The sequence below is a fragment of the Pristiophorus japonicus genome, unplaced genomic scaffold (genome assembly GCF_044704955.1).
Source record: "Pristiophorus japonicus isolate sPriJap1 unplaced genomic scaffold, sPriJap1.hap1 HAP1_SCAFFOLD_308, whole genome shotgun sequence".
Classification (NCBI taxonomy): Eukaryota; Metazoa; Chordata; class Chondrichthyes; family Pristiophoridae; genus Pristiophorus; species Pristiophorus japonicus.
In genome coordinates this window covers 479,070-600,965 of record NW_027252868.1, presented here as the reverse complement: position 1 = coordinate 600,965, position 121,896 = coordinate 479,070, and the positions used below count along the sequence as shown (strand labels likewise).

At 47.1% G+C, this 121,896-nt stretch overlaps 1 protein-coding gene and 1 pseudogene across 1 annotated transcript; one reads left to right on the top strand and one right to left on the bottom strand.

Moving 5' to 3' along the window:
• The first annotated feature begins 1,237 nt into the window (after positions 1–1,237).
• On the top strand, positions 1,238–65,565 carry LOC139249370 (zinc finger protein 850-like; annotated as a pseudogene).
• A 15,853-nt stretch (positions 65,566–81,418) lies between these two features.
• On the bottom strand, positions 81,419–88,003 carry LOC139249359 (zinc finger protein 436-like). The gene is made up of 2 exons (XM_070872349.1): positions 87,753–88,003; positions 81,419–82,520 (listed from the first exon to the last, which is right to left on the bottom strand). The coding sequence occupies exon 2, from the start codon at positions 82,183–82,185 to the stop codon at positions 81,484–81,486; it is 702 nt and encodes a 233-aa protein (XP_070728450.1). The 5' UTR covers positions 82,186–82,520; positions 87,753–88,003; the 3' UTR covers positions 81,419–81,483.
• Positions 88,004–121,896: the final 33,893 nt, after the last annotated feature.

Genomic DNA, 121,896 nt, shown 5'->3' with positions numbered 1-121,896 from the left:
ACTGCGTTGCCAGGTTACTAATGTCACACACCTCGCGTTGCTGGGGTTTTGACGTCACACACCCCTTCTTGCCGGGTTGTGTGAACGGCGGCGCGAATTCGAATCGCAGCCACGTGACCCGGAGCGAGCCGCCTCCGACTGTGGGAGTGGGCGGGGTAAATGGCAGATACAGGGCCCCGATTGGTGGGCGGCCTGTCAATCAGTTCAATCAGCCAATTGCAGGGGCGGACAACGCCTCCCTGAGCGCGCTGTGAGGCGGCACTGCGCATGTCCGGGATCCCCGGAGGCCGGCCGTTGGTGAAGGTAAACAAGATGGCGGAAAGTGAACGGAGCTTAGCGGCACCGGGGGGAGAGGGGGCTGAGGGAGAGTGACCCGGGGAGAGAGGGGGCCGAGGGAGAGTGTCCCGGGGGGGGGGGAGAGAGGGGGCCGAGGGAGAGTGTCCCGGGGAGAGAGAGGGCCGAGGGAGAGTGTCCCGGGGAGAGAGGGGGCCGAGGGAGAGTGTCCCGGTGGGGGAGGTGAGACATGGAATGCGGGTGAGGGCGAGAGAGACACGGACACGCGCACACAGACTTGACACAGGCACATCCCCAGAATGACTGGGGAGGGAGGAGACAGACGGGGGGTTCGACAGACGAGGGGGAGAGAATGGGGGGTCCTGGGAAACCGTTCCCCTCCCCTCCTCCTGTAACCGTCCCCTCCTCCTCTTCCACCCCCTCCCCTCCTCCTCTTCCACCCCCTCCCCTCGGCTCCTCGTCCCCATACCCGGGGGCCTAGTGAGATCAGACAGTGTGTAACCCGGGGGCCTAGTGAGATCAGACAGTGTGTAACCCGGGGGCCCAGTGAGATCAGACAGTGTGTAACCCGGGGACCCAGTGAGATCAGACAGTGTGTAACCCGGGGGCCCAGTGAGATCAGACAGTGTGTAACCCGGGGGCCCAGTGAGATCAGACAGTGTGTAACCTGGGGGCCCAGTGAGATCAGACAGTGTGTAACCCGGGGGCCCAGTGAGATCAGACAGTGTGTAACCCGGGGGCCAGTGAGATCAGACAGTGTGTAACCCGGTGGCCCAGTGAGATCAGACAGTGTGTAACCCGGGGGTCTAGTGAGATCAGACAGTGTGTAACCCGGGGGCCCAGTGAGATCAGACAGTGTGTAACCCGGGGGCCCAGTGAGATCAGACAGTGTGTAACCCGGGGAGAATTCTGGTGATTTTCTGTAAGTCCAGACAGGCAGGAGAGATCTGAGGAAAAGGATAAAATCAAACAGAAATACTGGATATATACTGTTCTGAAATGTTGAAAAAACACTTTACATTACATTCCACTTCACAACATTTATCTTCTAATTTTCTGTCCTGTGATAATTAGATCCGGGTGAATAGCGGAGTGATTGAGAAAGTTCCACAGCTGGAAGGAAACAGGGATTGTGGACTGAGGAACAACAGCAGGTGAACCAGCACAGGATTGTGAGAGCACCAACCAGTGAGCCCCTTCCGATTGAAAGTGCTTCAATAGATCGACTGGGGAGAAAGGTAAGAGAAAGTGCCATTTACTCAGATACACACTGGTCCTGTGGACAGTACACACAGGTTACAAGGTAAGACAGGAAATGAGACCGGGAGAGACTAACCACCGAGTACAATTATCCAGCATGAGTCCGTGCAATGGGATGTGAAGTGAGATCAGTTTCTGTCTCTAAACACAGTAACAGTGATTCTTGTGTGTGTTTTAGAGTAAAGGGCTTTGATCTAAGAGGTGACTCCAGTTTGAGGCAGAGCCCAGCAGATGGACCGGTCTCTGTACATTAGGTGCGGCTGAACTCTCACCGACACCATCAGATCTCAATGTTCAAATATTTCCCATCTGGTGAGAAAGCCAATGAAAAGATTGAACTGGAAGCACATCGTCAATTCACTGATCACGGTGCACAGACCCATCTGAAAGACCAGCACGGCTTATCACCCACAGAATCAATTATTCATTCATGGACATTTAGAATTATAAGAAAATATATTGATAACTACTTTATATTGATTACTAATATTAAAGCATTAATCACGAGAGTTTTGTAGTATTCTAATATACTGAAACACAGATATGGAGAGTTGCAATTTATTGATTGGAGTCGTACTTGACCCCGAGATGAGCTTCCGAACCCATATTCCCTCAATCACCAAGTCCGCTTACTTCCACCTCCATAACATCGCCGGTCTCTGCCCCTTCCTCAGCTCATTTGCTCAAACCCTCATCCATGCCTCTGATCGGCCTCACACCTCGCACTCTCCGTAAACATAAGCTTAAACTTAGGGGGCATAGTTTTAAGGTGGTTGGTGGAAGGTTTCGAGGGGATTTGAGGGGGGGCTTCTTTACGCAGAGGGTTTTGGGGATCTGGAACTCGCTGTCTGGAAGAGTAGTGGATACAGAAACCTTCACTACTTTTAAGAGATGGTTGGATGGGCACTTAAAGTGCTGTAACCTGCAGGGTACGGACCTACAGCTGGTAATTGGGATTAGACTAGATCACCTCTTGTTGGCCGGCGCAGATATAATGGTAACTGCTGCAGGGAATCGAACATGGCCAGGGTGATCTAGACTAGTTTCGATCGCCTGGATGGGTAGGAGAAAAATTTTCCCACATTTTCTTTCCCTAAATTGGCTTGGGTTTTACCTGTTTTTTGCCTCTCCCAGGACATCACATGGTTCTGGTTGGGGTGGATGTAGAATGTTTCGGTGCAAGGGTGCTGCAGTTGTGTGAGGCAGACTGGTTGGGCTGGGTGCTATTTACCTTTCCGCCATTGTTCATTGTTCATAGGTTTATATGTAACCTTCAGGGCTGCTGACCGAGGCCCTTGCGGCTCTTTGTCGGCCGGCGCAGACACGATGGCCTGAAATGGCCTCCTTCTGCGCTGTAAGTTTCTATATTTCTTCAACACTCCTGCCCGTATCCTTACTCAAGAAGTAGCAGCAGGAGTTGGCCATACGGTCCCTCCCATCTGCTCCGCCATTCAGTAAGATCTCTATTCGATAGAGAATTTTAAAGATTCACAACTCTCTGAGTGAAGAAATAGCTCCTCCACATAGTCTTAAATGACCGATCTGTTATCCTAATACTAGGAACCCTAATTCTAGACTATCCAGCCCTTGTCAATTCCTCTCAGAATTTTATATGTTTCAATGATATCACCTTCCGTTCTTCTAAACTCCAGAGAATATAGGCCTATTCTACTCAATCTGTCCTCAGCCCTCTCATCCCAACTTGTACCAATTTCCGTTTACCCATCATCACTGTGCTTGCTGAACTACATTGGCTCCTGATCCATCAGTGCCTTGCTTTCAAAATTCTCATCCTTGTTTTGAAATCCATCCAGGACCTTGCCCCTCCCTATTGCTGTAACCTCCTCCAACGCGACAATCCTCAGATCTTTGCATTCCTCCAATTCTGGCCTCTTGAGCAGCCCCAATTTTCAGCAATATTGGTGGCCGTACCTTCAGCTGCCAAGGCCATAAGCTCTGGAATTCCTCCCTAAACCTCTCCACCTTTAAAATGCTCCTTAATACCTACCATTTTGAACAAGCTTTCAGTCACCTGTGCTAATATTTCCTTACGTGACTAGGTGTCAAAGTTTGTTTGCTAACAGTCCTGTGAAGGGACATTTTACTACGTTTAAGGCGTGATATAGATGCCATTTGTTGCTGATAACTGAAGATATTTTGAATCGTAATATAACGAAACTACAGGCATGGGGAATTGCAATAGATTGATAACTGCAGAGGAAGAGGATTGTTATGTATTGCTCATAGTGTGAATTCTTTTAATGTGAGGTGGCCCTTGCACATTCGCTTCCACACGGGCTTGGCAGAGCAAGGTCTTGGTCCAATGGCAAGGGGATACAAGATGACTGGAGACCAGGCTCTGCTGCATGTTTCCTCTGGCACTGATTCTCACTGGGATACAGTTTCCTCTGGCACTGACTCTTACTGGGATACAGTTTCCTCTGGCATGGACTCTCACTGGAATACAGTTTCCTCTGGCACTGACTGTCACTGGGATACAGTTTCCTCTGGCACTGACACTCACTGGGGTACAGTTTCCTCTGGCACTGACTCTCTCTGGGGTACAGTTTCCTCTGGCACTGACTCTCAATGGGGTACAGTTTCCTCTGGCACTGACTTTCACTGGCGTACAGTTTCCTCTGGCACTGACTCTCTCTGGAGTACAGTTTCCTCTGGCACTGACTCTCAATGGGGTACAGTTTCCTCTGACACTGACTCTCACTGGCGTATAGTTTCCTCTGGCACTGACTCTCTCTGGGGTACAGTTTCCTCTGGCACTGACTCTCTCTGGGGTACAGTTTCCTCTGGCACTGACTCTCACGGGGTTACAGTTTCCTCTGACACAGATTTACTGTATACCTAATTCGTGCTGTCCCTGCCCTGGGAGTGCTTCATGGGACAGTTTAGAAGGAGCTTTAACCTGAAACTGATCAGGAGCTGCGGGTGGAAAGTTTTCAGTGCAGTGGCAGATCGTACTGCTGCTGAATTTTAATTGATAAGCTGCCAGCAGTGCGGTCGGGACGGACACCGAAGTGTGCCCTGCGGCAGTGTAAAGGAAACTTTACTCTGTATCTAACCTATACACCACCTAGTCTGTGGGAATGTCGTGTGAATTTGAAAGCAATTGCTTGGGTAGATAGAGAGAAATTTATTCTGCTGCTTGGGGTGTCTAGGACGAGGGGACATAACCTTAAAATCTGAGCAAGGCCACTCAGGAGAGATGTTAGGATACACTTCTTCACTCAATGGATGGTTGAAGTGTGGAACTTCCCACAATAAGCAATCGATGCTCGCCCATTGAATAATTCTGGGCCGGTTGTGATGTCTGCCAAATGACCGTTGCTTGTTCCCTTGGATTGGATCTTTATTTATTCCCTTTGATTGTTTTCAGTTTCACTGCTGGACCCACCACTTAAAGCACTTTGTCTGATCTGCCCCTGGGAATGAGCAGACTCCTCCCTCCTCTCCCACACTGCACCGTCTCTCCTCCTCTTTCCCACACTGCACCGTCTCTCCTCCTCTTTCCCCCTTGGTTGTGTTCCACACTCTGGGCCTTGGGCCTTCCTCGGGGATTCTCAGTATGAACAGGGGGATGTGTGTTGAGACAGGATGTCCCAGCTCTCCTCCTTTAAAGGCACATGGAGAGGACCCACTGGGCTGAATGGCCCTGCTTTATGACATCACTGCAGTGCCTAGCAACCAACCTCCCTGAGCCCTGCTCATTATGGGCTGGCAGTGTCTGATGGGACAGTGAAGAGGGAGAAAGACTTGAATTTATTTGGCGCCTTTCACGACCACCGGAGCCCTCAAAGCGCTTTACAGCCAATGAAGTACTTTTGGATTGTAGTCACTGTTGTAGTAAGGGAGAGTTACCCTGTATCTAACCCGTGCTGTACCTTCCCTGGGATTGTTTGCTGGGACAATGTAGAGGGTGCTTTACTCTGTATCTAACCTGTGCTGTACCTGCCCTGGGAGTGTTCGATGGGACAGTTTAGAGGGAGCTTTACTCTGTATCTAACCCGTGCTGTACCTGCCCTGGGATTGTTTGATGGGACAGTTTAGAGGGAGCTTTACTCTGTATCTAATCCATGTTGCACATGTCCCAGGACTGTTTGATGGGATAGTATAGAGAGAGTTTTACTCTGTATCTAACCCATGTTGTACATGTCCCGGGACTGTTTGATGGGATAGTATAGAGAGAGTTTTACTCTGTATCTAACCCTGTGCTATACCTGCCCTGGGAGTTTTTGACGGGATAATGTAAAGGAAGCTTTGCGCTGAATCTAACCCATGTTGTACCTGATCTGGCAGAGTTTGACGGGACAATTTAGAGGAAGCTTTTCTGTCTATCTAACCCATACTGTAACTGCCTTGGGAGTATTTGATGGGACAGTGTGGCGGGAGCTTTTCTCTGAATCTAACCCATACTGTACCTGCCCTGGGAGTGTTTGATGGAATAATGTAGACGGAGATTTACTGTGTGCCAAACCTGTGCTAACCCAGCAATTTGTGAAGAGGACGCCAATAATCTACAAAGGAATATAGATAGGCTAAGTGAGTGGGCAAAACTTTGGCAGATGGAGTATAATGTGGGAAATGTGAGCTTATCCACTTTGGTCGGAGAAATAATAAAGCAAATTATTATTTAAATTGTGAGATTACAAAATGTGGTGGTACAGTGGGATCTGGGGGTCCTTGTACATTAAACACAAAACATTAGCATGCAGTTACTGCAATTAATCTGGAAGGCAAATGGAATGTTGGCCTTTATTGCAAGGGGGATGGAGTATCAAAGTAGGGAAGTCCTGCTGCTACTGTACAGGGCATTGATAGGACCACACCTGGAGTACTGCGTACAGTTTTGGTCTCCTTATTTAAGGAAGGATGTACTTGCACTGGAGGCACTTCAGAGAAAGTTCCCGAGGTTGATAACTGAGATGAAAGGGTTTTCATAATGAGAAAGGTTGAGAGATTGGGCCTGTAATCATTGGAGTTTAGGAGACTTAGAGGTGATCTTATTGAAACGTATAAGATTCTGAGGGGGCTTGACAGAGAGGATGTTTCCCCTCGTGGGGGAATCTAGAACTAGAGGGCATAGTTTCAGAATAAGGGGTCGCTCATTAAAAACTGAAATGAGGAGAAATTTCTTATCTGAGGGATGTGAATCTTTGGAATTCTCTACCTCAGAGAGCTGTGGGGGCTGGGTCATTGAATGTATTTAAGGTGGGGATGGACAGATTTTTGAACGATAAGTGTGTCAAGGATTATGGGGAGTGGGCAGTGAAGTGGAGTTGAGACCTGGATCCGATCAGCCATGATCTTATTGAATGGCGGAGCAGGCTCGAAGGGACAAATGGTCTACTCCTGCTCCTATTTCTTATGTTCCATACCTGCCCTGGGAGTGTTTGATGGGACAGTGTACAGGGAGTGTTAGGCTATATCTAACCCATGCTGTACCTGCCCTGGGAGTCTCTCATGGGACAGTGTAGGCGGAGGTTTACTCTGTATCTAATCCGTGCTGCACCTACCCTGGGAACGTTTCATTAGACAGTGTACATAAGAGCATAAGGAACAGGAGTAGGCCATACGGCCCCTCGATCCTGCTCCGCCATTCAATAAGATCATGGACTCAGATTCACTTCCCCGCCCGCTCCCCATAACCCCTTATCCCCTTATCGTTTAAGAAACTGTCTATTTCTATCTTAAATTTATTCAGTGTCCCAGCTTCTACAGCTTTCTGAGGCAGAGAATTCCACAGATTTAGAACCCTGTGAGAGAAGAAATTTCTCCTCATCTCTGTTTTAAATGGGCGACCCCTTATTCTAAGATCATGCCCTCCAGTTCTCGTCTCCCCCATCAGTGGAAACATCCTCTCTGCATCCACCTTGTCGAGCCCCCTCATAATCTTATACATTTCGATAAGATCGCCTCTCATTCTTCTGAACTCCAGTGAGTAGAGGCCCAACCTACTTAACCTTTCCTCATAAGTCAACCCTCTCATCCCCGGAATCAACCGAGTGAACCTTCTCTGAACTGCCTCCAAAGCAAGTATATCCTTTCTTAAATATGGAAACCAAAACTGCACGCAGTATTCCAGGTGTGGCCTCACCAAAACCTTGTATAGCTGCAGCAAGACTTCCCTGCTTTTATACTCCAACCCCTTTGCAATAAAGTCCAAGATACCTTTCGCCTTCCTGATCACTTGCTGTATCTGCATACTATCCTTTTGTGTTTCATGCACAAGTACCCCCAGGTCCCGCTGTACTGTGGCGCTTTGCAATCTTTCTCCATTTAAATAATAACTTGCTCTTTGATTTTTTCTGCCAAAGTGCATGACCTCACACTTTCCAACATTATACTCCAACTGCCAAATTTTTGCCCACTCACTGAGCCTGTCTATGTCCTTCTGCAGATTTTTTGTGTCCTGCTCACACATTGCTTTTCCACCCATCTTTGTATTGTCAGCAAACTTGGCTACGTTACACTCAGTCCCTTCGTCCAAGTCGTTAATATAGATTGTCAATAGTTGGGGACCCAGCACTGATCCCTGCGGCACCCCACTAGTTACTGGTTGCTAACCAGAGAATGAACCATTTATCCCGACTCTCTGTTCTCTATTAGTTAGCCAATCCTCTATCCATGCTAATATATTACCCCCAACTCCATGAACTTTTATCTTGTGCGGCAACCTTTTATGTAGCACGTTGTCAAATGCCTGCTGGAAGTCCAAATACACCATATCCACTGGTTCCACTTTATCCACCCTGTTCGTTACATCCTCAAAGAACTCCAGCAATTTGTCAAACATGACTTCCCCTTCATAAATCCATGCTGACTCTGCCTGATCGAATTTTGCTTATCCAAATGTCCTGCTACTGCTTCTTTAATAATGGACAAGGGCAACATTTTCCCGACCACGTTAGGCTTACTGATCTATAGTTTCCTGTTTTTTGTCTGCCTCCTTTTTTAAATAGGGGTGTTACATTTGCAGTTTTCCAATCTGCTGGGACCTCTCCAGAATCCCGGGAATCTTGGTAAATTATAACCAATGCATCTACAATCCCTGCCGCTACTTCTCTTAAGACCCTAGGATGCAAGCCATCAGATCTCGGGGATTTATCTGCCTTTAGTCCCATTATCTTACTGAGTACCACCTCCTTAGTGATTGTGATTGTGTTAAGTTCTCTCCCCCCCCCCCCATAGCCCCTTGACTATCCACTGTTGGAATATTGTTGGTGTCCTTTAACGTAAAGACTGATACAAAATATTTGTTCAGAGTTTCTGCCATCTCCATGTTCCCCATTATTAATTCCCCGGTCTCGTCCTCTAAGGGACCAACATTTACTTTAGCCACTCTTTTCCTTTTTATATACCTATAGAAACTCTTGCTATCTGTTTTTATATTTACTCTCATAGTCTATCTTCCCTTTCTTCTTCATTTTTTTAGTCGTTCTTTGCTGACTTTTAAAAGCTTCCTAGTCTTCTGTCCTCCCACTAGTTTTGGTCACTTTGTATGCCCTTGTTTTTAGTTGGATACCGTCCTTTATTTCTTTAGTTGGCCACGGATGGCTATCTTTTCTCTTGCACCCTTTCCTCCTCACTGGAATGTATTTTTCTTGAGAGTTGTGAAATATCTCCTTAAATGTACACCACTGTTCATCAACCGTTCTACACATTAATCTATTTTCTCAGTCCATTTTACCCAACTCTGCCCTCATACCTTCATAGTCTCCTTTATTTAAGCTTAGCACGCTGGTTAGAGATCCAACTTTCTCACCCTCCATCTGAATTTGAAATTCAATCATGTTATGATCACTCATTCCGAGAGGATCCTTTACTAGGAGATTGTTTATTAATCCTGTCTCATTACACAGGACCAGATCTAAGACAGCCTGCCTCCTGGTTGGTTCTGTTACATACTGCTCAAGGAACCCATCCCTTATGCACTCCATGAACTCCTCAAGGCTACCCTGACCAATTTGATTTGTCCAATCAATATAGAGGTTAATATCACCTATAATTATTGCTGTTCACTTTTTACAAGCCCCCACTATTTTCTGGTTTATGCTCCGACCAACAGAGTTGTTACTGTTCGGGGGCCTATAGATTATGCCCACCAGTGACTTTTTCCCCTTATTGTTCCTTATCTCCACCCAAACTGTCTCAACACCCTTATCATTTGAGCCAATATCGTTTCTTACTATTGCAGTGATTCCATCCTTTAACCATAGAGCTACCCCACCCCCTTTTCCTTTCTGTCTGTCCTACCGGATTGTCAAGTACCCCTGAATATTTAATTCCTAGTCCTGGTCACCTTGCAACCACGTCTCTGTAATGGCTATCAGATCATACCCATTTGTCTCAATTTGTGCCGTCAACTTATCTATTTTGTTACAAATGCTACGTGCATTTAGACAAAGTGCCTTTAAGTTTGTTTTTTCAACTTTTTTTCCTGCTTGTTTCCTCTCTCCTTCAAACATTTTCTTTATTTTTGCTTTCTCATTCCAGCTTTACTCCTCTCCCTATTGAATCTTTTTCAGGTTCCCATCCCCCTGCCAAGCTAGATAAACCCTCCCCAACAGCACGAGCAAACCCCCCCCCTCCCCTGCGAGGATATTGGTCCCTGCTATGTTGAGGTACAACCCTTCCGGCTTGTACAGGTCCCATCTCCCCCAGAAGCAGTCCCTAAGCCTCAGGAAACTAAAGCCCTCCCGCCTGCACCATCTCTCCAGCCATCTGCTCGATCCTCCTATTTCTGTACTCACTAGCTCGTGGCACCGGGAGTAATCCAGAGATTACTACCTTTTGAGGTCCTGCTTTTTAATTTCTCTCCTAGCTCCCTAAACTCTGCCTGCAGGACCTCATCACTCTTCCTACCCATGTCATTGGTACCGATGTGAACCATAACCTCTGGCTGTTCAACTCCCCCCCCCCCCCCCCAGAGTGTTGAGAGAGCTTTACTCTCTACATAACCCATGCTGTCCCTGCTGTGTGAGTGATTGATGGGACACTTCAAGGGAGCTTTGCTCTGTATCTAACCCATGCTCTTACCTGCCCTGTGAGCTCTGATGGGTTGGTGTAGGGGAAGCTTTCCTCTATATCTAACCCGTACTCTACCTGCCCTAGTTGTGTCTGATGGGACAGTGTAGAGGGAGGTTTACTCTGCATCTAACCAGTACTGTTCCTGCCCTGTAAGTGTTTGATGGGACAATGTAGACGGAGCTTTACTCTGTTTCTGACCCGTGCTGTACCTGCTCTGGGAGTGTTGAATGGGACAGTGTTGAGGGAGCTGTACTCTATCTAACCTGTGCTATATCTGCTATGGCAGTGTTAGAGGGAGCTTTAATCGGTATCTAACCCATGCTGTACCTGCCCTGAGAGTATTTTATGGGACAATGTAGAGGGAGCTTTACTTTGTATCTAACCCGTGTTGTACATGCTCTGCGAGTGTTTGATGGATAATGTGGATGGAGATTTACTCTGTATCTAACCTGTGCTAACTTAGCAAGTTGTGAGGAGGACGCAAAGAATCTACAAAGGGATATAGAGCGGCTCAGTCGGTGGGCAAAACTTTGGCAGATGGAGTATAATGCGGGAAAATTGAGGTTATCCACTTAGGTAGGAAAAATAAAACAGCAAATTATTATTTAAATGGGGAGAGATTACAAAATGTGACAGTACAGAGGGATCTGGGGATCCTTGTACATTAAACACAATAAGTTAACATGCAGTTACAGCAATTAATTAGGAACGCAAATGGAATGTTGGCCTTTATTGCAAGGGGGGTGGAGTCTAAAAGTAGGGAAGTACTTCTGCAATTGTACAGATCGTTGGTGAGACCACACCTGGAGTACTGCATACAGTTTTGGTCTCCTTATTTAAGGAGGGGTATACTTGCATTGGAAGCAGTTCAGAGAAAGTTCCCGAGGTTGATTACTGAGATAAAGGGGTTGTCATAAGAAGAAAGGAAAAGCAGTTTAGGCCTATCCTCATCGTAGTTTAGAAGATTTAGAGGTGACCTTATTGAAACATATAAGATTATGAGGGGGCTCGATAGGATAGATGCAGAGAGGATGTTTCCCCTCGTGGGGAATCTAGAACTAGGGGACATAGTTTCAGAATAAGGTGTCGCTCATTTAAAACTGAAATGAGGAGGAATTTCTTATCTGAGGGACGTGAATGTTTGGAATTCTCTACCTCAGAGAGCTGTGGGGGCTGTGTCATTGAATGTATTTAAGGTGAGGATAGACAGATTTTTGAATGATAAGGGAGTCAAGGGTTATGGGGAGCGGGAGGGGAAGTGGAGTTGAGGCCAGGATCGGATCAGGCATGATCTTATTGAATGGCGGCGCAGGCTCGAGGGGCCAAATGGCCGACTCCTATTTCTTATGTTCTATACCTACCCTTTGAGTTTTTGATGGGACAGTGTAGAGGGTGCTTTTCTCTATATCTAATCCAAGCTATACCTGCCCTGGGAGCGTTTGATGGGACAGTGTAGAGGGAGCTTTACACTGTATCTGACCTGTGTTGTACCTGCCCTGGCATTGTTTGATAGTGGAGTATAGAGGGAGCGTTACCTTCTGCCGAACCCATGCTATACTTGCCCTTGGAGTGTTTGTTGGCCAGTGGGAAGAATCTTTTCTCTGTATCTAACCCGTACTGTATCTCCCCTGGGAGTGTTTGATGGGACAGTATAGAGGAAGCTTTACTCTGTATCTAACCCGTGCTGTGTGGACCCTTGGAGTATTTGATGGGACAGTGAAGTGGGACCATTACTGTGTATTAAGACCCAAGGTTGCAAGCCATCAGGTCCAGGGGACTTTTCCATCTTTAGTCCTATTATTTTATTGAGCCTTTTTTTTGTGATAGTGATTGCTTTAAGTTCCTCCCTCGCTATAGCCCCTTGATTATCTATTATTGGGATGTTTTTAGTGTCTTCTACCGTGAAACCTGATACAAATTATTTGTTCAAAGTCTCTGCCATTTCCCTGTTCCCCATTATTAACTCCCCAGTCTTATCCTCTAAAGGACCAACGTTTACTTTAGCTACCCTATTATTTTTACATACCTGTAGAAGCTCATACTATCTTTTTTATATTACTTGCTAGTTTACTCTCATAATCTATCTTCCCTCTCTATTATTTCTTTAGTCATCATTTGCTGTTTTTTTAAAAATTTGCCAATACTCCAGCCTCCCACTGATCTTGGCCACTTTGTATGACATTGTTTTCAAATTGCTACCATCCTTTACTTCCTTCATTAGCCACGGAAGGTTCTCCCTTCACTTCAAGTTTTTCCTTCTCACTGAAATATATTTTTGTTGAGTTATGAAATATCTCCTTTATTGTCTGTCACTGCTTCTCAACCGTCTTACACTTTAATCTATTTTCCCAGTCGACTTAAGCCAACTTTTTTTTTATTTATACGTTCCCGGGATGTGGACGTCGCTGACAAGGCCAGCATTTATTGCCCATCCCTAATTGCCCTTGAGAAGATGGTGGTAAGCCACCTTCATGAACTGCTGCAGTCCATGTGGTGATGGTAGTGCCACAGTGCTGTTAGGAAAGGAGTTCCAAGAATTTGACCTCGCAACGATGAAGGAATGGTGATATGCTTTCAATTCAGGATGGTGTATGACTTGGAGGGGAACGTGGAGATTGTGGTGTTCCCATGCGCTTGCTGCCCTTGTCCTTCTCGATATTAGAGGTCATGGGTTTGGGAGGTGCTGCCGAAGAAGCCTTGGCGAGTTGCTGCAGTGCATCTTGTAGATGGTACACACTGCAGCCACGGTATGCCGGTGGTGGAGGGAGTGGATGTTGAAGGTGGTGGATGAGGTGCCAATCGAGCGGGCTACTTTGTCCTGGATGGTGTCGAGCTTCTTGAGTGTTGTTGGAGCTGCATTCATCTAGGCAAGTGGAGAGTATTCCATCACACTCCTGGCTTGTGCCTTGTAGATGATGGAAAGGCTTTGGGGAGTCAGGAGATGACACACTTGCCGCAGAATACCCAGCCTCTGACCTCTTGTCACAGTATTTATGTGGCTGGTCCAGTTAAGTTTCTGGTCAGTGGTGACCCCAGGATGTTGATGGTCGGGGATTCGGCGATGGTAATGCCATTGAATGTTAAGGGGCGGTGGTTAGACTCTCACTTGTTGGAGATAGTCATTGTCAGGCACTCGAGTGGCGCGAATGTTACTTGCCACTTATCAGCCCAAGTCTGAATGTTGTCCAGGTCTTGCTGTAAGCGGGCATGGACTGCTCCATTATCTGAGGAGTTTTGAATGGAACTGAATACTGTGCAGTCATCAGCGAACATCCCCACTTCTGCTTTCATACCTTTGTAGTTGCCTTTATTTAGAATCAGGGCACTGATTTGAGATCTGACTTTCTCACCCTCCAACTGAATTTGAAATTCAACCATGTTACGATCACTTTTTCCTAGAGGATCCTTTACTATGAGATAATTTATTAATCTTGTCTCATTCCACAGTACCAGATCTAAGATAGCCTGTTCCCCTGATTGGATCTTCAACTTACTGTTCAAGGAAACCATCCCGGATACACTCTTATAAACTCTTCCTCAAGTCTACCTTGGCCAATTTGATTTGTCTAATCAATATGAAGATTAAAGTTGCCCATGATTATTGCCGTACCTTTCTTACAAGCCTCCATTATTTCTTGATTTATACTCCATCCAACAGTGTAGTTACTGTTAGGGGGCCTATGGACTACGCCCACCAGTGACTTCTTCCCCTTATTATTTCTTATCTCCACTCAAACTGATTCTACATCTTGATCTTCTGAGCCAATATCATTTCTCACTACTGCACTGATCTCATCCTTTATGAACAGAGCTACCTCACCTTTTCCTTTCTGTCCATCCTTCTGAATTGTTAAATACCCCTGAATATTCAGTTCCCAGCCTTGGTCACCTTGCAACCACGTTTCTGTAATGGCTGTCAGATCATACCCATTTGTATCTATTTGTGCCGTCAACTCATCTATCTTTTTACGAATGTGAAAGCATTCAGATAAAGAGCTTTTAATTTTGTCTTTTTAACATTTTTTTCCTGCTTTGACCCTACTTTCTGATGCACTCTTATTTTATACATTCTGTCCCTTCCTGTCACAGTCTGGTTATCATTTCCCCCACCGCTACCCTGCTCTATTGCCTTCTCCTTGCTCTTTGATTTTTTTAATTTCCGCTCACCTGAACCCTCCCCCCACCCCCAGTACTGGTGCCAGTGCCCCATGAACCGAAACCCATTTCTCCCACACCAGTCTTTGAGCCACATGTTCATCTCTCTGATCTTATTTATCCTATGCAAATTTTCTTGTGGCTCGGGTAGTAATCCAGAGATTATTGCCTTTGTGGTTCTGCTTTTTAATTTAGCCCCTCGCTGCTCAAAATCCCTCAGCAGAACCTCTTTCTTTGTTCTGTCTATGTCATTGGTCCCTACGTGGACCACGACAACTGGATCTTCCCCCTCCCACTCTCCAGCCCAGAGGAGATGTCCTTAACCTTGGCACCAGGCAGGCAACACATCCTTCGGGACGCCCGCTCTCAGCTGCAGAGAACAGTATCTATCCCCCTAACTATACTCTTTCCTACCACTACAGCATTTATTTTTACTCCCCCCATTGAATGGCCTCCTGTACCATGGCGCTGTGGTCAGTTTGCTCATCCTCCCTGCAGTCCCTGCCCTCGTCCAAACAGGGAGCAAGAATCTCGTACCTGTTGGACAATTGCAAGGGCTGAGGCTCCTCCATCACTACCTCCTGGGTCCCCACAGCTGCCTCACTCGTAATCACACCCTCCTGTCCCTGACCACGGACCAAATTTGAATGAATTAATCTAAGGGGTGTGACTGCCTCCTGGAACACAGTGTCCAGGTAAGTCTCCCCCTCCCTGATGTGTCGCAGTGTCTGCAGCTCGGACTCCAGCTCATCAACGCGGAGCCGAAGTTCCTCGAGCAGCCAACACTTACTGCAGATGTGGTCGCCGTGGACCTCAATGGGGTCAACCAGCTCCCACATGTAGCAGCAGTAACACATCGCTGCGCTGCCATCTCGAATGGGTTTAATTAAGTTTTCACGTTTTGAAAGTTTAGATTTTTAATCCCAGCTCTTAATTTAAACCAATGCCCAAGAAAAGAGAGAAAAACTGACCAACCAATCACTTCCCTGCTTTCCTGTGACATCACACTTTGAATCTTTTTACTTCTTACCCTCCCAGGTCACTTGGTGCTGTTTCGGCTGTCTGCTCGGCTGACTCACGCCCTTTGTAGGCTTACCGCTGCTCCCACTCTCGGGCCCTTTCCGAAGTCCCGCTGCTCGGCTGACTCACGCCCTTTGTAGGCTTACCCGCTGCTCCCACTCTCGGGCCCTTTCCAAAGGGAGGGGTGCATGTAGGTTTTCCCCCTCGTGTTGGTTCTCTCACCACCTGCTGCAGGCCCAGTCTGGCAGCTATGTACTTCAGGACTCGGCCAGCTCGGTCAGTAGTGGTGCTGCCGAGCCAGTCTTGATGGACATTGAAGTCCCCCACCCAGAGTACATTCTGTGCACCTTGCTACTCTCAGTGCTTCTTCCAAGTGGTGTTCAACATGGAGGAGTACTGATTCATCAGCTGAGGGAGGGCGGTGGGTGGTAATCAGCAGGAGGTTTCCTTGCCCATGCTTGACCTCGAGCCACGAGACTTCATGGAGTCCAGAGTCAATGTTGAGGACTCCCAGGGCCACACCCTCCCGACTGTATACTACTGTGCTGCCACCCCTGGTGGGTCTGTCCTGACGGTGCGGAGGTCGATGCTGGGTGGTCCGTCCGGTTTTATTCTTATTGTTTTTTGCAGCGGTGGATCAATTGATGAATCAATATGTACTTTATTGAATGGCGGAGCAGGGTTGAGGAGCCAAATGGCCTATTCCTGCTTCTAATTCTTATGTGTTTATACCTTAGCCCAGATCATTTCTCTATATTAAGAGCAATGGTCCCAACACTGACCCTGGGGACACCACTGTTTACATCCCTCCAGTCTGAAGAACATCCGTTAACCATTACTCTCTGTTTTCTGGCCTTTACCCAACTACCTCTCCACGCGGCCTCACTCCCTTTAATACCGTGAGCCTTAATTTGATCAACAAGCCTCCTGTCCGGCACCTTATCAAACACCTTTTGACAATCCATCTACACAACATCCCCTGCATTTCCTTTCTCACTGCACTGTGTTATTTCCTGCAATAATCCCTGCTGTCTGTCCTGAATCAACCCATTTCACTACCAAATGTTGCAACGTTTACTTCTGTAGCCAGAATCTCCCCGTGCAGGGGTAAAGTGCTCTATCAATGACAACAGGAGCCCAGACACGGGACCGGGCTGTGCTCTGAGCAGGCGCAGTGCCAGTGGTGGAGGTGGTCTAAGGCGGAAGAGACGTTCCGCGAGTCGGTAGGAGCTTGTGGGCTCAGCAGAGGAATTGGACCCCTGGGTGGGCTGGGCAGCTTCATAAACACCTGGTGTAGGCCTCAGGCCCCGAATACGAGCCCGCAGGCCCCATGTTTGACCCGCGGTGATAGACCCGACCGCTCGGGGTAACTAGCCAAATACTTGGACAGGAGCAGGGCGCCTGCGTCGCCATCTTGCTACAGGAGCAGAGGATGGGCGGGGCTTTAGAGTCCCAGTGACCAAGAGAGAAAATCATTCCTCATTTATTCTCAGTCTGCACACTAGGGATGTAGAACTGAACCCAACCAGAGAAGAGGGAGTGAGAAAACTGCAGATGGAAGAAAGAAATGATGGCGATGGTGCGATGAGTTTGGATTTCAGCACCGGGAGGAGGGAGAGTGTGTGGGACGGGAATTTGCAGCTTTGGGGGAACAAGAGAGGAAAGAATGTTCCGTAGAAACTAGGATTGTCTGTCCTCCATTTCTATCCTGCACTTCCAGTGCTGACTTTTGTAAACTCCTTTTACAGGATATTAGAAAAGGAGGAGTTGCAGACGGGAAACTCCAACCAATCATATCGAGATCTGACAGAGTCACTTGATTCACCTATATATCATCGACCTTTGAATGTGGAAGGAGAAACATTTGTCTGTTCTGTCTGGGAAAAGATTTTCAACATTAGTGTGACTGGTAAAGCACCGAGACACACACACCCGAGTGAGAGTGTTCCAGTGCACTGACTGTGGAAAGAGCTTTAACCAGTTACACAGCCTGAAAAAACATCGCACCGTTCACAGCGGGGAGAAACCGTTCATGTATTGTGTGTGTGGACGAGGCTTCAACTGATCGTCCAACCTGGAGAGACACAAGGACACCTGCACCATGGAGAAACCGTGGAAATGTGGAGACTGTGGGAAGGGATTCAATTACCCATCTGAGCTGGAAACTCATCGACGCAGTCACAACGGAGAGAGGCCATTCACCTGCCCTGTGTGTGGGAAGGGATTCACTCGGTAATCCGCCCTGTTGGTACACCAGCGAGTTCACACTGGGGAGAGGCGATTTACCTGTCCCGTGTGTGGGAAGGGCTTCACTCAGTCATCCAGCCTACGGGCACACCTATGCACTCACACTGGGGAGAGGCCATTCATCTGCTCCGAGTGTGGGAAGGGCTTTACTTGTTTATCCAACCTGCTGACACACCAACGCATTCACACTGGGGAGAGACCGTTCACCTGCTCCGAGTGTGGAAAGGGATTCACTGATTCATCCAAACTGCTGAGACACCAACGCATTCACACTGGGGAGAGACCGTTCATCTGCCCTGAATGTGGAAAGGGTTTCGTTCAATCATCCCAGCTGCTAGCACACCAGCGAATTCACACTGGGGAAAGACCATTCACCTGCTCCGAGTGTGGGAAGGGATTCACTGATTCATCCAACCTGCTGACACACCAACGCATTCACACTGGGGAGAGACCATTCACCTGCTCCGAGTGTGGGAAGGGATTCACTGATTCATCCAACCTGCTGACACACCAGCGAATTCACACTGGGGAGAGGCCATTCACCTGCTCCGAGTGTGGGAAGGGATTCACTCGATCATGTGACCTGCTGACACACCAGCGAATTCACAGGGGACTGCGGGGGTTGGACTCTGCTGTTATTGTTGCCATTAATCACATCCCGGACTGAACCATGTTCACAGTTGGGATTTGTTGCCGCTGGTGTAATTAATCCCTACAACTGGGCTGGAGTTTAATTTTCTGGACATCATAGAATGGTTACAGCACAGAAGGAGGCCTTTCGGACCGTCGAGCCGGCTCTCTGTAAGAGCACTTCAGCTAGTCCCACTCCCCGCCCTTTCCCCGTAGCCCTGCAAATGCTTTATTTCCGGTACTTATCCAATTCCCTTTTTGAAAGCCAAGATTGAATCTGCCTCCACCAGCCTTTCAGGCTGTGCATTCCAGATCCTAACCACTCGCTGCGTAAAAAAGTTTTTTCTCATGTCGTCTTTGGTTCTTTTGCCGATCACCTTGAATCTGTGTCCTCTGGTTCGCGACCCTTCCGCCAATGGGAATATTTTCTCGGCTCTGTCCAGACCCCTCACGATTTTATCAAATCTCCTCTCAACCTCTCTGTTCTAAGAAGACCTCCAGCTTCTCCAGTCTATCCATGTAACTGAAGTCCCTCATCCCACAAATCTTGTTGTGCAAGGCCCCTTGGGGAAGAGTGATCATAATATGGTAGAATTCTTTATTAAGATGGAGAGTGACACAGTTCATTCAGAGACTAAGGTCCTGAACTTGGGGAAAGGTAACTTGGATGGTATGAGACGTGAATTGGCTAGAATAGACTGGCGAGTGATACTTAAAGGGGTGACGGTGGATAGACAATGACAAACATTTAAAGATCACATGGATGAACTTCAACAATTGTACATCCCTGTCTGGAGTAAAAATAAAATGGGGAAGGTGGCTCAACCGTGGCTAACAAGGGAAATTAAGGATAGTGTTAAATCCAAGGAAGAGGCATATAAATTGGCCAGAAAAAGCAGCAAACCTGAGGACTGGAAGAATGTTGTAATACAGCAAAGGAAGACAAAGGGTTTAGTTAGGAGGGGGAAAATAGAGTATGAGAGGAAGCTTGCTCGGAACATAAAAACTGACTGCAAAAGCTTCGATAGATATGTGAGGAGAAAAAGATTAGTGAAAACAAATGTAAGTCCCTTGCAGTCAGATTCGGGTGAATTTATAATGGAGAACAAAGAAATGGCGGACCAGTTAAACAAATACTTTGGTTCTGTTTTCACGAAGGAAGACAAATTTTGGAAATACAAGGGGACCGAGGTTCTCGTGAGAAGGAGGAACTGAAGGATATCCTTATAAAGCGGAAAATTGTGTTGGGAAATTGATTGGATTGAAGGCGATAAATCCCCGGGGCCTGATAGTCCGCATCCCAGAGTACTTAAGGAAGTGGCCATAGAAATAGTGGATGCATTGGTGATCATTTTCCAACAGTCTATCGACTCTGGATCAGTTCCTATGGACTGGAGGGTAGCTAATGTAACACCACTGTTTAAAAAAGGAGGAAGAAAGAAAATGGGTAATTATAGACCGGTTAGCCTGACATCAATAGTGGGTTAAATGTTGGAATCAGTTATTAAAGATGAAATAGCGCATTTGGAAAGCAGTGACAGGATCGGTCCTAGTCAGCATGGATTTATGAAAGGGAAATCATGCTTGACCAATCTTCTGGAATTTTTTGAGGATGTAACTAGAAGAGTGGACAAGGGAGAACCAGTGGATGTGATGTATTTTGATTTTCTAAAGGCTTTTGACAAGGTCCCACACAAGAGATTGGTGTGCAAAATCAAAGCATATATGGTATTGGAGGTAATGACATGGATAGAGAACTGGTTGGCAGACAGGAAGCAGAGAGTCAGGATAAACGGGTCCTTTTCAGAATGGCAGGCAGTGACTAGTGGAGTGCTGCAGGGCTCAGTGCTGGGATCCCAGCTGTCTACAATATACATTAATGATTTAGATGAAGGAAGTGAGCGTACTATCTCCAAGTTTGCAGATGACACTAAATTGGGTGGCAGTGTGAGTTGTGAGGAGGATGCTAAAAGGCTGCAGGGTGACTTGAACAGGTTAGGTGAATGGGCAAATGCATGGCAGATGCAGTATAATGTGGATAAATATGTTGGCCTTCATAGCTAGGGGATTTGAGTATAGGAGCAGGGAGGTCTTACTGCAGTTGTACAGGGCCTTGGTGAGGCCTCACCTGCAATATTGTGTTCAGTTTTGGTCTCCTAATCTGAGGAAGGACGTTCTTGCTATTGAGGCAGTGCAGTGAAGGTTCACCAGACTGATTCCCGGGATGGCGGGACGGACATATGAGGAGAGACTGGATCAACTGGGCCTTTATACACTAAAGTTTAGAAGGATGAGAGGGGATCTCATAGAAACTTACAAGATTCTGACGGGACTGGACAGGTTAGATGCGGGAAGAATGTACCCGATGATGGGGAAGTCCAGAACCAGAGGACACAGTCTTAGGATAAGGGGCAGGCCATTTAGGACTGAGATAAGGAGAAACTTCTTCACCCAGAGAGTTGTTAACCTGTGGAATTCCCTACCGCAGAGAGTTGTTGATGCCAGTTCATTGGAGATATTCAAGAGGGAGTTAGATATGCCCCTTACGGCTAAAGGGATCAAGTGGTATGGAGAGAAAGCAGGAAAGGTACTGAGGGAATGATCAGCCATGATCTTATTGAATGTTGGTGCAGGCTCGAAGGGCCGAATGGCCTACTCCTGCACTTATTTTCCATGTTTCTATGTTGTAAATCATTCTTGTAAATCTTTTCTGCACCCTCTGTCAAACAACTGTCAAATAAATTAGCTTTGTTTCCTGCATACAGTGAATCAATTCCTTGATTTCTCCATGAGGGAGACTAATTGATGTCCTGTTACCGACTGTTTCAGTTTTGAACCTTTTTTCCGTTGTTAAAGGAAGACTTAACATAGAAACATAGAAAATAGGTGCAGGAGTAGGCCATTCGGCCCTTCTAGCCTGCACCGCCATTCAATGAGTTCATGGCTGAACATTCAACTTCAGTACCCCATTCCTGCTTTCTCGCCATACCCCTTGATCCCCCTAGCAGTAAGGACCTCATCTAACTCCTTTTTGAATATATTTAGTGAATTGGCCTCAACAACTTTCTGTGGTAGAGAATTCCACAGGTTCACCACTCTCTGGGTGAAGAAGTTCCTCCGCATCTCGGTCCTAAATGGCTTACCCCTTATCCTTAGACTGTGACCCCTGGTTCTGGACTTCCCCAACATTGGGAACATTCTTCCTGCATCTAACCTGTCTAACCCCGTCAGAATTTTATATGTTTCTATGAGGTCCCCTCTCATTCTTCTGAACTCCAGTGAATACAAGCCCAGTTGATCCAGTCTTTCTTGATAGGTCAGTCCCTCCATCCCGGGAATCAGTCTGGTGAACCTTCGCTGCACTCCCTCAATAGCAAGAATGTCCTTCCTCAGGTTAGGAGACCAAAACTGTACACAATACTCCAGGTGTGGCCTCACCAATGCCCTGTACAACTGTAGCAACACCTCCCTGCCCCTGTACTCAAATCCCCTTGCTATGAAGGCCAACATGCCATTTGCTTTCTTAACCGCCTGCTGCACCTGCATGCCAACCTTCAATGACTGATGTACCATGACACCCAGGTCTCTTTGCACTTCCCCTTTTCCTAATCTGTCACCATTCAGATAATAGTCTGTCTCTCTGTTTTTACCACCAAAGTGGATAACCTCACATTTATCCACATTATACTTCATCTGCCATGCATTTGCCCACTCACCTAACCTATCCAAGTCGCTCTGCAGCCTCACAGCATCCTCCTCGCAGCTCACACTGCCACCCAACTTAGTGTCATCCGCAAATTTGGAGATACTACATTTAATCCCCTCATCTAAATCATTAATGTACAGTGTAAACAGCTGGGGCCCCAGCACAGAACCTTGCGGTACCCCACTAGTCACTGCCTGCCATTCTGAAAAGTACCCATTTACTCCTACTCTTTGCTTCCTGTCTGACAACCAGTTCTCAATCCATGTCAGTACACTACCCCCAATCCCATGTGCTCTAACTTTGCACATCAATCTCTTGTGTGGGACCTTGTCGAACGCCTTCTGAAAGTCCAAATATACCACATCAACTGGTTCTCCCTTATCCACTCTACTGGAAACATCCTCAAAAAATTCCAGAAGATTTGTCAAGCATGATTTCCCTTTCACAAATCCATGCTGACTTGGACCTATCATGTCACCTCTTTCCAAATGCACTGCTATGACATCCTTAATAATTGATTTATAAAATGCTTTTCACGGCCTCTGTTTTAGTGATGTTAGTTGAGGGATAAATGTTGACCAGGACACCAGAGAGATATTTTTTTTTCGAAATAATGTCATGGAATCTTTTACACCCACTTGAGAGGTCAGATGGTTCTGATTCGTTTTTTTATTCGTTCAAGGGATGTGGGCGTCGCTGGTAATGTCAGCGTTGCTGGGGTAGCGCTGCTGGTTAAAGAGGAGATTAACGCAATAGTAAGGAAGGACATTATCTTGGATGATGTGGAATCTATATAGTTACAGCTGCGGAACACCAAAGGGCAGAAAACGCTAGTGGGAGTTGTGTACTGACCACCAAACAGTAGTAGTGAGGTTGGGGATGGCATCACACAGGAAATGAGGGATACGTGCAATAAAGGTGCAGCAGTTATCGTGGGTGACTTTAATCTACATATAGATTGGGTTAACCAAACTTTCAGTGCTATGGCCCCAGCTATTTACAATATACATTAATGATTTAGACGAAGGAATTGAATGTAATATCTCCAAGTTTGCAGATGACAATAAGCTGGGTAGCAGTGTGGGCTGTGAGGACGATGCTAAGAGGCTGCTGGGTGACTTGGACAGGTTAGGTGAGTGGGCAAATGCATGGCAGATGCAGTATAATGTGAATAAATGTGAGGTTGTTCACTTTGGGGGCAAAAACACAAAGGCAGAATATTATCTGAATGGCGGCAGATTAGGAAAGGGGGAGGTGCAATGAGTCCTAGGTGTCATAGTTCATCAGTCATTGAAAGTTGGCATGCAGGTACAGCAGGCGGTGAAGAAGGCAAATGGTATGTTGGCCTTCATAGCTAGGGGATTTGAGTATAGGAGCAGGGAGGTCTTCCTGAAGTGTACAGGGCCTCGGTGAGGCCTCACCTGGATTATTGTGTTCAGTTTTGGTCTCCTAATCTGAGGAAGGATTTTCTTGCTATTGAGGGAAGGTTCACCAGACTGATTCCCGGGACGGCTGGACTGACATATGAAGGAAGACTGGATCGACTAGGCTTGTATTCACTGGAATTTAGAAGAATGAGAGGGGATCTCATAGAAACATATAAAATTCTGAAGGGATGATACAGGTTAGATGCAGGAAGAATGTTCCCGATGGTGGGGAAGTCCAGAACCAGGGGTCACAGTCTAAGGATAAGGGGTAAGCCATTTAGGACCGAGATGAGAAGAAACTTCTTCACTCAGAGAATTGTGAAGCTGTGGAATTCTCTACTACAGAAAGTTGTTGAGGCCAGTTCATTAGATATATTCAACAGGGAGTTAGATGTGGCCCTTACAGCTAAAGGGATCAAGGGGTATGGAAAGAAAGCAGGAAAGGGGTACTGAGGTGAATGATCAGCCATGATCATATTGAATGGTGGTGCAGGCTCGAAGGGCCGAATGGCCTACTCCTGCACCTTTTTTCATAGAAACATAGAAAATAGGTGCAGGAGTAGGCCATTCGGCCCTTTGAGCCTGCACCACCATTCAATATGATCATGGCTGATCATTCACCTCAGTACCCCTTTCCCGCTTTCTCTCCATACCCCTTGATCCCTTTAGCCGTACGGGCCACATCTAACTCCCTCTTGAATATAGCCAATGAACTGGCATCAATGACTCTCTGCGGCAGGGAATTCCACAGGTTAACAACTCTGAGTGAAGAAGTTTCTCCTCATCTCAGTCCTAAATGGCCTACCCCTTATCCTAAGACTGTGTCCCCTGGTTCTGGACTTCCCCAACATCGGGAACATTGTTCCTGCATCTAACCTGTCCCGTCCCGTCAGAATCTTATACGTTTCTATTGAGATCCCCTCTTATCCTTCTAAACTCCAGTGTATAAAGGCCCAGTTGATCCAGTCTCTCCTCATGTCAGTCCAGCCATCCCTGGAATCAGTCTGGTGAACCTTCGCTGCACTCCCTCAATAGCAGGAACGTCCTTCCTCAGATTAGGAACCAAAACTGAACACAATATTCCAGTTGAGGCCTCACCGAAGCCCTGTACAACTGCAGTAAGACCTCCCTGCTCCTATACTCAAATCCCCTAGCTATGAAGGCCAACATGCCATTTGCCTTCTTCACCGCCTGCTGTACCTGCATGCCAACTTTCAATGATTGATGAACCATGACACCCAGGTCTCGTTGCACCTCCCCTTTTCCTAATCTGCCGCAATTCAGATAATCTGCCTTCGTGTTTTTGCCCCCAAAGTGGATAACCTCACATTTATCCACATTATACTGCATCTGCCATGCATTTGCCCACTCTCCTAACCTGTCCAAATCACCCTGCAGCCTCTTAGCATCCTCCTCACAGCTCACACCGCCACCCAGTTTAGTGTCATCTGCAAACTTGGAGATATTACTCTCAATTCCTTCATCCAAATCATTAATGTATATTGTGAAGAGCTGGGGTCCCAGCACTGAGCCCTGCGGTACTCCACTAGTTACTGCCTCCTATTCTAAAAAGGACCCGTTTATCCCGACTCTCTGCTTCCTGCCTGCCAACCAATTCTCTATCCATGCCAGTACATTACCCCCAATACCATGTGCCTTGATCTTGTACACCAATCTCTTATGTGGTACCTTGTCAAAGGCCTTTTGAAAGTCCAAATACACCACATCCACTGGTTCTCCCTTGTCCACTCTACTGGTTACATCCTCAAAAAAATTCCAGAAGATTTGTCAAGCATGATTTCCTCTTCATAAATCCATGCTGACTTGGACCGATCCTGTCACCGCTTTCCAAATGCGCTGCTATTTCATCCTTAATAATAGATTCCAACATTTTCCCCACTACTGATGTCAGGCTAACCGGTCTATAATTACCCATTTTCTCTCTCCTTTTTTAAAAAGTTGTGTTACATTAGCTACCCACCAGTCCATGACAACTGATCCAGCGTCGATAGACTGTTGGAAAATGATTACCAATGCATCCACTATTTCTAGGGCAACCTCCTTATGTACTCTGGGATGCAGACAATCAGTCCCTGGGGATTTATCAGCCTTCAATCCCATCAATTTCCCCAACACAATTTCCCGCCTAATAAGGATATCCTTCAGATCCTCCTTCTCACTAGACCCTCGGTCCCCTAGTACATCTGGAAGGTCATTTGTGATTTCCTTCGTGAAGACAGAACCAAAGTATTTGTTCAATTGGTCTGCCATTTCTTTGTTCCCCATTATTAATTCACCTGAGTCCGACTGCAAGGGATCTACGTTTGTTTTCACCAATCTTTTTCTCTTCACATATCTATCGAAGCTTTTGCAGTCAGTCTTTATGTTCCTTCCTCTCATACTCTAATTTCCCCCTCCTAATTAAACTTGTCCTTCTCTGCTGAATTCTAAATTTCTCCCAGTCCTCAGGTTTGCTACTTTTTCTGGCCAATTTTTATGCCTCTTCCTTAGATCTAACACTATCCTTAATTTCCCTTGTTAGCCACGGTTGAGCCACTTTCCCTGTTTTATTTTTATTCCAGACAGGGATGTACAACTGTTGAAGTTCATCCATGTGATCTATAAATGTTTGCCATTGTCTATCCACCGTCAACCCTTTAAGTGTCATTTGCCAGTCTATTCTAGCCAATTCACGCCTCATGTCATCGAAGTTAGCTTTCCTTACGTTTAGGACCCTAGTCTCTGAATTAACTGTGTCACTCTCAATCTTAATAAAGAATTCTACCATATTATGGTCACTCTTCCCCAAGGGGCCTCGCACAACAAGATTGCTAATTAGTCCCTTCTCATTACACATCACCCAGTCTAGGATGGCCAGCTCTCTAGTCGGTTCCTCCACATATTGGTCAAGAAAACCATCCCTAATACACTCCAGGAAATCCTCCTCTACCGCATTGCTACCAGTTTGGTTAGCCCAATCAATATGTAGATTAAAGTCACCCATCATAACTGCTGTACCTTTATTGCACACATCCCTTATTTCTTGTTTTATGCATTATGTTTCTATCTATTTATTGCCCATCCATAATTGCCCTTGAGAAGATGGTGGGGAGCCACCTTCTTGAACCGCTGCAGTCCGTGTGGTGATGGTACTCCCATAGTATTGTTGGGGATGGAGTTCCAGGATTTTGACTCAGCGGCAATGAAGGAACGGCGATATGCTTCCAAATCAGGATGGTGTGTGACTTGGAGGGGAACATGGAGGTGGTGGTGTTCCCATGCGTCTGCTGCCCTTGTCCTTCAAGGTGGTAGAGTTCGTGGGTTCAGGAGATGCTGCCGAAGAAGCCTTGGCGTGTTGCTGCACTACATCTTGTACATGGTAAACACTGCAGCCACGGTACGTCGATGATGGAGGGAGTGAATGTTTAAGGTGTTGGATGGGGTGCCAATAAAGCGGCCTGCTTTGTTCTGGATGGTATCGAGCTTCTTGTGTTGTCGCAGTTGCACCCATCCAGGCAAGTGGAGAGTATTCCATCACACTCCTGACTTGTGCCTTGTAGATGGTGGAAAGGCTTTGGGGAGTCAGGAGGTGAGACACTGGCCGTAGAATACCCCGTCTCTGACCTGCTCTTGTTGTCACAGTATTTATGTGGCTGGTCCAGTTAAGTTTCTGGTCAATGGTAACCCCGAGGATGTTGATGGTAGGGGATTCGGCGATGGTAATGCCATTGAATGTTATGGGGCAGTGGTGTCTCGCTTGTTGGAGATAGTCATTGCCTGGCACTTTTGTGTCGTGAATGTTACTTGCCCCTTATCAGCCCAAGCCTGAACGTTGTCCAGGTCTTGCTGTAAGCGGGTATGGACTGCTCCAATATCTGAGTAGTTGCGAATGGAACTGAACACTGTGCAGTCATCAGCGAACAGTCCCACTTCTGGAAGGAAGGTCATTGATATAACAACTGAAGATGGTTGGGCCCAGGCCACTGCCCTGAGGAACTCCTGGGGCTGCGATGATTGACCTCCAACCACCACAACCATCTTCCTTTGTGCTAGGTATGACTCCAGCCAGTGGAGAGTTTTTCCCCTGATTCCCATTGACTTCAGTTTTACTAGGGCTCCTTGGTGCCACACTCGGTCAAATGCTGCCTTGATGTCAAGGGCAGTCATTCTCACCTCACCTCTGAAATACAGCTGTTTTGTCCATGTTTGGACCAAGGCTGTAATGAGGTCTGGAACCGAGTGGTCCTGGGGGAACCCAAACTGGGTATCAGTGAGCAGGTTATTGGTGAGTAAGTGCCGCTTGATAGCACTGTGGACGACACCTTCCATCACTTTGCTTATGATTGAGAATAGACTGATGGAACAGTAATTGGCCGGATTGGATTTGTCCTGCTTTTTGTGGACAGGGCACACCTGGGCAGTTTTCTATATTGTTGGATAGATGCCAGTGCTGTAGCTGTACTGGAACAGCTTGGCTAGTGGCACGGCTAGTTCTGGAGCACAAGTCTTCAGCACAACAGCCGGGATGTTGTCGGGGCCCATAGCCTTTGCTGTATCCAGTGCATTCAGCCCTTTCTTGCTATCACGTGGAGTGAATCGAATTGGCTGAAGACTGGCTTCTGTGATGGTGGGGACCTCAGGAGGAGGCCGATATAGATCATCCACTCGACACTTCTGGCTGAAGATGGTTGTAAACACTTCAGCCTTTTCTTTTGCACCCGTGCTGTGCTCTGCCATCATTGAGGATAGGGATATTCATGGAGCTTCCTCCTCCCGTTAATTGTTTCATGGTCCACCACCATTCACCACTGGATGTGGCAGGACTACAGAGCTTTAATCTGATCCGTTGGTTGTGGGATCGCTTAGCCCTGTCTATGATCTGCTGCTTCCGCTTTTTAACATGCGTGTATTCCTGTGTTGCAACTTCCCCAGGTTGGCACCTCATTTTCAGGTACGTCTGGTGCTGCTCCTGGCATGTTCTTCTACACTCTTCATTAAACCAGGGTTGGTCCCCTGGCTTGATGGTAATGGTAGAGTGAGGGATATGCCGGGCCATGAGGTTACAGATTGTGGTGGAATATAATTCTGCTGCTGCTGATGGCCCACAGTGCCTCATGGATGCCTAGTTTTGAGCTGATAGATTTGTTCTGAATATATCCCATTTAGCACGGTGGTAGTGCCACACAACACAATGGAGGGTGTCCTCCATGTGAAGACGGGAGTTCATCGCCAGAATGACTGTGCGATGGTCGCTGCTACCAATGCTGTCATGGACAGATGCATCTGCGACAGGTAGATTGGTGAGGACAAGGTCAAATAGGTTTTCCCCTCATGTTGGTTCTTTCACCACCTGCTGCAGGCCCAGTCTGGCAGCTATGTCCTTCAGGACTCGGTCAGCTCGGACAGTTGTGGTGCTACCGAGCCACTCTTGATGATGAACATTGAAGTCCCCCACCCAGAGCACATTCTGTGTCCTTGCTACTCTCAGTACTTCTTGCAAGTGGTGTTCAACATGGGGGAGTACTGATTCATCAGCTGATGGAGGGCAGTAGGTGGTAATCAGCAGGTTTCCTTATCCATGCTTGACCTGAAGCCATGAGACTTCATGGTGTCTGGGGTTTTACCTATTACTGATGTCAAACTGATGGGCCTATAGCTACCTGGGTCTGCATTGTCACCTTTTTTAAAAATGGGGACTCCTTCCAATCTGTAGGAACCATTCCAGAGTGCAGTGAGCAATTAAAAATACAGGCAATTAGCGATAATTAATCCCTGCCCGTGAGCTTGGACCACTTGAACCCAGATAGCTTCAGCTGTGCCTAATGAGGCAATATCAAGTCTCTCTCGCGCTGTTAGATTCTCACTGATAAAAATAGCAACTCCACCTCCCCTTTGGCCTACACTAACCTTTCTGAAACCCTTGTAGCCCTTTAGGTGAATGTCTGTGCCATCATTGTCATCTAGTCAATGTCTGAGAGATACACAATGTCTAAATTCTTCAACACAGCACAGGATTGCAATTCTAACAATTTGCTTCTAACACTCCTTTGCATTTACATGAAAGCAATTTAAAAGGTCTCACATCTATTAATTCTTGTTTGCTTCCTAACTGGTTTATCTTCATGCTTTGCTGCTATGTAATTATCACGTGCAGTAAGGCTAGCTTTGAACTTATCTACACTATCCTCTTGCTGAACTCGAGGATAATTCAGCACCCTCTGCCAACCTTTTAGCACCCAAGAGGTTAAGATGGAGGCTGTCCCTCCTAAACAACTTGCCTTGTCCAGCGAACACCTCCCGATTATTGATGAAGTGAAGCTTCTTCTAGCAGAGGTCCTGAAGACAATGTTGAATCCCACGGATTTGCCTGTTCCTCTCCCTCGATCTGGACATGATGGTAATAGCCCGGAGACTACTAACCTTGCACCCCTTTGCTGAAGGACATCTATGAGGCTTTTGTAGGAATCTTGCAAAACAAATGGACTTCTATCCATGATATCATTAGTTCCAATATGTAAACCTACTGCAGAATCCTGACACTCACCTTTCATTCGTTCATCCACACGACCCCGGAGATCAGCTATCTTGGCTCCTGGAAAACAGAAGTCTGCTCTTGACACAGCCTCACCTCTACACAGGGCGCTGTCTGTGTGCCTGATGATGGAGTCCCCTATGAGGATTTCCCATTGCCTCTTGCTCTTCTTTGGCTGTTCAAACGACGTCCTTTTGGACTTTGTAGCCTTCCTCTTATCTTTTCCAAGATGCTGATATGAGCATTGAGGTTCGGTGTCACTGCTGCTAACATCACTGCCTGTTGTTCTCCAAATCACAAAGTGGCGTATACCTGTTTGAAGTAATCAGAGAATCCAAAGAAACTGTCCCTTTAAACGGGCACAGAGACTCTCTCTTTAAACAGGCACAGAGACTGTGTGAAACTAAGAAAGAAGCATTATTGGCCAACTAAAAGTAAACCAGATGCTGGCGCCTTAAGTCATCATAGGCAGTCCCTCGGAATCGAGGAAGACTTGCTTCCACTCTGAGCATGAGTTTTTAGTTGGCTGAACAGTCCAATCCGAGAACCACAGTCTCTGTCACAGGTGGGACAGACAGTGGTTGAAGGAAAGGGTGGGTGGGGAGTCTGGTTTGCCGTACGCTCTTTCCGCTGCCTGCACTTGACGTCTGCATGCTCTCGGCGACGAGACTGAGGAGCTCAGCGCCTTCCCGCATGCTCTTCCTCCACTTCGGGCGGTCTTTGGCCAGGGACTCCCAGGTGTCAGTGGGGATGTCACACTTTATCAGGGAGGCTTTGAGGGTGTCCTTGTAACGTTTCTCCTGCCCACCTTTGGCTCGTTTGCCGTGGGCAAGTTCCGAGTAGAGTGCTTGCTTTGGGAGTCCCGTGTCTGGCATGTGAACTATGTGGCCTGCCCAGCGGAGCTGATCGAGTGTGGTCAGTGCTTCAATGCTGGGGATGTTGGCCTGGACGAGGACGCTAATGTTGGTGAGTCTGTCCTCCCAGGGGATTTGTCGGATCTGGCGAGACATCGTGGGTGGTATTTCCCCAGTGACTTGAGCTGTCTACTGTACATGGTCCACGACTCTGAGCCATACAGGAGGCGGGAATTACTACGGTGCCTGTAAGTAGCGCTCCACCAGCCGACATCCGACTGAACCCCGATTGCTGAAGCTGTGGTTGTCAGTGCCAGGCACAGGACCAGGGGGCGAGGGACAATGTTTGGTCCGGGGCGCTGTGCAAGGTTATTACTTCAGCATCACGGAGTGCAGCAGAGTCACTGCAAAACTCCCGCCAACTTTAGCGGAAAGCACTGTTCTCACCGCGCCCAGTCGCAAACTCTCTTGCACCCCATTTCGTGAGCTGGGGCAGTATCGCGAGATGTAAAGTAGCAAAATTTCACTCCCTCTCCCTTTAAACATGCACAGAGACACTGCACCTTTAAACATGCACAGGGATACTGCACCTTTAAACAGGCATAGGGACACTGCAAATTTAAACAGGGATACTGCAAATTTAAACAGCGACACTGCACCTTTAAACAGGCACAGGGACACTGCACCTTTAAACAGGCACAGGGACACTGCACCTTTAAACAGGCAGTGACACCCTCAAAGCCGCCTTGAAAAAGTGCAACATCCCCGCCGACACCTGGGAATTCCTGGCCTAAGACCACCCTAAGTGAAGGAAAGCAACCGGGAAGGCGCTGAACAGCTCGAGACTCTTCGCCGGGAGCAAGCTGAAGCCAAGCGCTGACAGCGGAAGGAGCGCACGGCAACCCAGGCTCCCCACCCACCCGTTCCTTCAACCACCTTCGACCTCACCTGTGACAGAGACTGTAATTCCCACATTGGACTCTTCAGTCACCTGAGAACTCACAGAAACATGGAAAATAGGTGCAGGAGCAGGCCATTTGGCCCTTCGAGCCTGCACCACCATTCAATATGACCATGGCTGATCATGCAACTTCAGTACCCCATTCCTGCTTTCTCTCCATACACCCTGATCCCTTAAACCATAAGGGCCACATTGAACTCCCTTTTGAATATGTCCAATGAACTGGCCTCAACAACTTTCTGTGGCAGAGAATTTCACAGGTTCACAACTCACTGGGTGAAAATGTTTCTCCTCATTTTGGTCCTATATGGCTTACCCCTTATCCTTAGACTGTGACCCCTGGTTCTGGACTTCCCCAACATCGGGAACATTTATCCTGCATCTAACCTGTCCAATGCCGTCAGAATTTTATACGTTTCTATGAGAACCCTCTCATTCTTCTAAATTCCAATGAGTATAAGCCGAGCCGATTCAGTCTTTCCTCATATGTCAGTCCTGCCATCCCGGGAATCAGTCTGGTGAACCTTCGCTGCAATTCTTCAATAGCAAGCACGTCCTTCCTCAGATTAGGAGACCAAAACTGCACGCAATACTCAAGGTGTGGTCTCAGCAAGGCCCTGTATAACTGCAGCAAGACCTCCCTGCTCCTATACTCAAATCCCCTCGCTATGAAGGCCAGCATGCAATTTGCTTTCTTTACTGCCTGCTGTACCTGTATGCCTACCTCAATGACTGATGTACCATGACACCCAGGTCTCGTTGTACCTCCCCTTTTACTAATCTGTCACCATTCAGATAATCTGCCTTCCTGTTTTTGCCACAAAAGTGGATAACCTCACACTTATCCATGCATTTACCCACTCACGTAACCTGTCCAAGTCACCCTGCAGCTTCTTAGCATTCTCCTCGCAGCTCGCACTGCCACCCAGCTTATTATCATCTGCAAACTTGGAGATATTACATTCAATTCCTTCGTCTAAATCATTAATGTATATTGTAAATAGCTGGGGTCCCAGCACTGAGCCCTGCAGCACACCACTCGTCACTGCCTGCCATTCTGAAAAGGACCCGTTTATCCCGACTCTCTGCTTCCTGTCTGCCAACCAGTTCTCTATCCATGTCAGTACATTACCCCCAATACCACGTGCTTTAATATTGCACACCAATTTCTTATGTGGGACCTTGTCAAAAGCCTTTTGAAAGTCCAAATACACCACATCCACTGGTTCTCCCTTGTCCACTTTACCAGTTCCATCCTCAAAAAACTCTCGATTTGTCAAGCATGATTTCCCTTTCATAAATCCATGTTGACTTGGACCGATCCTGGCACTGCTTTCCAAATGCGCTGCGATTACATCTTTAATAATTGATTCCAACATCTTCGCCACTACTGATGTCAGGCTCGGAGAGAAACTGGTGAGTGTGGAACTGAACCCAGCCAGAGTCAGCACCTTCAGGGGAGGAGAGGGAGGGGAAACAGTGAGTGTATAACTGAACCCAGCCAGAGTCAGCACCTTCAGGGGAGGAGAGGGAGGGGAACCAGTGAGTGTATTTCTGAACCCAGCCAGTATTGGTGGTGAAAACTGGGAGTGGAGGAGAAACAGTCTAGAAATGTGCGATGGTTTTGGATTTCAGCACAGCAGGAGGGACAATGTGTGGGACAGGGATTTACAGCTTTGGAAGAACAAGAGAGGAAAGTATGTTCCATGGAAACTCGGGGCCAAGTTTCGACCGACCCGTAGAATGGCGCACCTCCGAGAGGTCTGCTGACTTTCTAGAAGGAAAAGCACACCTACTACTTACTTCGTGATTCTCCACGATGATCAGGCCTGCTTTGGACTGGGTGCAGCGCAGCAGAAGCAGTGGGGGACGGAGCTATAGCCCTTCGCTGAAAAAAGTGCTGGCAGCTGCGCACGTGCGCAGTGGAGTCTGTGCACATGCGCAGTAGTTCCTGGTCCTCCCAGTGCATCGTGGCTCCAGGTGACCCTATCCCTGGCCAAGTGGCTGAGCCCGGGCCGAGTGGCCTGCCTGCCTCACCGTCCCTCGCCTCGCCGCTGCCCAACCTCGGGCCTCACCTCGCCACCACTGCTCTTACCTCAAGGCCTCCTCGCCGGCCCACCTAAACACCTCCTCCACGATGGGGCCGCCCGACCACCTCCTCGGCAGCGGGCCCCACAGGACCACCTCCTCGGCGGCGGAGCACACCCGAGCTCTTCCCCTTGAAAATGTAATCAGGCAGGCAGGGCTGAGTGTGGGCCGTGTGCTGCTGGAGGGCTCCCGGTGCTCCCCAACGCATCGGTGCTGCAGTAGGTGAGGTAGGAACTTTAAAAAAATGTATTTATTGATTTTTAAAATTTTTTTATTTATTGATTAATTTATTGATCATTTATTATTGATGCTGGTTCTTTATTTTTAAAAGTGAAGTGTTTAACGCTTTGGAAAATCCTCTAACTTTGCTTCCCCCTCCCCTTAACTCTGGCTACCTGCGCCTGATTGCTAAAGTGTCCGCAAGGTTTTTCTGAGCATATCAAAGTGGACATTTGCTCAGGCCTAAGTTAGTTTGGAGTAACTTTTCGCTGTCTAAACTTATTTAAAAGGCCAAAACAGGCGTAAGTGGCTGGTAACGCCCCCTTTTGGCAAAAAAAACTGAACTAACCGACTGAAACTGGAGCAAATTAAATGGGGAGAATTGCGATTTCTAGGATACTCAAAAAAAAACTAGTTGTTCCAAAAAAATAGGAGCAACTCCTGTTGGAACTTGGTCCCTAGATTGTCTATTCTGAATTTCTGTCTTGTACTGACAGTGATGAGTTTTATTATCTCCTTTTACAGAATATTAGAAGGGGAGATTTTCAGACAGGAAGCACAAACCAAACATCACGTCAAGATCTGACGGAGTCAATCGATTCATCAGGTCCTGAATATCATCGGCCTTTGAAAGTGGAAGGAGAAATGTTTGCCTGTTCCGCCTGTGGGAAAAGATTTCAAATATCAGTGTGACTGGAAAGGCTCCGAGACACACACACACACCAGAGTGAGTGTTCCAGTGCACTGCCTGTGGAAAGAGCTTTAGCCAGTTACACAGCCTGAAAAAACATCGCACCATTCACCGCGCGGAGAAACTGTAAACGTGTTGTGTGCGTGGGCGAGGCTTCAACTGATCATCCAACCTGGAGAGTCACAAGGCCACCCGCACCATGGAGAAACCGTGGAAATGTGGTGACTGTGGGAAGGTATTCAGATCACAATCTGAGCTGGAAATTCATCGACGCAATCACACTGGGGAGAGGCCGTTCACCTGCTCTGAGTGTGGAAAGGGATTCACTCAGTCATCCAACCTTGTAGTTCACCAGCGAGTTCACACCGGGGAGAGGCCGTTCACCTGCTCAGAGTGTGGGAAGGGATTCACTCAGTCATCCGACCTGCTGAAACATCAACGAGTTCACACCGGGGAGAGGCCATTCACCTGCTCTGAGTGTGGGAAGGGATTCATTCGGTCATCCAACCTTGTAGCTCACCAGCGAGTTCACACTGGGGAGAGGCCATTCACCTGCTCTGAATGTGGGAAGGGATTCACTACATCATCCACCCTGCTGACACAACAGCGAGTTCACACTGGGGAGAGGCCGTTCACCTGCCCTGAGTGTGGGAAGGGATTCACTCAGTCATCCCACCTACATTCACACCAGCGAGTTCAGACTGGGGAGAGGCCATTCACTTGCTCTGAGTGTGGGAAGGGATTCAAAGATTCATCTACCCTGCGGAGACACCAGCGAGTTCACACTGGGGAGAGGCCGTTCACCTGCTCTGAGTGTGGGAAGGGATTCAGTCAGTCATCCACCCTGCTGATACACCAGCGAGTTCACAGTGGGGAGAGGCCGTTCACCTGCTCTGAGTGTGAGAAGGGATTCACTTGTTCATCCAACCTGGTGATACACCAGCGAGTTCACACTGGGGAGAGGCCATTCACCTGCTCTGAGTGTGGGAAGGGATTCAGTCAGTCATCCACCCTGCTGAGACACCAGCGAGTTCACAGTGGGGAGAGGCCGTTCACCTGCTCTGAGTGTGGGAAGGAATTCATTCATTCATCCCACCTGCTGAGACACCAGCGAGTTCACACTGGGGAGAGGCCATTCACCTGCTCTGAGTGTGGGAAGGGATTCACTACATCATCCACCCTGCTGAGACACCAGCGAGTTCACACTGGGGAGAGGCCATTCACCTGCTCTGAGTGTGGGAAGCGATTCACTCGGTCATCCCACCTGCTGAGACACCAGCGAGTTCACAAGTGACTGCAGGGACACCAGCGAGTTCACACTGGGGACAGGCCATTCACCTGCTCTGAGTGTGGGAAGGCATTCACTCCATCATCCACCCTGCTGAGACACCAGCGAGTTCATACTGGGGAGAGGCCGTTCACCTGCTCTGAGTGTGGGAAGCGATTCACTCGGTAATCCCACCTGCTGAGACACCAGCGAGTTCACAAGTGACTGCAGGGGTTGAAATCTGTTGTTATTGCTGCTGTTAATCACATCCCGACTGAATCATGTTCATTCTGACAGTTGTGGTTTGTTTCTGCTGCTGATAATAACCCTATAACTGGGCTGGACTTTAATATTCTGGATATATTGCTGATTGTGTTCTCGGGGCTGCAGTGTCCATTTAAGAAATGCTGTGTTATCTTTCCCCTTAATTCAGTGACTCTCAACAGAAATTCAGTTTGGAATAAAATTATGAACTTTTACTTTAATCTTAAACGATCTTTGGTACAAAATCTACAATAGTGTGTGAAAGTTTCCACTGAATAAAATCTCCAATTAGAAAGAGCTTGCTGACAATTCTTACTGACTTGCACATTACACACAGTGGCCCCTCCATTATCCACCAGAAAGAAGGGGAATGGGAATTAGTGGGGAATCAGTGTCCCCAAATGTTGCCCCTCCCATCTGGTGTAGCAATCCCCTTGGCACGGGAATGGAGACAAGTCCAGACCAAAACTGTGCGCAGTACTCCAGGTGTGGTCTTACCAATGCCCTGTACAGGTGTAGCAGGACTTCCCTACTTTCATACTCTATCCCCCTTGCAATAAAGGCCAGCATTCCATTTGCCTTCTGATTACTCGCTTTACCTGCATGCTAATCTTTTGAGTTTCATGTACAAGAACCCCTAGATCCCTCTGCACTACAGCATTTTGTAATCATCTCCATTTAAATAATAATTTGCTTTTTTATTTTTCCTACCAAAGGAGCTAACCTGACATTTTACCACATTATAGTCTATCTGCCAGATTTTTGCCCGCTCATTGAGCCTATCTATATCCCTTTGTAGATTCTTTGCGTCCTCCTCACAACTTGCTTTCCCACCTATCTTTGTATCATCAGAAAATTTGACTATGTTACACTCAGTCCCTTCATCCAAGTCATTAATATAAATTGTAAAAAGTTGAAGCCCCAGCACTGATCCCTGCGGCACCCCACTAGTTACAGTTTGTCAACCGAAAAATGACCCATTTATGCTGACTCTGTTTTCTGTTAGGTAGCCAATCCTCTATCCATTCTGATATATTGCCCCCAACCCCTTGAGCTCTTACCTTGTGCAGTAACTTTTTGTGTGACACCTTCTCGAATGCTTTCTGGAAATGCAAATATACAACATCAACTGGTTCTCCTTTATCCACTCTGCTTGTTACATCTTCAAACAACTCCAGCAAATTTGTCAAAACATGATTTCCCTTTCATAAAACCATGCTGACTGCCTGACTGCAGTATGATTTTCTAAATGTCCTGCTACTACTTCCTTAATGCTGGACTCCAGTATTTTCCCCACTGAGATGGTAGGCTAACTGGTCTATGGTTTCCTGCTCTCTGCCTCCCTCCTTACTTGAATAGGGGTGTTACATTTGTAGTTTTCCAGTCCGCTGGGACTTCTCCAGAATTCAGGGAATTTTGGTAGATTACAACCACTATCCACTATCTCTGCAGCCACTTCTTTTAAGACCCTAGGATGCATGCTATCAGGTCCAGGGGACTTGTCTACCTTTAGTCCCATTTGTTTGCTGAGTACTTTATCTCTAGTGACAGTGACTGTTTTAAGTCCCCCCCCCCCACCCACCCACCCACCCTCCCTCACCACCGCAATAGCTCCTTGGTTATCAACTGTTGGGCTGTTTTTAGTGTCCTCTACCATGAAGACCAATACAAAATATTTGTTCAAAATCGCTGCCATTTTCGTGTTTCCCGTTATTAATGCTCAGTCTCATCCGCTAAGGGACCAAAGTTTACTTTAGCTGCTTGTTTCCATTTTATATACCTGTAGAAGCTCTTACTGTCTGTTTTTATATTTCTTGCTAGTTTGCTCTCATATGCTATCTTCTGTCATTATCATTTTTTTTAGTCGTCCTTTGCTGGTTTCTAAAAATTTCCCAATCTTCTGGCCTTCCACTGTCCTTCACAACATTATATCAGACAGGAGGGGATTGGTGTCAGTGACTATGGGGTTGGTTTATATCAGACAGGAGAGGATTGGTGACATGGAATCATAGTTTACAACACAGAATGAGGCCATTAGGCCCATCATGTCCAGGGCCGAAAAAGAGCTATCCAGCCTAATCACACTTTCCAGCTCTTGGTCCGTAGCCCTGTAGGTTAACGCACTTCCAGTGCATATCCAAGTACTTTTGTAAATGCGATGAGGGTTTCTGCCTCTACTGTTCTTTCAGGCAGTAAGTTCTAGACTCCCACCTCCCTCTGGAGGTTATGGCTAGAACTGTGTAAAACACTAGTTAGGACACAGCTGGAGTACTCACACAGTTCTGGTTATTACATTACCCTATTGGTCCAGCCTGGGCTCACCATATTGGGCCAGCCCAGGCTCACCCTATTGGGCCAGCCCGGGCTCACCCTATTGAGCCAGCCCGGGCTCATCCTATTGGGCCAGCCTGGGCTCACCATATTGGGCCAGCCCGGGCTCACCCTATTGGGCCAACACATAAGGCCCAGTATGCAGCAGAGAAAATGAGCAGCTCATTGATTTTATTCTCAATCTGCGCACAGTGGGTGCAGAACTGAACCCAACCTTGTAAGCTGAAAATGCATCGTCACAGTCACACCGGGGAGAGACCATTCACCTGCTCTATATGTGGGAAGGGATTCACTCGGTCATCCCAACTGCTGAGATATCAACGAGTTCACAAGTGACTGCAGGAGTTGGATTCTACTGTAATTGCTGTTAATTGCATCCTGACTGAATCTTATTCGTTCTGTCAGTTGGGGGTTGTTTCTGCTGATCTTAATAACCCCTATAATTGGGCTGGAGTTTAATGGTTTGATATTTCAAATAACAGAGTGTGTCGATATTTGATGTCTCCACTATAAGAGGAGACTAATTTATGTCCTGTTACCAACTGCACCATTTTGGGCCTTTTCTCCTTTTTAACTCGAGGTTATTTCAGTTCTCATATCTTCGGTTACTCTCTGGGACAAGTCCCAGTTCCCCATACCTTCCAGAATGCCTCTCCTAGCTTTGGTATCCAGGGAAGGTATCAGTAACACGCCCAGGATAACTAAACACAAAACCCAGTCTGTTAATCACCTTCAGACACTGGACTTAGCGTGTGCCTCACAGCATCTCTCTCACCTTCGATGTGTGAATGGAGCATCACGCCTGCAAACCTGGTTTCAATTTATATTTGAATCCACTCAGCAAATGTATTTAAAAAAATATGTATATAAAAACTGATCACACCAAATAATTGGCGATGGTTTAGAGTCAACAAGATGAATAAGTAAACACATCACAGCCCAATAAACCAGCTATATATTCACAAGTGAAAGTCTGTTATCTAACTCCTCGAATATCCATTGGTGAGATGAGTGACTGAATCACTTTCCATGTACAACAGCATCCATTCCCACTGTCCCCACATTTACAGTGTTGAGTCAGGTGGGTGCACGAGTCTCACAGGCTGAACGATTGGTTGAAGGTGTATCCACACACACATGTGTCCTGTTTCTCCCCGCTGTGATTGGTGTTTTTACAAAGGCTGATGATAAGGTGATCCTGATCAATCTGGGAATCTGTCAAATCTTGACGTCATGTTTGGATTGAGTTTCCCAGCTGCAAATCCTCCCCTTCTAATACTCTGCAAAGAAATGGTGGTTACAAACATTGTTACTTTAAGTACAGGATAGAAATTCAGAACAGACAATTCTAGATTCTACAGAACATTCTGTCCCCTCCTTATTCTCCCTCCATCCTCACTGTCTAAAATCAACATTCCTTTCAGCATCTGGGATTTTTTATCTCCAGAAAGTGCTGAATCTGGCTGTGTGCAATTCCACAGACATTACTTAACCTCGAGTGCCTCACCGTCAGTCGACTCAATGAGTGCCAGCAGGATTTCCACTGTGGTAGGCATCACAGCCTCAAATCCTGTCCTCAAGTAACATCCACATACTTCCTGGTTGAGGTCACTGGATCGGTATGAAGAGCAGGGACACTGGCTGATTTTTACTCATATTTAGCCCAGTGGTACTGAGGACAATTATAACCCTTGAACTGCTACCTTGGCTGAGATCAACTAACAGCCCAGATCAAGGATCGAACTTGGGAACTTCACAGTCAGTACTGCAGAGTGTTCTAAAATTTGGGGGGTTGAGGGAGGATTGGAACAGAATATTTTGAAACAAATTTTATTCCACCTTTCACCGAAACCTTTATCACTGGAACATCAAAAACAGTGAGACATTTTAGAAAGGCTCAAGTCACTGAAATAGACAGCTTTACAATCACTGCACAGTACAGAAGGGAGCGACTGTTAATGGGAGCTCTGTTAGTGAAGTCCCCCAACACCCCAAGATAAATTGGACTGTCCCTTTAACTACAAACAGGCAGAGAAAGGGGAGTCCCTGCCCCTTTAAATATCTGCCCATTTCCCCAGGCAGTGGGAGGAGGAACAGCGCGCGGTCTCTTTATATCCTGACCCAGCAAGTGCCGCTGGATGGGCTGCCGCAGGGTCCTAAAGTCCCCAAAAATATTTTTATATCGGGTGTAGCAGAACAACTGAAATGCGTGCACACAGTCTTTGCTATATATATATATATGTTTGTGTGTGTGTGTAAACAAAACACATCATTCTTAATGTTTGCTAGTCAATACCTCAGATAAAAGGAAATGAAATGCTGGAAAATAATTTATGTAAACTTTAATTGCAGAGTGTTTAATACCATTACCATTTACTGATAACCCATTGTCTTGTGTGCTCTTGTTTAGAAAGTGATGTCACACTGACCATTCTGTTACCAAAGTGACTATGTCTGTCCGCAGCATTCAGTGGGAAAGGGGATTAAATCACACCGAGGATAATGAGCAGCCCCCCCACCAGTCTCGGAGCTTTATTGTCCAGTGATCACCTCACCATCACACAGAAGCTCCTGAGATCTACCCCCAGTGTGTGATGATTGCTGCCAGTGATGGTAAAAGTGAAGCTGCCGTCAGGTTAATAAATATCTCATTCTCTCACTGGTTATGTCCTTCGTTTGGAAAGGAATGAAACACTTGCAACTATCCAACGAAATTTGCTCTATTTCTGTCTCCAGTCTTCTATTTTCTGACTGTTACTTTCACTGTTTCCTCCCCAACCACTTCCAATATTTGTGGATGTTGTTTATTGCCGCAATAACTAAAACACGGTCGGGGTTCAATAAACTAAGACAGGGCCTAGTGTAATATAAACAGAGAGACAGGGCTTAGTGTAATATAAACAGAGACAGGGTCTCGTGTAATATAAACAGAGATAGGATCTAGTGTAATATAAACAGAGACAGGGTCTCGTGTAATATAAACAGAGAGACAGGGTCTAGTGTAATATAAACAGAGACAGGGTCTAGTGTAATATAAACAGAGAGACAGGGCTTAGTGTAATATAAACAGAGAGACAGGGTCTAGTGTAATATAAACAGAGACAGGGTCTAGTGTAATATAAACAGAGACAGGGTCTCGTGTAATATAAACAGAGACAGGGTATAGTGTAATATAAACAGAGACAGGGTCTAGTGTAATATAAACAGAGACAGGGTCGAGTGTAATATAAAGAGAGTCAGGGTCGAGTGTATTAATAACCAAGACAAGGCCTAGCTTTACACTAGAAACAAGTCTTTAATAATTTAAAGTTTTTTTGCAATAATAACTGAAAGAGGTGATAGTGTCACACTAACAGAAGCCGGGTCTACTTTAACAATATCAGAAACATACTCTATTGAATACAACAGAGACAAGATCTATAGTTATAATAATAGAGGCGTGCACTAGAACTGGAATAACAGGGACAGGTTATTTTCCAATCATAGCAGAGGCCGGGTCTAGTGTAACAATTCCAGAGACAGGGGCCCATACAATAAGAGTGGAGACAGGATCCAGAGTAATAACAGCAAATGCATGGCCCACTGTGAGAGTAACAAAGACAGTGTTTGATCCAATAATAACAGAGGCAGACTCAAGTGTTATACTGAACACAATGCTGGATCTAGTGTGATGGTCACACAGCCAGTATCTAGTGCAACAAAACAGAGACAGGTACTGAGGGAATGACCAGCCATGATCTTATTGGATGGTGGTGCAGGCTCGAAGTGTGGAATGGCCTACTCCTACACTCATTTTCTATGTTTCTTAATCATTCTTGTAAATCATTTCTGCTCCCTCTGTCAAACAACTGTCAAATAAATTAGCTTTGTTTTCTACATACAGTGAATCGATTCCTTGATTTCTCCATGGGGAGGCTAATTGATGTCCTGTTATCGACTGTTCCATTTTTAAGCTGTTTCTCCTTTGTTAAAGGAAGACTTGTATTTATAAAATGCTTTTCACAGCCTCTGTTTTAGTGATGTTGGTTGAGGGATAAATGTTGACCAGGACACCAGAGAGATATTTTTTTCTTCGAAATAACGTCATGGAATCTTTTACACCCACTTGAGAGGTCAGATGGGTCTGATTCATTTTTTTATTCGTTCAAGGGATGTAAGCATCACTGGTAAGGCCAGCGTTGCTAGTTACAGAGGAGATTAACAAAATAGTAAGGAAGGACATTAGCTTGGATGATGTGGAATCTGTATGGGTTGAGCTGCAGAACACCAAAGGGCAGAAAACGCTAGTGGGAGTTGTGCACTGACCACCAAACAGTAGTAGTGAGGTTGGGGTTGGCATCACACAGGAAATTAGGGATGCATGCAATAAATGTAGAGCAGTTATCATGGGTGACTTTAATTCACATATAGATTGGGTTAACCAAACTGGTAGCAATACAGTGGAGGACGATTTCCTGGAGTGTAGAAGGGATGGTTTTATAGACCAATATGTCGAGGAATCAACTCGAGAGCTGGCCTTCCTAGACTGGGTGTTGTGTAATGAGAGAGGATTAATTAGCAATCTTGTTGTGCGAGGCCCCTTTGCGAAGAGTGACCATAATATGGCAGAATTCTTCATTAAGATGGAGTGTGACACAGTTAATTCAGAGACTAGGGTCCTGAACTTAAAGAAAGGTAACTTCGATGGTATGAGATGTGAATTGGTTAGGATAGACTCGCGAATGATACTTAAAGGGTTGACGGTGGATAGGCAATGGCAGACATTTAAAGATCACATGGATGAACTTCAACAATTGTACATCCCTGTCTGGCGTAAAAATAAAACGGGGAAGTTGGCTCAACCGTGGCGAACGAGGGAAATTAGGGGATAGTGTTAAATCCAAGCAAGAGGCATATAAATTGGCCAGAAAAAGCAGCAAACCTGAAGACTGGGAAAAATTTTGAATTCAGCAGAGGACAAAGGGTTTAATTAGGAGGGAGGAAATAGAGTATGAGAGGAAGCTTGCCGGGAACATAAAAACTGACTGCAAAAGCTTCCATAGATATGTAAAGAGAAAAAGATTAGCGAAGACAAAAGTAGTCCCTTGCAGTCAGAATCAGGTGAATTTATAATGGGGAACAAATAAATGGCAGACCAATTGAACAAATACTTTGGTTCTGTCTAAACTAAGGAAGACACAAATAACCCTCCGGAAATACTAGGGGACCGAGGGTCTAGCGAGAAGGGGGAACTGAAGGAAATCCTTATTGGTCAGGAAATTGTGTTCGGGAAATTGATGGGATTGAAGGACGATAAATCCCCAGGGCCTGATAGTCTGCATCACAGAATACTTAAGGAAGTGGCCCTAGAAATAGGATGCATTGGTGGTCATTTTCCGACATTCTATAGACTCTGGATCAGTTCCTATGGATTGGAGGGTAATTAATGTAAAACCACTTTTTTTAAAAATGAGGGAGTGAGAAAACAGGGAATGATAGACCGGTTAGCCTGACATCGATAGTGGGGAAAATGTTGGAATCAATTATTAAAGATGTAATAGCAGCGGCTTTGGAAAGCAGTGAATGGCTCGGTCCAAGTCGGCATGGATTTATGAAAGGGAAATCATGCTTGACAAATCTAATAAAAGGTTTGGAGGATGTAACTAGTAGAGTGGACAAGGGAGAACCAGTGGATGTGGTGTATTTGGACATTCAAAAGGCTTTTGACAAGGTCCCACACGAGATTAGTGTACAAAATTAAAGCACTTCTATTGGGGGTAATGTATTGACATGGATAGAGAACTGGTTGGCAGACTGGAGGCAAAGATTAGGAATAAACGGGTTTTTTTCAGAATGGCAGGCAGTGACTAGTGGGGTACCGTAAGTTTCAGTGCTGGGACCCCAGCTATTAACAATATACATGAATGATTTAGACGAAGGAATTGAATGTAATATCTCCAAGTTTACAGACGACACCAAGCTGGGTGGCAGTGTGAGCTGTGAGGACGATGCTAAGAGGCTGCAGGGTGACTTGGACAAATTAAGTGAGTGGGCAAATTGCATGGCAGATGCAGTATAATGTAGATAAATGTGAGGTTATCCACTTTGGTGACAAAAACAGGAAGGCAGAATATTATCTGAATGGTGACAGATTAGGAAAAGGGGAGGTGCAGCGAGACCTGGGTGTCATGGTTCATCAGTCATTGAAAGTTGGTCTGCAGGTACAGCAGGCGGTGAAAACTGAAAATGGCATGTTGGCCTTCATAGCGAGAGGAGTTGAGCACAGGAGCAGGGAGGGCTTACTGCAGTTGTACAGGGCCTTGGTGAGGCCACACCTTGAATATTGTGTACAGTTTTGATTTCCTAATCTGAGGAAGGACATTCTTGCTATTGAGGGAGTGCAGCGAAGGTTCACCAGACTGATTCCCGGGATGGCAGGATTGACATATGAAGAAAGACTGTATCGACTCGGCTTATATTCACTGGAATTTAGAAGAATGAGAGGGGATCTCATCGAAACATATAAAATTCTGACAGGATTGGACAGGTTAGATGTAGGAAGAATGTTCCCGATGTTGTTGAAGTCCAGAACCAGGGGTCACAGTCTAAGGAGAAGGGGTAAGCCATTTAGGACCGAGATGAGAAGAAACTTCTTCACTCAGAGAATTGTGAACCTGTGGAATTCTCTACCAGAGAAAGTTGTTAAGGCCAGTTCGTTCGATTATATTCAAAAGGGAGTTCGATGTGACCTTTCCAGCTAAAGGGATCAAGGGGTATGGAGAGAAAGCAGGAATGGGGTACTGAAGATGCATGATCAGCCATGATCATATTGAATGGTGGTGCAGGCTCGAAGGGCCAAATGGACGACTACTGCACCTTTTTTCTATGTTTCTATGTATTTATTGCCCATCCATAATTGCCCTTGAGAAGATGGTGGGGAGCTACCTTCTTGAACCGCTGCAGTCCGTGTGGTGATGGTACTCCCACAGTACTGTTAGGAAGGGAGTTCCAGGATTTTGACTCAGCGGCAATGAAGGAACGGCGATATGCTTCCAAATCAGGATGGTGTGTGACTTGGAGGGGAACATGGAGGTGGTGGTGTTCCCATGTGCCTGCAGCCCTTGTCCTTCAAGGTGGTAGAGGTCGTGGGTTTAGGATGTGCTGACGAAGAAGCCTTGGCGTGTTGCTGCAGTACATCTTGTACATGGTAAACACTACACCACGGTACGTCGATGATGGAGGGAGTGAATGTTTAAGGTGTTCGATGGAGTGCCAATAAAGTGGCCTGCTTTGTCCTGGATGGCATCGAGCTTCTTGTGTTGTCGCAGTTGCACTCATCCAGGCAAGTGGAGAGTATTCCATCACACTCCTGACTTGTGCCTTGTAGATGGTGAAAAGGCTTTGAGGAGTCAGGAGGTGAGACAGTGGCCGTAGAATACCCAGTCTCTGACCTGCTCTTGTTGCCACAGTATTTATGTGGCTGGTCCAGTTAAGTTTCTGGTCAATGGTGTAAGGGGTGGTTTGCAGGGGGTCAGCTTTCCCTTCTGACCTTATATGAGCGGTTCCGAATTGCTCCCACACCCTTGGTTCTAGACACTGGAATTATGAAGGGACGGTGACAGACTTGGACAGACAATCGGTTTCAAGGTCGGAAGCAGGTATGGCCTTATTGTGTTTAAAAAGAAGTAAAAGGCACACCTTTAATAACACACACAGACCAATACACACTGAAGGGTGCAACACATTGAATAAATTGTCCAATTACAGTCTGGGGAAAAGAATACAGCTTAAACTCTAAATGGGGTAAAGAGGCGAATGCAGATACATTTACAAAATTATCCCAGCCTCCCCCCCCTGCTCCCAATTCCCCTAACTAACTAAGTTATAGCTCTCGGGGTTCAGGGGCCATGCTCACCAATCCCCTTTTAGACAGTTGCCGGTGAATCGCGGTTTCGGGGATCGCTGCACTTGGCCTTCTAGGCGAGCCGTACCCCGGTCGGAGGAGAGGACTTCGGACTGCATAGTCTTTGGTTGGGGTGCGTCCGTTGATGCGCTAAGTTGCGTTTTGGATGTATGGGGTAAATACCCACTTTCTTTGGTTAGGAATAGTTTTAGTTAGTCCTTTTTGGTAATTTCTCACCCGTTGGTCGTTCCGAAGTAGATTGTAGAGTGGAAATAAATGTCGATTCTTTGGTTTTTGCTGAGTTGGTTTCGGTTGGTCGTTTTGCTGGTTGTGGTGGCCCGGGTTGTCAATTTGGTTGCTGACAACCTTCCATTTCGTGGGCCTCATGCTAAGTCAGTTCTTGATGAGTTCTAGTAGTTTCCTTCACTGCTCCATTTCTTCACTCCCCAGCTCCAGCTGCTTGTGTCTGTGTCTGTGTTCTAGTCTGTGTGCTGCTCCTGGCTGGTCTTTTCTTGTAAAAAAACTGGGGGATAGATATATTCCAAAAAAAAGGTTCCGTTATCTCCCATCAAATCTCTTGGGCTCTGTTTAAACTGTACTGTCCACTGATTTTCAAATGTCTCCTTTGTCAGCAGTAACTTGATTAGGGTGTGAGAACGTGCTATCACTGGTTTTGCATTGTTTTAGAATTGTCCAGTTTCTTGACCATGATTTCCATTGTGCTTGATTGGGTAATTCGATTATCTCTTAGCGGGTGAATAGTTCCCCCAGACAGTCTGGGGCCTTTAATACACGAATTTGCTTCAGACGTTGGCTCCACCTCCTGTATTTGGTAACTCTTTTTCGCAGCCAAAATGTTGTAGAATCTTAAAATTGATATGCTCCTTCCCATAGATGTTTCGGGGATCTCAAGCTTCTGTCATTTAGGTCCATTTTGAATTCCCTTTCCTATGAGTCCAAACACTGGGGGGGGGGGGGTCTCCATGAATGCATCCCCTTTTATCCCCCATAGCTTCGTCTGCCCCTTTAAACTCATTTTAAAAGTCCAGAAAGGGATTCTTCTCCCCTGTAGAGGAAAGGTACCTGGAATCTTTGCGAGATATTGGTAAATTCTACATTCCCCCCTGTGATACTATATCACTTATGGTATCATTCTTCGAGGTGAGCAAAGTTCCTGACTCCCAAGAGATAACCTTCCCCATAAATTAGCTAAACTAATACCCAAAATGCATTACACTTATGCAACATCACCATAGATGTACACTTTTCCCTTTACAGGTACAAACTTTTTACATTTATACCCTCCCAGCTTGGAGGGGGTTCAATCACTACAATTGCATTTCAGCACAGTTACATTTCATTTCAGTTACATTATATTCACCAGCATATAGGCAACGTACAACCACATTACAGAAGGAAAAAAAACCTAGATTAAAATTAAACAACATCAATTGGTCTCCTGGTAATGTCTGGATCCTGCCCTTGAGAACTGCTCTCAGGCTGGCTGACACACAAGACAAACTCAAAATAATCACCTAAACATTACTGCAATATTACCCTCAATTCTAAACTAAACCTTAAAATATCCTTAAACTAAAATTAGAGCTATGTACAACCGCCACCCGTCTCCGGGTGGACTGGTTAGTCCCTGTCAGGCCCATGCCTTGTGCGGCCTGATAGCCGCCTGGATGCTAGGGTTTCCCTGCAGCCGGTGAGCTGGAGACCCTTGTGTCTGGGACAGCTCGTTGCTACTGCTCCTGTGAGACCCTCACCGCTGGAGGCGGCTGGCTGGTGGTCCCTACTCTGAGCGGCCTCTGTACTTCTGACCTTCGGCCTTTCCTGTCGGGCTGCCCTTCTCCTAGGGTAGAATCGCTGAGGCTCAGATGCCGGTGACCACGGTATCTTTGGCCGTGGTGTACGGAGGGTCCTTCTCAGGGCTTGGGTTACTGGGGGTGCGTCCAAATCCCAAACGATGGGTGAGATAGCCCCTCCAGTACTGCAATTCACCGCCCCTATAGGCACGGTTTCTGAGCCTGCCTCATTCCCTGTGGGCCCTCCACCGTCGGTGGCGGCCAACGGAGGGTCCCTGTCCTGAGGACGGTTCACCCCTCCCGGCTGCCCTCTGTGCTTGGCTGACCCTGGGTTGTACAGCTTGCACTGGTTGATGTGGAACCACTTAGTACGGCGGGGCAGCTTTATGGCATAGACCATCGGGCATTATATATGGCCCCATATATAATGCTTCAAAAACCCCGACCCGAGCATAGTTCCTCACCATGACCTGGTCCCCTATCTCCCATTCGTGGTGTTTGCTGGGTTCTAGCAGCAATCGGTTACTCTGATGCTGTCTGCCCATGTTACTAGCAGCCTGCCAGTGAATCTGTTTGAGGTGTTCAAACAGGTTCCTGACAAACCGGTCCCGGTTCACCTCTCTGAGCTGACCACCTGTGAGCACCGGGGCTAGGACATGGGTGGGGGTCCGCATGATCCGGCCAGTCATGAGCTCGTATGGGGAATACCCGGTGCTCTTTGGCTAGCTCCGATCCCCATTAGGACCAATGGTAAGACCTCCACCCACTTTTGGGGTGAGTCTCCCGTTTCCTTCCGCAGCCTTTCTTTGATGGTGCGGTTTAAACGCTCCACAATACCCGATGACTGTGGATTGTGGGCAACGTGCCATTTCCCTTCAATGCCGAGCACCTTAAGGGTTGCCTGCATTACCTGCCCGGTGAAATGGCTCCCCTGGTCCGACTCCACATACTGTGGGAGTCCCCACCGGGAGAACACTTCCCTCACTAGAATCTTAGCTGTCCCTAGTGCGGTGGCTGTTCGGCAGGGGAAGGCTTCAACCCATTTTGAGAACACGTCCACCAGGACAAGGCAGTATTTGTAGCCTCCCTGGGCGGTGGGTAGGGGCCCGATGTAGTCAATTTGGATTGACTGCCATGGTCCCTCTACCCTCCTGACATGTCCTAGGGACACCTTCCTCTTCTGGGGGTCAGGGTTGTTCGCAGCACACACCAGGCAGTTCGCACAGAACTCGCGGACGTCCTCCCTGAGTCCCGGCCACCATCCTGCCTGTTCCACCCGTTGCCAGGTGGTCTCAGGCCCGGGGTGTCCTGCTCCTGGACCCTCATGGGCCAGTTTTAGGAATTCCCTCTGGTGCTGCTGTGGCACGACCCATTGTCCCTCTTTAAACAGCATGCCTTCCTTAACGGTAATGGCTGCTGTGCCGTACGGACCTTCTACTCTCTCTCCTCTAGCTAGCACATTCAAGACAGCTTTCAGGACTGGGTCCTGTAGCTGAACTGTATTTAAGTCCGGGGCCAAAGCTGTCCCTGTACTCTCTGCTGCCCTGTTCTTATTCTTGACTGCTGCTATGCGGCCGGTGTCATAGGGGTCCCAGAACTTTCCCGTGCGGGCACCTTCTTTGGCCAGTTTGTCAGCCTGTTGGTTTCCCTCTGCACGGGGTTCGGTTTTTGAATGGGCCTTCACCTTATGTATGTAGACCTTTCCTTCTTCCTCCACCGCTGTCATGATTTTCTCCAGCAGGGGCTTGATTGCCAGGGGTCTCCCGTCAGCGGACGTGTATCCGCGACGGGACCAGATAGCCAGGTACTCCGTACACGAATTGCAGGTGAACATACTGTCCGAGCAAATCGTGTACGGGGTAGGGAATTCCTCGGGGTGGGTCACCACGTACATTACGGCGGACAGTTCAGCATGCTGGGCGCTCATGGTGCTGGGGAGCTTGATTGCCAGGGCAATACCTGCCCTTGGGTCATAGACACCGCACTCAGTGAGTCGCTCGCCAGCAGATACCGTGCTGGACCCGTCCACGTAGATGTCCCGGCCTGTAGGGTGTAACCCCGCCCGAAGGCCAATGTTTACCTCCCATACCCCTTCTATGGAGCACCTGTGGGCTTTCCCTGGATAGATTAGGTTGGCTGCGAGCCTTGGCTCGCGGGGGCCTTCTACGCTGAGGTCCATCTGGGAGAGGAGCAGGGTCCAGCGAGCAATGCGGGCACTGCTCACCGTCCCGTCCTTAATCCTCCCATCTAGGAGCATCTGAGTAGGTGTGTGGTGGGTTAGGAGTGTTAGAGGAGACCCTCCCGTGAAGATCAAGGATCTTTTCACTGCCCAATGTGTGGCTAGGAGGTGTCTCTCGCAGTTGGAGTACCCCTTCTCCACATCTGTGAGGATCCTGGAGGAGTAAACCACCGGTCTCAGCTGGCCGTGCCGCTCTTGAAGCAGCACTGAGCTCAAACTGTCCCCGCTGGCTGCCACCTCCAGGAAAAACTCCTTTCCTACATCTATCGCTCCCAAGGCTGGCGCGGTCTGCAAGTCCTTCTTGAGCTGATTAAATGCTGCCTCGCAAACCTCATCCCAGTCCCACTCTACACTCTTGTGTAGGAGCCTGAGCAGAGGGGCTGCGGTGGCTGCATAATCCTCAATGAAGTCTCTGCAGTCCCCGGTGAGCCCTAGAAAGGATCGTACCCCTGTCACTGTGTTGGGGGCTGGTAACTCCTATACTGCCTCCCTTCTAGCCTTGTCTATGGCCCTTTCCCCAGCGCGCACAGTCAGACCCAGGAATTTGACTTCCTTCTGGCTGATCTGTGCCTTCTTGGGGTTTACTTTAAACCCTTCTTCTTTTAGCAGCTCCAGCAGCTCAGCCAGCAGTGGGCCATGCTCCTCCCCCTGATCGGTGAACAGGAGCAGGTCATCCACATACTGCACCAACTGCTGGGGTTTGCTAAAGCCCTTTAAACAGTTCGCCATGCATTGGTGAAAAATGCTGGGACTATTGTGGAAGCCTTGGGGAAGACAGTTCCACGTGTATTGTTGGCCCTTAAAGGTAAAGGCGAACTTGTACTGGTCCTCCCGTTTTAAAGGAATGGACCAGAACCCATTTGAAATGTCCAGCACTGTGAAAGTGGTCGCAGATGCTGGAATACTCCCTATGAGATCCGCTATGGCTGCTACAGTGGGTACACAGGCAGGGATATTCTTATTTAGTACTCGATAGTCCACGGTGGCCCTCCATGAGTTGTCCGGTTTCTTAACTGGCCAAAGTGGAGAGTTTACATGGGTTGCTATCGGTCTTAACAACCCTTGCTCTACCAGTGATCCCAGCGCCGTTGTCAGGTCTGCCTCTGCCTCCCTGAAGAAGTTATATTGCTTTTGTGGTCGGGTCATGGGGTCCCCTACTATACTAACTTCCACCCCCGTTACCCTACCACAGTCATGTTTGTGGGTGGCAAATGCTGCAAGGTGTGCCCGTACATATGCCTGGTACTCCACTGGGGTGTTACTGACCAGTAATTCCAAGTCGTAACCCTCCTTTGGCTTCACGGTACACAATGTTCCCTTGGCCCCTTTTTCTGGGATCACCGCCACCTCACCTTCCCTGTCAGTCACTATGGCTCCCCATAGACAGTGGTTCCTGTGATCCACTAGGATCTGGTGGCCAATGATAAAATCAGCTCCCAGGATCCCTTTTCCCTTTTGCTCCCATTTCATCAGGACACACTTCCATTTGGTTTTGAGTGTCCCTAACTGAATGGTGAGCGGGATGGAAAACTAACCAGTTTGCTCATTACCTGTGAACCCCACTAGACTGTACGGGACCCTGTTCGATAGAGGTGAGGTAGCTGGGTTATCTTCATATACAAGGGTGCTGGAAGCACCAGTATCTAGCAGGTAGGTCCCTTTCACTTTCTCCACCTTCATCGTAACGCACGGTCTCTTCCAGGCATCGTACTCTAGGGAACACAGATACACAGGCTGCACTGGCCTTAGTCATGCATCTGGGTGGGTTGGAGCAGAGGGTTTTACCGTACCGGCTATTGGACCGGTTGCGATAGCTACTGCTCCCTGTCCGTTTATGAGTGTCTGTAGGGCGGCTACGAGTGTCTCATATGTGTCGGGTGTTCCTGCCCCGGCCTTACGGGCTGGGGCTGGAGTGGCCTTTCCCTTAGTCTCTTTCCAGGGGTTCCTACAATCCTTCCTCCAGTGCCCACTTTTCCCACACCCAAAACACTCGCCCCCTTTGTGGGGAGGGTTTCCACCTTCCTGATGCCACTCTCTCTTTCCTTGGCTGGGTTTAATCTCATGGACCCTCCCTTTAGAGGAGGGCTCCTCTGTCCCTCTACTGTTCCGGTAAGCCAGTGTCAACTGCCTGACCACTGTCTCCTCGGTAGTTCTGGGATCTCTTGGATCGAACCAGACCTCGGCTTTTGCCTTTACTCCAGGTAGGCTGTTTGCCACCAGGCTGCGGAGCCAGTGAGCCAGCTCGTTAGGGTTCAGGTGGGCCCGGTCAAGAACCCCACTACAGGCCCTTTCGTAGACCGGCCACAACCTGTCGGCGAAAGCCTGTGGAATCTCCCCATCGAGCTGCACTGTCTTCTCCACTCGGGAGAAAGGACTCCCGTCGTTCATACCCATGGCCTCTAGAACCTCCTCCTTAACCGTAGCGTACGTGTTTTGCCCCTTTCTGCTGTCTGCAGAGAGGGAATGGCACAGCTTGGTGTCTAGTGAGAAGAGCAACAGCTTAGCCTGCTCCGAATCATCGCACCCGTTAATATCCCCTGTTTGTTCCACTTCCAGGAAGTGTACCGAGGGATCCCCCTGTTGGGTGAGCTTACTTAGGTGGCCTATCATAGCCCTCAGTTTTTGGGTGTCGTGGGGGACTACGAAGTTGCTTTCTAGGGGTCCTGCTGCCCCATTGGCATCAGGCGGGCCAAACTTCTGCTGCCGGACCTGGTTCCGGCCCTCCTTGTATTGGCTCGCCCTCTTCCCCCTGCTGCCAAGCCGAGTTAAAACTCGGGGCTGCCGGTGTTGGTAGTTCGCAATCCTTGCCTGCCCCGCACTCTGGCTGACACCCCTGCTGCCCCGGGCCATTCCTGGGAGCTGCAGGCGGTGACAGAGGCGTTTCTCCTTGCCCAACCAGGTGTTCCTGGGCTAAACCCGGGTTTATCAGACACACCATGCCTTTAGCCCGGGATAGAGCAAGGTTCAAGCTTTGGACCTGCTGCTGCCAGGGGCCGTGGTCTCCTGCTTCAAATTCCCTGGTACTGGCTACCTGAAAGGCTACCTGAATGTCTCTCACCCTCTCCCCGTACTCTTTAACTTGCTTGGCGAGGCAGGAATTCTCTTCCCGCAATGCCCGTTCGCTATTCTTGGCTTCAATAATCTGACACTGTAAAAGGTCCAGTTGGGTTTTGTACCTTTCTTTTGTGAGCTCTCTACTTTCCTTTAACTGTCCCACCTCTGTCCACAGCCTTTCCCCGACTGTGGCCCTTGCGCTGGACCTCTCTTCTGCCTGTCTCAATACTCCCTTTAATTCCTCATTCTCCTCATCTAGAAGCCGGATCTGTTGCTGAAGGCAAATTAGCCAAATGGCCTTCTCTATCGACCTTTTATGGTCCTTGCTCTCGGTCCATTGAGCTGCAGCATCTTCTGGACGCTCAGCATACAATAGATCGAGTACCCACTCCTTAGCCACATTTACCCTCTTAAACACATACGAGGAAATCCCCTCTTCCATTTTGCTTAGTTTCCTGAAACCAGTCTCTCTCTTATCACGTCCCTTGTACCAGTGTCCCATCTGGGTCGCCATTATGTAAGGGGTGGTTTGCAGGGGGTCAGCTTTCCCTTCTGACCTTATATGAGCGGTTCCGAATCGCTCCCACACCCTTGGTTCTAGACACTGGAATTATGAAGGGACGGTGACAGACTTAGACAGACAATCGGTTTCAAGGTAGGAAGCAGGTATGGCTTTATTGTGTTTAAAAAGAAGTAAAAGGCACACCTTTAATAACACACACAGACCAATACACACTGAAGGGTACAACACATTGAATAAATTGTCCAATTAGTCTGTGGGGAAAAGAATACAGCTTAAACTCTAAATGGGGTAAAGAGGCGAATGCAGATACAGTTACAAAGTTATCCCAGCCTCACCCCCCCACCCCACTCCCAATTTCCCTAACTAACTAAGTTATAGCTCTCAGGGTTCAGAGGCCATGCTCACCAATCCCCTTTTAGACAGTTGCCGGTGAATCGCGGTTTCGGGGTTCGCTGCACTTGGCCTTCTAGGCGAGCCGTACCCCGGTCGGAGGAGAGGACTTCGGACTGCGTAGTCTTTGGTTGGGGTGCGTCTGTTGATGCGCTAAGTTGCGTTTTGGATGTATGGGGGTAAATACCCACTTTCTTTGGTTAGGAATAGTTTTAGTTAGTCCTTTTTGGTAATTTCTCACCCGTTGGTCGTTCCGAAGTAGATTGTAGAGTGGAAATAAATGTCGATTCTTTGGTTTTTGCTGAGTTGGTTTCGGTTGGTCGTTTTGCCGGTTGTGGTGGCCCGGGTTGTCAATTTGGTTGCTGACAACCTTCCATTTCGTGGGCCTCATGCTCAGTCAGTTCTTGATGAGTTCTAGTAGTTTCCTTCACTGCTCCATTTCTTCACTCCCCAGCTCCAGCTGCTTGTGTCTGTGTCTGTGTTCCAGTCTGTGTGCTGCTCCTGGCTGGTCTTTTCTTGTAAAAAAACTGGGGGATAGATATATTCCAAAAAAAAGGTTCCGTTATCTCCCATCAAATCTCTTGGGCTCTGTTTAAACTGTACTGTCCACTGATTTTCAAATGTCTCCTTTGTCAGCAGTAACTTGATTAGGGTGTGAGAATGTGCTATCACTGGTTTTGCATTGTTTTAGAATTGTCCAGTTTCTTGACCATGATTTCCATTGTGCTTGATTGGGTAATTCGATTATCTCTTAGCGGGTGAATAGTTCCCCCAGACAGTCTGGGGCCTTTAATACACGAATTTGCTTCAGACGTTGGCTCCACCTCTTGTATTTGGTAACTCTTTTTCGCAGCCAAAATGTTGTAGAATCTTAAAATTGATATGCTCCTTCCCATAGATGTTTAGGGGATCTCAAGCTTCTGTCATTTAGGTCCATTTTGAATTCCCTTTCCTATGAGTCCAAACACCGGGGGGGGGGGGGGTCTCCATGAATGCATCCCCTTTTATCCCCCATAGCTTCGTCTGCCCCTTTAAACTCATTTTAAAAGTCCAGAAAGGGATTCTTCTCCCCTGTAGAGGAAAGGTACCTGGAATCTTTGCGAGATATTGGTAAATTCTATAATGGTAACCCCGAGGATGTTAATGGTAGGGGATTCGGCTATGGTAATGCCATTGAATGTTATAGGGCGGTGGTGTCACGCTTGTTGGAGATAGTCATTGCCTGGCACTTTTGTGTCGTGAATGTTACTTGCCACTTATCAGCCCAAGCCTGAATGTTGTCCAGGTCTTGCTGTGTACGGGTATGGATTGCTCCATTATCTGAGTAGTTGCGAATGGAACTGAACACTGTGCAGTCATCAGCGAACAGTCCCACTTCTGACATTATGATGGAACGAAGGTCATTGATGAAACAACTGAAGATGGTTGGGCCTAGGACACTGCATGAGGAACTCCTGGGCTGTGATGATTGACCTCCAACCACCACAACCATCTTCCTTTGTGCTAGGTATGACTCCAGCCAGTGGAGAGTTTTCCCCCTGATTCCCCTTGACTTCAGTTTTTCTAGGGCTCCTTGATGCTACACTCGGTCAAATGCTGCCTTGATGTCGAGGGCAGTCATTCTCACCTCATCTCTGGAATACAGCTGTTTTGTCCATGTTTGGACTAAGGCTGTAATGAGGTCTGGAGCCGAGTGGTCCTGGGGGAACCCAAACTGGGTATCAGTGAACAGGTTATTGGTGAGTAAGTACTGCTTGATAGCACTGTGGACGACACCTTCCATCACTTGGCTGATGATTGACAGTCGACTGATGGAGCAGTAATTGACCGGATTGGATTTGTCCTGCTTTTTGTGGACAGGACATACCTGGGCAGTTTTCTGTATTGTTGGGTAGATGCCAGTGCTGTAGCTGTACTGGAACAGCTTGGCTAGAGGTGCGGCTAGTTCTGGAGCACAAGTCTTCAGCACAACAGCCGGGATGTTGTCGGGGCCCATAGCCTTTGCTGTATCCAGTGCATTCAGCCCTTTCTTGCTATCACTTGGAGTGAATCGAATTGGCTGAAGACTGGCTTCTGTGATGGTGGGGACCTCAGGAGGAGGCCGATATAGATCATCCACTCGACACTTCTGGCTGAAGATGGTTGTAAACACTTCAGTCTTTTCTTTTGCACTCACGTGCTGTGCTCTGCCATCATTGAGGATGGGGATATTCATGGAGCCTCCTCCTCCCGTTAATTGTTTCATGGTCCACCACCATTCACCACTGGATGTGGCAGGACTACAGAGCTTTAATCTGATCTGTTGGTTGTGGGACTGCTTAGCCCTGTCTATGACATGCTGCTTCTGTTTTTAAGCATGCGTGTATTCCTGTGTTGCAGCTTCCCCAGGTTGGCACCTCATTTTCAGGTACGTCTGGTGCTACTCCTGGCAAGTTCTTCTACACTCTTCATTGAACCAGGGTTGGTCCCCTGGCTTGATGGTAATGGTAGAGTGAGGGATATGCCGGGCCATGAGGTTACAGATTGTGGTGGAATACAATTCTGCTGCTGCTGATGGCCCACAGTGCCTCATGGATGCCTAGTTTTGAGCTGCTAGATTTGTTCTGAATATATCCCATTTAGCACGATGGTAGTGCCACACAACACAATGGAGGGTGTCCTCCGTGTGAAGACGGGAGTTCATCTCCAGAATGACTGTGAGGTGGTCGCTGCTACCAATGCTGTCATGGAAAGATGCATCTGCAACAGGTACATTGGTGATGTTATGTCTTAGATAAGGAGTCAGACTAGATACTGCAAGCTCAAAGTAAGTGTGACCATAATCCTTTATTGCAGGTCTCAGAGTGCTTCTCCAGCCTGTGAGGCCTCCTTATATGCAGGTACTCCCAAGGGATTGTGGGATAAGTGGTTAGACATGGTAATTACAGATTTACATACATAACAGGTGAGGTCGAGGTCAAGTAGGTTTTTCCCTCATGTTGGTTCTCTCACCACCTGCTGCAGGCCCAGTCTGGCAGCTATGTCCTTCAGGACTGGGCCAGCTCGGACAGTTGTGGTGCTACCGAGCCACTCGTGATGATGGACATTGAAGTCCCCCACCCAGAGTACATTCTGTGTCCTTGCTATTCTCAGAACTTCTTCCAAGTGGTGTTCAACATGGGGGAGTACTGATTCATCAGCTGATGGAGGGCAGTAGGTGGTAATCAGCAGGTTTCCTTATCCATGCTTGACCTGAAGCCATGAGACTTCATGGTGCTTCATGGTGTCTGGGGTTTTACCTATTACTGATGTCAAACTGATGGGCCTATAGCTACCTGGGTCTGCATTGTCACCTTTTTTAAAAATGGGGACTCCTTCCAATCTGTAGGAACCATTCCAGAGTGCAGTGAGCAATTAAAAATACAGGCAATTAGCGATAATTAATCCCTGCCCGTGAGCTTGGTCCACTTGAACCCAGATAGCTTCAGCTGTGCCTAATGAGGCAATATCAAGTCTCTCTCGCGCTGTTAGATTCTCACTGATAAAAATAGCAACCCCACCTCCCCTTTGGCCTACACTAACCTTTCTGAAACCCTTGTAGCCCTTTAGGTGAATGTCTGTGCCATCATTGTCATCTAGTCATGTCTGAGAAATACACAATGTCTAAATTCTTCAACACAGCACAGGATTGCAATTCTAACAATTTGCTTCTAACACTCCTTTGCATTTACATGAAAGCAATTTAAAAGGTCTCACATCTATTAATTCTTGTTTGCTTCCTAACTGGTTTATCTTCATGCTTTGCTGCTATGTAATTATCACGTGCAGTAAGGCTAGCTTTGAACTTATCTACACTATCCTCTTGCTGAACTCGGGGATAATTCAGCACCCTCTGCCAACCTTTTAGCTCCCAAGAGGTTAAGATGGAGGCTGTCCCTCCTAAACAACTTACCTTGTCCAGCGAACACCTCCCGATTATTGATGAAGTGAAGCTTCTTCTAGCAGAGGTCCTGAAGACAATGTTGAATCCCACGGATTTGCCTGTTCCTCTCCCTCGATCTGGACATGATGGTAATAGCCCGGAGACTACTAACCTTGCACCCCTTTGCTGAAGGACATCTATGAGGCTTTTGTAGGAATCTTGCAAAACAAATGGACTTCTATCCATGATATCATTAGTTCCAATATGTAAACCTACTGCAGAATCCTGACACTCACCTTTCATTCGTTCATCCACACGACCCCGGAGATCAGCTATCTTGGCTCCTGGAAAACAGAAGTCTGCTCTTGACACAGCCTCACCTCTACACAGGGCGCTGTCTGTGTGCCTGATGATGGAGTCCCCTATGAGGATTTCCCATTGCCTCTTGCTCTTCTTTGGCTGTTCAAACGACGTCCTTTTGGACTTTGTAGCCTTCCTCTTATCTTTTCCAAGATGCTGATATGAGCATTGAGGTTCGGTGTCACTGCTGCTAACATCACTGCCTGTTGTTCTCCAAATCACAAAGTGGCGTATACCTGTTTGAAGTAATCAGAGAATCCAAAGAAACTGTCCCTTTAAACGGGCACAGAGACTCTCTCTTTAAACGGGCACAGAGACTCTCCCTTTAAACAGGCACAGAGACTGTGTGAAACTAAGAAAGAAGCATTATTGGCCAACTAAAAGTAAACCAGATGCTGGCGCCTTAAGTCATCATAGGCAGTCCCTCGGAATCGAGGAAGACTTGCTTCCACTCTGAGCATGAGTTTTTAGTTGGCTGAACAGTCCAATCCGAGAACCACAGTCTCTGTCACAGGTGGGACAGACAGTGGTTGAAGGAAAGGGTGGGTGGGGAGTCTGGTTTGCCGTACGCTCTTTCCGCTGCCTGCACTTGACGTCTGCATGCTCTCGGCGACGAGACTGAGGAGCTCAGCGCCTTCCCGCATGCTCTTCCTCCACTTCGGGCGGTCTTTGGCCAGGGACTCCCAGGTGTCAGTGGGGATGTCACACTTTATCAGGGAGGCTTTGAGGGTGTCCTTGTAACGTTTCTCCTGCCCACCTTTGGCTCGTTTGCCGTGGGCAAGTTCCGAGTAGAGTGCTTGCTTTGGGAGTCCCGTGTCTGGCATGTGAACTATGTGGCCTGCCCAGCGGAGCTGATCGAGTGTGGTCAGTGCTTCAATGCTGGGGATGTTGGCCTGGACGAGGACGCTAATGTTGGTGAGTCTGTCCTCCCAGGGGATTTGTCGGATCTGGCGAGACATCGTGGGTGGTATTTCCGTGACTTGAGCTGTCTACTGTACATGGTCCACGACTCTGAGCCATACAGGAGGCGGGAATTACTACGGTGCCTGTAAGTAGCGCTCCACCAGCTGACATCCGACTGAACCCCGATTGCTGAAGCTGTGGTTGTCAGTGCCAGGCACAGGACCAGGGGGCGAGGGACAATTTTTGGTCCGGGGCGCTGTGCAAGGTTATTACTTCAGCATCACGGAGTGCAGCAGAGTCACTGCAAAACTCCCGCCAACTTTAGCGGAAAGCACTGTTCTCACCGCGCCCAGTCGCAAACTCTCTTGCACCCCATTTCGTGAGCTGGGGCAGTAACGCGAGATGTAAAGTAGCAAAATTTCACTCCCTCTCCCTTTAAACATGCACAGAGACACTGCACCTTTAAACATGCACAGGGATACTGCACCTTTAAACAGGCATAGGGACACTGCAAATTTAAACAGGGATACTGCAAATTTAAACAGGGACACTGCACCTTTAAACAGGCACAGGGACACTGCACCTTTAAACAGGCACAGGGACACTGCACCTTTAAACAGGCAGTGACACCCTCAAAGCCGCCTTGAAAAAGTGCAACATCCCCGCCGACACCTGGGAATTCCTGGCCTAAGACCACCCTAAGTGAAGGAAAGCAACCGGGAAGGCGCTGAACAGCTCGAGACTCTTCGCCGGGAGCAAGCTGAAGCCAAGCGCTGACAGCGGAAGGAGCGCACGGCAACCCAGGCTCCCCACCCACCCGTTCCTTCAACCACCTTCGACCTCACCTGTGACAGAGACTGTAATTCCCACATTGGACTCTTCAGTCACCTGAGAACTCACAGAAACATGGAAAATAGGTGCAGGAGCAGGCCATTTGGCCCTTCGAGCCTGCACCACCATTCAATATGACCATGGCTGATCATGCAACTTCAGTACCCCATTCCTGCTTTCTCTCCATACACCCTGATCCCTTAAACCATAAGGGCCACATTGAACTCCCTTTTGAATATGTCCAATGAACTGGCCTCAACAACTTTCTGTGGCAGAGAATTTCACAGGTTCACAACTCACTGGGTGAAAATGTTTCTCCTCATTTTGGTCCTATATGGCTTACCCGTTATCCTTAGACTGTGACCCCTGGTTCTGGACTTCCCCAACATCGGGAACATTTATCCTGCATCTAACCTGTCCAATGCCGTCAGAATTTTATACGTTTCTATGAGATCCCCTCTCATTCTTCTAAATTCCAATGAGTATAAGCCGAGCCGATTCAGTCTTTCCTCATATGTCAGTCCTGCCATCCCGGGAATCAGTCTGGTGAACCTTCGCTGCACTTCTTCAATAGCAAGCACGTCCTTCCTCAGATTAGGAGACCAAAACTGCACGCAATACTCAAGGTGTGGTCTCAGCAAGGCCCTGTATAACTGCAGCAAGACCTCCCTGCTCCTATACTCAAATCCCCTCGCTATGAAGGCCAGCATGCAATTTGCTTTCTTTACTGCCTGCTGTACCTGTATGCCTACCTCAATGACTGATGTACCATGACACCCAGGTCTCGTTGTACCTCCCCTTTTACTAATCTGTCACCATTCAGATAATCTGCCTTCCTGTTTTTGCCACAAAAGTGGATAACCTCACACTTATCCATGCATTTACCCACTCACGTAACCTGTCCAAGTCACCCTGCAACTTCTTAGCATTCTCCTCGCAGCTCGCACTGCCACCCAGCTTAGTATCATCTGCAAACTTGGAGATATTACATTCAATTCCTTCGTCTAAATCATTAATGTATATTGTAAATAGCTGGGGTCCCAGCACTGAGCCCTGCAGCACTCCACTATTCACTGCCTGCCATTCTGAAAAGGACCCGTTTATCCCGACTCTCTGCTTCCTGTCTGCCAACCAGTTCTCTATCCATGTCAGTACATTACCCCCAATACCACGTGCTTTAATATTGCACACCAATTTCTTATGTGGGACCTTGTCAAAAGCCTTTTGAAAGTCCAAATACACCACATCCACTGGTTCTCCCTTGTCCACTTTACCAGTTCCATCCTCAAAAAACTCTCGATTTGTCAAGCATGATTTCCCTTTCATAAATCCATGTTGACTTGGACCGATCCTGGCATTGCTTTCCAAATGCGCTGCGATTACATCTTTAATAATTGATTCCAACATCTTCGCCACTACTGATGTCAGGCTCGGAGAGAAACTGGTGAGTGTGGAACTGAACCCAGCCAGAGTCAGCACCTTCAGGGGAGGAGAGGGAGGGGAAACAGTGAGTGTAGAACTGAACCCAGCCAGAGTCAGCACCTTCAGGGGAGGGAGAGGGAGGGGAACCAGTGAGTGTAGAACTGAACCCAGCCAGAGTCAGCACCTTCAGGGGAGGAGAGGGAGGGGAACCAGTGAGTGTATTTCTGAACCCAGCCAGTATTGGTGGTGAAAACTGGGAGTGGAGGAGAAACAGTCTAGAAATGTGCGATGGTTTTGGATTTCAGCACAATAGGAGGGACAATGTGTGGGACAGGGATTTACAGCTTTGTAAGAACAAGAGAGGAAAGTATGTTCCATGGAAACTCGGGGGGCCAAGTTTCGACCGACCCGTAGAATGGCGCACCTCCGAGAGGTCTGCTGACTTTCTAGAAGGAAAAGCGCACCTAATACTTACTTCGTGATTCTCCACGATGATCAGGCCTGCTTTGGACTGGGTGCAGCGCAGCAGAAGCAGTGGGGGGCGGAGCTATAGCCCTTCGCTGAAAAAAGTGCTGGCAGCTGCGCACGTGCGCAGTAGTTCCTGGCCCTCCCAGTGCATCGTGGCTCCAGGTGACCCTATCCCTGGCCAAGTGGCTGAGCCCGGGCCGAGTGGCCTGCCTGCCTCACCGTCCCTCGCCTCGCTGCTGCCCAACCTCGGGCCTCGCCTCACCGCCCCTCGCCGCTGCCCAACCTCGGGCCTCACCTCACCACCACTGCTCTTACCTCAAGGCCTCCTCCCCGGCCCGCCTAAACACCTCCTCCGCGATGGGGCCGCCCACCACCTCCTCGGCAGCGGGCCCCACCGGACCACCTCCTCGGCAGCGGGCCCCACCGGACCACCTCCTCGGCGGCGGGGCACACCCGAGCTCTTCCCCTTGAAAATGTAATCAGGCAGGCAGGCAGGCAGGGCTGAGTGTGGGCCGTGTGCTGCTGGAGGGCTCCCGGTGCTCCCCAACGCATTGGTGCTGCAGTAGGTGAGGTAGGAACTTTAAAAAATTTTATTTATTGATTTTTAAAAAATTTTTTATTTATTGATTGATTTATTGATCATTTATTATTGATGCTGGTTCTTTATTTTTAAAAGTGAAGTGTTTAACGCTTTGGAAAATCCTCTAACTTTGCTTCCCCCTCCCCTTAACTCTGGCTACCTGCGCCTGATTGCTAAAGTGTCCGCAAGGTTTTTCTGAGCATATCAAAGTGGACATTTGCTCAGGCCTAAGTTAGTTTGGAGTAACTTTTCGCTGTCTAAACTTACTTAAAAGGCCAAAACAGGCGTAAGTGGCTGGTAACGCCCTCTTTTGGCAAAAAAAACTGAACTAACCGACTGAAACTGGAGCAAATTAAATGGGGAGAATTGCGATTTCTAGGATACTCAAAAAAAACTAGTTGTTCCAAAAAAATAGGAGCAACTCCTGTTGGAACTTGGTCCCTAGATTGTCTATTCTGAATTGTACTGACAGTGATGAGTTTTATTATCTCCTTTTACAGAATATTAGAAGGGGAAATTTTCAGACAGAAAGCACAAACCAAACATCACATCAAGATCTGACGGAGTCAATCGATTCATCAGGACCTGAATATCATCGGCCTTTGAAAGTGGAAGGAGAAATGTTTGCCTGTTCTGTCTGTGGGAAAAGATTTCAAATATCAGTGTGACTGGAAAGGCTCCGAGACACACACACACACCAGAGTGAGTGTTCCAGAGCACTGCCTGTGGAAAGAGCTTTAACCAGTTACACAGCCTGAAAAAACATCGCACCATTCACCGCGCGGAGAAACTGTAAACGTGTTTTGTGCGTGGACGAGGCTTCAACTGATCATCCAACCTGGAGAGTCACAAGGACACCCGCACCATGGAGAAACCGTGGAAATGTGGTGACTGTGGGAAGGTATTCAGATCACAATCTGAGCTGGAAATTCATCGACGCAATCACACTGGGGAGAGGCCGTTCACCTGCTCTGAGTGTGGAAAGGGATTCATTCGGTCATCCAACCTTGTAGCTCACCAGCGAGTTCACACTGGGGAGAGGCCATTCACCTGCTCTGAATGTGGGAAGGGATTCACTACATCATCCACCCTGCTGACACACCAGCGAGTTCACACTGGGGAGAGGCCGTTTACCTGCCCTGAGTGTGGGAAGGGATTCACTCAGTCATCCCACCTACATTCACACCAGCGAGTTCAGACTGGGGAGAGGCCATTCACTTGCTCTGAGTGTGGGAAGGGATTCAAAGATTCATCTACCCTGCGGAGACACCAGCGAGTTCACACCGGGGAGAGGCCGTTCACCTGCTCTGAGTGTGGGAAGGGATTCACTACATCATCCAACCTGCTGAAACACCAACGAGTTCACACTGGGGAGAGGCCATTCACCTGCTCTGAGTGTGGGAAGGGATTCACTACATCATCCAACCTGCTGAGACACCAGCGAGTTCACACCGGGGAGAGGCCATTCACCTGCTCTGAGTGTGGGAAGGGATTCAGTCAGTCATCCAACCTGCTGATACACCAGCGAGTTCATACTGGGGAGAGGCCGTTCACCTGCTCTGAGTGTGAGAAGGGATTCACTTGTTCATCCGATCTGGTGAAACATCAGCGAGTTCACACTGGGGAGAGGCCGTTCACCTGCTCTGAGTGTGGGAAGGGATTCACTTGTTCATCCGACCTGGTGAAACACCAGCGAGTTCATACTGGGGAGAAGCCGTTCACCTGCTCTGAGTGTGGGAAGGGATTCACTTGTTCATCCAACCTGGTGAAACACCAGCGAGTTCACACTGGGGAGAGGCCATTCACCTGCTCTGAGTGTGGGAAGCGATTCACTCGGTCATCCCACCTGCTGAGACACCAGCGAGTTCACAAGTGACTGCAGGGGTTGAAATCTGTTGTTATTGCTGCTGTTAATCACATCCCGACTGAATCATGTTCATTCTGACAGTTGTGGTTTGTTTCTGCTGCTGATAATAACCCTATAACTGGGCTGGACTTTAATATTCTGGATATATTGCTGATTGTGTTCTCGGGGCTGCAGTGTCCATTTAAGAAATGCTGTGTTATCTTTCACCTTAATTCAGTGACTCTCAACAGAAATTCAGTTTGCAATAAAATTATGAACTTTTACTTTAATCTTAAACGATCTTTGGTACAAAATCTACAATAGTGTGTGAAAGTTTCCACTGAATAAAATCTCCAATTAGAAAGAACTTGCTGACAATTCTCACTGACTTGCACATTACACACAGTGGCCCCTCCATTATCCACCAGAAAGAAGGGGAATGGGAATTGGTGGGGAATCAGTGTCCCCAAATGTTGCCCCTCCCGTCTGGTGTAGCAATCCCCTCGGCATGGGAATAGAGACAAGTCCAGAGCAAAACTGTACACAGTACTCCAGGTGTGGTCTTACCAACGCCCTGTACAGGTGTAGCAGGACTTCCCTACTTTCAGACTCTATCCCCCTTGCAATAAAGGCCAGCATTCCATTTGCCTTCTGATTACTCGCTTTACCTGCATGCTAATCTTTTGAGTTTCATGTACAAGAACCCCTAGATCCCTCTGCACTACAGCATTTTGTAATCATCTCCATTTAAATAATAATTTGCTTTTTTATTTTTCCTACCAAAGGAGCTAACCTGACATTTTACCACATTATAGTCTATCTGCCAGATTTTTGCCCGCTCATTGAGCCTATCTATATCCCTTTGTAGATTCTTTGCGTCCTCCTCACAACTTGCTTTCCCACCTATCTTTGTATCATCAGAAAATTTGACTATGTTACACTCAGTCCCTTCATCCAAGTCATTAATATAAATTGTAAAAAGTTGAAGCCCCAGCACTGATCCCTGCGGCACCCCACTAGTTACAGTTTGTCAACCGAAAAATGACCCATTTATGCTGACTCTGTTTTCTGTTAGGTAGCCAATCCTCTATCCATTCTGATATATTGCCCCCAACCCCTTGAGCTCTTACCTTGTGCAGTAACTTTTTGTGTGACACCTTCTCGAATGCTTTCTGGAAATGCAAATATACAACATCAACTGGTTCTCCTTTATCCACTCTGCTTGTTACATCTTCAAACAACTCCAGCAAATTTGTCAAAACATGATTTCCCTTTCATAAAACCATGCTGACTGCCTGACTGCAGTATGATTTTCTAAATGTCCTGCTACTACTTCCTTAATGCTGGACTCCAGTATTTTCCCCACTGAGATGGTAGGCTAACTGGTCTATGGTTTCCTGCTCTCTGCCTCCCTCCTTACTTGAATAGGGGTGTTACATTTGCAGTTTTCCAGTCCGCTGGGACTTCTCCAGAATTCAGGGAATTTTGGTAGATTACAACCACTATCCACTATCTCTGCAGCCACTTCTTTTAAGACCCTAGGATGCATGCTATCAGGTCCAGGGGACTTGTCTACCTTTAGTCCCATTTGTTTGCTGAGTACTTTATCTCTAGTGACAGTGACTGTTTTAAGTCCCCCCCCCACCCTCACCACCGCAATAGCTCCTTGGTTATCAACTGTTGGGCTGTTTTTAGTGTCCTCTACCATGAAGACCAATACAAAATATTTGTTCAAAATCGCTGCCATTTTCGTGTTTCCCGTTATTAATTCTCAGTCTCATCCGCTAAGGGACCAAAGTTTACTTTAGCTGCTTGTTTCCATTTTATATATCTGTAGAAGCTCTTACTGTCTGTTTTTATATTTCTTGCTAGTTTGCTCTCATATGCTATCTTCTGTCATTATCATTTTTTTTAGTCGTCCTTTGCTGGTTTCTAAAAATTTCCCAATCTTCTGGCCTTCCACTGTCCTTCACAACATTATATCAGACAGGAGGGGATTGGTGTCAGTGACTGTGGGGTTGGTTTATATCAGACAGGAGAGGATTGGTGACATGGAATCATAGCAGTTTACAACACAGAATGAGGCCATTAGGCCCATCATGTCCAGGGCCGAAAAAGAGCTATCCAGCCTAATCACACTTTCCAGCTCTTGGTCCGTAGCCCTGTAGGTTAACGCACTTCCAGTGCATATCCAAGTACTTTTGTAAATGCGATGAGGGTTTCTGCCTCTACTGTTCTTTCAGGCAGTAAGTTCCAGACTCCCACCTCCCTCTGGAGGTTATGGCTAGAACTGTGTAAAACACTAGTTAGGACACAGCTGGAGTACTCACACAGTTCTGGTTATTACATTACCCTATTGGTCTAGCCCAAGCTCACCCTATTGGTCCAGCCTGGGCTCACCCTATTGGGCCAACACATAAGGCCCAGTATGCAGCAGAGAAAATGAGCAGCTCATTGATTTTATTCTCAATCTGCGCACAGTGGGTGCAGAACTGAACCCAACCTTGTAAGCTGAAAATGCATCGTCACAGTCACACCGGGGAGAGACCATTCACCTGCTCTATATGTGGGAAGGGATTCACTCGGTCATCCCAACTGCTGAGATATCAACGAGTTCACAAGTGACTGCAGGAGTTGGATTCTACTGTAATTGCTGTTAATTGCATCCTGACTGAATCGTGTTCATTCTGTCAGTTGGGGTTTGTTTCTGCTGATCTTAATAACCCCTATAATTGGGCTGGAGTTTAATGGTTTGATATTTCAAATAACAGAGTGTGTCGATATTTGATGTCTCCACTATAAGAGGAGACTAATTTATGTCCTGTTACCAACTGCGCCATTTTGGGCCTTTTCTCCTTTTTAACTCGAGGTTATTTCAGTTCTCATATCTTCGGTTACTCTCTGGGACAAGTCCCAGTTCCCCATACCTTCCAGAATGCCTCTCCTAGCTTTGGTATCCAGGGAAGGTATCAGTAACACGCCCAGGATAACTAAACACAAAACCCAGTCTGTTAATCACCTTCAGACACTGGACTTAGCGTGTGCCTCACAGCATCTCTCTCACCTTCGATGTGTGAATGGAGCATCACGCCTGCAAACCTGGTTTCAATTTATATTTGAATCCACTCAGCAAATGTATTTAAAAAAATATGTATATAAAAACTGATCACACCAAATAATTGGCGATGGTTTAGAGTCAACAAGATGACTAAGTAAACACATCACAGCCCAATAAACCAGCTATATATTCACAAGTGAAAGTCTGTTATCTAACTCCTCGAATATCCATTGGTGAGATGAGCGACTGAATCACTTTCCATGTACAACAGCATCCATTCCCACTGTCCCCACATTTACAGTGTTGAGTCAGGTGGGTGCACGAGTCTCACAGGCTGAACGATTGGTTGAAGGTGTATCCACACACACATGTATCCTGTTTCTCCCCGCTGTGATTGGTGTTTTTACAAAGGCTGATAAGGTGATCCTGATCAATCTGGGAATCTGTCAAATCTTGACGTCATGTTTGGATTGAGTTTCCCAGCTGCAAATCCTCCCCTTCTAATACTCTGCAAAGAAATGGTGGTTACAAACATTGTTACTTTAAGTACAGGATAGAAATTCAGAACAGACAATTCTAGATTCTACAGAACATTCTGTCCCCTCCTGTCCCTCCTTATTCTCCCTCCATCCTCACTGTCTAAAATCAACATTCCTTTCAGCATCTGGGATTTTTTATCTCCAGAAAGTGCTGAATCTGGCTGTGTGCAATTCCACAGACATTACTTAACCTCGAGTGCCTCACCGTCAGTCGACTCAATGAGCGCCAGCAGGATTTCCACTGTGGTAGGCATCACAGCCTCAAATCCTGTCCTCAAGTAACATCCACATACTTCCTGGTTGAGGTCACTGGATCGGTATGAAGAGCAGGGACACTGGCTGATTTTTACTCATATTTAGCCCAGTGGTACTGAGGACAATTATAACCCTTGAACTGCTACCTTGGCTGAGATCAACTAACAGCCCAGATCAAGGATCGAACTTGGGAACTTCACAGTCAGTACTGCAGAGTGTTCTAAAATTTGGGGGGTTGAGGGAGGATTGGAACAGAATATTTTGAAACAAATTTTATTCCACCTTTCACCGAAACCTTTATCACTGGAACATCAAAAACAGTGAGACATTTTAGAAAGGCTCAAGTCACTGAAATAGACAGCTTTACAATCACTGCACAGTACAGAAGGGAGCGACTGTTAATGGGAGCTCTGTTAGTGAAGTCCCCCAACACCCCAAGATAAATTGGACTGTCCCTTTAACTACAAACAGGCAGAGAAAGGGGAGTCACTGCCCCTTTAAATATCTGCCCATTTCCCCAGGCAGTGGGAGGAGGAACAGCGCGCGGTCTCTTTATATTCTGACCCAGCAAGTGCCGCTGGATGGGCTGCCGCAGGGTCCTAAAGTCCCCAAAAATATTTTTATATCGGGTGTAGCAGAACAACTGAAATGCGTGCACACAGTCTTTGCTATATATATATATATGTTTGTGTGTGTGTGTGTAAACAAAACACATCATTCTTAATGTTTGCTAGTCAATACCTCAGATAAAAAGGAAATAAAATGCTGGAAAATAATTTATGTAAACTGTAATTGCAGAGTGTTTAATACCGTTACCATTTACTGATAACCCATTGTCTTGTGTGCTCTTGTTTAGAAAGTGATGTCACACTGACCATTCTGTTACCAAAGTGACCATGTCTGTCCGCAGCATTCAGTGGGAAAGGGGATTAAATCACACCGAGGATAATGAGCAGCCCCCCCACCAGTCTCGGAGCTTTATTGTCCAGTGATCACCTCACCATCACACAGAAGCTCCTGAGATCTACCCCCAGTGTGTGATGATTGCTGCCAGTGATGGTAAAAGTGAAGCTGCCGTCAGGTTAATAAATCTCTCATTCTCTCACTGGTTATGTCCTTCGTTTGGAAAGGAATGAAACACTTGCAACTATCCAACGAAATTTGCTCTATTTCTGTCTCCAGTCTTCTATTTTCTGACTGTTACTTTCACTGTTTCCTCCCCAACCACTTCCAATATTTGTGGATGTTGTTTATTGCCGCAATAACTAAAACACGGTCGGGGTTCAATAAACTAAGACAGGGCCTAGTGTAATATAAACAGAGACAGGGTCTCGTGTAATATAAACAGAGACAGGGTCTCGTGTAATATAAACAGAGATAGGATCTAGTGTAATATAAACAGAGACAGGGTCTAGTGTAATATAAACAGAGAGACAGGGCTTAGTGTAATATAAACAGAGACAGGGTCTCGTGTAATATAAACAGAGATAGGATCTAGTGTAATATAAACAGAGACAGGGTCTCGTTAATATAAACAGAGAGACAGGGTCTAGTGTAATACAAACAGAGACAGGGTCTAGTGTAATATAAACAGAGAGACAGGGCTTAGTGTAATATAAACAGAGACCATGCTGCAGTCTATGTGCTGAGGTCAGGATGGTGTGTGACTTCGAGGGGAACTTGGAGGTGCTGGTCTTTCCATGGACCTGCTGTCCTTGTCCTTCTACATGGTGGAGATTATGGGTTTAGAAGGTGCAGTCGCAGAAGCCTTGTTGACTTGCTGCTGTAGATGGTGACACAGTGGTCCTCATGTTTTCAATCCAAGACAGGCCTCAGTCCAGTCATTTGTTCCCAATCTTGATGCAGTGGTTCAAGAGATGACAGGTATCTGGAGCAGTATCGAGAGGTGCTGGGTATCGGGAGCAGTATCAGGGATGGGTGGGACAGTAAGCTGTGAGGAGAACACAAAGCATCTGCAAAGGGATATGCACAGGTTAAGAGAGTGGACAATAAGGTGGCAGATGAAGCATAATGTGGGGAAATGTGAGGTTATTCACTTTATTAGGAAGGACAGAAAAACAGAATGTTTTAAGTTGTGAGAAAATGTTAAATGTTGGGTGTTCCGAGAGGCTTGGGTGTCCTCGTACAGGAAACACATAGTTGGCATGCAGGTACAGCAAGCAATTAGGAAGGTGAATGGCATGTTGGCCTTTATTGCAAGGGGGTTGGAGTACAAGAGTGAGAAAGTCTTACTACAATTGTACAGGGCTTTGGTGAGACCACAGAGGCGGTCCAACAAAGGTTCACCAGATTGATCCCTGGGATGAAGGGGTTGTTCTATGAGGAGAGATTGAGTAGATTATATTCTCTGGAGTTTAGAAGAATGAGAGAGGATCTCATTGAAAAATATACGATTCTGAGGGGGATTGACAGGGTAGATGCCGAGAGGTTGCTTCCCCTGGCTGGAGAGTCCAGAAATAGGGGGCATAGTGTCAGGATAAGGGGTATGCCTTTTCAGACCAAGTTGAGGAGGAATGTCTTCACTCAGAGGGTTGTGAATCTTGGGAATTCTCTACCTAAAAGGACTGTGGATGCCGAGTCATTGAGTATATCCAAGGCTAAGATAGATAGATTTATGGACTCGAGGAGAATCACGGGACTATGGGGAACAGGCCTGAAAGTAGAATTGAGGTCGATGATTAACCATGATCTTATCAAGTGACAGAGCAGGCTCCAAGTGCTGTATGGCCTACCCCTGCTTCCAATTCTTATGCTCTTATGTTCTTAACTAGTTTCCAGAGACTGAAGGGTGTGTAACCAGAGGACACAGATTTAACTAGCGAAAGAATCAGAGGCGAAATGAGGAAAGAAAGTACACAGTGAGCTGTTATGATCTGGAATACACGGCCTGAAAGGGTGCCAGGAGCAGATTCAGTAATAAGTTTCTAAAGGGAATTGAGCAAATACTTGAATTGGAAAAAATGCAGGGATATTGGGAAAGAGTAGGGGGAATGGGACTAATTGGGATATTGGGAAGGAGCCGGGGGAGTAGGACTAATTGTGATATTGGGAAGGAGCAGGTGGAGTGGGATAATTGGTCAGATCTTTCACATGAGTTCCGGCACAGGCACCAGTGGGCTGGATGTACACAATCTGAAATGTATCATTCTTCGACTCTGTGATTCAGTAACTACATCATGTCTCTGTTCATATTACACTCGACCATGTCTCTGTTTATATTACACAGAGCCCTGTCTCTGTCTATATTACACTAGGCCTTGTCTCTGTTTAGATTACACTAGGCCCTGTCTCTGTTTATATTACACTAGGCCCTGTCTCTGTTTATATTACACTAGACCCTGTCTCTGTTTATATTACACTAGACCCTGTCTCTGTTCATATTACACTAGGCCCTGTCGCTGTTTATATTACACTAGACCCTGCCTCTGTTTATATTACACTAGACCCCATCTCTGTTTATATTACACTCGACCCTGTCTCTGTTTATATTACACTAGACCCTGTCTCTGTTTATATTACACTAGACCCTGTCTCTGTTTATATTACACTAGACCCTGTCTATGTTAATATTGCACCACACTCTGTCTCTGTATTGCACTAGATCCTGTTTCTGTTTACATCACTCTGGGCCCTGTATCAGTTATTACTGCACTAGACCCTGTCTGTGTTTATATTACACGAGGCCCTAGCTCGTTTACTTGACACGATTCCCTTTCTCACTTTATATTGCAATAGAACATGTCTCAGCTAATACTGAACCAGACCTTGCATCTGTCAGATAGAGAGACAGTTGATAGATGGAGGAGTAGATAAATATTGATAATCGTAAAGATATGTATTTGCATGTGTGAGAGGATGAAATCATTTTGCTTTTTACTTAGAAGCAGGTTTATTCTTGTTAATAGCTATCAGCAGCTGTGGGCAATGTCCTGTTGATCTGGTATTGTGTGGGTAATATTTGTGTTGAGAGGATGGGGTGAATCTTGTAACAATCTCCCAGAGATGGACTGGGCTTGAGGGACAGGACTGAAGGGGAGCAATTCACTTTGCACTACTTAGTGGCACTCTGTGTGTTAAAGGTCACTAATTCACACTGTGTCCTGTGCCAACTGTTCACAGATTTTAATGCTAAGGATTGTTTTTCCTGCAGTGTTTTCCATTGAGCTTTGCCTGGCCCACTGATTGTGTCAGACAGAGCCTGGAACCGGGACCTTACAGCACCGCCGGATGGGCAGCCGCAGGGTCCTAATGTCCGCCTGGTTCATTTACTCTCATCTGGTTAAGAGGAACAACGGGGAAAAAAGCACACACCTCACTCTATATATGTGCGATGTGTGGGTGTACAAAGTACATCATTCTTAATGTTTGCAAGTGCATTCTGCAAAAATAAATGATTATCTTCACCAGTTATTTTTCACTATTTTATATCCATTTATTCAGAATGTAATTGCAGATAGTTTAATATCATTACCATTTATTGATAACCCATTGTCTTGTTTAGAAAGTGATGTCACACTTACCATTCCGTTACCAAGGTGACCATGTCTGTCCACAGTATTCAGTGGGAAAGGGGATTCAATCACACTGAGGATAATGAGCAGCACACACTGGTCTCTGCACTGATCGCCTCACCATCACACACAATCTCCTGATATACACCTGGAGTGTGTGATGATTGGTGTAAGTGATGGTAAAAATAAAACTACCTGTACGTGGCATGAAGTTAATAAACCTGTAATTCTCTGCCCAAATAGTTCCCTCATTTGAAAAGAATGAAACACTTGTTACTCTCGAGAGTGGGAGAGCTATAGTGGTAGGGGATTGAATTGTAAGGGGAGTAGATAGATGTTTCTGCGGCCGCAATCGAGACTCCAGGATGGTATGTTGCCTCCCTGGTGCAATGGTCAAAGACATTTTGGAGGGGGGTGGGGGGTGAACAGCCAGTTGTCGTGGTGCATATAGGTACCAACGATATAGGAAAAAAACGGGATGAGGTTCTACAAGCTGAATTTATGGAGCTAGGAGTTAAATTAAAAAGTAGGACCTCAAAGGTAGTAATCTCAGGATGGCTGCCAGTGCCACGTGCTAGTCAGAGCAGGAATCGCAGGATAGCTCAGATGAATATGTGGCTTGAAGAGTGGTGCAGAAGGGAGGGATTCAAATTCCTGAAACATTGGAACCGGTTCTGGGGGAGGTGGGACCAGTACAAACAGGACGGTCTGCACCAGGGCAGGATTGGAATCAACGTCCTAGGGGGAGTGTTTGCTAGTGCTGTTGGGAGGTGCTAAACTAATATGGCAGGGGGATGAGAACCTATGCAGGGAGACAGAGGGAAGTAGAATGGGGGCAGAAGCAAAAGAGAGAAAGGAGAATAGTAAAAGTGGAGGACAGAGAAACCCAAGGCAAAAATCAAAAAGGGCCATATTGCAACAAAATTCTAAAGGGGCAAAGTGTCTTAAAAAGACAAGCCTGAAGGCTCTGTACCTCAATGCGAGGAGTATTCGGAATAAGGTGGACGAATTAACTGCACAGGCAGCAATTAATGAATATGATATCATTGGCATCACGGAGACATGGCTCCAGGGTGACCAAGGCTGGGAACTCAACATCCAGGGGTATTCAACATTCAAGAAGGATAGACAGAAAGGAAAAGAAGGTGGGGTAGCATTGCTGGTTAAAGAGGAAATTAACGCAATAGTAAGGAAGGACATTAGCTTGGATGATGTGGAATCTGTATGGGTGGAGCTGCGGAATGCCAAAGGGCAGAAAACGTTAGTGAGAGTTGTGTACAGACCACCAAACAGTAGCAGTGAGGTTGGGGACAGCATCAAACAAGAGATTAGGGATGCATGCAATCAACATACAGCAGTTATCATAGGTGACTTTAATCTACATATAGATTGGGCTAACCAAACTAGTAGCAATACAGTGGAGGAGGATTTCCTGGAATGTATTAGGGATAGTTTTCTAGACCAATATGTCGAGGAACCAAGTAGAGGGCTGGCCATCCTAGACTGGATGATGTGTAATGAGAAAGGACTAATTAGCAATCTTGTTGTGCGAGGCCCCTTGGGGAAGAGTGACCATAATATGGTAGAATTCTTCATTAAGATGGAGAGTGATACAATTAATTCAGAGACAAGGGTCCTGAACTTAAGGAATTTAGACTGGCAGATGATACTTAAAGGGTTGACGGTGGATTGGCAATGGCAAACATTTAAAGATCACATGGATGAACTTCAACAATTGTACTCCCTGTCTGGAGTAAAAATAAAACGGGGAAGGTGGCTCAACCATGGCTAACAAGGGAAATTAAGGATAGTGTTAACACCAAAGAAGAGGCATATAAATTGGCCAGAAAAAGCAGCAATTTTGAGGGCTGGGAGATATTTAGAATTCAGCAAAGGAGGATAAAGGGTTTAATTAGGAGAGGGAAAATGAGAGGAAGCTTGCTGGGAACATAAAAACTGACTGCAAAAACTTCTATAGATATGTGAAAAGGAAAAGATTAGTGAAGACAAACGTAGGTCCCTTGAAGTCACATTCAGGTGAAGTCATAACGGGGAACAAAGAAATGGCGGATCAATTGAACAAGTACTTTGGTTCGGTATTCACTAAGGAGGATACAAACAACCTTCCGGATATAAAAGGGGTCAGAGGGTCTAGTAAGGAAGAGGAACTGAGGGAAATCTTTATTAGTCGGGAAATTGTGTTGGGGAAATTGATGGGATTGAAGGCAGATAAATCCCCAGGGCCTGATGGCCTGCATCCTAGAGTACTTAAGGAGGTGGCCTTGGAAATAGCGGATGCATTGACAGTCATTTTCCAACATTCCATTGACTCTGGATCAGTTCCTATGGAGTGGAGGGTAGCCAATGTAACCCCACTTTTTAAAAAAGGAGGGAGAGAGAAAACAGGGAATTATAGACCGGTCAGCCTGACCTCAGTAGTGGGTAAAATGATGGAATCAATTATTAAGGATGTCATAGCAGTGCATCTGGAAAATGGTGACATGATAGGTCCAAGTCAGCATGGATTTGTGAAAGGGAAATCATGCTTGACAAATCTTCTGGAATTTTTTGAGGATGTTTCCAGTAAAGTGGACAAAGGAGAACCAGTTGATGTGGTATATTTGGACTTTCAGAAGGCTTTCGACAAGGTCCCACACAAGAGATTAATGTGCAAAGTTAAAGCACATGGGATTGGGGGTAGTGTGCTGACGTGGATTGAGAACTGGTTGTCAGACAGGAAGCAATGAGTAGGAGTAAACGGGTACTTTTCAGAATGGCAGGCAGTGACTAGTGGAGTGCCGCAAGGTTCTGTGCTGGGGCCCCAGCTGTTTACATTGTACATTAATGATTTAGACGAGGGGATTAAATGCAGTATCTCCAAATTTGCGGATGATACTAAGTTGGGTGGCAGTGTGAGCTGCGAGGAGGATGCTATTAGGCTGCAGAGTGACTTGGATAGGTTAGGTGAGTGGGCAAATGCATGGCAGATGAAGTATAATGTGGATAAATGTGAGGTTATCCACTTTGGTGGTAAAAACAGAGAGACAGACTATTATCTGAATGGTGACAGATTAGGAAAAGGGAAGGTGCAACGAGACCTGGGTGTCATGGTACATCAGTCATTGAAGGTTGGCATGCAGGTACAGCAGGCGGTTAAGAAAGCAAATGGCATGTTGGCCTTCATAGCGAGGGGATTTGAATACAGGGGCAGGGAGGTGTTGCTACAGTTGTACAGGGCCTTGGTGAGGCCACACCTGGAGTATTGTGTACAGTTTTGGTCTCCTAACTTGAGGAAGGACATTCTTGCTATTGAGGGAGTGCAGCGAAGGTTCACCAGACTGATTCCCGGGATGGCGGGACTGACCTATCAAGAAAGATTGGATCAATTGGGCTTGTATTCACTGGAGTTCAGAAGAATGAGAGGGGACCTCATAGAAACGTTTAAAATTCTGACGGGTTTAGACAGGTTAGATGCAGAAAGAATGTTCCCAATGTTGGGGAAGTCCAGAACCAGGGGTCACAGTCTGAGGATAAGGGGTAAGCCATTTAGGACCGAGATGAGGAGAAACTTCTTCACCCAGAGAGTGGTGAACCTGTGGAATTCTCTACCACAGAAAGTAGTTGAGGCCAATTCACTAAATATATTCAAAAGGGAGTTAGATGAAGTCCTTACTACTCGGGGGATCAAGGGTTATGGCGAGAAAGCAGGAAGTGGGTACTGAAGTTTCATGTTCAGCCATGAACTCATTGAATGGCAGTGCAGGCTAGAAGGGCTGAATGGCCTGCTCCTGCACCTATTTTCTATGTTTCTATGTTTCTATGTTTATAATGGGGAACAAAGAAATGGCAGACCAGTTGAACAAATACTTTGGTTCTGTCTTCACGAAGGAAGACACAAATAACCTTCCGGAAGTACAAGGGGACCGAGGGTCTAGTGAAAAGGAGGAACTGAAGGATATCCTTATTAGGCAGGAAATTGCGTTCGGGAAGTTGATGGGATTGAAGGCCGATAAATCCCCGGGGCCTGATAGTCTGCATCCCAGAGTAATTAAGGAAGTGGCCTTAGAAATAGTGGATGCATTGGGGATCATTTTCCAACAGTCTATCGAATCTGGATCATTTCCTATGTACTGGAGGGTAGCTAATGTAACACCACTTTTTAAAAAAGGAGGGAGTGAGAAAACGGGTAATTATAGACCAGTTATGCTGACATTAGTGGGGAAAATGTTGGAATCAATTATTAAAGATGAAATAACAGCGCATTTGGAAAGCAGTGACAGGATCGGTCCAAATCAACATGGATTTATGAAAGAGAAACCATGCTTGACAAATCTTTTAGAATTTATTAAGGATGTAACTAGTAGAGTGGACAAGGGAGAACCAGTGGATGTGGTGTATTTGGACTTTCAAAAGGCTTTTGACAAGGTTCCACACAAGAGATTGGTGTGCAAAATTAAAGCACATGGTATTGGTGGTTATGCACTTACGTGGATAGAGAACTGGTTGGCAGACAGGAAGCCGAGAGTCGGGATAAACGGGTCCTTTTCAGAATGCCAGGCAGTGACTAGTGGTGTGCTGCAGGGCTCTGTGCTGGGATCCCAGCTATTTACAATATACATTAATAATTTGGATGAAGGAATAAGAACATAAGAACATGGAACAGGAGTAGGCCATCGAGCTCCTCGAGCCTGCTCCGCCATTCAACAAGATCATGGCTGATCTGGCCGTGGACTCAGCTCCACTTACCCGCCCGCTCCCCATAACCCTTAATTCCCTTATTGGTTAAAAATCTATCTATCTATGACTTGAATACATTCAATGAGCTAGCCTCAACTGCTTCCCTGGGCAGAGAATTCCACAGATTCACAACCCTCTGGGAGAAGAAATTCCTTCTCAACTCGGTTTTAAATTGGCTCCCCCGTATTTTGAGGCTGTGCCCCCTAGTTCTAGTCTCCCCGACCAGTGGAAACAACCTCTCTGCCTCTATCTTGTCTATCCCTTTCATTATTTTAAATGTTTCCATAAGATCACCCCTCATCCTTCTGAACTCCAACGAGTAAAGACCCAGTCTACTCAATCTATCATCATAAGGTAACCCCCTCATCTCCGGAATCAGCCTAGTGAATCGTCTCTGTACCCCCTCCAAAGCAAGTATATCCTTCCTTTAGTAAGGTGACCAAAACTGCACACAGTACTCCAGGTGCGGCCTCACCAATACCCTGTACAGTTGCAGCAGGACCTCCCTGCTTTTGTACTCCATCCCTCTCGCAATGAAGGCCAACATTCCATTCACCTTCCTGATTACCTGCTGCACCTGCAAATTAACTTTTTGGGATTCATGCACAAGGACCCCCCAGGTCCCTCTGCACCGCAGCATGTTGTAATTTCTCCCCATTCAAATAATATTCCCTTTTACTGTTTTTTTTTCCAAGTTGGATGACCTCACATTTTCCGACATTGTATTCCATCTGCCAAACCTTAGCCCATTCGCTTAACCTATCTAAATCTCTTTGCAGCCTCTCTGTGTCCTCTACACAACCTGCTTTCTCACTAATCTTTGTGTCATCTGCAAATTTTGTTACACTACACTCTGTCCCCTCTTCCAGGTCATCTGTGTATATTGTAAACAGTTGTGGTCCCAGCACTGATCCCTGTGGCACACCACTAACCACTGATTTCCAACCCGAAAAGGACCCATTTATCCCGACTCTGCTTTCTGTTAGCCAGCCAATTCTCTATCCATGCGAATACATTTCCTCTGACTCCGCGTACCTTTATCTTCTGCAGTAACCTTTTGTGTGGCACCTTATCGAATGCCTTTTGGAAATCTAAATACACCACATCCATCGGTACACCTCTATCCACCATGCTCGTGATATCCTCAAGGAATTCCAGTAAATTAGTTAAACATGATTTCCCCTTCATGAATCCATGTTGCGTCTGCTTGATTGCACTATTCCTATCTAGATGTCCCGCTATTTATTCCTTAATGATAGCTTCAAGCATTTTCCCCAATACAGATGTTAAACTAACCGGCCTATAGTTACCTGCCTTTTGTCTGCCCCCTTTTTTTAAACAGAGGCGTTACATTAGCTGCTTTCCAATTCGCTGGTACCTCCCCAGAGTCCAGAGAATTTTGGTAGATTATATAACGAATGCATCTGCTATAACTTCCGCCATCTCTTTTAATACCCTGGGATGCATTTCATCAGGAACAGGGGACTTGTCCACCTTGAGTCCCATTAGCCTGTCCAGCACTACCCCACTAATGCTGGTGATTATCTCAATTGAGTGTAATATGTCCAAGTTTTCAGATGAGATTAAACTGGATGGCGCTAAGAGGCTGCAGGGTGACTTGTACAAGTTAGGTGTGTAGGCAAATGCATGGCAGATGCAATATAATGTGGATAAATGTGAGGTTATCCACTTTGGGGGCAAAAACACAAAGGCAGAATATTATCTGAATGGCAGCAGATTAGGAAAAGGGGAGGTGCAACGAGACCTGGGTGTCATGGTACATCACTCATTGAAAGTTGGCATACAGGTGCAGCAGGTGGTGAAGAAGGAAAATGGTATGTTGGCCTTCATAGCTCGGGCTTTTGAGTACAGGAGCAGGGAGCTCTTACTGCAGTTGTACAGGGCCTTGGTGAGGCCTCACCTAGAATATTGTGTTCAGTTTTGGTCTCCTAACCTGAGGAAGGAAGTTCTTGCTATTGAGGGAGTGCAGCGAAGGTTCACCAGACTGATTCCCGGGATGGCAGGACTGACACATGAGGAGAGACTGGATCAACTGGGCCTTTATACACTGAAGTTTAGAAGGGTGAAAGGGGATCTCATAGAAACGTCTAAGATTCTGACGGGACTGGACAGGTTAGATGCAGGAAGAATGTTCCCGATGTTGGGGAAGTCCAGAACCAGGGGACACAGTCTAAGGATAAGGGGTAAGCCATTTAGGACTGAGATGAGGAGAAACTTCTTCATTCAGAGTTGTTAACCTGTGGAATTCCCGACCGCAGAGAGTTGTAGATGCCAGTACATTGGATATATTCAAGGGGGAGTTAGAGACGGCCCTTATAGCTAAAGGCATCAAGGGGTATGGAGAGAAAGCAGGAAAGGGATATTGAGGTGAATGATCAGCCATGATCTTATAGTGGTGCAGGCTCGAAGGACCGAATGGCCTACTCCTGCACCTATTTTCTATGTTTCTATGTACAGAAGAATCTGGGGGTTCTTCTACATGAAACTCAAAAAGTTAGCATGCAAGTACAGCAAGTAATCAGGAAGGCAAATGGAATACTGGCCTTTATTGCAAAGGGGGGGTGGAGTATAAAAGTAGGGAAGTCCTGCTGCAACTGTACAGGCCGTTGGTAAGACCACACTTGGAGTACTGCGCACAGTTTTGGTCTGGACTTGTCTCTATTCCCATGCCGAGGGGATTGCTGCACAAGACGGGAGGGGCAACATTTGGGGACACTGATTCCCCACTAATTCCCACTCCCCTTCTTTCTGGTGGATAATGGAGGGGCCACTGTGTGTAATGTGCAAGTCAGTAAGAATTTCAGCAAGCTCTTTCTAATTGGACATTTTATTCAGTAGAAACTTTCACACACTATTGCAGATTTTGTACTAAAGATCAATTTAGGATTAAAGTAAAAGTTCATCATTTTAAACTAACTTTCTGTTGAGAATTGCTGAATTAAGGGGAAAGATAACACACAGCGTTTCTTAAATGGTCACTGCAGCCCCGAGAACACAATCAGCAATATATCCTGAATATTAAAGTCCAGCCCAGTTTTCGGGTTATTAACATCAGCAGAAACAAACCCCAACTGTCAGAATGAACATGGTTCAGTCGGGATGTGATTAATAGCAGTAATAACAGCAGATTCCAACCCCTGCAGTCACTTGTGAACTCGCTGGTGTGTCAGCAGGGTGAATGACTGAGTAAATCCCTTCTCACACTCAGAGCAGGTGAACGGCCTCTCCCCAGTGTGAACTCGCTGGTGATTTACAAGGTCGTGTGACACATTGAATCCTTTCCCACACTCAGGGCAGGTGAACGGCCTCTCCCCAGTGTGAACTCGCTGGTGATTTACAAGGTCGTGTGACACATTGAATCCTTTCCCACACTCAGGGCAGGTGAATGGCCTCTCCCCAATGTGAACTCGCTGGTGTGTCAGCAGGTTGGATGAACAAGTGAATCCCTTTCCATACACGTAGCAGGTGAATGGCCTCTCCCCAGTGTGAACTCGCTGGTGTTTCAGCAGGGTGGATGAACAAGTGAATCCCTTCCCACACTCAGTGCAGGTGAATGGCCTCTCCCCAGTGTGAACTCGCTGGTGTTTCAGCAGGTCAGATGACTGAGTGAATCCGTTTCCACACTCAGTGCAGGTGAATGGCCTTTCCCCAGTGTGAACTCGCTGGTGTTTCAGCAGGGTGGATGAACAAGTGAATCCCTTCCCACACTCAGTGCATGTGAATGGCCTCTCCCCAGTGTGACTGCGTTGATTAATTTTCAGCTTAGACAGTGATCTGAATAGCTTCCCACAGTCACCACATTTCCACGGTTTCTCCATGGTGCGGGTGTCCTTGTGACTCTCCATGGTTGGACGATGGGTTGAAACCTCGCCCACGCACACAACACGTTTACAGTTTCTCTGCGCTGTGAATGGTGCGATGTTTTTTCAGGTTGTGTAATTGGTTAAAGCTCTTTCCACAGGCAGTGTACTGGAACACTCACTCGGGTGTGTGTGTCTCGGTGCTTTTCCAGTCACAGTGATGTTTGAAATCTTTTCCCACAAACAGAACAGACAAACATTTCTCCTTCCACTTTCAAAGACCGATGATATTCAGGTCCTGATGAATCAATTGACTCCGTCAGATCTTGACGTGATGTTTGGTTTTCGTTTCCTGTCTGAAAATCTCCCCTTCTAATGTTCTGTAAAAGGAGATAATAAAACTCATCACTGTCAGTACAAGACAGAAATTCAGGATAGACACATCTAGTTTCCATGGAACATTCTTTCCTTTCTTGTTCTTCCAAAGCTGTAAATCCCTGTCCCACACATTGTCCCTCCTGCTGTGCTGAAATCCAAACCATCACACATTTCTACACTGTTTCTCCTCCACTCCCAGTTTTCACCACCAATTCTGGCTGGGTTCAGTTCTACACTCTCTGGTTCCCCTCCCTCTCCACCCCTGAAGGTGCTGAGTCTGGCTGCGTTAAGTTCCACATTCACTAGTTTCCCTCGCTCTCTTCCCCTAAAAGTGCTGACCCTGGCTTTGATGAAGGGGACCAGTGGATGTGGTGTATTTGGACTTCCAGAAGGTATTTGACAAGGTGCCACATAAAAGATTACTGCACAAGATAAAAGTTCATGGGGTTGCGGGTAATATTTTCACATGGATAGAGGATTGGCTAACGAACAGAAAACAGAGAGTCGGGATAAATTCTCGGGTTGGCAATCAGTAACTAGTGGGGTGCCGCAGGAATCAGTGTTGGGACCCCAACTATTTACAATTTATATTAACGACTTGGGTGAAGGGACCGAGTGTAATGTAGCCAAGATGGGAGGAAAAGCAATGTGTGAGAACACAAAAAACCTGCAAAACGACATAGACAGGCTAAATGAGTGGGCAAAAATTTGGCAGATGGAGTATAATGTTGGAAAGTGTGAGGTTATGCACATTGGCAGAAAAAAAGTGAAGAGCAAGTTATTATTTAAATGGAGAAAAATTTGCAGTACAACAGGATCTGGGGGGTCCTGCTGCATGAAACACAAAAGGTTAGTATGGAGGTACAGCAAGTGAACAGGAAGGCCAATAGAATCTTGGCCTTTATTGCAAAGAGGATGGAGTATAAAAGCAGGGAAGTCTTACTACAGTTATACGGGGTATTGGTGAGGCCACACCAAGAATACTGCGTACAGTTTTGGTTTCCATATCTAAGAAAGGATATACTTGCTTTGGAGGCAGTTCAGAGAAGGCTCACGAAGTTGATTCCAGAGATGAGGAGGTTGACCTATGAGGAAAGGTTGAGAAGTTTGGGCCTCTGCTCATTGGAATTCAGAAGAATGAGAGGTGATCTTATCGAAACGTATAAGATTATGAGGGAGCTTGACAAGGTGGATGCAGAGAGGATGTTTCCACTGATAGGGGAGACTAGAACTAGGGGCATAATCTTAGAATAAGGGGCCGCCCATTTAAAACTGAGATAAGGAGGAATGTCTTCCCTCAAAGGGTTGTAAATCTGTGCTATTTGCTGCCTCAGAGAGCTGTGGAAGCTGGCTCATTGAATAAATTTAAGACACTGGTTCCCCTCCCTCTCCTCTCCTGATGGTGCTGACTCTGGCTGGGTTCATTTCTACACTCACTGGTTCCTCTCCTGATGGTGCTCATTCTGACTGTGGTCAGTTCTACACTCACTGGATCCCCTCCCTCTCCTCCCCTGAAGGTGCTGACTCTGGCTGGGTTCAGTTCCATACTCACTGGTTCCCCTCCCTCCCCTGATGGTGCTGACTCTGGCTGGGTTCAGTTCTGCACTCACTGGTTCCTCTCCCTCTCCTTTCCTGAATGAGCAAGATCTGGCCGAGTTCAGTTCTATACTCATTTGTTCCCCTCCCTCTCCCTCCCCTGATGGTGCTGACTCTGGCTGGGTTTAATTCTACAATCACTGGTTTCCTCTCCCTCGCCTCCTCTGAAGTGCTGACTATCTTAGATCTGGTCCTGTGTAATGAGATAGGATTAATCATCAATCTCTGAGTAAAGGACCCCTTGGAATGATCATAGCATGGTTGAATTTCAAATTCAAATGGAGGGCGAGAAAATTGGATCTCAAACCAGCGTTCTAAGCTTAAATGATGGCGATTACAAAGATATGAGGGAAGATTTGGCGAATGTGGACTGGGAAAATAGATTAAAATGTAGGACAGTTGATGAACAGTGGCATCCATTTAAGGAAATATTTCGCAACTCTCAAGAAAAATATATTGCAGTGAGGAGGAAAAGGTGTAAAAGAAAAGATATCCATCCGTGGCTAACTAAAGAAATAAAGGGCATACAAAGTGGCCAAAACTATTGGGAGGACAGAAGATTGGGAAGCTTTTAAAAGCCAGCAAAGAATGACTAAAAAAATGATTAAGAAAGGGAAGATAGACTATGAAAGTAAACTAGCACGAAATATAAAAACAAATAGCAAGAGTTTCTACAGGTATATAAAAAGGAAAAGAGTGGCTAAAGTAAATGTTGGTCCCTTCGAGGACGAAACCAAGGAATCAGTGATGGGGAACATGCAGATGGCAGAAAATCTGAACATATATTTTGTATCAGTCTTTATGGTTGAGGACACCAAAAATATCCCAACAGTGGATAGTCAAGGGGCTATAGCGGGGGAAGGAACTTACCACAATCATAAAGGAGGTAGTATTCGGACTAAGGCGGACAAGTCCCCTGGACCTGATGCCTTACATCCTAGAATCTTAAGAGAAGTGGCTGCAGAGATAGTGGATGCATTGTTTGTAATCTACCAATGTTCCCTGGATTCTGGGGCGGTCCCAGCAGATTGGAAAACTGCAAATGTAATGCCCCTATTTAAAAAAGGAGGCAGACAAAAAGCAGGAAACTATAGACCATTCGTCTAACATCTGTGGTTGGGAAAATCCTGGAGTCCAATATTAAGGAAGCAGTAGCGGATCATTTGGAAAAGCATGATTTGATCAAGCAGAGTCAGCATGGTTTTATGAAAGGGAAATCATGTTTGACGAATTTGCTGGAGTTCTTTGAAGATGTAACGAGCAGGGTGGATAAGGGGGAACCAGTGAATGTGGTGTATTTGGATTTCTAAAAGGCATTCGATAAGGGGCCACATGAGAGGTTACTGCACAAGATAAAAGCTCTCAGGGTTGAGGGTAATATATTAGCATGGATAGAAGATTGGCTAACTAACAGAAAACAGAGTCGGGATAAATGGGTCATTTTCCGGTTGGCAAACAGTGACTAGTGGGATGCCGCAGGGATCGGTGCTGGGTGCCCAACTATTTACAATCTATATTAATGACTTGGATGAAGGGACCGAGTGTAATGTAGCCAAGTTTGCTGACTACACAAAGATGGGTGGCAAAGCAAATCTGCAAAGGGATATAGACAGGCTAAGTGAGCAAAAACTGGCAGATGGAGTATAATGTGGGAAAATGTGAGGTTATTCACTTTGGCAGAAATAATAGAATAGCAAATTATAATTTAAATGGAGAAATATTGTAAAGTGCCTGCAGTACAGAGGGACCTGGAGGTCCTTTTGCACGAAACACAAAAAGTTAGTGTGCAGGTACAGCAAGTAATCAGGAAGGCAAATAGAATGTTGGCCTTTATTGCAAAGGGGATAGAGTAGAAACATAGAAAATAGGTGTAGGAGTAGGCCATTCGGCCCTTTGAGCCTGCACCGCCATTCAATGAGTTCATGGCTGAACATGCAACTTCAGTACCCCATTCCTGCTTTCTCACCATACCCCTTGATCCCCCTAGTATTAAGGACTACATGTAACTCCTTTTTGAATATATTTAGTGAATTGGTCTCAACAAATTTCTGTGGAAGAGAATTCCACAGGTTTACCACTCTCTGGGTGAAGAAGTTTCTCCTCATCTCGGTCCTAAATGGCTAACCCTTATCCTTAGACTGTGACCCCTGGTTCTGGACTTCCCCAACATTGGGAACATTCTTCCTGCATCTAACCTGTCTAAACCCATCAGAATTTTAAACGTTTCTATGAGATCCCCTCTCATTCTTCTGAACTCCAGTGAATACAAGCCCAGTTAATCCAGTCTTTCCTGATACGTCAGTCCCGCCATCCTGGGAATCAGTCTGGTGAACCTTCGCTGCACTCCCTCAATAGCAAGAATGTCCTTCCTCAAGTTAGGAGACCAAAACTGTACACAATACTTCAGGTGTGGCTTCACCAAGGCCCTGTACAACTGTAGCAACACCTCCCTGCCCCTGTACTCAAATCCCCTCGCTATGAAGGCCAACATGCTATTTGCTTTCTTAACTGCCTGCTGTACCTGCATGTCAACCTTCAATGACTGATGTACCATGACACCCAGGTCTCGTTGCACCTCCCCTTTTCCTAATCTGTCACCATTCAGATAATAGTCTGTCTCTCTGTTTTTACCACCAAAGTGGATAACCTCACAGTATAAAAGCAGATAAGTCCTGCTACAACTGTACAGGGTATTGGTGAGGCCACACCTGGAGTACTGCGTACAGTTTTGGTCTCCGCATTTAAGAAAGGATATACTTGCATTGGAGGCGGTTCAGAGAAGGTCACTGGGTTGATTCCGGAGATGAGGGGGTTGACTTATGAGGATAGGTTGAGTTGGTTGGGCCTATACACATTAGCGTTCAGAAGAACGAGGGATGATCTTATTGAAACTTATAAGATTATGAGGGGGCTCGACAAGGTGGATGTAGAGAGGATATTTCCACTCATCAGGGAACCTAAAACTAGGGGACATAGTCTCAGAATAAGGGGCCACCCATTTAAAACTGAGATGAGGAGAAATTTCTTCTCTCAGAGGGTTGGAAATCCATGGAATTCTCTGCCCCAAAGGGTCATTGAATATATTTAAGGTGAAGATAGACACATTTTTGAGCAATAAGGGAGTAAAGGGTGATGGGGAGCGGACAGGGAAGTGGAGACGAGTCCATGATCGGATCAGCCATGACCTTATTGAATGGGGAGCAGGCTCGAGGGGCCAAATGGCCTACTCCTGCTCCTATTTTTTATGGTCTAACCTGTTTCCCCTCCACTCCCAGTTTTCACCACCGATTCTGGCTGCGTTCAGTTCCACACTCACTGGTTCCCTCCCTCTCAAGGTGCTGACTCTGGCTGCGTTCAGTTCGACACTCACTGGTTCCCCTCCCTCTCCTCCCCTGAAGGTGCTGACTCTGGCTTGGATCAGTTCTAAACTCACTGTTTCCCCTCTCTCCCATCAATATGCTGACTGTGGCTGGGATCAGTTCCACACTCGCTGGTTCCCCTCTCCTCGCCTGAAGACGCTGATTCTGTCTGGGTTCAGTTCCACACTCACTGGTTTCCCCTCCCCTGAAGGTGTTGACTCTCAGTTCTCTTTATTCACTTCGTCCCTGCACAAAGATGGCCGCGCATGCGCTACTCACGGAATCAAGATAGCGGAGCACTGATTCTGCCTTCCTCTACCAAGATGGCCGCCGTTAGCCTGGGCCTATGATCGGTAGAAATTCCAGAAGCTGCAGCCACCGATATTCCGGTAAACATTCCGGGCTTGCGGCGGGCACCGGTTGTTTATGAAGCCTCCCCTGCTCCCCACTGGTCAATTACTCCGCTCCGTACCGCTGAAAAAGACACTTCTGAGGAGCCTGTCCAAAACATGTCACCTCCTCCAAAGCCAGGCAGGGCCCGCGCCTGCGCATTGAGCTCCTGTAGTCTGGGTGCGACACATTCTCCCCCGCGGGGCATGCTGGGTAGATAAGACCATGAGACATTGGAGCAGGAGTGAACCACCCGGGCCCCCGAGCCTGCTCCCCATTCAATAAGATCATGGCTGATCTGATCAAAGACTCAGCTCCATTTTCCTGCCTGCTCCCCATAACTCTTTACTCCCTTATCGCTCAAAAATCTGTCTATCTCCGCCTTAAATATATTCAGTGACCCAGCCTCCATGGCTCTCTGGGGCAGAGAATTCCACAGATTTACAACCCTCTGAGAGAAGAAATTCCTCCTCAGCTCAGTTTTAAATGGCCTGAGGAGAAAGGCTGCATTTGTAAATAGAACAGGATTTACTGTGATTGCATTGGGCACTGAACCATATTCATTCTGGCAGCTTTTGTTTGTTTCTGATAATCTTAATAACCCCTATACCTGAGCTGGAAATTAATACCCTGTATAAAAGTTGAATAAATTATCTTTGTTTCAAACACAGCGTGTCGAATATTTGATTCCTCCGTGATCAGAGGAGACCAATCGGTGTTCCATTTTAGTGCTTTTTCTGAATCCAACTTTTAGCAATTCTCACCTAGTTCACCTTCTATCATAACAAACCCCAAACGTGTTCCGTTTGAGTACATGAGTTGTGGTTGTAGTAGACTTAACTGCAGTTTCTCACTTTAAACACAGCTGAAATCCTTTGAATCACCCCGTTATTGAACTGTCTTGCATAAGATTTGAAATCCGTTACTTTCTGTGTCAATTAACCCAGTTTTGGAACCGATTGAATTTAAAAAACTCATCCACACATTTTACACGTGATAGCCTGTGAAATATTCTAATATTTGTAATTGTCTTTTCCACAAACTCCTTTCCCAAGCCACTGACTCCATCCCTCACCCCAACTTCTTTCTGAGGCTGAACCAGACTGTTCACAGCCTTGGTGTCATACTTAACCCTGAAATACATTTTTGACCACATATCCACAACATAACTAAGATTGCCTATTTCCACTTCTGTAACATCGCCCGTCTTCGCCCCTGCCTCAACTCATCCACTGCTGAAGCCCTGATCCATGCCTTTGTTACTTCTGGTCTTGACTATTCCAATGCACTTCTCCCACATTCTACCCTACATAAACTAGAGTTGATCCAAAACTCGGCTGCCCATGTCCTAATAAGTCCAGCTCACCCATCATCCCTGTGCTCGCTGACTGACATTGGCTACTGGTTAAGCAACGCCTTGATTTCAAAATTCGAATACTTATTTTCAACTCCCTTCATGGCTTCACCCCTCCCTAGCTCTGTAAACTCCTCCAGCCCCACATCTGCTCCCCCCCCCCCATCCCGCCCATGAGATATCTGTCTTCCTGAGCATCCCTAATTCTAATTGTTCAACCATTGGTGGTTTTGTTTGCTGTACCTTCTGTTGCCCAGGCCCCAAGTTCTGGAATGCCTAGCTTAAACCTTCCTGTCCAACCCGTGCTGTACGTGCCAGGGCAGTTTTTGATGGGATAGTGTAGAGCAAATTTTTCTCTGTATCTAGTGGACATAGTCTCAGAAAAAGGGGCCGCCAATTTAAAACTGAGCTGATGAGGAATTTACTTTCTCAGAGGGTTGTAAATCTGTGAATTTTCTACCCCAAAGAGCTGTGGAGGCTGGGTCATTGAATATATTTAAGGCCGTGATCGACAGATTGTTGAGCGATAAGTGAGTAAAGGGTTCTGGGGAGTGGGCAGGAAAGTGGAGCTGAGTCGATGATCAGACCAGCCATGATCTTATTGAATGGGAAGCAGGCTCGGGGTCCGGGTGGCCCACTCCCGCTCCTATTTCTCATGGTCTCCACCCACCGAGCCTGTTTTTTTTCCTTGTCTCCAGTGCCCACTGATCATTATCCCACCATTCACACCCTATCCTGACTAATGTTGTTCTAACTCCTGTCAGTACCATTTAAATTCGGCCCATCATCCCTGTTGTCTCTCTAATCTCTCCCTTCCCCCCTATCACAGACCTTCCCTGTTGTCCTTTCTCCCCCTCCCCCTTTCAGTGCTCCCTCAGGATCTGTTCTTTCCCAGCACTCTCCAGTTGTGACGGAGGGCCGCGGCCCCGCCCCCTCTGACGCTGCCCACAGATGCTGCCTGAGCCGCGGACACTTCCAGTATCTTCTGTTTGTGTCGCCAGAGACACTTTCCCTTCAGCACCGTGCGCCCTGGATTGTTCGCCGATTGATTGATTGGTGCCGCGGCCCCGCCCCCCCCCCCCCCACACTGATTGGCGCGGAGCAGCGCGCGCTGGGTGGGCTGGTGCCCCGCGCCGCCTCGCCATTGGCTGCGGGCTGAGTGCTGCGCGCGCGGGCGGTTGGCGGTTTGCTGGTGGGCTCCGCTCGCGGCCTTTGAGCTCGGGGGCCCGGGTGAGGCGGGGCGGAGTTGTGCGCAGGCGCGGGCCAGCCTATTGGCCGCGGATGAACGGACTTTTCGCCGCCGCCGTGGAGGATGGAGGAGCGGCTCGAGTAGCGCGCCCGGTCTCCCTGTGGACTCACGGACACGCGCGGGCAGCGAGATTTGGCCGCCGAGTCGGCGAGTGGCGGCTGCGGGGCACCTTCGGGTGGGGACGGGCCTTGGTTACTGTCGGGGGTTGCGGGGAGTTCGGCCGCCATCTTTGGGCAGCGCGAGACTGCCCACCGCAGAGAGCGACAGGGGCGGGGCTTCCTCGACGTCACAATGCTTGCCATTGTCCCACTGCAGGGCAGGGAGCATGCGTGGCGGCCATCTTACTGCAGGGAGGCCATCAGGTGCAGGATGGGGACCAGTGACATGAATACATGAGAACATCCGATATAGGAGATGAATCGGCTTTTGGTCCCGCCATTCAATAAGATGATGGCTGCAACATCTAAAGTGGTTCTCCTTGGAGCTGTGAAGGTGCAGGGCAGGTTTAACAGAGGTGCTCACAATCAGGAACGCTTTAGATTGAGTGAGGGACCAGACTTATGTGTTCTGCTCACACAATCAGAATGGTTACTGCACGGAAGGCCATTCAGCCCATCCAGCCCTTGCTGGCTCCCAGCTAGTCCCTCTGCCCCGCCCTTTCCTCCGGCCCTGCAAATGTTTTCTTTCAGATAATTATACAATTCCCTTTTGAAAGCAGTGATTGAGTCTGCCTCCACCACCTTTTTAAGGCCGTGCATTCCAAATCGTAACCACTTGCTGCATAAATAAGATTTTTCTTACATCACCTTTGGTTCTTCTGCCAATTCGCTCATGTACCAGCAGGTTGGATGAACGAGTGAATCCCTTCACATACTCAGGGCAGTTGAATGGCCTCTCTCCATTGTCACTACGTCGATGAGTTTCCAGTGCAGAGGGGCAATTGAATCTCTTCCTACAATCCCCACATTTCCACGGTTTCTCCGTGGTGCGGGTGTCCTTGTGTCTCTCCAGGTTGGATGATCAGTTGAAGCCTGATCCACACACAGAACATGTGTACGGTTTCTCCCCACTGTGAATGGTGCGATGTTTTTTCAGGCTGTGTAACTGGTTAAAGCTATTTTCACAGGCAGTGCACTGGAACACTCTCACTCGGGTGTGTGTGTGTCTCGTTCACCCCACCTACTGGTACACGAGCGAATTCACACTGGGGAGTAGTCCTGTGTGTAGTTTCTTTGTGTGCCTTACCCACAGTCTACCAAAGAGTGCACCATCGGAGCAGGCCGGGGAGCAGAAGGAGCAGCATGGCGGCCTGGCCCAGCAGTCTGTGCGGACCCTAGCCTGCGACCACCATTGGAGCACGCCGGGGAGCAGAAAGAGAAGCATGGCAACCTAGCCCAGCAGACTGAGCGACCCCCGGCCTGCGAGCACCATCGGAGCAGGCCAGCGAGCGGACGCAGCAGCGTGGTGGCCTAGACCAGCAGTCTGAGTGGCCTCCGGCCTGCGACCACCATTGAAGCAGGCCAGGGAGCGGAAGGAGCAGCGTGGTGGCGTACCACTCCAGGGAGCAGAATGTGCTGCAGCAGGTGAGCAATGGCAGTGAAAAGGGCCATCATCAAGGTCCAGGGCAGTGATTGGAGCGTGGGCAGGTACAGCAGGAGCGGCGAGCTCGGGGTGAAGGAGCGGCGAGAGATTGTCGAGGGATGTAATCGGGGCCCAGGAGAGGTGCAAGTTCAGGGCCTAGAAGAGGCGAGGACCCAGGTGCACTGAGATTTGTGTGCACACTAGGTCCGTGCAGCAGAACTGGTCTCCAATCGTCTTGATTAATCCTTGCCACTGGACCAAGACCTAGCTCTGTCAAGGCCGTGTGGTGGCTGGCATGCAACGGTCACCACACGTTAAAAATTCCACGCACAGGCATCTTCCAGCCTTCAAGATTTAGTTTGGACCTGGAATTTTAGGTCCTTCATTGAAACACGTGTGAACTTTTTAACATGGAAGCAAGTCATCCTCGATTCGAGGGACTGCCTATGATGATGATGATCTTCTGCCAATCACCATAAATCTGTCTCCTCTGGTTCTCAACCCTTCTGCCAGCGGGAACAGTATCTCTCTACCTAATCTGTCTGGACCACTCATGATTTGGAACACCTCTATCAACTCTGCTCTCAACCATCTCTGCTCAAAGAAGAACAACCCCAGCTTCTCCAGTCTATCCACGTAACTGAAGTCCCTCATCTCATGAATCATTTTTGTCAATCTTTTCTGCACCCTCTCTAAGACCTTCACATCCTAATGTGCGGTGCCCAGAATTGGACACAATGCTCCAGTTGAGGCTGAACTAATGTTTTACAAAGGTTCATCATAACCTCCTTGCTTTTGTACGCCATGCCTCTGTGATGCACAGGATCCTGTAAATTTTTTAACTGCTTTCTCAACCTGTCCTGCCACCTTCAGCGATTTGTGTGCGTAAACCCGCTCACTGTTCATGCATCCCCTTTAGGATTGTACCCTTTAGTTTATGTTGCCTCTATTCGTTCATTTATTCATGCTTCTCTAATTTTATTTCTTAACTCAGATTCACGGCCTCAATTTATTACCTCCTCTGAGCCCCTCAACTTAATCTGGCAGCATAATGTTGGCGAGTGGTGATTGATTGCCCTGGGAATCAACAGGAAGAGAGCTCAGAGATCGGTGGTGTTATGCTCATAATAAAGTAATGCAACTGAGTACTGTAGACAATGAGTAAGTGTGACCTTAGCTCCTTTATTCAGACTCCAAAGTGTTGGTACAGTGTGGGAGGCCTGCTTATATGCAGTGCTCCCAAGGGATGCTGGGATCCAACAGGTAAGCCCTCTGGTGGCAGTATTATACAGGTTGCCTGGGGTTGCATACATGACATCACTCCCTCCCAAAGTCAATAGTACTCTTATTTACAGGGTGAGATGATTTGGGGCTTTTCACTCCCTTGTCGATCGTCTCGGTACAAATGCAGTTGTGGGTGAGTTGGTTGCTTCTTCGCTGGGCTGCTGGACAGCTGCCCTTGCCGGGCTACTGGGGATGGTGAGTTCAGTTTCGTGGTCAACCGTGATGTCGGTTGTCGCTTGTGTATATGTTGGAGGGTCGAAGTTGGTGGTGTCATCAGGTTGCTCGTGGCTGTTTGTGAATCGCAGTTTGGTTTGGTCCAAATGATTTTTGCACATTAGTCCATTGGCAAGTTTGACCTGAAACATCTGACTCCCTGCTTTGGCTATGACAGTGCCAGCAAACCATTTGGGATCATGTCCACAATTGCGTACTAATACAGGGTAATTGACGTCAATATCACATGATAAGTCTGCATGATCATGGTACATGCTTCATTCATGCCACCTGTCCTTGACGTGATCATGGTGGAGATCAGGGTGGACAAGAGAGAGCCTTGTTTTGTGCGCCCTTTTCATGAGCAGTTTGGCTGAGGGAACCCCCGTGAGTGAGGGGGGTCTGGTGCGGTAGCTGAGCAGGACTTGGGACAGGCGGGTCTGCAGGGAGCCTTCCGATAAGCATTTCAAGCTTTGCTTGATGGTCTGGACTGCCGGTTCTGCCTGACCATTGGATGTGGGCTTGAACGAGGCAGATGTGATGTGCTTGATCCCATTGCGGGTCATGAATTCCTTGAATTCAGCACTGGTGATGTACGACCCATTGTCGCTGACAAGGACATCGGGCAGACTGTGTGGCAAATATGGCTTGAAGGCTTTCGATGGTGGCAGTGGATGTGCTTACAGACAATATTACACATTCAATCCATTTTTAAGCATCCACAACAACCAAAAACATTTTGCCTAGGAACGGGCCTGCAAAGTCATTGTGGATCCTCGACCATGGTTTGGAGGGCCATGACCACAAACTTAGCGGTGCCTCTCTGGGTGTATTGCTCAGTTGAGAGCAAGTGTTGCATTGGCGCATGCATGACTCTAAGTCTGCGTCGATGCCGGGCCACCACACATGGGATCTGGCTATAGCTTTCATCATTACTATGCCTGGGTGGGTACTGTGTAGATCGTGTATGAACATTTCCCTGCCTTTCTTAGGCAAAACCACGCGATTACCCCACAAAAGACAGTCCGCCTGTATGGACATTTCGTCGTTGCACCGCTGGAACGGCTTGATCTCTTCATGCATCTCCACTGGGATGCTCTACCAGCTCCCATGGAGGACACTGTTTTTTTACAAGGGACAGTAAAGGATCCTGGCTGGTCCAGGTCCTGATCTGGCAGGCGGTAACATAGAAACATAGAAACATAGAAAATAGGTGCAGGAGCAGACCATTCAGCCCTTCCATCCCGCACCGCCATTCAACGAGTTCATGGCTGAACATGAAACTTCAGTACCCCCTTCCTGCTTTCTCGCCATACCCCTTGATCCCCCGAGTAGTAAGGACTTCATCTAACTCCCTTTTGAATATGTTTAGTGAATTGGCCTCAACTACTTTCTGTGGTAGAGAATTCCACAAGTTCACCACTCTCTGGGTGAAAAAGTTTCTCCTCATCTCGGTCCTAAATGGCTTACCCCTTATCCTTAGACTGTGACCCCTGGTTCTGGACTTCCCCAACATTGGGAACATTCTTCCTGCATCCAACCTGTCCAAACCCGTCAGAATTCTAAACGTTTCTATGAGGTCCCCTCTCACTCTTCTGAACTCCAGTGAATACAAGCCCAGTTGATCCAGTCTTTCTTGATAGGTCAGTCCCACCATCCCGGGAATCAGTCTGGTGAATCTTCGCTGCACTCCCTCAATAGCAAGAACGTCCTTCCTCAAGTTAGGAGACCAAAACTGTACACAATACTCCAGGTGTGGCCTCACCAAGGCCCTATACAACTGTAGCAACACCTCCCTGCCCCTGTACTCAAATCCCCTCGCTATGAAGGCCAACATGCCATTTGCTTTCTTAACCGCCTGCTGTACCTGCATGTCAACCTTCAATGACTGATGTACCATGACACCCAGGTCTCACTGCACCTTCCCCCTTCCTAATCTGTCACCATTCAGATAATAGTCTGTCTCTCTGTTTTTACCACCAAAGTGGATAACCTCACATTTATCCACATTATACTTCATCTGCCACGCATTTGCCCACTTACCTAACCTATCCAAGTCACTCTGCAACCTCATAGCATCCTCCTCGCAGCTCACACTGCCACCCAACTTAGTGTCATCCGCAAATTTGGAGATACTACATTTAATCCCCTCGTCTAAATCATTAATGTACAATGTAAACAGCTGGGGCCCCAGCACAGAACCTTGCGGTACCCCACTAGTCACTGCCTGCCATTCTGAAAAGTACCCATTTACTTCTACTCTTTGCTTCCTGTCTGACAACCAGTTCTCAATCCACGTCAGCACACTACCCCCAATCCCATGTGCTTTAACTTTGCACATTAATCTCCTGTGTGGGACCTTGTCGAAAGCCTTCTGAAAGTCCAAATATTCCACATCAACTGGTTCTCCTTTGTCCACTTTACTGGAAACATCCTCAAAAAATTCCAGAAGATTTGTCAAGCATAATCTCCCTTTCACAAATCCATGCTGACTTGGACCTATCATGTCACCATTTTCCAAATGCGCTGCTATGACATCCTTAATAATTGATTCCATCATTTTACCCACTACTGAGGTCAGGCTGACCGGTCTATAATTCCGTGTTTTCTCTCTCCCTCCTTTTTTAAAAAGTGAGGTTGCATTGGCTACCCTCCACTCGATAGGAACTGATCCAGAGTCAATGGAATATTGGAAAATGACTGTCAATGCATCCGCTATTTCCAAGGCCACCTCCTTAAGTACTCTGGGATGCAGTCCATCAGGCCCTGGGGATTTATCTGCCTTCAATCCCATCAATTTCCCCAACACAATTTCCCGACTAATAAAGATTTTCCTCAGTTCCTCCTCCTTACTAGACCCTCTGACCCCTTTTATATCCGGAAGGTTGTTTGTGTCCTCCTTAGTGAATACGGAACCAAAGTACTTGTTCAATTGGTCCGCCATTTCTTTGTTCCCCGTTATGACTTCCCCTGATTCTGACTGCAGGGGACCTACGTTTGTCTTTACTAACTTTTTTCTCTTTACATACCTATAGAAACTTTTGCAATCCGCCTTAATGTTCCCTGCAAGCTTCTTCTCGGTACTCCATTTTCCCTGCCCTAATCAAACCCTTTGTCCTCCTCTGCTGAGTTCTAAATTTCTCCCAGTCCCCAGGTTCGCTGCTATTTCTGGCCAATTTGTATGCCACTTCCTTGGTTTTAATACTATCCCTGATTTCCCGAGATAGCCACGGTTGAGCCACCTTCCCTTTTTTATTTTTACGCCAGACAGGAATGTACAATTGTTGTAATTCATCCATGCGGTCTCTAAATATCTGCCATTGCCCATCCACAGTCAACCCCTTAAGTATCATTCGCCAATCTATCTTAGCCAATTCACGCCTCATACCTTCAAAGTTACCCTTCTTTAAGTTCTGGACCATGGTCTCTGAATTAACTGTTTCATTCTCCCTCCTAATGCAGAATTCCACCATATTATGGTCACTCTTCCCCAAGGGGCCTCGCACAATGAGATTGTTAATTAATCCTCTCTCATTACACAACACCCAGTCTAAGATGGCCTCCCCCCTAGTTGGTTCCTCGACATATTGGTCTAGAAAACCATCCCTTATGCACTCCAGGAAATCCTCCTCCACCATATTGCTTCCAGTTTGGCTAGCCCAATCTGTGTGCATATTAAAGTCACCCATTATAACTGCTGCACCTTTATTGCATGCACTCCTAATTTCCTGTTTGATGCCCTCCCCAACATCACTACTACTGTTTGGAGGTCTGTACACAACTCCCACTAACGTTTTTTGCCCTTTGGTGTTCTGCAGCTCTACCCATATAGATTCCACATCATCCAAGCTAATGTCTTTCCTAACTATTGCATTAATCTCCTCTTTAACCAGCAATGCTACCCCACCTCCTTTTCCTTTTATTCTATCCTTCCTGAATGTTGAATACCCCTGGATGTTGAGTTCCCAGCCCTGATCATCCTGGAGCCACGTCTCCGTAATTCCAATCACATCATATTTGTTAACATCTATTTACACACTTAATTCATCCACCTTATTGCGGATACTCCTTGCATTAAGACACAAAGCCTTCAGGCTTGCTTTGTTAACACCCTTTTTCCTTTTAGAATTTTGCTGTACAGTGGCCCTTTTTGTTCTTTGCCTTGGGTTTCTCTGCCCTCCACTTTTCCTCATCTCCTTTCTGTCTTTTGCTTTTGCCTCATTTTTGTCTCCCACTGTCTCCCTGCATTGGTTCCCATCCCCCTGCAATATTAGTTTAACTCCTCCCCAACAGCACTAGCAAACACTCCCCCTAGGACATTGCTTGTGGTCCTGGCCAGGTGCAGACCGTCCGGTTTTTACTGGTCCCACCTCCCCCAGAACCAGTTCCAATGCCCCAGGAATTTGAATCCCTCCCTGCTGCACCACTGCTCAAGTCACGTATTCATTTGTGTTATCCTGCGATTCCTACTCTGACTAGCATGTGGCACTGGTAGCAATCCCGAGATTACTACTTTTGAGGTCCTACTTTTTAATTTAGCTCCTAGCTCCTTAAATTCTTTTCGTAGGACCTCATCCCTTTTTTTTTTACCTATGTCGTTGGTACCAATGTGCACCACGACAACTGGCTGTTCTCCCTCCCATTTCAGAATGTCCTGCACCCGCTCCGAGACATCCTTGACCCTTGCACCAGGGAGGCAACATACCATCCTAGAGTCTCAGTTGCGGCCGCAGAAACGCCTATCTATTCCCCTCACCATCGAATCCCCTATCACTATCGCGCTCCCAATCTTTTTCCTGCCCTTCTGTGCAGCAGAGCCAGCCACAGTGCCATGAACTTTGCTGCTGCTGCCCTCCCCTGATGAGTCATCCCCCCCAACAGTACTCAAAGCAGTGTATCTGTTTAGCAGGGGGATGACCACAGGGGACCCCTGCACTATCTTTCTTGCACTACTCTTCCTGCTGGTCTTCCATTCCCTATCTGGCTGTGGACCCTTCTCCTGCGGTAAGACCAACTCACTACACGTGATGCTCACGTCATTCTCAGCATCGTGGATGCTCCAGAGTGAATCCACCCTCAGCTCCAATTCCGCAACGCGGACCATCAAGAGCTCGAGGCGGATACACTTCCCACACACGTAGTGCCCAGGGACACCGGAAGTGTCCCCGAGTTCCCACATGGTACAGGAGGAGCATATCACGTGACCGAGCTCTCCTGCCATGTCTTAACCCTTAGATACACTTAAATTGGTAGTAACAATGCTAAAGTTCACTTACTGATATAAAAAAGAAAAAGAAAAGCTACTCACCAATCACCAGCCAATCACTTACCCCATTGGCTGTGATGTCACTTTTTGATTCCCTTCTACTTCTATTTTGCTTTCTCTCCCGCTGTAGCTGCACCGGTATGCTTTTGATAGGTCGCGCCCCTCTCACCAACTGCCGCTGGCTCTCGATCTCCCGCTGGGCTTTTGATAGGTCGCGCCCCTCTCACCAACTGCCGCTGGCTCTCGATCTCCCGCTGGGCTTTTGATAGGTCGCGCCCCTCTCACCAACTGCCGCTGGCTCTCGATCTCCCGCTGGGCTTTTGATAGATCGCTCCCCTCTCACCAACTGCTGCTGGCTCTCGATCTAACGGGTGACTTTTCATTTTCAAATGCATCCATCACCAAGAGCAAGTTGCAGGCTTTGCCATTTCCACCCCGGTGGTGGGCAATAGTAGCTGACTGAGAGCATCAGCGCATTTCTCTGCCTGGTCTGTGGTGGATTACATAGTTGTATGCAGCCTGCATGAGTGCCCATGTTTGGATGCGGGGAGAGGCATTGGTATTAATCCCTTTGCTCTCTGAGAATAGCGATATGAGCGGCTTATGGTCAGTTTCCAGCTCAAACATGAGACCAAACAGATACTGGTGCATTTTTTTCACCCCGTAAATGCATGCCAGAGCTTCTTTTTCAATAATGCTATAGACCCTTTCGGCCTTGGACAAACTCTTGGATGCATAGGCGACCAGTTGCAATGTTCCCGATTTGTTAGCTTGTTGTAACACACACCCGATCCTATAAGAAGATGCATTGCAAGCTAGCACTAAGCGTTTACATGGGTTATACAAGACAAACAGTTTGTTGGAACATAACAGATTTCTGGCTTTCTCAAAAGCAGCCTCTTGTGATTTACCCCATACCCAGTCATCTCCCTTGCATAGTACATGTAGAGGTTCTAGCAAGGTGCTTAACCCAGGTAGGAAATTACCGAAATAGTTGAGGAGTCCCCTGAATGACGGCAGCTCTGTCACGTTCTGTGCTCTTGTCGCATTCTTGATGGCCTCCGTCTTGGCGTCGGTGGGTCTGATGCCATCTGCCGTAATTCTTCTCCCGAAGAACTCGACCTCTGGTGCCAGGAAAACACACTTTGCGCATTTCAACCTGAGTCCCACATGATCTAGCCGACTTAGAGCCTCTTCCATGTTCTGCAAGTGTTCGATGGTGTCCCGACCTGTGACCAGTACGTCGTCCTGGAAAACCACGAAGCGTGGAACCAACTGTAGCACACTTTCCATGTTCCTTTGGAAAATTGCTGCGGCCGATCGAATCTCAAACGGGCACCTATTGTAGATGAACAGATCTTTGTGCGTGTTGATGCAGGTGAGGCGCTTCGAAGATTCCGCCAGCTCCTGCGTCATGTAGGCCGAGATCAGGTCCAACCTGGTGAACTTCTTTCCTCCAGCCAGAGTCACAAATAGGTCATCTGCCTTGGGTAGCGGGTACTGGTCCTGTAGCAAAAAACAGTCAATCGTTACTTTCTAGTCCCCACAAATTCTGACCGTGCCGTCGCCTTTGAGAACCAGAACAATAGGGCTGGCCCACTCATTGAACTCTACCGGCGCGATGATGTCTTCTCACTGCAGCCTGTCCAGCTCAATTTCCACTTTCTCTTGCATCATATATGGTACCGCCTGTGCCTTTTGGTGGATGGGTTGTGTACCGGGAACCAAGTGGATCTGTCCCTTTGACCCCGAGAAACTTCCGATGCCTGGCTCAAACAATGACGGGAACTTGCTCAGAACCTGGGCACATGAGGCATCATTAACAGACGAGAGTGCTCGGATGCTGTCCCAGTTCCAGCGGATTTATCCCAGCCAGCTTCTGCCGAACAGCGTGGGGCTATCTCCTGGTGCAATCCATAGTGAGAGTTCGTGCACTGCTCCATCATAGGAGACTTTTACTGCTGCGCTGCCAATTACAGGGATCAGCTCTTTAGTGTAAGTTCTTACCTTGGTATGAATGGAGCTAATCTTGGGCCTGTGTGCCTTGTTGCACCACAGCCTGTCAAAGGCCTTTTTGCTCATGATAGACTGACTCGCACCCGTGTCCAGTTCCATGGATACTGGAATTCCATCCAGTTTGACTTTTAGCATGATCGGTGGCCATTTCGTGGTGAAGGTGTGTACCCTGTACACTTCTGCCTCCTTGGTTCTAGTCTCTAGTTCAACCTGATCCGCCATGGATCTGTTCTCCTCCGCAACATGGTGGTTTGCAGGGTTTGCAGCTCATCTGCACATTCGCTGAAGGTGTCCCATTGTTCCACAGCCTTTGCACACATAGTGTTTGAAGCGGCATTGATGGGCTCGATGATCACCTTCACAGCAACATCAAGGTGTTAACTGCCTTGCATTAATGATTGATGGCAGACTCTGGGTCATCTGAGGTCGTGCAGCTGCAGGCGTGTACATTCTGCCATATCCATTTCTGCCTGAAAAGGACATTACTTTGTGTACAGTACTTGCCAAAACCTCTTTATGCTGCAAAATTTGTTTAGTGTTATCATTGGTGGCCATAAATGCCTGGGCTATCGTTATGGCTTTGCTCAGATTCGGTGTTTCAACAGTCAACAGTTTGCGAAGGATAACCTTATGGCCAATGCCAAGCACAAAAAGTCTCTAAGCATTTGCTCAAGGAATCCATCGAATTCCAATGTCCTGCAAGGCGCCTTAGTTCGGCGATGTAGCTTGCCACTTCCTGGCCTTCAGACCACTGACACATGTAGAATTGATACCTTGCCATCAGAACGCTTTCCTTCGGATTTAGGTGCGTTCGGACCAGCGTACACAGTTCTTCATAGGATTTGGTTGTTGGTTTCACCGGAGCGAGAAGATTCTTCATGAGGCCATAGGTTGTTGCCCCGCAGATGGTGAGGAGGATCGCCTCTCGTTTGGCAGTGTTCTCATCTGCTTCTAGCTCATTGACTACAGAGTATTTGTCGAGTCACTCCATGAAGGCCTCTCAATCATCCCCTTCTGAGAATTTCTACACGAGACCAACAGTGTTCCGTGGTTGTTCGCGTGGTTGTTCATTATCTCGTCGCCAATTGTTATGCTCATAATAAAGTAATGCAACTGAGTACTGTAGACATAGAAACATAGAAAATAGGTGCAGGAGTCGCCATTCGGCCCTTTGAGCCTGCACAACCATTCAATAAGATCATGGCTGATCATTCCTTCAGTACCCCTTTCCTGCTTTCTCTCCATGCCCCTTGATCCCTTTAGCCGTAAGGGCCATATCTAACTCCCTCTTGAATATATCCAGTGAACTGGCATCAACAACTCTCTGCAGTCGGGAATTCCACAGGTTAACAACTCTCTGGGTGAAGAAGTTTCTCCTCATATCAGTCCTAAATGGCCTGCCCCTTATCATAAGTCTGTGTCCCCTGCTTCTGGACTTCCCCAACATTGGGAACATTCTTCCCGCATCTAAGCTGTCCAGTCCCATCAGAATCTTACATGTTTCTATGAGATCCCCTCATCCTTCTAAACTCCAGTGTATAAAGGCCCAGTTGATCCAGTCTCTCCTCATATGTCAGTCCAACCATCCCTGGAACCAGTCTGGTGAACCTTCGCTGCACTCCCTCAATAGCAAGAACGTCCTTCCTCAGATTAGGAGACCAAAACAGAACACAATATTCCAGGTGGAGCCTCACCAAGGCCCTGTACAACTGCAGTAAGACTTCCCTGCTCCTATACTAAAATCCCCTCGCTATGACGGCCAACATACCATTTGCCTTCTTCACCGCCTGCTGTACCTGCATGCCAACTTTCACTGACTGATGAACCATGACACCCAGGTCTCACTGCATCTCCCCTTTTCCTAATCTGCCACCATTCAGATAATATTTTGCCTTCGTGTTTTTGCCCCCAAAGTGGATAACCTCACATTTATCCACATTATACTGCATCTGCCATGTATTTGCCCACTCGCCTAATCTGTCCAAGTCACCCTGCCGCCTCTTAGCGTCCTCCTCACAGCTCACATCGCCACCCAGTTTAGTGTCATCTGCAAACTTGGAGATTTTGCACTCAATTCCATCATCTAAATCGTTAATATGTATTGTAAAGAGCTGGGGTCCCAGCACTGAGCCCTGCGGCATTCCACTAATCACTGTCTGCTATTCTGAAAAGGACCCATTTATCCCGACTCTCTGCTTCCTGTCTGCCAATCAGTTCTCTATCCTCATCAGTACATTACCCCCAATACCATGTGCTTTAATTTTGCACACCAATCTTTTGTGTGGGACCTTGTCAAAGCCTTTTGAAAGTCCAATACACCACATCCACTGGTTCTCCCTTGTCCACGCTACTAAATACACCCTCAAAAAATTCCAGAAGATTTGTCAAGCATGATTTCCCTTTCATAAATCCATGCTGACTTGGACCAATCTATCACTGCTTTCCAAATGCGCTGCTATTTCATCCTTAATGATTGATTCCAACATTTTCCCCACTACTGATGTCAGGCTAACCGGTCTATAATTACCCGTTTTCTCTCTCCCTCTTTTTAAAAAAAAAAGTGGTGTTACATTAGCAACCCTCCAGTCCATAGGAATTGATACAGAGTCGATAGATTGTTGGAAAATTACCAATGCATCCGCTATTTCTTGGGACACTTCCTTAATTACTCTGGGATGTAGACTATCAGGCCTTGGGGATTTATCGGCCTTTAATCCCGTCAATTTCCCAAACACAATTTCCCGCCTAATAAGGATATCCTTCAGTTCCTCCTTCTCTAGCCCCTCGGTCCCCTGGTACATCCGGAAGGTTATTTGTGTCTTCCTTTGTGAAGACAGAACCAAAGTATTTGTTCAATTGGTCAGCCATTTCTTTGTTCCCCATTATAAATTCACCCGAATCCGACTGCAAGGGATCTACGTTTGTCTTCACTAATCTTTTTCTCTTCACATATCTATGGACGCTTTTGCAGTCAGTTTTTATGTTTCCAGCAAGCTTCCCACTCTTAATTAAACCCTTTTTCCTCTGCTGAATTCTAAATTTCTCCCAGTCCTCCAGTTTGCTGCTTTTTCTGGCTAATTTATATGACAATGAGTAAATGTGACCTAAGCTCCTTTATTCAGACTCCAGAGTGCTGGTACAGTGTGGGAGACCTGCTTATATACAGTGCTCCTAAGGGATGCTGGGATCCCTTAGGACTCCAACAGGTAAGCCGTCTGCTGGTAGTATGCAACCCCAGGCAACCTGTATAATACATGACAGGTGGGCCAAGGCAGCAGCATGTTCTGCGACCAATCGCGCTGATTGAGGGTTGGATCCTGAGTCGGACTGTCAGGTGAGTCAGTGTGAACCCCTCTTAAAGAATTTATCTTTTCACAGTTAAATCGAGGTTTGTTTTGGCAACATAAGAGGTGAACATTTGTCAGTATTTTGTTTCCCTGGAGTTCCTATTATGAGTTCCAGGCACTTCAGTGCCAAGTCGAATAAAAATTGAAAAGATCATTAATTTCCCTCTTAGCATGTCACTGTTAGCTAAAGGAACAGAAATTGAGTTCCCCTCATTATGCATTTGTAGTAGTTAAAGTAACAGCCTTCCTATTGGTAGTGAGTCACATTCTGTGCTTGAGGAGATGGCTGGTGGTTTCAGCCTTTAAAATACTCCTCCACTTGTTGAAATTTCTTCAAAGTATCACCCTTGCCTATCTCTGTAGCCTCCTCCAGCCCAGCAACCCTCTTAACAGTTTGGGTTTGTTTTCTTTGGAACAGAGGAGGCTGAAGGGAGACGTTATTGAGGTGTATAAAATTATGAGGGGTCTAAATAGAGTGCATAGGAAGGACCTATTTCTGCTCGCAGAGGGGGGTCAACAACCAGGGGGCATAGATTTAAAGTAACTGGTAGGAGGTTTAGAGGGGAAATTTCTTCACCTAGAGGGTGGTGGGGGGTCTGGTACTCACTGCCTGAAAGGTTGGTAGAGGCAGAAACCATCACCACATTTAAAAAGTACTTGGATGTGTACTTGAAGTACTGTAACCTACAAGGCTACGGACAAAGAGCTGGAAAGTGGGATTAGGCTGGATAGCTCTCTGTCGGCCTGCGCAGACACGATGGGCCTAAATGGCCTCCTTCTGTGTAAATTTCTATGCTTTTATAATGAGAAACAATTTACAGTGTCGGGGGTCTGTGTTGCTGTTAGTTAAAAGGTAGAGAGATTGATTTACCCTCATTATGCATCTTTAGTCATTAAACAAAAACCTTTCCTGTTAGCAGTGAGTCACATTCTGCACTGGGAGAGACAGCTGGTGGCTTCAACCTTTAAAATACTCCTCTTGTCCAAATCCCACCAAGGCCTCGCCCCTCACTATCTCTGTAACCTCCTCCAGCGCATCAACTCTCTTAATAAGGAGAAACAATTTTCAGTGTCAGAAGGCTCGGTAACCAGAGGACACCCATTTAAGGTGATTGGCAAATGAACCAGATGCTACACAAGGGGGAAAAATTAAGCAGCCAGATGTTATGGCCTGGAATGCACTGCCTGTAAGGGTGATGGAAGCAGATTCATGTTACTTTCAAAAGAGATAAATATTTGAGTTGGAAAGATTTGCAGGGTTATGAGGCAAGAGGAGTGGTTTGCATCCTCGTGTCTTAAGAGAAGTAGCGGCAGGTATAGTGGATGCACTGGTTGTAATTTATCAAAATTCCTTAGATTCTGGGTCGGTCCCAGCAGATTGGAAAACTGCAAATGTAACGCCCCTATTTAAAAAAGGAGTCAGACAAAGAGCGGGAAACTAGTTAGCCTAACATCTGTGGTTGGGAAAGTGTTGGAGTCCATTATTAAAGAAGCAGTAGCAGGACATTTGGAAAAACAAAGTTCGGTCAAGCAGAGTCATCATCGATTTATGAAGGGGAAGTCATGTTTGACAAACTTGATGGAATTCTTTGAGGATGTAACGAACAGGGTGGATAAAGGGGAACCAGTGTATTTGGACTTCCAGAAGGCATTTGACAAGGTGCCACATAAAAGGTTACTGCACAAGGTAAAAGTTCATGGGGTTGGGGGTAATATATCAGCATGGATAGAGGATTGGCTAACTAACAGAAAACAGAGAGGTGGGATAACTGGTTCATTGTCTGGTTGACCATCAGTAACTAGTGGGGTGCTGCAGGAATCCGTGCTGGAGCCTCAACTATTTACAATTTATATTAGTTACTTGGATGAAGGCACCGAGTGTAATGCGGCCAAATTTGCTGATGATACAAAGATGGGTGGGAAAGCAAGTTGCAAGGAGGACACAAATAATCTACAAAGGGATAGAGATAGGCTCAATGAGCTGGCAAAAATCTGGCAGATGGACTATAATGTGGTAAATTATCAGGTTATCCCCTTTGGTAGGAAAAATAAAAATAAATTATTATTATTGTGACAATTACAAAATGCTGTAGTACAGAAGGATCTGGGGGTTCTTGTACATGAAACTCAAAAAGTTAGTATGTAGTTACAGCAAGTAGGCAAATGGAATGCTGGGGGATGGTATAAAAGTAGGGAAGTCTCGCTACAACTGTACAGGGCATTGGTAAGACCACACCTGGAGTACTGCGCACAGTTTAGGTCTGGACTTGTCTCCATTCCCGTGCCAAGGGGATTGCTACACCAGACGGGAAGGGCAACATTTGGGGACATGGATTCCCCACCAATTCCCATTCCCTTTCTTTCTGGTGGATAATGGAGGGACCACTGTGCGTAATGTGCAAGTTAGTAAGAATTGTCAGCAAGCTTTTTCTAATTGGAGATTTTATTCAGTGGAAACTTTGACACAATTGTAGATTTTATACCAAAGATCAATAAAAGTAAAAGTTCATAATTTTATTCCAAACTGAATTTCTGTTGAGAGTCACTGAATTAAGGGGAAAGATAACACACAGCATTTCTCAAATGGACACTGCAGCCCCGAGAACACAACCAGCAATATATCCAGAATATTAAGTCCAGCCCAGTTATAGGGTTATTAACATCAGCAGAAACAAACCCCAATTGTCAGCATGAACATGGTTCAGTCGGGATGTGATTAACAGCAGCAATAACAACAGATTACAACCCCTGCAGTCATTTGTGAACTCGCTGGTGTGTCAGCAGGGTGGATGACCGAGTGAATCCCTTCCCACACTCAGAGCAGGTGAACGGCCTCTCCCCAGTGTGAACTCGCTGGTGTCTCAGCAGGTGGGATGAACAAGTGTATCCCTTCCCACACTCAGAGCAGGTGAACGGCCTCTCCTCATTGTGAACTCGCTGGTGTGTCAGCAGGGTGGATGACTGAGTGAATCCCTTCCCACACTCAGAGCAGGTGAATGGCCTCTCCCCAGTGTGAATTCGCTGGTGTTTCTGCAGGGTGGATGACTGAGTGAATCCCTTCCCACACTCAGAGCAGGTGAACGGCCTCTCCTCATTGTGAACTCGCTGGTGTGTCAGCAGGGTGGATGACTGAGTGAATCCCTTCCCACACTCAGAGCAGGTAAACGGCCTCTCCCCGGTGTGAACTCGCTGGTGTGACTGTAGATGGGATAATCGAGTGAATCCCTTCCCACACTCACAGCAGGTGAACGGCCTCTCCCCAGTGTGACTGCGTCGATGAACTTCCAGCTCAGATGGTTTTCTGAATCCCTTCCCACAGTCACCACATTTCCACGGTTTCTCCATGGTGCGGGTATCCTTGTGACTCTCCATGTTTGGACAATTAGTTGAAGCCTCACCCACGCACACAACACGTTTACAGTTTCTCTGCAATTTGAATGATGCAATGTTCATTTAGGCTGTGCAACCGCTAAAGCTCTTTTCACAGTCAATGCACTGGAACACTCACTCGGGTGTGTGTGTCTCGGTGCTTTTCCAGTCACACTGATATTTGAAATCTTTACCCACAGGCAGAACAGACAATCATTCCTCCTTCCACTTTCAAAGGCTGATGATATTCAGGTCCTGATGAATCGATTGTCTCCGTCAGATCTTGACGCAACGTTTGATTTGTGTTTCCTGTCTGAAAATCTAACCTTCTAAAACGCTGTAAAAGGGGATAACAAAACTCATCACTGTCAGTACAAGACAGAAATTCAGAACAGACACATCTAGTTTCCATGAAACATTCTTTCCTCTCTTGTTCTTCCAAAGCTGTAAATCCCTGTCCCACACATTATCCCTCCTGCTGTGCTGAAATCCAAACCCATCGCACATTTCTAGACTGTTTCTCCTCCACTCCCAGTTTTCACCACCAATTCTGGCTGGGTTCAGAAATACACTCACTCACTGGTACACTTCCTTCTCCTCATCTGCAGCTGCTGACACTGGCTGGGTTCAGTTCTACACTCACTGGTGCCTCTCCCTCTCCTGCCCTGAAGGTACAGACTCTGGCTGGGTTCAGTTCTACACTCACTGGTTCTCCTCTCCTAAAGGAGCTGACTCTGGCCATGTTCAGGTCTACACTCATAAGAACATAAGAACCTAAGAATTAGGAACAGGAGTAGGCCATATAGCCCCTCGAGCCTGCTCCGCCATTCAACAAGATCATGGCTGATCTGGCCGTGGACTCAGCTCCACTTACCCGCCTGCTCCCCATAACCCTTAATTTCCTTATTGGTTAAAAATCTATCGATCTGTGACTTGAATACATTCAATGAGCTAGCCTCAACTGCTTCCTTGGGCAGAGAATTCCACAGATTCACAACCCTCTGGGAGGAGAAATTCCTTCTCAACTCGGTTTTAAATTGGCTCCCCCGTATTTTGAGGCTGTGCCCCCTATTTCGAGTCTCCCCGATCAGTGGAAACAACCTCTCTGCCTCTATCTTGTCTATCCCTTTCATTATTTTAAATGTTTCTATAAGATCACCCCTCATCCTTCTGAACTCCAACGAGTAAAGACCCAGTCTACTCAATCTATCATCATAAGGTAACGCCGCCTCATCTCCGGAATCTGCCCAGTGAATCGTCTCTGTACCCCCTCCAAAGCTAGTATATCCTTCCTTAAGTAAGGTGACCAAAACTGCACGCAGTACTCCAGGTGCGGCCTCACCAATACCCCATACAGTTGCAGAAGGACCTCCCTGCTTTTGTACTCCATCCCTCTAGCAATGAAGGCCAACATTCCATTCGCCTTCCTGAATGCCTGCTGCACCTGCAAACTAATTTTTTGGGATTCATGCACAAGGACCCATCTCCTCTATCTGGGAGTCTACCTTAGCCCCGACGAGGAAGCCTGGCCGGCGAACTGGCAGGAGCTGGAGGCCAAGGTCGTCGCTTGCCTAGGGCGCTGGACAGGACTGCTCTGAGTGCTGTCCTACAGGGGCCGAGCGCTAGTCATAAACCAGCTTGTGGCAGCCATGTTGTGGTACCGGCTGGTCACTTTGACCCCTCCCCCTGCGTTTGTCGCCAAGATACAGAAGAAGCTGGTGGACTTCTTCTGGAACAACAGGAAGCACTGGGTCTCTGCGGCGGTCTTGAGACTCCCGCTTGGGGAGGGCGGTCAGTAGTTGGTGTGCGTCAGCACCCAGCTCGCGACTTTCCGTCTTCAGACCCTGCAGAGATACCTTTACGTCGAGCCCCCTCCTAGGTGGCGTGCTCTGGCGACGTATTTCTTCCGCCAGCAGCACTGCCTCAATTACGACATGCAGCTCCTGTTTGTGAGTGTGGGGGGCGTCAGGACCGCCCTCCGGGAGCTGCCTGTCTTTTACAAGGAACTCATCAGGGTCTGGAACAAAGTCTCCACCAAGCGCAGCTCTCCACCGGCTGGAGTGGCAGCCATCCTGCAGGAGCCGCTGCTCGGGAATCCGTACCTCCACGACCAAGGTTTTAGGTGGCGGTCGGACGAGAGGGCTGTGGCTGGTGAGGTGACCAGGGTCAGGGACCTGCTCGATGGCGGAGGAATGGGCTGGATGGCGCCAGACACGCTGGCGCGGCGCCTAAATTCTGCCATCGAGTCGCTAAAAAGAGCTCTGGGTCCCGACTCCGTTAGGTGCATCGAGGAGGCTCAAGCACTTGCGGAAATCCCGTCCGAACTGACCCCCGTCCGGACGGAATTCCTCATCGGCGCCAAACCCCGGAACCTCCCTCGGGGGCCGGCGCCTCACAACTTGAGCCGCCTCGGGGAGATCCCCTCCGTGCCTTTCAGTTCCGCGCGGAGGGTTTTCCTGTACGGGCTGCTCCTGCACACTCTCAACTTTGCCATCCTCGCCTGCCGTCCGGACACGCCATGGCGTACCATCTTGCCATCCAGAGGAGGCGGGGGTCCCCGATGGAGGGCACTCTACGCGGGACTCCTCCCAGTATTTATCGGGGACTTGGCCTGGACGGTGGTGCACGGAGCAGTGCCGTGCAATAAATTTTTAAGCTGGTTCACGGGCTCCCAGGCCGCCTGCAATTTCTGCGCTCTGGAAGAGTCCGTGTTCCATGTTTTCATGGAATGCACGAGGTTGCAGCCCCTCTTTTATTATTTAAAGGGGCTGCTCCTGAAATTCTGGCTGCACTTCAGTCCCACTCTCCTGATCTTTGGGCACCCTGTGCGGAGGGGAGCGGGTAGGTCCGAGGGCCTCCTCGTAGGACTGCTCCTGGGCACGGCCAAGGATGCCATCAGCCGGTCCAGGCAGCGGGCGGTCGAGGGGGTCGTTCAACCTGACTGCCTGCCTCTCTTCCGCTCTTACATCCAGTCCAGGGTGTCCTTGGAGATGGAGCACGCGGTGTCCACCGGTACGCTCGCGGCCTTCCGCGATAGGTGGGCACCGGAGGGACTGGAGTGCATCATCACGCCCGGCAACCAAATTTTAATTTGATTTTACGTTTTAAAGTTTAATTTGTTTTAATTGCCGGTGCTTTTAGTGTCCCCCTCTCCTTTTATAGGGGGCACTGGAGGAAAAAAAAGTGATTTTAGTGCCAAAAAAAAAGGCCTTGTAAATGTCTGGTGTGTCATCCAGGTCGGGTGGCACCGATTAATGTTTATATTTTACAGGTAAACTCCAAAAGAATTTCATGCACAAGGACCCCCAGGTCCTTCTGCACCGCAGCACATTGTAATTTCTCCCCATTCAAATAATATTCCCTTTTACTGTTTTTTTCCCCCAAGGTGGATGACCTCACACTTTCCGACATTGTATTCCAGCTGCCAAACCTTAGCCCATTCGCTTAACCTATCTAAATCTCCTTGCAGCCTCTCTGTGTCCTCTACACAACCCGCTTTACCACAAATCTTTGTGTCATCTGCAAATTTTGTTACACTACACTCTGTCCCCTCTTCCAGGTCATCTATGTATATTGTAAACAGTTGTGGTCCCAGCACTGATCCCTGTGGCACACCACTAACCACTGATTTCCAACCCGAAAAGGACCCATTTATCCCGACTCTCTGCTTTCTGTTAGCCAGCCAATTCTTTATCCATGCTAATACATTTCCACTGATACCACGTACCTTTATCTTCTGCAGTAACCTTTTGTGTGGCACCTTATCGAATGCCTTTTGAAAATCTAAATACACCACATCCATCGGTACACCTCTATCCACCATGCTCGTTATATCCTCAAAGAATTCCAGTAGATTAGTTAAACATGATTTCCCCTTCATGAATCCATGCTGCGTCTGCTTGATTGCACTATTCCTATCTAGATGTCCCGCTATTTCTTCCTTAATGATAGGTTCAAGCATTTTCCCCACTACAGATGTTAAACTAACCGGCCTATAGTTACCTGCCTTTTGTCTGCTTCCTTTTTTAAAACAGAGGCGTTACATTAGCTGCTTTCCAATCTGCTGTTACCTCCCCAGAGTCCAGAGAATTTTGGTAGATTATAACGAATGCATCTGCTATAACTTCCGCCATCTCTTTTAAATCCTGAGATGCATTTCATCAGGACCAGGGGACTTGTCTACCTCGAGTCCCATTAGCCTGTCCAGCACTACTCCCCTAGTGATTGTGATTGTCTCAAGGTCCTCCCTTCCCACATTCCTGTGACCAGCAATTTTTGGCATGGTTTTTGTGTCTTCTATTGTGAAGACCGAAGCAAAATAATTGTTTAAGGTCTCAGCCATTTCCATATTTCCCATTATTAAATCCCCCTTCTCATCTTCTAAGGGACCAACATCTACTTTAGTCACTCTTTTCCGTTTTATATATCTGTAAAAGCTTTTACTATCCGTTTTTATGTTTTGCGCAAGTTTACATTCGTAATCTATCTTTCCTTTCTTTATTCCTTTCTTAGTCATTCTTTGCTGTCGTTTAAAATGTTCCCAATTTTCTAGTTTCCCACTAACCTTGGCCACCTTATACGCATTGGTTTTTAATTTGATACTCTCCTTTATTTCCTTGGTTATCCACGGCCACCGTTTAATCTGTGTTTCCAGTCTACTTTAGCCAACTCTTATCTCATCCCACTGTAGTCACCTTTGTTTAAGCATAGTACGCTCGTTTGAGACACTACTTCCTCACCCTCAATCTGTATTACAAATTCAACCATACTGTGATCACTCATTCCATGAGGATCTTTTACGAGGAGATCGTTTATTATTCCTGTCTCATTACACAGGACCAGATCTAAGATAGCTTGCTCCCTTGTAGGTTCTGTAACATCCTGTTCTAAGAAACAATCCTGTATGCATTCTATGAATTCCTCCTCCAGGCGACCCCGTGCGATTTGATTTGACCAATCGATATGTAGGTTAAAATCCCCCATGATTACTGCCATTCCTTTTTCACATGCCTCCATTATTCCCTTGATTATTGCCCACCCCACCGTGAAGTTATTATTTGGGGGCCTATAAACTACGCCCAGCAGTGACTTTTTCCCCTTACTATCTCTAATCTCCACCCACAATGATTCAACATTTTGTTCATTAGAGCCAATATCGTCTCTCACAACTGCCCTGATATCATCCTTTATTAACAGAGCTACCCCACCTCCTTTCCCTTCTTGTCTATCTTTCCGAATCATCAGATACCCCTGTATGTTTAATTCCCAGTCTTGGTCACCCTGCAACCACGTTTCTGTAATGGCCACTAAATCATACCCATTTGTAATGATTTGTGCCGTCAACTCATTTACTTTATTTTGAATGCTGCATGAGTTTAGGTGGAGTGTTTTAATACTAGTTTTTAAACCATGATTTTTAGTTTTGACCCCTCCTGCAGCCCCTTTATATTCAGTGGCACTTTTTGTTTTTTGCCTTGGGTTTCTCTGCCCTCCACTTTTACTCATCTCCTTTCTGTCTTTTGCTTTTGTCTCCTTTTTGTTTCCCTCTGTCTCCCTGCATTGGTTCCCATCCCCCTGCCATATTAGTTTAACTCTTCCCCAACAGCACTAGCAAACACTCCCTCTAAGACATTGGTTCTGGTCCCGCCTAGGTGCAGACTCACTGGTTCCCGACCCTATCCCTCCCCTGAAGATGTTGGCTCTGGCTGGGTTCAGTTCTACATTCACTGGTTCCCGACCCTATCCCTCCCCTGAAGATGCTGACTCTGGCTGGGTTCAGTTCTACACTCACTCGCTCCCCTCAAGATGCTGATTCTGGCTGGGTTCAGTTCTACACTCACTGGTTCCCCTGCTGCTCCTTCCCTGTCGGTACTGATTCTGGCTGGGTTCAGATATAGACGCACTGGCTCCCCTCTCCTCCATTGAAGATGCTGACTCTGTCTGGAATCGGTTTTGCACTCACTCGTTCCAATCCATCGCCCTCCCCTGAAGATGCTGACTCTGGCTGGGTTCAGTTCCACAGTCACTGGTTCCCCTCCCCTGAAGATACTGACTCTGGCTGGCTTTAGTTCTACACTCACTGATTCCCCTCCCTCTCCTCTCCTAAAGCTGCTGACTCTGTCTGAGATCAGTTCTACAATCACTGCTTCCTCTCCCTCTTCTCCCCTTAAGGTGCTGACTGTGGCTGGGTTCACTTCCATGCTCACTGGCTCCCCTCTCCTCCGCTAAAGGTGCTGACTCTGTCTGGGTTCAATTCTATACTCACTGGTTCCCCTCCCTCACAATTCTCTCCTCCCCTAAAGCTGCTGAGTCAGGCTGTATTCAGTTCTACACTCACTGATTCCCCTCCCTCTCCTTCCCTGAAGATGCTGACTCTGCCTGGGTTCAGATATAGACTCGCTGGTTCCCTTCGCTCGCAGCTCTCTCCTCTGAATTTGCTGAGTTTGACTGTGCTCAATTCCGCACTCACTTGTTCCCCTCCCTCTCCTCTCGTGAAGGTGCTGACTGACTGGGTTCAGTTCCAAACTCACTGGCTACCCTCTCCTCCCCTAAAGATGCTGTCTCTGGCTGGGTTCAGTTCTGCATTCACTTGTTCCCCTCTCTCTTCTCCCCTGAAAGTGCCGACTCTGTCTGGGTTCAATTTCACACTCACTGGTTCCCCTCCCCTAAAGATGCTGACTCTATTTGGGATCAGTTCTACAATACCGGTTCCCCTCCCCTCCATCTTTCTCCTCCCCTGAAGATGCTGACTCAGGCTGGGTTCAGTTCTACACTCACAGGTTCCCCTCCCCTGAAGATGCTGACTCTGTCTGGGTACAGTTCCACACTGACTGGTTCCCCACCCCTGAAGGTGCTGACTCTGACTGAGTTCAGTTCCAGAAACTGACATCATTCACTTTGTTCCTGCACCAAGATAGCCGCGCATGAGCTGTGCAACTCACGGAATCAAGATGGCGGAGCGCTGAACCTGCCTTCCTGTACAAAGATGGCCGCCGTTAGCCTGGGCCTGTGACCGGGAGAAAGCCCCGAACCTACAACCGCCGATATTCCGGTTATTATTCCGGGCTTCTGGCGAGCACCGGTTGTTTATGAAGCCTGCCCGACTCCCCGCTGGTCCATTACTCCGCTGCGTCCCGCAGAAAAGGACACTTCTGAGGACCCTGTCCAAAATGTGTCTCCTCCGTCATTACACGCACCGCGCATGCTCCAAACCCAGCCAGGGCCCGCGCCTGCGCACTGAGCTCCTGTAATCTGGGTGAGGCACATTCTCCCCCGCGGGGCATACTGGGTACATAAGACCATGAGAAATCGGAGCAGGAGTGGGCCACCCGGACCCCCGAGCCTGCTCCCCATTCAATAAGATCACGGGTGGTCTGATCATTGACTCAGCTCGACTTACCTGCCCGCTCCACAGAACCCTTTACTCCCTTACCAAACCTGGAGTACCGTGCACAGTTTTGGTCTCCTTATCTAAGGAAGGATGTACTTGCCTTACTTAGATACACAGAGTAAAGCTTCCTCAACACTGTCTAACCAGACATTCCAAAGGCAGGCAATAGGTGCGGCGTGGGAGGATGAAGGGTGGCGGCAGCAGCGACTGAGAGTGGCGGCAATCCGAGGGGCCAATATCGCGAGAGGAGCAGCTTGGGAGGATGAAGGGCGGTGGCAGTGACTGAGAGCGGCTGCAGTCCGAGGGGCTAGCATCGCGAGAGGAGCAGCTTGGGAGGATGAAGGGTGGTGGCAGTGACTGAGAGCGGCAGCAGTCCGAGGAACGAGCATCGCGAGAGGAGCAGCTTGGGAGGATGAAGGGTGGTGGCAGTGACTGAGAGCGGCAGCAGTCCGAGGAACCAGCATCGCAAGAGGAGCAGCGCGGGAGGATGAAGGGTGGTGGCAGTGACTGAGAGCGGCAGCAGTCCGAGGAACGAGCTGGTGCAGAGGCCGAAGGTAAAACAAAGAAGTAGAAAGAAATCAAAGGGTGACGTCACAGCCAAGTTGGCTGGTGGATTGGTGAGTATTTAATCTTTTTTTTCTTTTTATTTCTTTATCAGTAGGTAACCTTTGACATTGTTGCCAAATTAAGTTAATCTAATGGTTAAGTCATGGCAGGATAGCCGAGACCCATGTTATGCTCCTCCTGTACTATGTGGGAAGTCAGGGACGCTTCCAATGTCCCTGATGACTACATGTGCAGGAAGTGTATCCAGCTGCACCTCCTGATGGATCGTATTGCAGCACTGGAGCTGCGCATGGATTCGCTCTGGAGCATCCGCGATGCTAAAGCTGTCATGAATAGCACATTTAGTGAGTTGGTCACACCGCAGGTAAAGGTTATTCAGGCAGATAGGGAATGGGTGACCATCAGGCAGAGCAGCGGAAGGAAGGTAGTGCAGGGGTCCCCTGTGGTCATCCCCCTCCAAAACAGATACACCACCTTGGGTGCTGTTGGGGAGATGACTCATCACGGGGGGTGGGGCCGGGCGGGTAGCAGCAGCCAAGTTCATGACACCAACGGTGGATCTGCTGCACAGGAGGGCAGGAAAAAGAGTGAGAGGTATAGTGGTAGGGATTCTATTGTAAGGGGAATAGATAGGTATTTATGCAACCACAATCGAGACTTCAGGATGGCCTATTCCTTCCCTGGTGCAAGGGTCAAGGATGTCTCGGAGCAGCTGCGGCACATTTTGGAAGGGGCGGGTGAACAGCAAGTTGTCGTGGTGCATATAGGTACCAACAATATAGGTAAAAAAACAGGATGAGGTCCGACAAGCTGAATTTAGGGAGCGAGGAGTTAAATTAAAAAGCAGGACCTCAAAGGTAGTAATCTCAGGATTGCTACCAGTGCCACGTGCTAGTCAGAGTAGAAATAGCAGGATAGCTCAGATGAATATGTGGCTTGAGGAGTGGTGCAGGAGGGAGCGATTCAAATTCCTGGGACTCGGGGAAGTGGGACCAGTACAAACCGGATGGTCTGCACCTGGCAGGACTGGAACCAATGACCAAGGGGAGTGTTTGCTAGTGCTGTTGGGGGGGAGAGGGGATAAACTAATATGGCAGGGGGATGGGAACCTATGCAGGGAGACAGAGGGAAGTAAAATGGGGTCAGAAGCAAAAGATAGAAGAAGCAAAGTAAAACTGGAGGGCAGAGAAACCCAAGGCAAAAATCAAAAAGGGCCGCATTACAGCAAATTTCTAAAGGAACAAAGTGTGTTAAAAAGACAAGCCTAAAGGCTCTGTGCCTCAATGTGAGTATTCATAATCAGGTGGACGAATTAACTGTGCAGGCAGCTATTAACGAATATGATATGATTGGGATTATGGAGACATGGCTCCAGGGTGACCAAGGCTGGGAACTCAACATCCAGGGATATTCAACATTCAGGAAGGAATAGACAGAAAGGAAAAGGAGTTGGAGTAGCATTGCTGGTTAAAGAGGAAATTAACGCAATAGTAAGGAAGGACATTAGCTTGGATGATTTGAAATCTGTACGGTTAGAGCTACGGAATACCAAAGGGCAGAAAACGCTCGTGGGAGTTGTGTACAAACCACCAAACAGTAGTAGTGAGGTTGGGGACAGCAGCAAACAAGAAATTAGGGATGTGTGCAATAAAGGTACAGCAGTTATCATGGGCGACATTAATCTACATATAGATTGGGCTAACAAATTGGTAGCAATACGGTGGAGGAGGATTTCCTGGAGTGTATTAGGGATGATGTTCTAGACCAATATGTCGAGGAACCAACTAGAGGCTGGCCATCCTAGACTGGGTGATGTGTAATGAGAAAGGACTAATTAGCAATCTTGTTGTGCGAGACCCCTGGGGGAAGAGTGACCATAATATGGTAGAACTCTTTATGAAGATGGAGAGTGACACAGTAAATTCGATGGTATGAGATGTGAATTGGCAAGAACAGACTGGCAAATGATACTTAAAGGGTTGACGGTGGATAGGCAATGGCAAACATTTAAAGAGCACGTGGATGAACTTCAACAATTGTACATCCCTGTCTGGAATAAAAATAAAATGGGAAGGTGGCTCAACCGTGGCTAACAAGGGAAATTAGGGATAGTGTTAAATCCAAGGAAGAGGCATATAAATTTGCCAGAAAAAGCAGCAAACCTGAGGACTGGGAGAAATTTAGAATTCAGCAGAGAAGGACAAAGGGTTTAATTAGGAGGGGGGAAATAGAGTATGAGAGGAAGCTTGCTGGGAACATAAAAATCTGACTGGAAAAGCTTCCATAGAGATGTGAAGATTAGTGAAGACAAACGTAGGTCCCTTGCAGTCAGAATCAGGTGAAAGAAATGGCAGACCAATTGAACAAAGACTTTGGTTCTGTCTTCACTAAGGAAGACACAAATAACCTTCCGGAAATACTAGGGCACTGAGGGTCTATCGAGAAGGAGGAACTGAAGGAAATCCTTATTAGTCAGGAAATTGTGTTAGGGAATTGATGGGATTGAAGGCCGATAAATCGCCAAGGCCTGATAGTCTGCATCCCAGGATACTTAAAGAAGTGGCCCTAGAAATAGTGGATTCATTGGTGATTTTTCAACAGTCTATCGACTCTGAATCAGTTCCTATGGACCGGAGGGTAGCTAATGTAACACCACTTTTTAAAAAAGGAGGGAGAGAAAACGAGGAATTATAGACTGGTTAGCCTGACATCGGAGGTGGGGAAAATGTTGGAATCAATTATTAAAGATGAAATAGCAGCGCATTTGGAAAGCAGTGACAGGATCAGTACAAGTCAGCATGGATTTATGAAAGGGAAATCATGCTTGACAAATCTTCTAGAATTTTTCAGATGTAACTAGTAGAGTGGACAAGGGAAAATCAGTGGCTGTGGTGTATTTGGACTTTAAAAAGGCTTTTGACAAGGTCCCGCACAAGAGATTGTGTACAAAATTAAAGCACATGGTATTGGGGGTAATGTATTGATGTGGAGAGAGAACTGGTTGGCAGACAGGAAGTAGAGAGTCGGGATAAACGGGTCCTTTTCAGAATGGCAGGCAGTAACTAGTGGAGTGCTGCAGGGCTCAGTGCTGGGACCCCAGTTCTTTACAATATACATTAACGATTTGGATGAAGGAATAGAGTGTAATATCTCCAAGTTTGCAGATGACACTAAACTGGGTGGCGGTGTGAGCTGTGAGGAGGACGCTAAGAGGCTGCAGGGTGATTTGGACAGATTAGATGAGTGGGCAAATGCATGGCAGATGCAGTATAATGTGGATAAATGTGAGGTTATCCATTTTGGGGGCAAAAACACGAAGGCAGAATATTATCTGAATGGCGGCAGACTAGGAAAAGGGGAGGTGCAACGAGACCTGGGTGTCATGTTTCATCAGTCACTGAAAGTGGGCACGCAGGTACAGCAGGCGGTAAAGAAGGCAAATGGTATGTTGGCCTTCATAGCAAAGGGATTTGAGTATAGGAGCAGGGAGGTCTTACTGCAGTTGTACAGGGCCTTAGTGAGGCCTCACCTGGAATATTGTGTTCAGTTTTGGTCTCCTAGTCTGAGGAAGGACATTCTTACTATTGAGGGAGTGCAGCGAAGGTTCACCAGACTGGATGGCTGGGCTTTCATATGAGGAGAGACTGGATCAACTGGGCCTTTATTCACTGGAGTTTAGAAGGATGAGAGGGGATCTCATAGAAACATATAAGATTATAAGATTCTGACGGGACTGGACAGGTTAGATGCGGGAGGAATGTTCCCGATGTTGGGGAAGTTCAGAACCAGGTGACATAGTCTTAGGATAAGGGGTATGCCATTTAGGACTGAGATGAGGAGAAACTTCTTCACTCAGAGAGTTGTTGATGTCAGTTCACTGGATATATTCAAGAGGGAGTTAGATATGGCTCTTACGGTTAAGGGGATCAAGGGCTATGGAGAGAAAGCAGGAAAGGGGTACTGAAGGAATGATCAGCCATGATCTTATTGAATGGCGGTGCAGGCTCGAAGGGCCGCATGGCCTACTCCTGCACCTATTTTCTATGTTTCTATGGACTTGGTTCCACTTCCCTATCCGCTCCCCATAACCCTTTACTTCCTTATCACTCAAAAATGTGACTAAATCCACCTTAAATATATTCAATGGCACCCAGATTCCACAGCTCTTTGGGGCAGATAATTCCATGGATTTACAACCTCATCTCAGTTTTAAATGGGTGGCCTCTTATTTGAGACTGTGTCCCCGAGTTTTAGTTTCCCCGATGAGTGGAAATATCCTCTCTACATCCATCTTGTCGAACCCCCTCATTATCTCATAAGATTCAATAAGATCACCCATCATTCTTCTGGACTCCAATGTGTATAGGCCCAACCTATCCTCATAAGTCAACCCCCTCATCTCCGGAATCAATCTAGTGAACCTTCTCTAAACAGCCTCCAATACAAGTATATCCTTCCTTAAATATGGAGACCAAAACTGTGTGCAGTACTCCTGATGTGGCCTCACCAATACCCTTTACAGTTGTAGCAGGAATTCTCTGCTTTTATACTCTATCCCCTTTTGCAATAAAGGCCAACATTCCATTTGCCTTCCTGATTACTTGCTGTACCTGCACACTAACTTTTTGTGTTTCATGCAAAAGGACCCCCAGGTCCCTCTGTACTGCAGCACTTTGCAATTTTTCTCCATTTAAATTATAATTTGCTTTTCTATTATTTCTGCCAAAGTGAATAACCTCACATTTTCCCACATTATACTCCATCTGCCAATTTTTGCCACTCACTTAGCCTGTCTATCTCTTTGCAGATTTTTTGTATCCTCCTCACAATTTCCTTTCCTACCCATCTTTGTGTAGTCAGCAAACTTGGCTACATTACACTTTGTCCCTTCATCCAAGTCATTAGTATAGATTGTAAATAGTTGGGAACCCAGCACCAATCCCTGCAGCATCCCACTAGTCACTGTTTGCCAACCGGAAAATGACCCATTTATCCCGACTCTATTTTCTGTTAGTTAGCCAATCTTCTATCCATGCTAATATATTACCCCCAACCCTGTGAGCTTTTATCTTGTGCAGTAACCTCTTAAGTCGCCCCTTATCGAATGCCTTCTAGAAATCCAAATTTACCACATTCACTGGTTCCCCCTTATCTACCCTGATCATTACATCCTCAAAGAACTCCAGCAAATTTGTCAAACATGATTTCCCTTTCATAAAACCATGCTGAATCTGCTTGATCGAATCATGCTTTTCCAAATGATCCGCTACTGCTTCCTTAATAATAGACTCCAGCATTTTCCCAACCACAGATGTTAGGCTAACTAGTCTATAGTTTCCTGCTTTTTGTCTGCCTCCTTTTTTAAACAGGAGCGTTACATCTGCAGTATTCCAATCTGCTGGGACAGCCCCATAATCCAGGGAACTTTGGTAGATTACAACCAATGCATCCACTATCTCTGCAGCCACTTCTCTTAAGATCCTAGGATTTAAGGCATCAGGTCCAGGGGCCTTTAGTCCCATTATCTTACTGAGTACCACCTCCTTTGTGATTGTGGTAAGATCCTTCCCCGCCTATAGCCCCTTGGCTATCCACTGTTGGGATATTTTTAATGTCCTCAACCATAAAGACTGATACAAAATATGTGTTCAGCTTTTCTGCCATCTCCATGTTCCCCATCACTGATTCCCCGGTTTCGTCCTCGAAGGGACCACCATTTACTTTAGCTACTCTTTTCCTTTTTATATACCTGCAGAAACTCTTGTTATTTGTTTTTATATTTCATGCTAGTTTACTTTCATAGTCTATCTTCCCTTTCTTAATTTTTTTAGTCATTCTTTGCTGGCTTTTAAAAGCTTCCCAATCTTCTGTCCTCCCAGTAGTTTTGGCCACTTTGTATGCCCTTGTTTTTAATTGGATACCATCCTTTATTTCGTTAGTTAGCCCTGGATAGCTATCTTTTCTTTTACACCCTTTCCTCCTCACTGGAATATATTTTCCTTGAGAGTTGTGAAATATTTCCTTCAATGTATGCCATTGTTCATCAACGGAAGAAATAGCGGGACATCTAGATAGGAATAGTGCAATCAAGCAGACGCAACATGGATTCATGAAGGGGAAATCATGTTTAACTAATTTACTGGAATTCTTTGAGGATATAACGAGCATGGTGGATAGAGATGTACAGATGGATGTGGTGTATTTAGATTTCCAAAAGGCATTCGATAAGGTGCCACACAAAAGGTTACTGCAGAAGATAAAGGTACGCGGAGTCAGAGGAAATGTATTAGCATGGATAGAGAATTGGCTGGATAACAGAAAGCAGAGAGTCGGGATAAATGGGTCCTTTTTGGGTTGGAATCAGTGGTTAGTGGTGTGCCACAGGGATTGGTGCTGG

Bases quoted from the DNA above. Each gene is read 5' to 3' on its own strand.
- LOC139249359 (XM_070872349.1), bottom strand. From the start codon at position 82,185: ATGGAGAGTCACAAGGACACCCGCACCATGGAGAAACCGTGGAAATGT.